Here is a 144,179-nt window from a genome sequence, read left to right as displayed (position 1 = left end):
TGTTTTTTTGGTTTTTCGTTATGAACTACTTGAAAACTGAAGTGATCCTTCAATGAGATGACAATGTCAGGAGTGAGTGGCCCTGCTCACTCAGTTTGAGACCCCTGCTCTAGACGACCCCATGAAATCTTTTTTTTTTTTTTTTTCAAAATTCCATTCTTTTCTATGTCATTTCATTTACTTCGTCATTAAGTTTTCTGAAGAATTCCAACGCGATTGCTGTTTTCATGTTTTAATTGTGTGATTCTCACTGCATTCTACAAACTGGGTAAACCACAGGACGCTACCACACTTCTGAATGCGTCTTGTGGTATCACACATCGACACTCCTGTGAAAAGATTTTTAGGGCCTCAAGGAATCACTTTTCGGGTTTTCTCCAACAATCACTCAGCCAGACTGAGATTTGGGGGATTTCAGCGGCCAAGTCAAAAGCTTGAACTGTTTTAATGTTCTCTAACCTTTGTTGGAAAACATTACGTAACAACAGTGAAAACATTTTCCGGAGCCTGACACTTCCTCCACTGGCTTGTCTGCTTTCCAGAGTACCTCCTCTTTGCTTTCTCTACTGAGGTGAACGGAAAACCTGCCGTCTTTAAGGTTTAAGAAAAGAAAAAATATATAGGATTCTTCCGTGCAGGACACCCTGTCAAATTATATAAGTGCTTTCAGGGGTGGACAGGGATCAGCAAGGGCACTCTGACCAATCTGGACTTGCCCCGGTTTGATCAACTGTGTGTGTCCTCACTATTTTCTGGGGAAACTGCTCTGGTAGCTCTTCTGTGACAGCAGACCACTTGAAGCTTCCTCAGCTCAGCACAGCAACAACAAAAATAAAAAACACTTCAGATCCTATGATTTCGGTGCTGGTCCAACAATCTCCTTCTACTGCACAAACACCATGTGTTGTAAAAAATAAATAGATAAAAAAGCTCTAAATACACCATCGATAAAGAATGATATTTTTCAGTTCATATAGTTTGGCTAAAATAGTAACTGTGGTTACTCAGCTCAGTCTATCTTAGATTTCAGCCCATTAAAATTGCATTGTGAGTTATCTTGAAGTTTTTTAGATCTTGGATATTTAATATTTACTTACATGATGCTATCGGCGTGTGGGAAGAACACCCACACACGCACACTTAATCATACTAACTTTGAACTTGCCTTCCCTCTGACATTTTCTTTTTTGTGGTCAAAATTCAGAAACAAGAAATGGTGGAGAATTGTACAGTTGCTTTAATGAGCTGATTGGGTGAAAATAACTTCAGTAAAAAAAATCTTACTTTAGTAATAGAGAAAAAGAAATGTGAGGGCAGGTTTTCAAGGAGAAGGTCTCGTATATTCTGTCACAGCAAATTGCCAGGTTTCACCTCATTATCCTGACAAGTATAATCAAATAGTTGTGTGAATAAATTTGAATAGACTATAATGCTGCACTTTACATGAGAACAATCTTTTTGACCATTAGTTGCTTCTTCATAATTTATATATCCATTTGTTTACAAAGAAGCATTTTCAAGGACGTGAGGGCGCAGTTTACTGTAACCCTCTCTGCGGGTACAGTCCTTTAGGAAACATAATGCATGGCAATTTAAAACAGGACACAAGTCAATCAAACAAAAAAATGGCGACATGGAAATGCAGTCTATCATTAGTGCAACTCAACTATCAATCACATTGACTAAATGCGGCTCCTTCTGGGAACAAGGCTCAAAGTGCAGTATTGATATTTATTTTTTTCCTTGTTTCCACTGGAAACTGAATGATGGCACATTTATCTCACCGTTCTGAAACTTTCATTAGTGCGCCACAGCTAATCAATGCAAATGTATGGATTCAATTACCATTTTATTTATCACTGGGCAAGCCCATTTCACCACCAACGCAACAAACGACAACCCGATTAACCAGTTGTAGCTGAGGAAGGGTGTAGCGAAGGCTCTCATGAAGTGAACGGCAGAGGAGAGGAGAGGAGAAAGGTTCGGAGCGGAGTGGAGAGGAAAGAGGAGAGATTAGTGTGACGCAAAACGCAGATTCAGCACTGGAAGAACAGATGTGTGGCATGCTTCTACCGCATTAGGTAGCACTACTATCGTATTATATAGTGGACCACGAAGCCTCACAGACTCAGCAGGAAATAAAATGCACGGATGGATTATTTAGTGGAGGGGACAACAAAAAATGGAATTTGTGAGTAATCGCATGATTTTATAATTGCAATTAATTACACTGCTCTATGCAGAAATATTTTTTATTCGATGAATTTTGCAATGTAAAGATAAATGCAATTTCATACAAAAGCAGCAGTGTTCCCATGACATAATGGCAGAAATCTCAATTTAACAATTAAAAGAATCAATAAAATAAAACCAAAGTTATTTGCCACTGCCAATGCATTATTGTTTTATCAAGATTGTTATAGCAAACCAATCCCAGTGTTCAGAACTAGGATTATCATCGTGCGTTCACATGAGAAGAAGAGGGGATTCTTTTCTAGAAATAGGTCTGAAGAAGTGGGGGCATCTTGTATCGGGGGTCTAATGTCGCTTTCACACTGAAACTGTGTTAAAAAAGGCATCGACATTTGGCTTATTTCACACTGACAGCTGACCCAGTTACAAACCCCCCCCCACCCCCACCCTCTTCCCCATAGGTGTCAATGTGAGTTTGTATAATTTTCTGTCTTTTTGATGGACTGTTGATACTTTCAAGGTGCATCCTGCCTTCGCCTCGAGTCAGCTGATTGGCTCACCTGCGATCCTGAGCTGGATAAAGCACCAGCAAAGATGATGGAGGTTTTCAAAAATGTTATTTGTATTATCCTATGTTGCGATCACCATTTGTCAAATGTACTAAATCATTAAAAATTTTGAGGAAAGAAAAATAAATATTCTATATAATGTATCTACCTGGAAGGACGAGGGAAACACTTTCCTCCCACTTCCACTGATCATTTTCAATTATTACAGTAACTTCAGACTCCGTTAATGTTAGTCCCGATCATTGCCAGTGATCCCCTCCTTTCCTTATGTATCTTGTAGAAGTCACACTCTGCGACACCCTTCTCCTTCCCATCGCAGTCACTTTCCCACAGATTCACATCTGACAGTATAATTTCCCTCGAGGGCCGCTGCCTTCTATTAAGGTCATAACTGTTTTTGTTTGGACTGGCAGTACGGCACTGATGCATGAACTCTTCGAACTGCAGTTCAGGCTGTGAGTCCAGTAAATCATTTTGTTTGCCCAATGCTGTCTGATCAGCAGAAGAGACATGTTTTACGAAATACACAAAAAGATTTGATTAAGTACTTTTCGCTTATGATTTTTGTTTTAAACGGGAAGACATCCATCCATCTTCTGTCCCTACTTCATCCAACTGAGAGTTGCAGATGACCCGATGATGATCACAGCTGACAAGCTTGACAGATGACCGGTCCATTACAGGGCAAACAAAAACCCAATCACGACAAATTCACACCAAGGGGCATTTTTAGAATCATCAATAACAAACATGTAGAATTGAAGAGGAAGCCAGGGAACTCAGAAAAAAACCAAATCATTCACAGTTTTCAAGACAAACCAAATATAGACCTCTTTAATGTTAAATTTGATATTTACACGATCTGGTAAACAGAAGTATTGAACAAAGATAATTTAAACAAAACACCTTCAAAAAAGTTGCTATGCTTCCAGTCGTGAGAGACGAGATGAGACATGAGAGATGAGCTGCAGTGTATCACATGCTGACTCGAGATTGTCTCCAACTCTCAGTGTCTGGATTTGCAAGGCGATTAACCGGGAAAGACTGCTCACAAGATTACTGATGAAGGACAACTTCCTCTTGAGTTAAGACTGTTTACAGGATCACAAAACTTCCACTTGAGTTGTCACTCATTTGTGGAGTATTTGTCTTTTAGTTTCATTCCTGTATTCAGCTTGTTAACTACACCCATGTTTTAGGTAAAAATCATATACTAATGAATGAGAGTATTTTTTATTGCGACGTCAGGTATAGTTTGTTGGTCATCCAAAACATTACGACGACTTGCAATTGAATGAAACTGACTCTCTCTGTGTGTAAGTAACGAATATGAGGAACATTACTGTATTATAGTTTATGTGTTAGAAGGAGGAGAAATGGACAACCGTCAGGATTCGAGAGAGTTTGACAATCTGTTCTGGTTGGTCAACTGGGTCAGAGCATCTCCACAGCCACTCTTGAGGAGTGTGTCCACTCTGGCGTGGTCAGTATTTACATCGACAAAAATGGTCCAAGGAAGGAAAAGCAGTGAACCAACAGCTGAGTTACTGGGAGACCAAGGCTCAATGATGCATGTGAAGAGAAAAAGATGGTCTGTATTGTCCATTAAAGCAGGTATGAGGAAGGGTTAGATAGGGCAAGCTCCACTACTTTGAATCTTTAACACCTTCCACAAAACTATTCATCCATCTTATATCCCGCTTTATCCAATTCAGAGTCCTGGGTGCTGGGGCTGATCCCAACTGACATTAGGAGGAAGCAGGGGACAGTCCACCACGTGACAAGCGCAAACATTCACTCGGTGGGTATTTATTCTTTCTGAATTGTGTGAAGCCTTTTCACAGCTATACTGGACGCCTAAGATGAAAGAAGCTATTAAAAGGTTTAACTTGACCTGTTGAAATTTGTTAACCTACAGCGACAGTGAGGGCCTGAACGAGAACAAGTTCAGATCTTTTTACTTTATCAGTATATTGTGCAACGCTCAGATTCTACCAGTGGTGCCACATCAAAAATAAATAATTGTCTGCCTTACTTGTAGGTCTATAGCTATTTTTATTTTTATGACACTTTCATTGTGTCTCATTGACGTGAATTCTTCTGGGAGGAAACAAACAAGAATTGGCTTCATCTAAAAAGCATTAACTTAAATCTTATGCTTGCCTCATTTATCACACCGCCTGTACAGTGAGATAACCACGTGCGTCCCAGCTTCCAGAATCCCATTAGCTTGGAGAGACACAGGGTGAAAAAGGTTTCAAACTTTGAATTAAAGAACATACAGAAAGATCACTGGTTCCCAGAGAGATGGACAGAGAGTGAGGAGAGAGAAGAAATGAAGACTAAAATGTTAGAAGAAGCTTTAAAAACAAAAAAAGAAGAAAAAGAGACAAACATCACTGTTCTGTTGTTTGGTTGGCTGAAGTGACATATTCGGGTATATTTACTTACTTGCGTAAATGTCGTAACCACAATTGCACAAACTCGAGTTTTGACCAAATCGAACACAAGCTTTAACCAAGCTTTTCAAATCTTCCTGTTTCGGTCCTAATCGCTTACCCAATTATCTTATACTTTCCCAGTATTCAATGCCGAAGCCACTGTCTGATGCGCGCCATCATAATGTCCGTTTTCCCTGTGCCGTGGAGCCCAGGACAACCTGAGCAGACCTGGTTAAACTTGAGTCCTCACTATCTGAGATTTCAGCTTCATCCACATTTTAGGAGTTACCTAATCTTACTTTCCTTCCCAGGAAAATACAGGAAAGCATAAGAGGCCCCATTTAACATGACCTCATCCATTTAGCGGAGAGAAAAGGGGCCGACTGAAGTGTCAAGAACCACAAAAGCTCAGAACAGAATTGAATCGCAGTGGTATTATACTATTCCCACCGAAGGATCAGAAAGTAAAGAGGGAAAAAAGGAGAATGAGTGAGGTCAAAGAATATTCTCGGGGTGTCGGGAATAACCAGCCATGATAGTTTTATCAATGCATGTCCAAATGAGTCCCGCTGGCCCGGTCTGAAATCACTAGTGTGCTCACTCGCAAGCTGCTCCTCCAGAAAGGGGCAAAGGCAGATCTCGATTTATTTTATTATCTTCCATTACGGAGACACGCAACCTTGACCCTTTATACTCCACATTCTATGAATATGAGCGCGCTCCCATCTCAGGAGTTCACAGACCAAATCCAATGCCTTTCTCCTTCTCATTAGTCATCACTCTTTCTCTTCCCTGCTTTCTCCACCCCAACAACTCTTTTTTTATTTCATGTCATGGCTGTTTTTCCAAACCATTTCCCCCCAATATCCCTGATGCTTTCTCCCAAAGTTTATGCCTCACCCCACCCTCTTCCCCCTTTTGTGGCCTCTCTCTCTCTCTCTCTCTCTCTCTCTCTCTCTCTCTCTCTCTCTCTCTCTCTCTCTCTCTCTCTCTCTCTCTCTCTCTCTCTCTCTCTCTCTCTCTCTCTCTCTCTCTCTCTCTCTCTCTCTCTCTCTCTCTCTCTCTCTCTCTCTCTCTCTCTCTCTCTCTCTCTCTCTCTCTCTCTCTCTCTCTCTCTTCTGCTGCCCTCATATTTCACCCTGACTGTGGCACTCATTAGGCTCTCCATCTTTCTTGTCCACTCATCTCTTTTTCTTTTCTTGAGCACATCTTATTTACTCTCCTTTCCCTTCTTTTTCCAGAACCTTAGCAGTTTTTACCGTTCGTTTCCACTGTCCAACCCACAGTCCAATCCTTTTTCGTTTTATCACTTTCTCTCTTCTTCTTTCACTCTGCTGTTTTCATCCCACATTAAGTCGCCGAGCAATGTACTGAGGCTGTTTCAACCTGGCAATAGTAGAAAGGATTTTCTCAGGCTCTCTGTGTGCGTTAACAGTTACCAGGGAAGCCGTCTATCTCCTGGGGTTTCTATCTCAAGCCCTCCCTCTCCAGGCAGATAATTCAAAATGTTGAAGACCTCAATGGAGCACTCTTCCTTTGTCAACACATTTCATTAAGAACCATTAGCAGGGCTATCAAAGAGGTGACAGGGAGGAAATGATGGATTCAGATTAAAAATATGAAAAGTGTTGGAGAAGCAAAATGGCTAATGTATGTGTGGGTGTGTGCGTGTGAACAATCTCACACTTGCCGCACTTGTCCCAAGCCACTTAACAGTCGCAATTTACATAACCCATTTGAATTTTCATTATTTCTCTTGGAAGGTTTTTGTAATTGGATTTTTCCCACAGAATTTCCTCACCGACATTTATCAGAGTGCAGAGGAATAGCCCAGGACTGAATTACTGTACATTTTGAGGTACAGTGGAAGATAGGTGGGTGTGGTTTGTACATTTCCTGTCCTGATAATGTTTATTAACTTTTTTTTGAAGGGAGAAAAAGAGATCATTATAGTGCTGATCTTTCATGTATTTGCTTTTGGTAGATGCAATCCTAAAACGGAGGTATTTTATTGCCACGTCGGCAAAACTATCACTGCATAAAAATATTACCGCTGATTTACAATCCATTACACTTCTGACAGAGTACAGGGACAGAGAGCTAAACTTTTAATTATGAATTCAAAGCAGTGGCTCTCAAGGTGTGGGGTGGGACTCCTCTCAGAGTTACCACAGAGTGTACCTGGGGGCAGGACAGGTCTGGATTTGGATGGTGCTCTAAACCAGCCTCTCCCCCACAAAGTTGATAATCACTCATCATTATCGGTGAACTCCGTCTCTGAAGTGTTCAAGGCAGATTCCATTTATGATGAGCTTTTTAAGTTCTCATAAAGTAGCACGTTCCTGAGAAAATAATTGAATATATATGGCATTGCTGGGTTTTTTGTACCTGGTAAAGGTTTTTCAAGCATTTTCGGATTGATAACACAAATCGTTCTTATGTCTCACTTTGGTTAGCGTTGTGATTGTTAAATGTTTGACCTTGATGGAGCCGAAAAAAAGTTGCATATTCTTACACATATTCTTGCATCTGGCCTGAAAGCAATTCTCGCTTTGGCTAAAAATATTTGCCCAAAAATTCTTGTTATGCCTAAAACAGCAGAGGTCATACGTTGGAAATGGTTTTGGAATTGAAAATTCTGCCCCAATCTTAAATCTTTTGAGCCAAACTACACAGTTTTACAGAATACTGATCACCTACTTTATACGACTGAAGAATAAAAAGAAGGTTGTCCACAACTGATCAGGTAATGAAAATCATGCAAAAGAAATAGTTAGATTATATTTATGTTTTATGTTATCTTTTGTTTATAAATAATCAGAAATCTATCATATCTCCTTTTTCAATTCTCAAACAGAACCACAGTATTAAAGAAAGAGTAAGCAGAGGGACAGATTGCGTTTTATGCACTGTTCCTTTGTCTTTGTGCGTGTGCAACCAGGCACTTGTGTGGCATCTGTGATATGTGCTGGCATGTGTCCTAATATAATTTGAATTCATGTGTGTGTTTGACGTTTGGCTTGTGTGGGAGGACCAAAAAAAAATGGGGAGAGCAGAAATTCATTCCTGTACCAACTACAAAGGATCTTTTCCTTTGTAATGCTGTGCAGTAAGACACAAAGAACCTGAATTGGATATCTCCAGCCAAAAAAGGAACACGCCCACCTGGGCTGATGGAGGGATTATCTTGCTTTGTGTATGCATAACCAGATGCATACCACCTCTATGTATGGAAATATAGCTGAAGAGATTCTCCGTGTTTCTGTGAGGGTTTCTGATTGCAGCGCTCAACCTTTGTTCTTTGGCGTCGTAATCTTCCAGTTATTTCTTTTAATTATTATTTCTTTGTATTTTAATTTTAATTTTCAGTGAAATGTCCACAAAACAACTCTTTACCTTTAATGTCCTGATATTGGCCGATATATTAGAATTTGTCAGTGTAGCCAATGCCCATGCCCTCTATATATCGGAGGGAAAGTCTTTTTCTGACAACAGCAATGATCAATAAACGGCAAAACACTTGTTGCATCGACATGCAGGATGGTATGCTTCAGCTTAGTATTTTTTCTGTGCTGTCCTCTTCCCATTTCCTTCATAATGCCGTTTCTTTTTTTTTAGTATTATTATTTTATCTGCCTATCAAGCCTTGAAAGAAACGCTGCCAGCTTCTTTTTGGATGTTTTTGTGACCTGCAACATGACCTTTCTGCTTTGCGGCGATGTGGTGGTTTAAATGTTCTGGTGAGGTTTCTGCAGTTTTGATCGTGAAACGTGTTTTCCGGCTTTCCAAGAGAGAAACTTAAATATTAGACGTAGAGCACAGTAGACCAAAATGTGGACGCAAGATGAATTTTTCAGTCATTAACAACTAGTTACTGCTCATTGCGTATCAAGTCAATCTCCATTTGATGTGTGAACGTTTGAGGTATTATTTATTACCAGCATATTAGTTATGCGTATCTATGAAACCAGACGATAATAACCAACTTTCTAAACTAGAAGCTTGTCTTGAAGACATAAAGGCTTGAATGAGCCATAATTTTCTGCTTCTGAACTCGGATAAAACTGAAATTATTATATTCGGCCCAAAACATTTGAGAGAGAAATTATCTTAAGATATAATAACACTAGATGGTATTACTTTGTCCTCCAGCACCACTGTGAGGAACCTGGGAGTTATTTTTGACCAGGATTTATCCTTCAACTCCCACATTAAACAAATCTGCAGGACTGCCTTTTATCACCGATGTAATATTTCCAAAATTAGAAACATACCGACTCAGAGTGATGCGGAAAAACTACTTCATGCATTTGTTACTTCGAGAGTAGATTATTGTAACTCCCCAATATCAGGGTGTCCAAATAACTGCTTAAAAGGTCTTCAACTGATTCAAAATGCTGCAGCGAGGGTCCTGACAAGAACCAGCATCAGAGATCACATCACTCCAATACTAACCTCTCTTCACTGGCTCCCTGTTAAATCTAGAATAGAATTTAAAATCCTTATTTTAACTTATAAAGCCCTTAACAACCAGGCTCCATCATATCTTAAAGAACTGTTAATTCCATATCTCTCCACAAGAGCACTTCGTTCTCGGAGTGCTGGCTTACTGGAGGTTCCTAGGTTTTCTAAAAGTAAAACGGGCAGAGCTTTCACCTTTCAGGCTCCTTTCATATGGAACCAGATCCCAGTTTCAGTTAGGGAGGCTGAAACAGTCTCTACTTTTAAGACGAGACTCAAGACTTTTCTATTTACTAAAGCTTACAGTTAGGGCTGCTAACTAACTAACTGACAGAATACGTACTTCAGCTTACTTTCCTCAATGGAGCGTCCATCTTCTCACTGGTCATGAATAACATAACCCACAAATTGTGTTGTGTGTCCGGCATTAAATTTAGATAATTTAATGATCCATCTAAATTTCAACTCACTTGAAGGTAAGGGAAGTAAAGAAATAAAGAACATGCGCAATGTTACTTTTAATAAAATTGTGTTAATTATATGGTTTAGTAATAAACCATCAAGAAATGTAACTCATATTCTACACAAAAAACTCATATTCAGCTCCTCTTGTATCTAAGTTTTTTGGTAAGAAATCATTTGTTCAGACATTTAATCCCAAAGAAAAAAAAGCCTGCTAGTTGAAAATGACTACTTTTTTTTTTTTTTTTAATCTAATTCGCTCGTTTATTAGCTCCGGGATGATTGAGGCAAAGTAAGAGAGTGATGCTGTAACAAAGCAGTATTTTACCAACTTGACTGCTGGCTAATTATTTCTTTCCCATCTTTGTGCCGTCAAAGTATAGTAATGTGTTTGGTTTGCTGAAAGCTTGACTCGGCAGGTTAGGAGAATGGAGCTAAGAGGGTGTACGAGATAAGAAACAGAGAATATCTATTTCTGGATGCTTTATATAATGAAGGCTCCCATGCTTTAGCCTACATTTCCTTTTTTGTCTCCGGAAAGAGGCGGTTACTCTGTATATACGTTCTCCTCCGCTGTGCTCGAAGTCAATCTGAAATATTCTGGTTCTTCTGTGTAATATGACATAAATCCAGCACTGTTACATTTTTGAAGCTCTTTTTTTTTTTTTAATGCCTCTTGTTTTCTTTGGGTTCATTGGTGATTGGAAAAACATTTCAAAACAATTGGTGGATATTATTTAAGAAATTCTCTTTAACTTTCACCCCTTTCACTTTGCTGTTGACTCAGTTTTCAGTAAACCTCTGTGTAAAACTTTATATACTGCACACTATTGCAGGATCTCTCAGTGCAGTTTATGCTGTCAAATATGCAGATTAGGTTACGTACATCATTTTCTACCAAGCTCAGCTACCTTTTGCCTTCTCTGACCTTTCCTTGCTTAGATTTTTAAGACCGATAAAGACTCTGCAGTCTCACAGTTGATTTTTCAAAGCCAATTTGTTGGCATTGGAACAAAGAAGTCTTTTGGGTGTTTGATAGATTTTAGTGTCCAAGAGATAATGTAAAGAAACTGTGTGTAAAGGTGCAAGAGTTCTAAAAGATTACTGCATAGCTCATATATATTATTATAGCATTCTATTATTAACAGTAAGAAAAGAAAATTATTGACCAAACACTGCTGAACTGCCCGGACAAAAGCAAGTGTGGGTTTATTGCTTGAGTTCAGTATGAGACCAGTCTGCTGTCTGTTTTAGCTGGCATGTTAGAAGAGAAGTTGCAGTAACTGGCCTTGCAAGAAAACCAATTAAAAGCCTTTCTTTACAAATATAAGGACTAATAACAAATACCCCTGTGTTTCCTAAGCTTTAAATCCTGTTGGCATTAATATCTGTGATAGACAACGGTGCATCATTTCGACATCCCAAGTGAAGGCCATGAACAATAATTTAGTGGTATAAAGTATTATTTTCAATAGCGATGCACTGATGCCACTTTTCTGAAAGATGAGTACAAGTATGAGTATCAACCTTAAGCTACTTGTCAGCTCCGAGTACCCATACGAGTGCTTATTAAATGCCATAAAGCCTAATTCATATTCCATACACAAACGATATGGGGAGGCGATGCGTCGACGCAACGTGCACCTCCAACAGCCTTGAAGGCTCCAGTATACGACTACGTCTACGCACTGCACTATGCGTGATGTAGAGTGTAGACCGAGGAACCAAGCTTGCTGTGTAACACACACACACACACACACACACACACACACACACACACACACACACACACACACACACACACACACACACACACACACACACACACACACACACACACACACACACACACACACACACACACACACACACGCCCCGACTCACTGTTAATGAGTGCATCAGTCACACTTTGATCATTTTTAGCATGTAGCACCACTGGGGGTGTGAGCCCCGAAACGTTTTAAGCACTTAGCATGTAGCACTAATGAGCGACGTCGGACTAACTCTGCAGATCCAAATGTCTCTGGTGATGAAGTTGCTGGTGTTGTACCAACTTGCTTTCGCCTCCTCTTGATATTTCAGCAGAACATAATTCACAGTCTGTTCTACGTTTGGCATTATCATCAATATTAAATAATCTCTGAACTGCAGACATTGCTCATGCTCTCTTGCGTACCTGCAGGCAACATTGCTGATGCATGATGTCACATAGCACTTGTTGGGTTCCACCGGGGAACTTTTTGTGAGTACGAGTAATCTGTGCAGTATCAGACCCGGTAACCAATATTGGTATCAGTATCGGTTCATTCATTTTGATGTGATTTATTGTTTTTGAGGGTATTTTGAATGAGTTTACTGGTGCATCTCCACAGCATGAGGCAGGGGCAACAAACTATGAGCACCTTTAAAAATGCTAGTCTTCTAAAGTGGATAAAGTTGTTCTAAAACCGCAACCCTGAATGAGAAAAAGAAATTCCTGACAGTGAAGTTTTCTGAGAGTGCTTGATGTGTTTTACAGTAAAGATTAAAAGATGATACTTTGTTTTATCACTAAAATCCAAGTCAATCAAGAGAAAATTCTAAATGGATTTCACTTATATCGTGCCTTTCGACTGCTTGAGCACCCTCAAAGTGCTTTACACCATTAATCACTTTCAGACACACATTCATACAAGGCACTCCAAGTACATCCACTGGGAGCAGTTTGGGGTTCAGTATCTTCCTCAAAGACGCTTCGACATGTGACCAGGCGGAGATGGGGAATCAAACCTGTAACTTTCCGATTGGGAGACTTGTGCACTTACAAAATTATTTCCAAACTCAAAGGTCTTAATATTTCACACCTTTGTGCCACTATCGTCAGATAAAGCAAGTCATTTTGCCTACAACGACTGGCAACAATGGAAAGTATGTCTAAGAATAGACAATGAACCAAAGCGAGAGATAAAGGTTCAGAAAGAATGATAAGGCTGATGTGAAGTTGCACAGTGAAGAAAGTGAACAGATAAACAGAGTAATGAAGGACACCGATACTCAGCTCAGACAGCATGTGGCTGGTTTGATAGCTACTAAGTGCTATGCCAAAATAACTCATTAATGTTGATTGATTATGATATCATTGTGTCACTCAGTGTAATATAGTCATACACAGCATAACACTTGGTGAAAAAGCAAAACAAAAGAGAATTTAGAATATACGGACAGACAGTAAAGGTTAAGGGAGATTATGAAAGTTTGGAGTATGCAATTATTTATAACCAGACTTTTTTTCCTTTTAAAGATGAATATGACTGTTTTCATCCTGAATGTGCTTCTTCCATCCACTGCCAACCAAGCTCAGTTCAGGCAAAAACACTCATTCACAAAGAATTAATATATATCGAATATCTATCAATTAAACCAGCAACTGTAACGCTGTCACAGGGTCAGACAGACAGATTGTTCTCATCATATCGTAACTCACAGACTTAAAACAGGAACCATATTACCCACAAACACACACATTCAACTCAAGACTTACGGTGCAACAACACCCCAACACTTGATTCTCACTATCATTTACTAATCTGTTCTTTGTCTTTACTGTCAGCTTGAGCTGCTTAACATTTTCTTTTTGTTCTTAAACGATGACAATACTTTGTTTTCTGACCTCGAACATGTCGCACGGCGGCCCATGTGACGCCAACAGCACACAAAGGAAGACCGGTTTGAACTTACCTGTGATGGAGGGTGGGCTGAAGAGGGCTGGAAGCTGGAAACTTGGTATTTCACTAAAAGAAAAGAAAAAAAATATGTAAAGTGATGATAGGTGGCGATAACACTGCTCCCATTGTTTTTAGTCTTTTTCTTTTTACCCCCACATCAGTGGGTTAAAATACCATATTATGTATAAACACTGCATTATATAATATATGAAGTGAATAGAAATGTTCCTTTCATTATGTCAGAATATGTTGCATTTTCTATTAAATTGTTACTTAATGCATTGGTTATCACAAAATATGGTAAATACCTTTTTTTAAACAAAAAAAATGTGTTTCATAATAACCAAGTAAAACAAATGTCTTCATTCGTAAAAAAAAAAAAAATAAATATTGAGAATAATATTGAATATAATCATATGGATTTTATGCATTCCATAGCATTTTTTCTTTGACCATTTCTTTCACTGATTGAGGCGTATTGGTTATTCTGGAGTTTGTTTGGCTTCCTTGTGCCCGATCCCTGTATCATGCATACATGTTTTTATAATGCCAAGGAAGCTGAATAAGCGACAAATAGACTAAAATTGGAGTTAGTGAGAAAAAGGTTCAAAGAATCTCAGACAGCTTCCAACATTATCAACTCTACAAGACTGGACTTGGAAAATAAGTTCCTTTCAAAACCTATTAGGGCTGAAGTACAGATTATCAGAGGATTTATTGACATTTTACATGTTGATACATACCCACTGTACTGGGATATTTAGTGGACTTTAGTGCATATACATGGCATGCCTCTCGCCACCATTCTTTCCAATAATCTACCTCAGAGTGCGCAAACTCTTGATTTGGACTTTAACAATGGCAGATCCTTCAGTATGATGAGGCTCTACTTGTGATAACTACTATAATATGGAAAAATGTATCATATAAGGTCCAAAACTGATTTTGATATTGCATTCAAGCCATTTCCCAAAACGCGGCAGATTTCTAAATTCCCAAGAGTCTTCAATAGAAAATGATATATAGTTCCAAGTGGGTAATATGTCAATGCTGCCAGTAAAGAGAAAAAGAAATGCAAAAAAATAAAATGCATTAGGCAACAAAATTGAAATAACCTCTGCTTCCTGGCAGCAGCATCTTGAGTTTGTTACAGGACTGATTTATCGCTCACATCTATGGGAAAAAAAAAAAATCAAAAACTTGCAACTATGATCACTTAAACAAGTTGTCATTTATGACATAATACGATGAAAATCATGTACCAAATATGTACTTAAAATCCACATCTGCATTCAACTCAAAGATAAACATTTCCCTAGTAGAGTGAAATTGTCCACAGAACACGTACAACTTCAACCACATTACAATACCCCTCATTTTACTGACAATGGTTTGGTCCATTTTGGGCCTAGTCCTGAACAGAAAGGTGGAAAGGTGCCAGACACTACCATTGGTGAAACAGGGGCTCATTTTTCATTGGCGCACAAAAAAAAAAAAAAAAAAAAAAGCCAAATAATAGGAACCAATGCTGAGACATTGAAAGCAACCCATAATTTTAAAAAGAAATTTATACCATGACTGCTGTTACGTATTTTTTTCAATAAAGAATTAAACCTCATTCAAAAGTGTTTATTGTATATTCATAGTTGATGTCATTAGCCATTTAATGTTTTAGAAAGTATCCCGACCCAAATCTTTTTATGGTAGCCATTACTCATGTTAGCCTTAGAACTATAGAAAGGCCTAAAATATGTCAAAAACTATTAACCTACAATATTACAGTAATCTACTAATCTGGAAAGATGCTGGAGAATACAAATTATAGTCAAACATGTGGTTTCTCGTCAACACTCAGCAAGTAGAACCCAAATGCAGACTCAGACACTAAAGTAGAGTTCCAATTTTTTATTTGAGATAAGCAGTTTCCACACAAATCAGGCAGAAGTATCCACATCAGACAAAACTGGTCAGAGCACAAGGAATCACTGTAGGGCCTGCTGCAGGATTCTATGCCAACGGTGGACCAGTTAACATGGAGGTTGTGGGTCTTTAATCATCGGAACCCCAAGTTTAAAGGGTATGAAGCAAAGATGTCGAAACTACTTCTATATGACTGCTCAAAAGTTATGATCACTGGTTTGGTGGGTTACCCACCAGAGGTGTTGACCATTAAGGGTGGTGGCTTGTAGCAGATTCATCAGTTTGTTGACCTCCAACCTTTGCTTTCTTCAGCCTCTGGAGTCATTAGCACCACCTGCTGGAGGTAAGCAAACATGGACGATTCACTGTGAGCAAGGCTCAAAGGGGAGGGGGGGGACAACAAAAAAACAAAAAAAAACAACCTCCCTATAACTCACCCCTGAGCCGGACCTCTGATGGGACATGACGCGAGCTGATGTCCATGTTGACCGCAGTATAGGCATCGCCTCTCACGGAACCTACGCTCCCATTCCTCAGGGGAGAGTCTGGCCCGGCCCACGTACACGGGTTCCTCTGAGGATGTACGAGATGGGACATCCATATCTGTGTCAAAGGATCTCTCAGGGACGTGCCAAGACCTGTTTGGAGCGGAGCAACGTCGTTGCTGCTCCATGGGTCTCCTGGAGGTCTGGTCAAGAACCCGTTCCCTTTCACGCTCCAACAGTCTCTTGTCAATCTTGATTGCCAGGGCAACAAGATTATCCAAATCCTCTGGGATGTCCAATGGGGCCAGGCGGTCCTTCACAGTCCCCGAGAGACCGTGCAGAAACTTGTCACGGAGTGCCTTGTCATTCCAACCACTCTGTATGGCCAGAATCCGGAACTCTATTGCATAATCCACTACTTGGCGCTCTCCTTGACTGAGAATTGCTAGAGCATGGCCGGCCTCTCTGCCTAGCAAGACACTTTGAAACAATTGGGTGAAGGCCTTGATGAATGTTGGGAGAGAGTCGCACATGGGGGACTTGCGACTCCACTCGGCTTTAGCCCACGCCGCCGCTCGGCCCGTCAAATGAGAGATGAGATAGGCAATCTTTGAGCGGTCAGAGGGGAACATGGCAGACTGCAGTTCAAAATGTAGTTCACACTGAGTCAGAAAGGCGTGGCAGTTACCCGAGTCCCCAGAGAACTTTGCCGGATGGGAGAGATAAAGTGGTGGGGCAACTTGTGACGGCAGAAGAGCTGGAGCCGTCACGGTGATGATGTCCGGCATCAGAGAGGCAGCCGTCGCTGGGGGGGTGAGAAGTTGTCCACACAGCTGTTGCATCTGCTCACCGACTGCATTAATTGTCGACTTGTGTCCTGCTGCAAAGCCATGCAAGTCTCGGCGAACCACAACTAAATGTTCCTCCTGCTCGGCGAGGCGGCGGCTCTGGTTAGATAGAGATAACCAAACTGGATCTGAATCTGCAAGGTTCATTGTGGCCTGATCGTTCTGTCACGCTCAATGGCAGAACCAGATGCAGACTCGAACTCAAAGAGGGTCGTTCCAAAGATTTTTTTGAAAAAGCAGACTTCAAACAAATCAGGAAAAGTATCCAAAAATGGATAATCCAAAAGCCAGGTCACTGAGACTAAAACTCAGTGTGTGCTCAGTCTGGCAACAGGAACATGTGGGAAGTGAGTTTATATGCAGTGGGGAAGGGGAGACACAGGTGAATCACATCAGGGAGGAGTCAGGTAATTACACACTGGAGGAAGGCAGACAGGAAGACAATTGAAATGAAACATAGACAAGGCATGTGAGTATCAAAATAAACAGGAAGCATTAATACAGAAAGCAACTAGACAGGTAAGAATCTCAAACTTAACCAGGGGTGAAGTGAAACCTGACTATATAAAACAATCTGTGTGGTAAATGTTGGTCAAGATATTGAGACCCGCATTATTATATTATATTTTGTTCATATTGCAAACACTGACTTTGTGGTGTGATTTACAGAAAGCTGCTATATAAGTGAAGTTCATTTCCTATTTGTTTTAAGATTAAAGTTGACAGGGCATTCACTCGTGTAAGAGCATGGCTTTGTCTTGTTTGGAGATCATAGTGTCTGTATAAAGTAATTCAATATTCAATAGCAAATCCAATTTACTCTGAGAATTTTGTTTGATTATCAGACTTCCTAGGTAAATCATCATGGTCCACAATATGCTTATCTGTATCTTCAGCATTTTCTGTCTTTCTATTGTGTCACTCAGGATCTGAGTTAAACATAGTCCAGAGTTTGACATTTGAGTTTAATATATTACCTGTGTCATGGATCATTTGCACCAGCTGACCTCAGTCACACACCCTTTGATTAAAGATTTAATGGTGCAGCTTTTCAGTTAACCGAGTTCACAAACTTTGCAGAAGTTGTATTTCATGCCAGGATTCAACCTCAAACCAAATAAAAGTGTTCAAGCACCAACAGAATGACTTGGTGGCCTCGACTTGTTCATGAACACCATCATCAAGCATCTAATAGTCTCAAAACAAACCCGACACTGTATTTTGTGTTTTTTTTCTTCCTGCATCCAAATTTCTTGACAAGGCCAAAAAACACAAACACTCAAGGACATCTCAAAAGTAATTTTGAAAGATTTAATTCGTTGCTCCAGCTTCAGTATTCCTGGCAGCTCATTGAAGCTGAATAAAAATAAAACTTGCTGCAGTAATGTACTGATCGATATATCTTGAGCCCATTCCTTGGACAACCTCCCAAGCAGTAACAGCCCCCTAATCCGAAGCTCTTTTTTCCTGTTCATTATGAAATGAGCTATCCATTATCTACTTTTATGGCATTCTCTTCATCATCTGAAATACAGAAACAACACTTCATGTTGGTTGGAGCAGCATCTCTTCGATGACTCAGAGTGTTTTTCTTTTAGTTTCAGGCTGTTGTCCTACAATGTGTATCTTCCTCCATATTATTTCATAGCATCAAAAAGAAATTCTAGAATTATTATTTATTTATTTATTTATTTATTTATTTATTTATTTATTTATTTATTTATTTATTTATTTATTTATTATTAATAAAGTATGAGAAATAAAGTATGAGAAAATAAATTAAAATAAGAAAAAAAAAATAAAACAAATGTTGGTATCAATATCACAGCTGGCCATGACTGATATTTTTCGTCGCTTAAGACATAAAAGGACACAAACGGTTGTGGCACAACTTATGGGTCCCAGCAGAAAAAAGTACAATACAAAGATTTTCTTTTTTGTGCAATTTTTTGAAATTGATGTTTGAAAAAGAAAAAAAAAAGATACAGCGAGAGAAAAAAAACTACTCAGGAAGCATATATCCAGAACTTGAATTCTGGATATTCACGGTTACAGAATGGCATATTTATCCACTTTTGCTGTCATCTTGTGTCGTTTTCAAACCTTACGTGTTGTTTTGATCTTATGAGCTGATAAGCTGCCAACCTGCGCTGTGTTCCATTTGTTTTTCCTCCTCATTTTCTTTCTCCTCCCTTCAGCTGGGATTCATTTGTTTTTCTTCAGAAAGCAATGAGGGCAAGAGAAAGGCGTCTTCACAGGTGACTGCCGCGGTAACAGAGGTTGGGGATTAGATTTCACACGCGGTTTGTGTTTCTACGTGTGTGGAAAGATATTTCCCAGTGTGTGATAAGAGAATGTAAAAGATTTGAGTAACTGCCCCCAGTAGAGTGTATCTCTGGATCTAAATCTGGGCGACACATAAGGCATGTTCAACTCTGCTTCTGGACTGATTTATTTTTTTCATATTTCTTAAGTTTTAACCAAGAGGTTAACTGAAAATTTGTTCAACTTCTCTCAGTAAGACTTTTTTTTTTCCTGACCAGCAGCATTTATTATCATCTGCTGTAACTGCCCCACCCATGAAATCTTCATGCTGTCCTTGCTAAGGATTTGATCATGTTTTATTGCCAACAGCTGATTTTCAAAGCTTGCCTCACCGTGCTATCCTGCTGAAAGAAGGCAACATGCTGTGTAGTCCCTCTGCATTGTATCCCTCTGTCCGTGTGCCTTTCAGTGTGTGAATGTTTCTGAATCATTGCACAACTAAAAGACCTCTGGCACAAGCAGCTGTGTCGTGCCTGTCCAAAACAATTGTGGTTACACCCGGAGAAAAGAAATATGAGGGCACACCAAGAGTTACCCTGAGTCGTGATGCAACGTCTACAGAGAGATGGAGGCGGGGGAGTAAAAGGCAGAGAACTAACAGCAATATAAAGTCAGAGGACGACAGAGTCAAATGAATAAACTGGAGACGTACCTCAACATTCTAAAGCGTAAGAAGTGAATGGAGAGAGATGAAAGAGGAGGCTTGCGGTCAGAACAAACATTGGGCCGTGGATGCTGCAGAAAAAAGAAGGACAAACCTTGACATGGACAGGAGAATACCCAAAGAGGGTAAATAAAAGAGCAAGGAGGAAGCTGACAGGCTTGTTGATCACACTGTTCACAGAATTTAGGAAACAATGAAGAAACAGTCCAAGTGGGAAGACTGAGAAATTCTCATGTGAAAGGACAAACAAGTGGAGGACTACAAGTGGGGATATAAAATTAAATACCCCTTTAAATATAAATAGTGTACAAACAATGGGCAAAATGAAATACGATTTTGAGATCGTTTATTACGACGAACTCTAATGTCATGAAAATTTACCTCCAAATCGTGTTAATTTTACATTTTTAGATAAGTGATTGTGATTGGGCGTCTTATATGTACAGGAAATTATTTTGGTAATTCAAGCTTTGTAACATCACAAACAATGTCCCATTTATTGTCTCACTTACACACATATCCTCACATTTACACTGACATTTTCCAAACACGTCTATGTCACAGGACAGCCACTGCATCAACAGTCGGCCCTGATACAGCTACAACTACATATAAAAGTAATTTAAGTCACCCTGAAGGGAATGAATTTCATTCACTATGATGTTTTCATAAATGAGACGAGAAAGGACACTCACATTTGCAAATACAAAATTAGGCCTTTTAAAATTGTATAACAAGAACAATTGCTATTCTTGGTAGACCACAAAAGTTCTTGTTTTGTTTCAATAACTTACTAATTTGTTGCAGCCGTGCAGTGGTGTACTGCTCAGTACTGTCACCCCATATAGAAGGTCCTCGATCAGATGCTGGGTTTGGGACCTTTCTGTGTGGAGTTTGCACAATCTCCTAGTGTGGGATTTCTCCAGGTATGAATATTTAGGTTGAACTGGTCTTTGTGAATACATTATTGCCATTGCTATTTCAAACATACATTTGTATTCATTATGTCTCCGTCATTTGTGGAGTTGTGTCGCCAGACAGCGCATTACAAGCTCGCAAGTGCCAGTTCCAATTCAGATCAGTAGGTTGCTAGGATACTTTACAAAGGTCATGTAAGGACCCTAACCACAGGAAGGAACGCTTGCTCTCACTACAGGGCAAGCCCCCGGTTACGAATACAACAGCAGAAGCCCAAGTAACATCCTGATCATGTGATCATGCACAGATACAGACACACACACACACACACACACACACACACACACACACACACACACACACACACACACACGGATACCAACCCCCTCCTGATGACAATGCTGTCGAGCCAATGAAGCAAAGAAACACATCTCCTGATGAAGACAAGCTACTGGGACCAGGACAACAATCTATGGAAACTATCTATTGTGAAGACATGCATATCTCGAGGCTGTTCACGGCTGCTCCTGTTTGAGTTCTTTGCCATGTAGACATTACCTGTGATCCTGAAGTAAAAACACTGAAATTCACCTGCGGATTTCAGGTCGTCTTTTCACTGTAAATTACATTTATCTGAATCCAGGCTCAACATTGTTCTAAATTGTTGTAAACGTGCGGATATGTATAATTGTCTTTCTCTATTTGCCATGTAATGGACTGGTGATAAGTTCAGGAGTGTAACCTGCATTCATATTGTCAGCTGGGATCTGCTCCAACACCCACGTGTACCCAAGATGGATAATGTGGTCTAAAAGATTAATGCATGAACTAACTTGTTGTCATGTTTTGAGTTTCGTAGTGGAATATTATGTGGACAATCCTACTTTCATGACTCTTTTATTTCCCTGCCTTGCATTAACGATCGGTGTGCCAGGCTGCATCTGAACTTTGCCAGCTGAATGCTAAACACCTTCTTCTGGAATATTGATGCATTTTCGATCAGATATGCAAAAAAAAAAAAAAAGAAAGAGTCTTTCAGTTTGGTGTAAAGCTCAGTGTGTTCAGCCGTGATTATTTTGACCTGCTCGAAAGAAAAAAAAGGGGTGGGGAGGGTGGGGGGTGGGGGGGTGGGGTGTGTGTGGGGGGGGGGGGGGGGGGGGACATGTGGAGATAGATTGATAGACAGACAGGAAGAAAAGTCTTCTTAATTGGCAGTCAGTCCTTGTCAGTGTCAAATATCTGACTGAGTGGTTGATTTGTTCAATGGTAGAAGAGATAGATTTGGACTCTTTTCACAAACATGAGGCAAGTGTGAAAAGAGAGCAGGGGTGAACTGATTCTGAACGGAATCGGATGGTTATTTAGCCAGCTCGCTACAAAATTATATCCGCATTCTGTCTTGCACATTGTGGTTCCTCCTCCTCTTCTCTGCCATGTTTCATTATTTTCCTTTGTTTTTTGATCATTGGTGCAGATGGCTGGATCCACATTAATGCCCCCACCTCATTTGCCTGTATGTTGTACATGGTATCGCACACCACAGAATATGATCACACATTAAATATCACAGCGAGTAACATTGTGCGCCCATAAACCTGTCAGCAAAGTTTAGAGATAATAAAATGTAAGGGATCAGTGGGTTTTATAGTTGTTCTCTGTGGAGCCTGAGTGTAATTAGCTTTCATGGCTGCAACTTTCCTTTGAGGAAAACCTTGATAAGGGTAATCTATTTCCTCCCACTCTGAAGCAGCCGTGAGCCCACCAATGTGGTCAGCTGCAGAATTTCTCTGTTGCTGTGAGGAGAGAAAACCCTGTATCTTATCAATCTGGGAGGGAGTAATGACTAAAGGTGTGGTCTTTAGCTTTGGATCATACCAGCACAATGACAGTTTTAATCCTGGCCTATTATATTTTGGGGAATGAGAAATATAAAGAGTTCAAACCTTCATAAAATCGCTGATCACATTGGTCCAATGACTCGTGATTTTACAGCATCAGTACGACATAATGTATGTATTTGGGTGGCATTATCATCCAAGGTAATGTATTAAAATAAAACACATATTCTAGAGAAATACTCTAGATTATGAAGGTTGCATCAAGAAGAACACATGTGATCTAAGATGCGGAATAAGATATGATCACTTGGATTCAGGGTCTACATTATAACCTTATCATCCTGTAGTTTTTCTGCATGACTGTGATGTGTAGTGGTTTACACTGTTGCCACACAGCAAAAAACAAACAAAAAAAAAACCTGTCGAGGTCCTTGTGCCTGAGGTTTGCATGTTCTTCTCGTATGTGTATGGGTTTTCTATGGGTATCCCATCTTTCTCCTCTAATTCAAACTCACGTATATCCAGTTCATGGGTAACCGTGAACTGTCTGAAGAGAGTACCCTGCATTTCTCCAACTGTGAGTTAAGATCAGTCACAACTCCCCACGACTTTCACTTCAATATAGTCGACTTTGCAGATTGATGCATGAATATTGATATGATCATGTCAGCCACTAAAAAAAACTATATAATAGTGAACTGATCTATGCGCTTCATTAATTCATATCAACAAAGAAGTTTAAATGCTTTTTTTACTTCACAAATGTATTGTTTCGTTGTCTGTAATGCCTGCAATTACCCAATTTGAATCATAAAACCGGTGATGATGTGAGGGCATCGTGGCTCAGCTAATAAAGTGAGAATCTACCGGCAAAATTAAAAGAAATAAAACTCCTGATGGGGAGACAATGGCTCTCAAAGGTGTTCAGATGTAAAAGAAGAGGAAAAAGGTGACGAGAAAGCTGCTCTGCTACGGTGCATGTAATGGTGTCAGACCTCCCTCCTTGGAATACTTCTGTTTCTCTGGTGAGAAACTCCTGCGAAAGGCTCTCCCAACTGCCCGAGTCAAGAAACCTTGGTGACCTTGCATGTTGCCTCTTCGCTGCTACCCTGGAGGGAGGCCCAGCATGCTGCATTGCAGTGCATCGCTCATTCTGTTGTGTCCCCTTGAACAGTGTGCTGCTGTAGGTAGATAACCTCTTTGTGTTATTGCTTCTCTGTAATATCAGTCAGAGCACTTGGGAATCTTTTAACACATCACTGAATTACCCGGATATCTATTACTGAGCCTCAGTAATGTGTTTTGCATTTCTGTTCTTTCTTGAATGATCTTTAGCTATTCACTTACATTCTCATCCTCGAGCATAGCCACAATGTCTGTAATTGCTGTGCTGTCTGTCTGGCTTGAGGACGAGATCATGTCAAACTATATAATAACTGAATGAACCTTCAGCTCCCGTGACCATGCTTTCATTTCTGCATTTCTCATCTGTTTTATTTCTTGTTTGGTCAGTCTGAGTTTTCAATTTGTGTGTCTGTGTCTCACACACAGCATCTTCAACATTATCCCTGAACTTTTAGCTGATTCATCTGATGTTTTCACAGAAACATAAAATTCTGTTTTATATTCTCAAAATTCTGCTCTCACTAGGTCAGTGACACGCTGGGTCCCTGTCAAGGTCTGCAATATCTTGGACATAATCTTCACACAGCTTGTCTGCATAGGGAGTACCCACAGTTGTCTACCATGATAGACGCTATAGAAATTTCGAAAGCGGTTCACTCCTTTAGAGTCATCAGTGTTCTTTCTCCAACTCCTACACAAGGAAAAGTCAGATAAAAAGCCAATCAATCATCCTCAGATTTGAAGGCCTGCAGCAGTGTGGAAAACGGCCTCTGCCTGCAGAGCGTCATTCAACCTTACAGCCCCGCCACACAGTCCTGGTTGGTATATATTCTAAGTAATGTTTTTACATTTTGAGAAAAAACAAATTTGTTTTCTTGCTGAGGAAGGCAAATGTAAAACCACTCCAAAAACGAGTTAGCTTAGCATAGAAACAATCAGTGGAGAGAAGCACGTAGCCTGTGTTTGTCCACTGGGCGAGCAAAAATCCACCAGTCAACACTTTTTGAGTTGACAGATTATTGTGTCATACTTGTTTGTTTAACTGGCTTTTCTTGGAGGAATTTAGACTGTGGCTCAGTTTATTTGGACAGTCTCTAAATTTTTGTTTGACAGCTTTTTGTTTTATTTTTTCCACACTGGTGAGCTGCAACTTTCAGATCCACAGACAGATCCTCGACCCACTCACTTCTACAGCACAGTCTTTTATAGTGGGAAAGGTTCCCTCGCATATAGAAACACTAAAAAGACATCCTTATCTATACGTGAAAACAACATCAGTTTATTTACACCAGCTTACACCAGCCATAACTTGGTTTTATAACCTTTGGCTTCCACAACAACTGCATTAACTGCAAAAAAGAAGGAAGTGAAGAATAAAGACATAAAGACATGAAATCAAAAAAGGATCTGTCTAAAGCTCAGTTATCTTGAATTGAAATGTCAGTCTCATCTTCTCATCTTGTAGCAACAACTGCAGTTCATTCAAGATCATTATCCCTTGTGTTTAAAGCTGACTTATTGTCAAACTGCCCAAACACGGTTCAATGAAGAGAGAATCAAGCCAAGTTGACTTTCTTAAAACTTTAACTAAGTCCATTTTCATTCATTCATTCATTCATTTTCTTCCACTTATCCATTTCCGGGTCGCGGGGGTGACAGTATGAGCACTGTCACCCAGATCACAATGCACCGATTAAGAACCTTCCTGCAGGTGGTGAGCCCACAGGAAGGTGACGCCCGGCGTGGGACACTAACCCACTACCCCTGAGATTGTGAGTCTCATGCTCTACCAACTGAGCTAGCCGGGGGACCATTTTCATTCATATTCTTTGAAATATGTTTGCAAAGGGTCCTCTTGTTTTCTTTCCATTTTGCATCTTTATATTTTGTTGTTTTTTTTGTTGTTTTTTGGAGCTAAAACTTGTTTTCCAGCCCAACAAAACAATTTTGTGATGATTTACAACTTTTTTCGAGCCTTAACAGATCTGCTTTTCACACAGATTATTAAAGGAAATAACAACAAGAGACACCCCGCTCTCTGCTTTGAAAGAGATGACATATAAACGCAGCGGTGCCCGAATGACAGAGGAAAACATCAAAGCCTATTGGGGGGTTGTTTCTAAAAGAGTCAGATATCTATGGTGATTTAATGTGTTTACATCCTGAACATTATCTTATTATTACTGTGGATGCTAAATTGGTTCTGTTTTTGGATCAGGCATGTCAAGAACATGCTCGGTTTAGTGCCACCGAAGTCCTTGATGAAGAGCTGATTAGGGTAAGTATGGGGCATATTAAAACATCCACCAATATGCTGAGACATTTATACTCTTTATCCTATTTGCTGGTGTGTTTCATGCTCTATGAGTTTTCTCTTTTCATCCTATGTGGAACGTCAGATGTGTAATTGGATTTATGAATGCCCTCAGGAGCACCGAGCAGAGACGTGAACTGTTGTGTGATGGAAATGCTACATTTTGCAACAGTTTGCACCTCGCACAGTGGGACAGCCCAGGCAGGAATCATCTCAAAGGCTGATATGCTTTATGGTCATGGTTCTTTCTCAGGCAGATTGAGTGAGGTTTTCTCTGGAGTCACTCATGTGAAACTGAAGTTTTCATGCACAAGTTAGAGACACAAAGCTCATTAAGAAACAGTCCATCACACCCCACTGCTCACTTTCAAACATCTCCTGCTCATTTCTCTTTCTTGTCTGTGACTCACCTTCGCGCACACGCGCACACATCTTTCAATCCTGTTTTATCATGCCTGTTTTGCTTTTTTTTTCTCCTCCACATCCACTTTATTTCCCTTTCACCATACACAGCTAGAGTGTGGGGGGATGGAGGACTGTAAACTTACTGCTGAGACACTCCCTGCTCCGCTTTGCTTTGTCACACATATTTTCATCTTTATTATTCAAAATTGGCTCCCCTGCAGCTGCTCTTGTACTTCATCCCCCAGAACCACCCCTGGAGAATGAAGTTTGAAAAAAAAAAATGGACAGGCTATTAGGAGAATATCTGACTGAAGTGGGCCTGGACTGAATCCTTTGAAACCAGTGCATGACAACATGCTGGCTATTCTCTTATATCTATATGCTTGGAAAAAAAAGATGAAAAAAAAACAACCTACTTCATATAAAGGTCTGAAATGATTGATGTGTTCTAGCGGTATCTACTTTTTCTAATACTACTACATCCAATAGGCATGCAGCCACTTGATGACATGTTCAAACACAAAGGTAAAACTCCTCCTAGCATTTTTGTACAAAGCAAGACAAACATGCATCAGGCTACGGTGTCCAATATAGTTTAAGCTACACTATGATCTATAAGGCTTGATATTTTACTGTCACTTTTACTGTGACTAATTCATGCCAGGGTGCGGAGCAGTGATTAGCGCTCTCATGGGTCCAAACACCAGGTGAACCTTCCTCTGTGGAGTTTGCATGTTCTCCCCGTACAGAACTCCAGTTTCATCCCACTGTCCAAAATGAAACGTTAATTAGTGACCCTAAATTACCCCATTGGTGTGGTTGTGTGTTTTCCCTATGGATTGGTGACCTGTATCCAGTGTATCCTGCCCCTGGCCCCCATAGTAAGCTGGGATTTGCTCCGGCGCCCCGTGACCCTGCACTGGAAAAAACAGGAAAGAAGATGGATGGACATTCTAATTTCAAAAAGTGTTTGGCTGCTGGTGGACAAATAGGATTACTTGATCCCTTTTCCAAAACTGACTCCAACTTCACCCAGACTTACTTCAAATTGTAGGGCATCATTTAACACAAGCTCCCTAACTATTAACATATACTGCATATAAATGTCTTGTAAGAGCTGCAAAATGTCAAACTGAAGTGTCTCATAATCATTCAGCTCATAAGCTGCTTATTGGACTTTACAATTCAGTTCGTCTCACAGTACTTGAGTGTAATTACAACATGGCACGACGAGAATTGTGTTTCTTCATGGCTGCCTGTGTGATTTTGATGTTCACCGTTAGTCCCCAAATTCTTGATGTTAATGCGGCAAGACTTCCAAGTAACAAGTTTTTAGGTGAAATGGTAAGAAAGGTTTGCAACCGTGTAATAATAGAATGAATAATAGTGCATTGCTAGAAGAGTCTCTAATCAAAAATAGTCTTCTTCTTTCTTTTTTGCCTGTGAATTCACGGGAGAGAAATTGTACCATATTTCTCCTGGCGTCCTCTGCGCCAAACTGTGTCAATAGAAGAGAACATAAGAAGAGTGTTTCCATTTATCTTGCTGCACCAAAGCAGACGCTTCTTGCTGAATACACCCAGGCGAACACTATACAAAGAGTGAAAAATTGGAGCAAGAGTTTTGCCAAAGTGAACAAAAACAGACAAAAAAAAAAAAATAGTCACTGTTTTAATATTTAAACATATATGGTTGTATTTTCCCGAAACGACGGCTCTCGTTCATCATTCAGGGTGTGCGCCCTGTGCCTCTGTCCGTGGTGCTAAAACCAGCAGCTACACAACAAAACTACTGGAGACCCAATGAAGCGCAGATTTTATGCTTCACGTCGCTTAATTGTGTTTATTATGGCGTACACGAGTTCAAATTCCACAACAGAGGCGCGTAACGAAAGGGAAATTTGTGTTTGCACATCCAGAACAGCGCGTCTGCGTGGTTTCCAAATCCTGCGTGCGCTCTGGTGCGAACATTGAAAAAAAGAAACAACAATCCCCTGCTGAAAATCAATGATACGGCCAGAGAGAGAGAGAGAGAGAGAGAGAGAGAGAGAGAGGGGAGGCGGTGTCTGGTGACCGTGCAGGGGGAGGAGGAGGGGGAAGAGGAGGAGGAGAAAGCTCCTGGTCCGCGCGTCCTCGCTGCTCCTCTTTGCCGTCAACCCTACAAAGCAGTCGGCTACTACCGGAGTGCCCGGGGCCGTGTGGACTTATCTTCCCCCGGGAGTCGCAATCGGACATCAACCAAGTATATCCCAGGTAGGCAGAGCAATGTTACTGAAGGTTTGTTGAAAAAAAAAATAATAATAATAATACAAACAAACAAACAAAAAAAGCCCATCTGATGTAAAAGTCAATTGTCTCCCGTTTGTCGACTTTCGCTGCTGCTGAACGCAGGAGAAAGCGCATGAAAGCAGCACAAAGCTCCGTGGGGGCGGCAGTTGTGTTGACGCCGCTAATTGCTTTTTAAATTGGTGGAGGGGGTGGAGGAAGGCGGGGGGTGGAGTGGGGTGGGGGGGGGGGGGGGGAAGCACCACTTAATCGTTTCGCTGTGCCCCATCTGCCGCGGTGACAACTTTCCAATGTTTATAATCCGATTAGAAGGAGGATCAGCGATTTGATGAAATGATCAGTGCGCACTGTACCGGCTCGGTTCCGTCTGTGACATTTCTGACCCATCCTGCGTCACGACGCGAGAGTTGTGCGCCTCCACAAAAGTACCGGAGACCACTTGACTCTGCTCTCCATAACACTTTGCAGTAGCAAGCCCGCTCTCCCTCGGGTGTCTTTCCTCACTCAATCCGTGCATCCAAGCCCTTTCTTCTGTCTGTCTCTGCTTTTCAGAAGATGTTCTTCGTTCTGCTGCCTGCCGTGGCTCTCTTGCTGAGCAGAGAAACGGCGGTCTCCGGGAACAGTAACGAGAAATGGCTGGGCACTGTGGCTCAGTACAACAAGGACAGACCCTGGAACAGATTCAGAGATGTGAGTTTGCACGGAGAAAAACAAAGGCTGCACAAAAAGTAGCCTCATTTGTGCGTGTGTGTCTCTATACACTTGTCTGTTTGGATGTTCGTGTCAGAGAGTGCACATCATGCCCTTGATACACCCTGTGTGGATCTGAGCACTTGCCAGCGGGCATAATCCACCTTGTGGAACCCCAGCAGGTTCAAACCAAGTATAAAAAACAATCAGACTCCTTGATAAACAAAATGATACACAGACACACTGTGCAGAAAACCTAAACTGCTTGAGATTCTTTTTCTGTTTCCTACTGATTGATTTCATTGCTGGATTGCCTGTGTTCTTTTCGCTGGTGCTGACAGTATTCTATATGTCGTTTCATTTCAAGTCGCCAGACCACAACAACATAATCAAATGATGTGCAGCTTTTGGTGTTGTTTTTAAATTCATATAGCATTTCATTGCATGCCTTTGGCTATAAGGAACTATTTCTGCCTTTTTTAGTTTATTGTTCCTCAATCATTGCAACACAGAAAATAATGCAAGGCAAATATGTTTGTACGAGTGTGTAAGACTTCGTTTCTTCAGTAAAAGTAACCAGGTTATTATAAAATTTACTCTCGTCAAGGTGACGACACAGGATGTTTAGTGGAACATTTGTTTGTTCTTATGTAAACCACCACGATTGTTCTAGGGGCATCTTTTGGAAACTGGTGTTTTAAAAGTTTTGACCTCATGATACAATGATACAGCCACAATGATATGCAGTCGTGGGTTTAAATCTCCTTTAATGCAGAATTGGGTCAGAATGTATGTTTCACAACCTGGTAAGATAAGTTTACTAACCGTGTCGTTATGTCAAAACTGAAGCCAGTTGAAGATCTGCAAACACAAAATTGTAGATATCAATTTCAATTGAAATGTAAAGTGAAGTCACAACATGGTGAACTTTGCATTTTTGTTATTTTAGTTGCATTTTTATTGGAGATAAACCAGTTTTTCCATTTATAGATCTAATATGAGTATGGACATTTGGGTTTTTGGTAATACAAAGTACTGACATGAGAACACAATTATGCAGATTTAATGACTTTGAGAAGTTCCATTTCTATTAGATTCTGTTCATTTCCTGACTGTAACCACTTTTTTAATGGAACACTTGAACTTTTACTATCAAACACAACATTGCCACACAGATCACTAAAAAATAACCTGTGTGGAATTGTGCTTTTGTGCCTCTGACATTTGGCATGTTGCCATCAGACCAGGTAGGATGTATTGCGTAATGAATGTGGTGAAATACAATTGTTTTGACATGATTTCTGTTGTTGAACTTACTGTCTGGCTTGATCTCTGTTCTGCAAATTAACACAGCCTCCATCAAACCAGCATGTTGAGGTGTCCAATACAAATGTGTAGGTTGGCCACACAGCATATACTTTATAATTATGTCCATTCACTTCAACATCACAAACGAAGTGGCTTGGAAACCCAGCAAGAGTTATACACGTGCGCTCTTTTCAAGCCTTGGCGAGGTGAAACGTGACAGTGACTTTAACACACAGGCAATTATATTACAGTTTGGTGTGATTCTGGGTTGGTTTGTGTGTGTAACACAGCCATCTGCTTTAGGGACTCCTAAATGGGTTAGGATACATTTCAAGCTGTCTTTAATAATTTACAAACTGAGACCAAATCTTAATACCCAGGGAAGTTGTATGCATGCCATGCGTTCTTCGAAGAATTAGGCCACGTTTGTGTTCTGTTGAGTGTTTGAACTACACATTTCCGTCAGGGCTTTGGGTTCAGTTTCAGCTCGAGACTGATATCAATGCTGAACAAGCACTCTCTCCTGTCATCATCATGATGATAGTAACAGTAGTGACACCACACTCTTAACTGTATGATGTGCATTGCTGACTGCTAACGTGTTCTCAGGAGATTTCAGTAGACAGAGGAGTAACTCTGGCCTTATTAGAGCTGGCCTTCTCCATACAGAGCTGAGCTGCGATGTGAGGGATGATCATGACAGTATACATTCAGCCAGAACCCTCTTACCTGCTGTGTGCGCATGTGTTTGGCCTCCCATCCTGTGTGTGTGTGTGTGTGTGTGTGTGTGTGTGTGTGTGTGTGTGTGTGTGTGTACTAGAGGCACATGACATTTATGCTTAATATTTCAAACAATTCGGCAAACCATACTCAGCTGCTGTGTGTGTGTGTGTGTGTGTGTGTGTGTGTGTGTGTGTGTGTGTGTGTGTGTGTGTGTGTGTGTGTGTGTGTGTGTGTGTGTGTGTGTGTGTGTGTGTGTGTGTGTGTGTGTGTGTGTGTGTGTGTGTTTCTGTGTTGTCTGACCTATTGCTTGAGGAAACCTGCTGGGTGCAGTTTTTCTCCTCCGTTGCTGTTGTTTGTCCGACTGTGTCTTCTTTCAAACTTCCATTCTGTTAAGTGATTTCTTGATGTATCTTATTCTTCTTTTTCTGCACCACAGATTCTAAAAAAACTGTTCTGTTTCAATCGATTAGACCTCATTTAGGACCCTCTAATGTGAAATTTTGTTCAGTAGGTCTAATCGGAAGGGACAGTAGTTACCACTATGATATCCACCATGGCCATAGTGCTCAATACAAGTATGTAACTAATTTAAATGTAGTTGCTGTCTTTATTGAGGGATGGTTAAAATAGATAAAGGAAAAAATATTCAGCCTAAACTTTGTAGAATTTAGACTTAGAGCCAAGTCTTCCAAGATGACTTGCCTCAAACCTGATTGGTCATATTCTGTCTATGGTCACAACATATAACATTGCATTTCAATACTTTCTTATACAGTCCTGATATGAATACTTAATAATTACTTTGAAAATATTTCATTTCGATAAGAAAATGACATTCACTGATGAGCTGCTGTGCTCAGAGGTTGATGTCAGCTGAGGTTGAGTGTCCGAATATCAGGTGTAATTCTATTTGAACACTTTTCCGAGTACCTGCACACAGGATTGGAACCACTACTGTATACAGGTATTGGTGTTGTTGGAATCCCAAATGATTGGAAATCCACACAGAAGTAGTCGACAGGACCAATACAGGAAAAATATTGTCCATCACAATTGTGATCATCATTTATATTTAAAAACTGTATTATCATTTCTCAGACTGTCAAGGAGTTGATTAAGATTTGAGTTGGAGTACTGCGGTACCACAGTGGAACAGATGGCATTGGAAATCGATCAAAAATAATTATTTTATTGTCAAAATGGAAAATATGTCTAATCTTGTTTTTAATACTCGAACTTCATGATAAAACATGTATGCTAAATTATCAGTATACAAGAAAGTCCATAACAAAAACTTTCTATGTGAATGACAGTCCATGGATGTAATTTATGTCTCTGGCAATCAATCCCCCATCCTGTCCTTTATTCTCACCGTGTTCTGAACTCCACTTTTTTTTTTTTTCCTCCCACACTTTCCCTCTTTTCTTCATTCTCTTCCTCTGTTAGAGGAGCTTCCAATGACCCTGTGCCTCCTCAACTGTAGCCCCCCCCCCCACTGACTCCTCCTCTCTGCTGTTCTCCTCTGCCTGCCATGTTTCACTCTGCATCCCTGTTGATGAGCCACTTGCTCCCTCCTGCATAATGCATGAGTGTCCATTGCTTGGCAGGGGAGCTGGTTCAACAGTTAAATAGTCAAAGTTCAGGTGGCTTATCTTGAAAACAGAAGGAAAAGGGATTGGATTTATTCTTTCGCCTGGCCACACCGCCAATAACTGAAGTGTAATGTGTAGGAGGCAAAGCATAATAATGCAGCAATAGAGATAGTTTTACTGGAGCCCGCTGCTGAGGAAGGACAAGCCGGGGACATTTAAAAATGTCCTTTATTACTAACATATTTTGTTGGTTTCAAAACATTTGTCTTTTGCAGCACAGCTCCAATGTCTTTGGTACTTGCTTGTGTACTTGTGTACTTGCATAAATGAATTTCATAGAGAAAGGGACACAACATATTAAACGTGAAGGATGAGAGCAGGCTTGCTGGCTGAGTTGTTCTTCATTCTCACAGTTGTGTAACTGCGTTTCTATCATGTTATGATGTCGTATGGGGAATTGCCTTAATTTGTTTTCCCTGCAGATCGTCTGTTTCCCGGTGTTTCATGTTTCAGCGTGCTTTGGAGGTTTGGTTCTGCTTGTTAGGGGATCCCTAAATGTTGTGGTCAAAGTAAAAAAAAAATTTTTTTAATCCTCAAATGTTCTTAACCATCTTTGTTGCTCTTGGAGCCACTTCTCTTGTTGTTGTTTTTTTCATGCCAGCCGAATTCGAGCCTTCCTTTAGGTTGCAATCACCATTTTCATTTTCAGGAAGTTTTATGCAAATAAAGTATAGCTGCAGAGAATATATACACGCATTTGTGTGTCGAACTGATTTCAGCTGTTTCTGTTTCAGACGGGGTCAACTTTGTTGTAAGCCTGCAGCCAGATGTTGCTGGTTTACATCAAGGTGTCCTCAAAAACAAAGGAGCGAATATCACAGGTCCAGTCGAACGACTGGCAAAACTAAAAGCTGCAACAGAAACTCGTTACCAAGTCCAAGTCTAGTGATCGAGTCAATGCAATGGAGCAGCTGAGTGTATATTAATTCATTTACACGTGAATAGATGCCATCAGTACGATTCACCTGCGACAGAATGCAGTGTGTGTATTTTGAATTGCAATTGGAGCAGATAATCAGGCTCCTTCAAGTTGTGCATTTAGTGCTTCATAACTTCACGGTTCTTCTCAGATTTGAAAACTGCTGGCACTAATCTTATATGGCCATTTTCACTGAGTTGGGAACACAGTTAATAATAATTTGTCACAAACCCTTCAAAACAAAAGCTTTTTTTCTGACAGTACAAACTATAAAAGATTTTGGAAAACCTCTTCTAATATTAAGTTATACAAAGAAAAATTTGTCAACTCAACATATGCTTAGGGTTGACTTTCTTTTGCTGGTTCGACCATACGAATCTAAGAAAATCCATGTTGGAGGACAATCTATTGATTTCTCTTTGTGGTAAATGTGTGCTTTGCCATCTCATTTTTTTTCAAGATTACAATCTTGAAAATATCTGATAATGCTAAACTAATTTACTGTTCCAACAAAAGCAGCTTTCATTATTGTGAATCCCATTAAAAGTTTCTACTCAATACCAGAGGGTCAAGTTGACTGGGTTTATTTACCACAAGAATATATGAGAATTATGCCAAATAATCTAATGAAAAGCACTTATTATATGTCTATACTATAGATAAATATGCTTGCATTAAGTCAGTAATGCTGTCATATGAAACCATTTCAAGTGACACCTGGTTCATATGTGCTAAATGGGATTTTTTATGAAAGTAAAGTATTTGTTATTCTGGAAGGCTGAGGCACCTCCGAAGGGTAATAAATACCACATCGGAGGTCATGTGAAAACAACTGGGCCAATGGCTGGTCTTTCCAGACAACTAACCCGGCCGTTATTATTCCCTTATTTCAAATCAGTAGGAACCTTTGCTCGAAAATCAGAAAGACGAGAGCAGATCTTGGCAGTAGAATGGAGGCAGATGGAGAGGAAGCAGCCACACTGTAGCGGTGAAGCAGCTGGAGGAAATGTGATGCTGTCAGTCTTCTTGTTCTTGTCATTAGCTTCCATGTGATGGCGGAGTGCATGTTGGTTTGCAGATTAGGCTGCAGATTACCCCCAGCATAGATTCAAACCTTGAATTAAACTTTGGGTTATGACGAATACACAAATTCAGATTTTTTTGTTCATCCATTCTTCAGAATTTATTTTGATTGTTAACAAACACAAATAAAATGTTAGTAAGCTCCAGTAGGAATTTCAGCAATAAGAGGAATAATTAGAATAAAGGATACTAAGATATGGGAAGATATCTGAGAGGGATTATGTGTGGAAGTAGGGAAGGGTAATTTGGTGGTTTGTTGATGTTTTGAAAGGTACAATATCTCCTTCCTTATTTGAGAACAGGTGATGTTCAGAGCAGATTGGATCCTTTGTTATAAGGCTGGCCTTCTTTTGTAATTGGTCAGTGTAAAAGTCTGCTGACCGTCCTTCAATCTCTCCCCTTCTCTCTCTCTCTCTCTCTCTCTCTCTCTCTCTCTCTCTCTCTCTCTCTCTCTCTCTCTCTCTCTCTCTCTCTCTCTCTCTCACACACACACACACTAACACACACACACACAGAGTACATATCTACAAAAAATTTATCTAACCAGCAGTCATAGGGGGAACACGTGAACCAGCTTTGAGCCTATAGACTTTATTACGAGGAGGCAATAAGAAAAACCACTACCCCACCCCACCATGTTTAAACCACATTTGACGTTTTGAACGTCTCCACTCATCTCCTCCCAGAAAATGCTTTCATTGCCATTCTGACAGCCTCAGTTTTATCCTCAAGAAGCGGAAATGTTGTTTTCATTCTTCTGAGCCTGCTTGCTTTTCTTAAGTTTTTTTTTTTTTTTTTTTTTTTTTTACAAAAGAGGCTTGTCTTGTCCCATTTCGCATACATTCACTGTTTACTCAGTGATTTACACAAAGCATATGTGCTGTCAGGTTTAAAAAGAAACGCTCATAGTCCTTATTTTGATGGACAGAGGTTGCCTGTTAATTCATCAGCGAACCTGTTTACTGTTTCAAGAGCAAACTACAAACTGCTGTGTGTTTGTCTGGTGGCACTCTGGCTATCTGTGCCGCGCATTAGAGCGGCCTGTCTCTGCTCATTCCCACCGACAGAATTAAATGTTGCCGACTTTTATCAGCTGTATTCTTTTCCAGGACGACAGCCTCTCTGGGGCTGCCAGTCGAAGACCACGGCTGCGTGTCTCAACCATAAAAAAAAGTGTGTGTGTGTGTGTGTGTGTGTGCGTGTGTGTCCATTTTTAGTCACTCTATGTTTTTTCCTCATGTGTTGAGATGGGTTGTTTTCCAATTTGAGTCTTGTAGCTTGTTTTGCAGGTTTTTCTGCTTTATCGAGGAGGTGTTTTTGCTGAGCGTGCTTGTTTTTTTTTGCCTCCCAGTGAAGACATTGATACCTTGCAGGACCCCCCATGCATCCAAATTAAATGACCGTCCTCTGAATGTGTCTGTTTGTGCCCCGGTGTGTACGCAGAGGTTTGGATTGGTTGCTTGTGCAGCTTGGGGGGAGGGGCAGCTTGCATTTTAGAGAAGCAGCTTAGACAAGACAAACCCCGGAGTCACCTTCACCTTCACACCCACAGACACACAAACACTGCGAGTGAATTCTTCCCAGCAGACGTACAGTATTCCCGTCAATTAAGTGAAGACTTGGCTGAACACCTGTCATTCTTTCTTATCGCTCCCCTGCTCTGCCCTCTATTTCTCTTTCTACTCTTAAGCTGCCTCTATACCTTCTCTTCATACATTTTATCTCCTCCCCGTCTCCCCTGGCTCTTCCCATTCTCATTTTATATTCCACTAATTCCCAGTCAAACAGTGCCCTTCAAAATAAACCTGCTCTCTTTCATCTTTTCCCATGCTCTCTCTCTCTCTGTGCATATTCCTCACATCAACCTATTCATATCAATTTGAATTTTTTGATTAAAAATCTCTAATTCCATGTGTAGAGGGATCACTAATGCCTCGTTTCTCTTGCAAGTACATTTTTATGTGCATCCATCATAACAGCTGAACATGCCGATTGAGGTAACCTCGCCAAGTATAACAATATTGTTTGTTATCAATACAAACTCTTAAGATGTTTGTATCTTCGAGATTAGTTTTTTTCCTAACGTCAGTGCTCTTTCTCTTGCCTCAAATGTTCATCAGTTGTGACTGAGCCTAGTTTTTTATTTGTTTTGAACGCTTCATGAACTCAGACACTCACATGTACCAATTTGAGTGTCTAATTAGAGCTGTGCAAAAATATTGATAGTTAGCACACGATATATATTTTTTAAAGCGATGCGATATCGATATTCCAGCCACCACTATCAATGCCCGCTCTGACAGTGAACTGAGAGTCCGCCTGGCCATTACGGTATCTGTGCCGCGTGGGTTTCCCTTTTCAAACAGGAAGTGAAACGAGTGGCCGGATTTAAAGTCGGGGAGAATATTATCAGCAGCATCATCTTTAAAAGCAGACCTCTGGATTGATATTGTATTGTTTTTTTTTAAATGTGTGTGTGTGGAAAATGTGTGATAATAGTTGCCAGTCCTCAGATATTGTGGTGAGATGTAAATTTAACACCACCAGATGATCTTTCTGATGAAGATGGAAGAACACTTTCAAACCATGTCCTCGGTATGTTTCGAAAACCTACTGTTCTGAAGCCACACACAAATCCGGTGGGCAATTCGCTTGCAGGCACCCAGAGGTCACCGTCCCGTTTGACCAGGATAAATAGCTCCTGGGGTCTTTGTGTTTGTTTGTGCACACATGTTGGAGGGTACAACAAAGAGTTAGACAAAGCAGGGGAGCTCTGGGATTGCCAGTAATTTTGGACACCGATAAGAAAAACTAAATGATGGTGGGAAAAAAAAACACAATCGTAGGAGAAAAGGGGATGAGGTGGAGCTTTAATGTGAAGCCCATTAACACCATGGGCCCAACAGATGGACAGACACAGGCTAGCTGGATGTGGGTTTGTTTGTTTGTCAGCTTTGTCATCTAGGCCGTTCTAAACTCAACTTTTCACCCAGAAGGGACTCTCATTCTGGTAGTTTACTTAGCAAAGATGAAACTCATCTGCTAAATATCTCATTGTTTTGTAAAGATACAGTCTGATTATGTTTAACAAAGAGAAACCACTGTCTGGGCATGACAACATGCCTGAAATATCAGTCGAGTTGTGTGATGAGCTCATGTTTACAGCAATATTCTATCAGGTCATGGCCATTTTTTAAATGCAGATTCTTGGTTTTATTGTGGAGAAAGTTTATTCATTCAGTACGTCGAGCTGTAAAGCTAAATTAAAAATTAAAAACACACACAAGAAGAATAAACCAACTCAGGCGTCAATTGGCCATCAGATTTGAATCAGGATTTGTATTTCTGTAAGATGACAACTGCACTACTGTGCCTTTCCTTAACAGTCCCACACCCCAAGAAATGTGATTCACATTAACCACAAAAATAAGTTCTCTGTGATTCCTGCTTTCACTGAGGAAAGTGAACTAGGCAGCAATTTCTCCTCATTGGTAGATACCAGTAGAGACTGGATGATCCTGAAAGTGGTCCACTGTGATCCTTCACATGGTGAATGTGAATATTCTGAATGTGTCGGAATGTGTTTGCTTTGTGTAACACAACAGGATATTTCGAGTCCAAGTAAGACGGATTGGTAATTGTTTAGATAAAAGACCATTTTGATTTCCATGTCACATACAAAGCATCTTGATTGGCTGTTTGTTTCCATATAAAACAAATCCAGCATTGCTGTAGGCCGAGCATTGAGCGGGAATGCAGTCATTGACAAGCCACCACATTGACCTCAGAGATCGTAATCAGTGAGTCCTAAATGTTAAACTGAAGCATCTTTCCCTCCCAAGATTTCCAACGGTGCTGAAACACGTTCCTCTGTTGCTGCTTTCAGTGATTTTTACAAAATCAAGCAAAGACCACCTGGTGTGTAATTTGAAACAGCTAGAGGCTTCTTGCGGCACAGAGTTGACAGAGGTGCGTGCGTGCGTGCGTGCGTGCGTGCGTGTGTGCGTGCGTGCGTGCGTGCGTGCGTGCGATCCCCTGTTCACATGAATACCATTTAATCAATGGTGACCGTGGTCACTGTCCCCAATGTGAAAATGTGGCACTTTAACCACCATTCACTCATGCTGTGGAAAACATTTGCACAAGTTTAACATTTTGTGTGAAAGAAGCTTGAGAGGAGCTGGAAATGGTCACATTTGTAAATGGCAAAGCATTTTGTATAAATGTTGGCTGAAGAAAAAAAAAAATAAACAGCAAAATTGTCATTGATCAATTTTCTGTCAGCCAGTCAATGTATTGTTCAACAGCCTTTTTAAATATCCAGTAATATGTGATTTCTTTGGATGCAGTTGTTACCATGCCATCAGGCTCTCTTTGTATTAAATCCACAATTCAACTTCATGGATGTCCAACATATTTGTTGAACAATCTATGTTATATCTAAGGAATGTCTAATCTTCTGTCAACACACTGTGCATGTATAATACCATAAAATGTTCTTTTTCTGTTGCCAATGTAGTTTGTAAGATGCGCGTGGATGCATATTTAATACTGATGTGGCGACTAAAATGTGTTTTGTCAGTAAAATTATGGGAACTTTATGAAAAGGATGCCTGATTATGCATATGAAAGGCTGGATACACTTAGAGAGTCTATTACAATGAACACATTCTCTTGTTCACTCGCTCAAAGAGAGCATTCAAAAGGACAGCTACCTCATCCTGAAACTAAATGGGGATAGTTTCGCTGGGACAGGAGAGTGCCATGACTCCACTGTGGAGCCGTCACGCAGCTGTAAGGCACGATATATGTCCATTTACCATCCTTAAAATCAAACTTTATTATCATTACACAGTCATACCAACATAATTGAAAGTTGCTTTTATTTACATATTATTGCATCTTATTGGTATTACTAAGATTTATTATCTTAATTTTTTGAATTTACATTTGTGTGGTAAAAGTCTTTCACCAGCTTTAACACCAATTTTAATTGTGTGTGTGTGTGTGTGTGTGTGTGTGTGTGTGTGTGTGTGTGTGTGTGTGTGTGTGTGTGTGTGTGTGTGTGTGTGTGTGTGTGTGTGTGTGTGTGTGTGTGTGTGTGTACACACCCGAATTGCTGAGTTGCACCACCCCATATCTTCCACATGCATAAACCGTGAATAAAATGTTTTGATCATGTCTCCCTGTCAGAGTGAAACAGAGATGTACGTGCCACAGTAGTTTTGTATGTATTTGTATGTGTGAGTGTTTCTCTCTTCACTGCCACTGAAGAAGCTGTCACCCTCACTGTGCACCATTTCAACTGTGCGATCAGATGTTTTCTCCTCGGGGTTTGGCTCCCTCTGCTTTTCTCCATATGTCTTTGTTTGATTTGTCTTCCTGTAATCTGTGTTATAAGTTGAATCTGTGAGTGGAGATGAGCTGTCGTTGCCTTACTTGACTGCCTGCTGCTCTGCCAACTAGAAAGTCACTGTTTGCACAGTGGGAGCACTGTTGTGTTAGAAGTGTGAGGTCCTGGGTTCATGCCTGCTTCTGATTCTTTGATTTGGTTTCCCTCAACCCTTTTTCTTTTGGCACGAGTCCCTGAAATATAACCCAGCAGACACAAATTAAATTAAATGCATTTTTCAAACCGGGAAACTCTGCTCTTGGCTTTTTTTTAATGAAAGACTTGGGCTAAGACACAGGGAAGGGCTACAGTTTCAGGAAATTTCCCTTCACATATTTTTTTATCCATGTAGATAATTTGACATAGTTGGACAAATGTCAATTCCCCTTTGATTGGCACTGCGTGTTTCCTCATTCTTCTTGTGTTGAGCGCAGAGAAGCCTTACAATGTACAACCAGCTGAGATTTTGTGTGTTAATGTTAAGCTTTACCCCAATTGTAAACATTGTTTTGTTGGACCTCCTTCAAACGTGGGGCAATGGCTGTCCAAATCACACTGAGGGAGGCATTGGGAAGGCCATAAGGCATCGAACTTGTGCCAAATCAGAAATGCATTTGTGGGATGAGCGGCCCGTGAAAAACGTATATTGTTTCTGCAATCGCAGCTTCCATGCTGCTGCTTGTCATCGCAGTGCTGAGTGTTCTCATTGGCTTTAAGTGAGCTGTAATTTGTCTGCGTTACGCAAGCATGGTGCATTAAAAAACATTCACACGTTGTATGAGTTGTAGAATTTCCTCCAATAAATAATCTCTTATTTTATCCTGTATATCTAGCACACATTTTTCAGCTGACATATGAGCATAAGTTGATAATATGAAGATGTCAGTGTTGTTGATTTCATTCATCAGACATAATTACCACGCTTTCTTTTTTGTAATAATTTGCTGCCACACTGTGGACCAACATTTTCCTTTTCCAGTATCTTTTAATGAGGCTTATCTTGCGATTTATAAGCCAGCTTCATATTGTGATTGATGTTGTGTGTCGGCCTCTGCTTGTTTCTCGTAATCACAATGGTTGTTTCAGAGATGATGAACGCGGTCATTGTTTGGGCTATCGCGATAACTGATGCGGATAATCACACAAACAGCGCTCAATCTACACATCAGTCTTTGGAACAAATTTGTTTGGCTGCTTATTCTGTTTTTGACAGAAGTCAAATCAATTATGGAACGGACATAAATTCATTTGCAAGTAGACCATCTTGGTCAGATCACATTCAAAAAGGCGCCTTCCAAGTCCTGAGTGTGAAGATATTTAATGGATCTTGGGAAGTCTGTTTCTTTTCCTCACACCTCCCCAGTCGTTTTGTCTTTCAAGCAGAGTCAGCATCTCCCCCCCCCCCCCCCCCCCCCCCCCCCCCCCCCCCCCCCCCCCCTCCTCTCACTCTGTTTATGGCCACTAAAACCATGTCAGCTTGAATTGGTCATTATCTCACTTTTCCCCAGAGGACAGTGATACAGTTACTGTTTGTGTGTGTGTGTGTGCGCCTGTGTGTGTGTGCGTGCGTGCATGCGTGTGTGTGTGTGTGTGTGTGTGTGTGTGTGTGTGTGTGTGTGTGTGTGTGTGTGTGTGTGTGTGTGTGTGTGTGTGTGTGTGTGTGTGTGTGTGTGCGTGTGCGTGTGCATGTGCGTGTCTGTGTGTGTGTGAGATGTCTTGTCTGCTTCAATAATTCAGGAGGTTTCTGCTACTGTGGCCCATGTGATGCTCCAGAGAGCCAGAGAGGAGTAGAGAAGAAGGGGGAAGTGAGACATTGACACTGACATGTGGCAGATTTGCACCTTGTAGTTTCCAGTGCCTTTGTTTACGCTTATGTAATAATTTTTTAAGCATATTTTGAAAATGCTTGTTGTGCATTCAATAATAATAATACAATGGGGTGTTAGATTTGTTGCAATACAATTCGCTGGTTTTACAGTTGAAATAAAGTAGACCAAACAATACAAGACAGACTTGAGTCCTTTACTTTGGTGGGGTGTGTAGTTTAATGGATGCTGAATGATTTTCACATGTACAGTACATTATAGTATTACTCTTTAAAAATATTTAGTGGTACAAACTGTTTGAGTCGTTTATGTTTTGGATAGGACGCTAATATGGTTAGCTCATGCATAAATGTTGCTTAGGTACATGGTGTCATGGTATGTACTCTCAGGGTCAGCTGTGTAGTGAATAATGTAAAGTAATGCGTTCATGTAACACCAGTAATTCTGGCAGGAAATAGCTGGGAACTGATTATTATCATGAAATATATATATATTATTTTTTATTTTATTTCATTTTTTTTTATTAATTTTGAAATCCCAAATTTTCCCTGCGTTTGTTACTTTTGTCCTACAAACAGTTGAAGAGCTGCTGTCTCTCTATCTTGCTTCCGGAAGAAGCCGTTAGAATTTCGGCAAAGTTAGTTAAAATGGCTTGAAATGTATTTGCAGCCCCTAAACAAACATAAGCCTAAGAAACTTCATCTTTGTAAGAACATTATGCTAGATGTTAATAGTTTAACTCAGGTGTTCTGTTTCTGTTCCTTCTTGTCGTCACTCATTCATTAATCCCTTTATTTGAAGAACAGACGTTGAAACTGTTATTTTGAAACCATTTGTTCCGACAAATTCTTCCTTATTGAGCCCTGAAGTTTTTTTGTATGTGTTGGAACAGTCACTTGGTGATTACACAATGATTCCAGACTCTAACCCTATTAAGATAGACCCTCTGTGTTACTTCTAGGACCAAATATGGTTCTTCATGACATGGACTATATGTTTAGAGTTTGTGTCCTCTCTGTGGCACTTTTAGTCACACCTATGTCAACGTTTTACACAGTGCCGCATGTGTGAATGAACCTGTGTGTGCCTCTAAAGCTTATTGCGTGTTGTATGGAAATGGTTTTAACTCCATGCAACATGAACAACAATTAAGCAGATATAGATGACGGAGTGATGAATGAAACACTTGACCACGATACTCAAGAGGTGACTATTGTCAGCTACAGAGCCACACTTATCAAAGAACTAAAAATGTGTGTTCTTTTATGATCACTGGAAAAAAAAGAGTTTTCCACCTATATGCGAGTCATCCACCTGTAATCCAAGCCATATCTTTCAGCACCATGGTCAGCGCCTTGTTGTCGTCGTCCACTCTTAATAAAGAAGAATCTGTTACTGACCCTCTGTGTTGGTGTAAATCTGTCAGAGTGCTTTGGTGAGTGAGTAATTTCTGCTTCGTGTTGAGGGTCAAAAATTTAAGTTCAAGTGGATGAAAACTGTGCTCGACTCGGTGTTCTACTTTCACAGTTCAGCTATAAATGTTTCTGCTGATGTAGGAGAATATAATGCTGCTATTGGAGTGACTTGTAGCTTGTCACTGCCAACTTTGCTCCGGTTTTTTCTGGCTCCACCCGAGCACTCGCCAGTCAGATGCCATGATGTTGTCAGAGTAACAGCTGGCTGGATGTCCTGTTTCAGCCTGACTTTCATATCCAGAGAGACACGAGCAACCAGATTTAGGCCAGATGGTGGTTTCATCCCTCGTATGCTATTTAAACTTTTTGATTATGAAGATATAGGTTTCAAAGAGAAGCAGTTTTTTGAATGTAATTTTAATAATTGTCAGTATTATATATACAGTAATAGAGAGCAGTAGTTATAAAGGGCTTTAGGCTGGACAATACAGTCCAAGTTTTGAGTGTGTATCAGACTTCTTTTTTTTTTTTGCAAGTGTAGAGGCAAAATACATGTACTGATATAAGCCACAAGATTAAGATTGGTTTTGGATTGTGGTTTTATTTTTGGGCTCGAAATTTAATCCCCAGTATTTACAGACATGAACAGTAAGCCTACCTTATCAGTAACTTGAGTATCAGCCACCGATACTAAGACTTTATCATATTGTGCAGTGCAGAATAACTGCTTCACTGGAGAATTATATATAAATATGATGCACAGTGTACTCAAACGTTTGTCTGAGATATGGAAACTTATACAGTTCATTGACACACATGTTGGGATTTGTACCCTATTGGACATAATATATTCCACCAAAAGTTAATATCACTTTTTGTTTACATCAAGCTAAGTGAGCTATCTAAGCCTGTTTACTCTGTTATCGGATTAATCTGTCTTTTTATTTTTCCGTACAGTAGGAGCCCTCCAGATGTCTATAGAGGTTTTGCGATGTAAAACAATTTATGTTACAACAGCAAAGCTGGTAGGAATTGGCCATTAAATCGGATTGACATAAGGAAAAGCACATAAATGCTGCAGTACTATTGATTGATCAGTGGTTAACTTAATTCGAATCATATGTGAATGAAACTGACACCTCACTGAAGCTGGCCCCATAAACAACATTTGTGGTACGTGCAGTGATAATGAGCATTTCTTTACAATCATTATAAAGCACACAGAGGACAGAGTGCGTCAGAGCTCTGATGTGTCATAAAAATGATCATCGTGACTGTATATGGTTATTCTACACTGATGTAGGGGCCATCTGTTTCAAGGTTCACTTGAATTAAAAAAAAAAAAAAAAAAAAAGCCCAGAATTCAACCAGTGGAATTCTCGCTGTGATGTAAAAGTACTAACCACTATACCGGTATTGTTACGTGAATTGTAATCATCCATAAGATGAAAGAACAGGGATGCAAAGGCACATCTGCCTTGGTCGATATATAGTATGCAAATATTACATACAGTAAGCGAAAGCCAGAGCACTTCATTCTAGTTGCTCAGCATAACAGCAGATTTTTTTTTTTTCTTCCCGGGGAAAATGACTGGGGTTCAGTGCTTAGTGTCTTGAGTGATTGCTACAGTCCCACGGACTAAGCTTCCTGATGAGAGGAAATCCTCCCACTTACTATCAGCCAGAGTGATGGACTCACCTTTCTCATCTTCTTCATGCAGGCGGCCCTTGCTTCATCTCCCGGCCCTGTATCACAGCAATGATACAGTCACGTTTCATGTGTTAACATCGGCAGTGCCGTTGCCGGAGCGTTGGGCGGGGATAGGACATGGGAGGAATAATGAAGCCAAATGGCTCGTCATGTGTTCGGGGTGAATAAAGGAAGATTGATTATGTGAATGTCACACTTCAGTTGATGAGAGAGGGAGAGAAAGAGTGAGATGAATGTGGGTGGAACGTGAATACATTGATGCATATGCATGTTGGAGGGTGACAGAAGAATTGTTTGACAGCTTTAATTAAACTCAGCTGAGTCAGCCTCTGAGCTGCAGCTTCAATCACATTTTAATGAGCCACACACTCTGCAGCCCACATGGAATAAGGTCCATCTTTTTTAAACCTCCTCTCCTCTGTCTGTGTGCCTTTGGTGTGTCTGTGTGTGCAGATGGTTTGGTCTAAGAGTGTGTGTGTGTGTGTGTGTGTGTGTGTGTGTGTGTGTGTGTGTGTGTGTGTGTGTGTGTGTGTGTGTGTGTGTGTGTGTGTGTGTGTGTGTGTGCGTGTGCGTGTGCGTGTGCGTGTGCGCGTGCGCGTGCGCGTGCGTGTGCGCGCGTGCGCGCGTGCGTGCGTGTGTGTGCGCGCGCTCGCACTAACCTTGACGGCAAAAGCCTTTGGCACACTCCCAGTTACTTTCTCATGGATTTTGAGTTGGATAATAAGGTGTGCTGGGATGCTGCTGATCAATACTGGAGTCTTCTTTTATCGAGAACTGACAGATAAAACTGGTCTATGCCTGCCAATACCGGCAGACACGGCTCCACTTTGGATGGCGCCTTTTTAACTGCTGCAATTATGGGAACTCTTTAGCCAGAATTTTTCATTTGCCCTGCATTAGAGCCTGACTGATATACTGGTTTGCCAATGTCATCAGCTTTTGTTGGCTTATCACTAACATATTGTATTGGGCACATTTGCCAAATGAAACAAATAGGTTCAAGTCTGTTGTTAAATACCACCAAATACGCAATTTAAAAAAAAAAAACAGATGTGCCTGTGTTGGCCGTTGTCATCCTAATGGCCTGTTTTGAATTATTCATCTTTACATCTAAAACACCTTCACAGATTACAAGATGTGGCATTTGTGTCTTATGTTCACGGCATGTATTTACTTACATTACCTGCAAGCCTATCTTGGCTTTATTTGCTGAAAATGAAAATACAGCTTGTTCTTTTGACGATCCCTTGAACTCAAGCTGTGCGTCGTGACCGATGTTGACGTAAACATTGTTGTAACAATAGCTTCGGCTTGTGCGTTTCTTCAGTCGGGCTACAGTAGTGCGAATACACCGAGCTCGATGAGCATTCACAGCTCAGAAGATAGGATCTGAAACTGCACTGGTTGTCAATGGACGTTATCGTTACATTGCCATTTTGGAGGTGACACTACCTCAGTGTAAGGTTATTAACATTTCTTTCGGCTGCCAACAGAGAAAGACACGCTGGCAGAAACAGATGAGCCCACTTGTGTCACCTGTTGTCCCCTGGGTGATATATGTTGCAGGTTCCAGGGTTGTTTCTCCGAGAGCAAAGTTTGACTGCATGGAGAAGGCCTGAAGGGCACAACAAAAAGTTTCTAAGGATGGAGTACTTTTAATAGATAGATAGATAGATAGATAGATAGATAGATAGATAGATAGATAGATAGATAGATAGATAGATAGATAGATAGATAGATAGATAGATAGATAGATAGATAGATAGATAGATAGATAGATAGATAGATAGATAGATAGATAGATTTGTAAGGTCCTTAGTAAGTGTTGGCTTCTATTGATTGAGCTTTAATTGGAACACAAGTTATTAGTGTTGCATAGACACACAAATAGATTTGCATTTGCAGACCTAACGCACAATATAATCAGGCTGACATTTGATATAGTATAAGTGGTCTGTTTAACGGTCTTAGGTTGATTGGATTTGGAGTAATCAACTGTTACTTGTGTATGCAGTAACAGGTACGCACGCTCCATGCAGGCACATACAAACATAAGGTTTATGACCCCCTCCTTGGATGTATTCTTACTTTTATTGCTTCAACTTTTCATGGTGAGAGCTCTGACATTTAGAGAGAAACAGCCAATACAAACCCAGGCTGGCGAGGAGTGGGGGGGGGGGGGGGGGGGGGGGGTGAAGATGCAGCTTTCTATTATGCTCTGTTAGTTAAGTCATAGAAGTTCAATTTCCTATACGTGATGTCTGGCACATCTCTGAGGACGCTGCTGTGATGGACAATCCTGATATGATCAAATTTGCATTTATTGACTGCTTCAGTCAAGCAGAATAAACGACTGGGACTTAGATGTATCACAAGATTGTAATGTTACACCGTGTCTGATATTTAGTGAGTTATGGTTAAGAGATTAATAACCTGCCATGGATACCTAGGGTAGACGTTATGCTTTTCCCTGTCTAGGTTTGTGTTTATTTCCACATATAGTAGATGTAGTTTAGTGAATCACGATTATCTTGGTTTAATAATATGTAAAAAAGTGGTTGGATTATTGGTTTTAGACACTTTTCCATCTGAGATTTGTCACCTACTTCTATTTTATTGCTCTGTAACAATACGATCTAACATCTTTATTTGTCCTTGTCATAGCTACTAAGGCAAATATCTTCTACCTATACATTTGCTTTGTTTATGTGGGTACGGTGGGCTTAATTCACAAGGTTTCTGGTTTATATACCATCTCTACCCGTCCTTATAACAAAGTGTTTGTGTGCAAGATGCTGCCCCCGATTATGATGAGCACCTTACATTTTAGCTCTTTAGCCATTGGTATTTGTGTGAATGGAGGAATGTGACTGCTTGTATAAATCCAATCAAAACAAATAGTTGTGGGCCTATTTTTGTATTTTTAATACTTGTTGTCATAACTGTCAAAACTCCCCATGGTTAAAGTCAAGAAGCAGTACAGTGAAATGTGATAGACTTGAAACGGATGGTTTGAAGAAGGTTCAAGACAGATTTTCAAACGCCTCTAAAGCTCCTGGGTCTCCCCTCGCTGGCGGACAGCTCTGACTCTGCACTTGTGCGTGCTCACTTCTACACTTTATCTTTTTTTTCCCTGGGTTAACAGGGCATGAAGGATGGTGCGAAACTGTCTAAATATACAGATGGAAGAAATGCTGTCTTTGAAAGTTGACCCTCTTTCATACTAGGCCAGACGAGGTCAACTGAAAGAAACTCTGTGTGACATAAGTTTGTGTTAAAGGGCCAGTTTGTTTTTTGGTTTTTTTTGACAGGGGTGAAAATAAACTGCCCTTTTTTAAATACAGCAGGATGTGGCCTCATTACTGAGAGGCTGGCCTAACTTTGATCACAGCTATTAATAAACATTGCTCTGTGATTTGTGTCTCTCTGTATGTGGAGACTGTGCACCTAATGACTTGGTGTTTGAATGATCAAAGTGACAGAATACTTCATGTGTACCATATACAGTATATATCACGACGACCTGAGCTGTGGGAGGTGTGTTTCCAACCTTGTACATCAGCATGTATCTTTGTGTATTCATTAGTTGTCAAAGACAGACTGCGGTTTTTCATCTAACATATTATTTTGTTGTTTCCATTTCATGCCCTGCCTGATCTTTTCTCACTGATCGCTCCACAGGTAAGTCTGCATTTTGTAGTTGTTTATTGTCTTGTTGACTTCAGCGTGTTTGAGGAAGCGACAAAGAAATACGTTTTCCGTGGAAGCTGCAGAAATGATGCCTGATAGCTGTCACACTGTAAACTGCAGGACTGGTGGGGCTAAACAAAACGTAGTGTTTAACGACTGTGCTTATCGGTCTATGCTGATACGTATGTTTTCTGCTCGCAGCGTAAATTTGCCCGTAGAGGTTTGAGCCACTTCTTTGAGCTTGACAAGCGCGTAGACAATTCCAGGCAAGCGCACACTGAGATCTGTGCTGTTGGCGAGGCGGTTTGTTGACTTTGAGCGTGTAGTTGTGATCGTATGTGTCTTAGCAGGTACGGTCTTGCTTGCTACAGTATAGGCCTGCAGGATGGAGTGTGACAGCTGGGATTTCTAGCTCTGCTGCTGCGTCCTCAGAGTTTCCACAGACATATACTATAATCTGGTTTTGCGACGCGTTAAAAAGCAAAACAAAACAAAACAAAAAAACAATCCTCCTTTGCTCTGTTGTTAACTGGCAAAATGGGCTGATAGCACTGCTCGCCTAAGTGATGATGCACCTCACTAGCACTATACCTTACTACTGCACAGGGTGTGATTAAACCTGATATGGATGTCATAAATATCCCACTGACAGTGTTTAACGGTGACTGGTGAGTAACCGCCTGCCAACTGGCAAACACATCTCTCCACCACCATTTGAATAGCACATATACAACAGTTTGTGGAAAAAACAAACAAAAAAAACCCCAATCCTGATTAGACAGGATACACCTTGGGTGTCAAATATACAACCTGCCAACCGGTACCACCTGGCCTGGAGACGACCTACCAGGTTAAAAATGACAAACATAACATTGACTGCAACTTTTCAAAAAAGACATATGGACAAATTTAAAAAAACAAACCAAAAAAACACACACACACACACACACACACAAATGAAAAGCCTCAACTAAAAATAGTTTTCATGGACAAATTTGAGGAAGAGATTTGGCAATTAAAAATCACAAATAAAACATAGTTTTAAGTTACATAGTTTTTAGAGGTTTTTACAACAATTTGTCCTGATTTTTATTCACCCCCCCCCCCCCCCCCCAAAAAAAAAAAATGGAACTCTTTCTTCAAATGTCATTGAAATCATCAAAAAAAAACAAATAAGTGGAAGCTAATGAGCGCTGCAAAAAAACATTTTGGGGAAAGTTGACTATCTTTCAATTTCATTTTCCAAACTTTTCTTGCAATACAGCTAAAGATTTCTCCACCTTGACCAGATTGACTCAATAAAATGCGACTTACACAATCTTTAGGCAGCATTTACACCAGATGAAAACACAGAGACCCAGAACTGAACTGCAGATGGAAGCAATACCCATAATGCAGCAGTGAAAGATTGCTGACACAAGAGCATTTGCATGGAAGCAATGCAAGATGAGTTTTTGAAAAGCTGCAGAAAATAAGGGACCAAGGACACTTAAGGATTTGTCTGGAGAGAAACAATGTGGTATATAACATTTTAGGTTTTACATATCTTTGTTAAGATGTTCTTAAAGCAAGAGTTGAGTAAAGTTTCACATTTTCTGTATTTTTGGGTACTAATTTCCTAAAACTTTTAAATTTTAATTATTGTATTTACTGGTTATTTGCCCGCCTTGGCATGGTAAACAAAAATGGATGAAAACAAATTTAAGTATAATCTTCACACTTCACACAATAACAAGTCCGACAAAATACTTTTAAGTTACTCAATGTTGCTACTTTATCGGTTTGAACAATGAAAGCATATAACGATGAAGTAATTATAGAACTTGAAAATACTTATCCAGCTGCATTTTCTATGTCTATTTCTATTTCTCCTGATCACAATTTCCAACCGGCACAAAACCATCCTGTAGAATGCAATGTGACCAGCAGGCTGGAAAGTTTATTTATCAGCTGCAGCCTCTTTATTTTCCCTTAGTGAAAAAAAAAAAAAAGCCCTTGTCTTTATTCCCTTGATGGATGCTATCCAAGTAATAGAAAGTCACTATCAAAGGCTTTGCTTACCGATGGTGCATAAAATTACACTTTTCATGCAGTCCTTCTGAATAATGGTAGCATCTGCTGCTGCATTCATGACACAGAATCTAACAATTCATCACAAATGTATTATTTCTTATGCCAGAATTAGTGACAGTGGTTGCATAAGAGCTTTTAGAAACACATTGGAGGAAGCTGGGGCTTTTAAATATCACACCAGAAATTGTATGATTGCTGACATGTTGCCAATTTTCTTTGGCAAGTGTCCTTGAGTAGGACAGAAATTACAAGGTCAACGAATCACGCAGGGATCTGAAACCACATGCAGCAGAGCCTTGTTGTAACATCAGACGTAAAGATGTGAATTATCCCTCAGCGCCCCATTTCTTCTTGATGCTTCATTGGTATTCAGAGGGTTTTGCTCCCGAGAAGAGGTTGTAATTTATACAGCCTTCTGCTTCGATAGGGATCAAACCAGATACTGTTTAAAAACCTCAACAACTTATGGTCTCAACGCCGAATTTGATTTTAAATGCTCGATGGATTTATCCATTTTGTTCACGCGGCATTATTGTTAAATTGTCTTCATGACTGTGGCTAACAAGTGTTGTGACTGTAGCCTATTACGACCTGGAGTGATGTCTGCGTGTTTCTGCATTTTAGGACCCGACAACGTGACCTGAGTGTGCCTTAAGTAATGCTACCATGTTTAAGTCCCCAGTCCGGTGAAATACCTGGGATTCATGAAAGAATCTGGCATAATCACCTCTCGCTGTCAAGGGTCAAGCACCAAAATGCCGCCCCAGGTCTTAATAGACTCAATATGCTATTTTTAATGTATGATAAAACTAGGACATACCTTATTGAATAATGGCATTGAATGTCATTTAACTCACCTTTTATGCTTTGGTATATTTACCACTTTCCCTTTGGATATGACTGACATTCTCAACCTGTACTGTCAACAAAACATCAGCAGTGACGTGTTTAAAGACTGAGCCTACAGCTCACTCGGTGTTGAAATTTTCCTTGTCGTCGGTAAAGCACCTGTGGCAATCATGGAACAGCAGGAATGACATGTTTCATTCACAGCCTCTGATTTGAGAGGGTGACTGTGAGAATTTGCAAGGACATCGCAGCAGCCGTTCTCTTCATTCTCCCCAGCATTAGCATCAGGATCAGTCAGGATTAATGGGAAATAATGCTCTTTGATTTTTGAAAAGGATCACTGGACATCTGCCTCATGCCGATTTCAAGGTTAACAATATAACCGTCTGCTGTAATGAAGCTGTTTAACATGAGGGTTTCGCTCCGTCACGTCTCCATCGCCCAAGTTTAAACAATATTTTATGTCATGTCAGGAACATTATCGTGCTGTCCCATTGTAAACAGTAGAAAATAGTGGAGAGTGTAGACTTTATTGAAAACAGTATGTAACAAGAAAAAAATTAATAATCTGACAAGTTCGACAGTTATAATCTGCGAGACATCTGTGAGCATCCATATCCTGATACTGGTGTATGTGAGTGTGTCTCGTATGTTTTAAAAAAATAAAAATTAATGTCCGCATAAATACACTTAAAAACATAAAACATCGTTTTCCCCAAATATGAGCCTTGTAAAAGTGATGTTTTGTTTTGTTTACATTCCTGTTGGGATACAGCCAACCTCTGCCTCCCCATCCGCAACGGAAAGCGGACATTAACAAGCTGCTCTTACCTCCATTTATTTGTAAATCAATATATCACACCTGACCTGACCGGTCATTAAATAAAGGCTGAGAGCTGCTGCAAAGCTGTGGAAGCAAAAGCTTTGAATGGCTCATTGTGGATATAGAGACCCCCCCCCCCCCCTCCCCATGTTTACTCTGGATTATGTTCACTTGTGTTCTGCTGTTTCTTCATACGGCTTTATTTGTTCGTTGTCTCACACACACTGGCTGGCAGACGAAAACCCTCCTGGTTCACAGTAAATCGTGTTTGCATCATGCACATCTATAGGACAATAGATACAATTTTAACCAACTCATTACTGAAATAGAGTTTTTTTGATAAACTATTTACATTGTTGACCTACATTGCTTTTCTGTTGTACAAGGAATATAAGGAATGCGTGTTTGTAGCAAATCAGGAATGGCATCTAACATAAAGGCTCACTTTATATGGCTATAGGATTTGAGGGATGAACTCTCTAAATATTCATTTCATTTCATTCCTTTGTCTCCTGACAGTTTGTTAATTTCTCGTATTATGGACTGAATCTCTATTACGTTGGTCTATCTCTGTTTTCAGTGACTATAGTCCTTAATCAACCGGATTCTGCATATTGCCTTTAAAAAAAAAAAAAAAAGGATGAATAGTTGTGATTTGTTATGAGTGAAGCTCACTCAGAATTCACCTGTTGATTCAGCATTATTTTTACTTAAAGGTGCAGTATGCAATAATTTTTTTAATGTTAATCTAAAAGTAGACCATGTTTTAGATATGTTTGCACCACAAAGTGGTGTTTTGAGCATTCAGTAAGAAGGAATGCTTGTACGAAAGCTAACACAAAAATGGCTTCCATCTCACATACTGCTTTCTATAGTGCATATTGTGTTTCTAACTCTAAATGCATCTGCACTTCCTGCCAAACTCTGCCACTGAAATACGCATTCAAGCCCAGGTAAGTGTTGCTGCGAACACCATCACGTATTCATGCACCATTTTGCTGGCGTCTTGTAAAGCTGAAACCAACACTGAGATTGCTGGTTATGAAGGCAGTGAAGGTGGCCCAGTGGAGCTGGTGATTGGTTCATACAGTTCAGTTTCCATTAACCTAATAAAAGCTGTCTTGATGTACAATGAAGAAATAATGTCCCTGATGTAAAGGAAGACCTGAAATATATTTATAGCATCATATACTATATATCATAGCTCACGGTTCTGTGTGTGAGATGGACGTAGAGGACAGAGTACAGCATAGGAGAGAAAGAGAGGAAGGCAACCAAACAGAAGTGTCTGAGTTTCAAAAGTGACAGCTCCATTACCGCTATCATCCATTAATAACCAGCAGGGTCATTAGTGTGAGAAATGAATCCGGGCGCTCGCAGAGACAAACAAACACATTGCTAATCTCTGTTCTCAAACAGAGTGTCAACAGCCACACATAAATGAAGGGAATGGAAAGTGAGCAGAGAGGTCAGGGTGGAAGGAAAGAGGGAACTCCACAGAGAAGACAATGAGCTAAGGAAGATTGTGACGGACAATCGAAATGCTGACAGGCGTGTCAATATTCAGCGGGAAAACGGCGACTAGAAATTGATCGAGGAGTTATCAGAACAGGGTTGGGAAAATGACAGAAAAGAGGGATGAAGAAAAGGAAGAAGTGAAGTGGCTGACGGACAATGTTCGGACGGTGACAGCGCCGCTATTTCCATCATCTTTTACGAACCGGCAAAGTCATTAGTGGAAGAAATGAGACAAACAAACAGTGCGGTGATCTCAAACCTCAAACAGAATGCCAATCAACGGCAATGTGTGTTTGTGATGAATGGTAATTAAACTGTGAGAAGGACAGGAATCGAGGGATGTGGTCTGTGGTCTCTCCTGCGTGGTGTCCTGCTACATCATTTCCACACTGGAATCAACAAATCACATTTCAGGAAGGAAAATCTGTTTAAGCGCTCTCCGCCTTTGTCTTTTATGCCTGTTTCTGTGTTCTCATCTTTTATTTCGTCTTCTTTTTTTCCCCCCTGCATTACACTTTTCTCTATCATTGGGTTCACTTCTGCTTTCTGCACTTTCTGAAGAATCATTGTTGCCTTTTCTGTGTTTTTGTGAAGAATAATCATGCAGTGGCTCCTGATGTCTTCTGAGTACACTAACAGATTTCCTGGTGACGGACAAGGACAGAAGCTTCAGATACGTCTGACTATGCCTGCAGGCACTGCCAGATGTGTGTGTGTGTCTGTGTGTGTGTATTGATAGAAGTAAACATGACAACAAAGCCAAAAGCAGGGCTGCAGATGTCGCCTTCTTTATAAGATGATGTATTAAAGATTATAAAACTTTATTGATCCTCTTGTGGACTCTGGTTCTCCACGGTATCAAAAGTAATACACTCAGATCGCATCTAAGCACGAGGGAGGAGTGTAATACGATTGATACAATAATATCACCAAAAGGGAACATTGAATGCATAGTTTCAAAAGGGGTTATCAACATGGAAGCAAATGCAATCAACTGTTTCAGAACATCAGTCGGCTGCACGACCAGTGGGAATTCTTTTATAGATCACACATTTAGTTTAGGCTCTTTTTTCGCAAGTGTGTTTTGTTTTTTTTTTCCTTTTGTCCTAGGAGGAAAAAAACTCATTTTAATTTTGTGCCATGATGCAAATGTAGCAGCATCTGTTATTGCACTGATTTGTCTAAAATGCCAGTGCTGAATGTGTACACGAATAGACAAATGTATGAACAAAGACTGTATTTTTCAATCGCCCCAGAGGACGGTACCCTGAATTTGCACCAGGTTGTGTCCAAGATGAAAAACATTTATTTATATTTGCTGCATTACTTAAAACAGAATCAATTTCTAAAAAAAAAAACAAGAAAAGAAAAAAACAGGTGATGGACTATTTTTATAAGCTTGGATATTAATGGACAAGGCAGTGGGTGTTCTTACGAAGGACAGCAACTCATATCGTAGAAAAAGCATGTCAATTAACTGAGATACCGTTAGGAAGAATGATGCACCACAATTCTAATGTGGTTTAGTTTGTTGTATGAAAGAGTTGGTCGTGTAAAAGTAGATATGAATGTCCCAATAAGACCCCCGTTTGTGTTTTTATTGATTGGCAAGAGTTTTACTGCAGAGTTTATTGCTTGAAGCAGATTTACACTGACCTTATACAGGATAAGTTCGACAATATCAGCCTTTTATTTCCTCTCAGAGTGGCACTATCATACTCCACCCACACCATAGTTTCTGCTTGATTAGAAGACAATTTTCGAGATTGAATATGCATGGGTCATAAATTTTAGAAATGCACGTTTGATTTGAGGCGGATGCCTGGATACAAAGACCGCGCAAACACACCACACAGCCAATCAGGCAACAACCAAGCATGCAAGGAAGGAATCATCCGATCAGCTACCGCCTAAACACTGGTGGTGTTTTGTGAAAACTAAGTGAGAAACAGCAGTTCTACGCCACATAGGCGTAGACCTGCGGTTGTGATCCGTCGATTATGCTGCAGTCTGTATTGGAGTATTGGATTCAACTTGGGAGCCAGGCTGCTGCTGCTGTTGCTGCTTTATTGCAGCGTTGGAGTTGCAGTATTGTCACACAATCGCACACAGGCACACATACAGTGAGGTGTGACCAATTAACTTGATAACAATGTGGTAACCAGTTACAGAGGGGTAGCTGTGGCACACATGATGAGCTCTTTATATGCTGGAGGAATGTGGGATCAAGAGGTGGAGTCGGGGGCAGCGTCTGTATAATAACCAATCACACCGGCTCCTCTCAGGTCCTTTAATTGCAGCCGACAGTTTTCTAATGAACCAGGAGGAAAGGCCAGGTCAGACAGTCTCCGGAAAAATAGAATCCCTGAGGGATGGCAAGATTACAGTCACAGTAACTTTTGCTTTATTAATACTGTCTCTATTTTCTTAATTGAGTGGTTAACACTGACATTAGCCATTGCTTTCAGCAGGGTAGTTTTACATGTGCTCAGTAATTATACCCTGGCAGTCTCTTGTTAAATACACAACAGTTCAACGTGAGTAAAAATATCCCTATGATTCATGTCACACTCCAGGACGCACGTATGTACATTAATGTGAACAGTCCACATGAGCAATAACTGTGTTAGCAATGCATCTCCATGCTGCAAATGTTTATACTTCTCTTAAATTTGCCCAGAAGAGCAAACCAGTCCATGATGTATGAAGTATACAAAAAAATAACAAAAATGGAAAGTGTCTTTCCTCTGTAACTCTACATTGTTCTTTCAGGTCAAAGAAATAACCTGAGATTATGATGGAAAAGCTGGTGAAGACATTCAGTTTAAATGTTTTTTTGTTTTTTTTAACAAATCAGCTATTAATTGCAAGTAGAGTAGAGCTTCACCCCGGTAAACATAGTACTGTACAAGTTGATTTTATGTGTGCTGTATGTTTACATTCTTTAGCCTCGGGGAAAATGTAAATCTCAGTGAAATCGACAAAGCTCTTAAAACACAAGCACGCACGCACACAGACACCCGTACACACACTATGCCGTGCGTGGCCGGGTGTGCGCCCACGCCAGATAAAGCTGCAAAAATTGCTCTTTGTTCGTGCATCTGCAATAAGCTGCGGTCAATGCGAGTGAAACACAACAGCAATTGTATGCCAGAGAGAGAACTGAAATTACACTTTGCCTTCCAATTTGCATAAAATTGTCATCTATCCACCTCTGTGCAAAGCAGTTCATTTCAACTTATAGTGTTACCAAGCATGTTCATGCACTAAGCAGCAAACTTTTTATGCAGTAAAAATAACACTGCATCCGAATGTCTTTGTAATCCTCGCACTGGAGTATAATTCGGTTTAAGTGTGTTGTTTTTTACAGCTACAAATGCTGAAGCTCTTTCTCTTTTAATGTTAGACGGCCATTCGTTGTTCTGTAGCCTTTTATTGTCAACAGTTAGACTGGGTGTCCAAAGTGTTCTTCATCTGGGGCCTCATTGTCGTGTGCATGTGTTTAAGCTTGCCGTGATCATCTCACATATGACTGTGCGTCACTGGGGATCCTGATGAAAAAAAAATTTTAATCCGCGTGTGTGCTTATGCTGTATTTTTGTCTTGTCTTTCATTAATCAAAAATATTGGCACTGTCAAAGTTAAAGGTAGCAAAACAGAAAAAAGGTTTCTCCTTTGAATTAACGAATATTGGAAGTACAGTAATGCAGAGCACATTCCCCGTGTACCTCCTGTAGCCGCAGCTCCTGAGTCGTTTTGATTACATTGGGGTTTGACTATTGTCTTAATGTCATGTGAGACTTGCTGTGATTTGTTCATCCTTCATTCTGCTCCAACGAGACAAACGAGTGGAATGAAATGTATCCATCATATAAGATCTGAGTGTTGAAAACCATTCGGTTAGTGCAAATGTACGGCTTATATTTTGAAATGACTGTGCAGCAGTGTTAACAGCCAAGTGACCCATCTATCCATCCATCCATCAACCGCTTCATTCAATTCGGGGTCACGAGGCAATTAAGAAGGAGTGAAAGCAGGGTACACCCTGGACAGGTTGTTATTCCATCACAGGGCAGAGAGAGCGAGAGAGAGAGAGAGAGAGAGAGAGAGAGAGAGAGAGAGAGACATTCACACCCATTGTAAAACTTCGGGAAATTAAGCGTCATATTTATTTGGTTGTGGTTTCACGACTTTGCTTGTGCACTCACTGCAGTAAGTAGTATCTACAAAACATTATGTTCCTTGAACGTACTAAAAGGAATCAGCCTACATAGAATACTCAGGAACTTTGAGAATGAAATCATGATTAGTACAATCAGCTTTCCATAGTTCTGGTAGATCTGATTAGCCAGTTTCTTTCTTCTCTCACTTTTTAATGAGTTCATAGTTGGTTTCACCAGATCACAGCTTGCAGGCAGACTCAAACTCTCATTGTCATTACAGTGTACAGTAGCACATGCTGGCAACTGGCAATTCCAAATAAGAATTGCTAAAACATTGCTGTAAAACATTGTGTGTTATAAGCATAAAATGCAAATGTATTTCTGAATAAAAAAGCAAGCATAATGTCACGTGTTACAACAGATTGTACAAGTTTCGTGACTGCATTAAGGGTTATTTGCAAATGTAACAATGTCACAATTACCTGTTGCCACGGCAACCATTTCCGATCACAGTCATTTAAAAGGAACCATTGTTACAAAGATGCTGTGGTCCTGCTGTCCTACAGCCGTCATCTCCTTCCAATTACACTGTTATAAGCACAAAGTCGTTTCATTTTTAGATATTTTAAATTTTCAAACTGCTGGCAGTACAGTTACGCTCCTGTATTTTTCCTTTTTGCAGCAAAGTACTTGATGCAAGTGTTCACAGCTGTTCCACAGATAGCACAAACTGAGTTTGTTTCTGACTTCTGTGACGTTGACATTAGCTTATGTGACGAAATGAGAGAGCAAGTGAATACTTGTAATAGTATCCTGGTATACACACCAAATTATGCTTGTAGAGAGATAAGTGGGATTAATTATATAATATTTGCTCTGGTAAATAAAGGCTAAACCTATGCCTGTTTCAATCTCCGTTGACTTTAATGCTTTACACTTACGCAGAAAAGATAGCCCCCCCCAAACTTATTTCAGTTTTTTTAAATGTCCAGTACTACATGTGGGTTGAGGATGAAGTCACAAGTCTTCACAAGGTTATATTTATCCACGAGCCGTTCCCCCTTGTTAACTTTTCCTGCCTCAGACTCCAGACTGTTTGGAATACATGGGGGAGACTTTATCTTCCTCTGCAGGACCTTAGGCAACGTTGGCTTCAGGGCTGAAGTCCTGTACCTGACTCAGCAGTCTGGAAGTAAAACACAAAACTCTGCTCCAATGAATACATTTAATACTTTCAATGTCAATACTCGTCCATGAACATACATGTTACTTTGTTCTCTATAGCTTTATAGGTGTATGAGTTTGTAAATCCATTAAGAAAAAATGTAAATATATTCATTGTGTGTGGCTATATTGCTATAGAGTAATTTCACTTAAGTGTTCTCTGGAAGATTTCTTCACTAATTTTAAAATGATTTATTTTCGACACATCATATTGACAACTGCTCAAAAAAATATTCATATATTTCTGTTCTTTAAAATTGACATTTTTATCCCGATTTTTCAAGTTACATGTTTTTGTTATCCATTATCATGCCCTTACACAGAAGTACAACATAGTATCTTTGTAAAACTATGTGCTAAATTGGCTGAAAATGGGGATTGTCCTTAACAATCTATCCTGCTTTTAGCTTCACAAAGATGATTAAAAAGAGCCGTAGGTGAGCTTGAATGTACTTCGAGCAAGAGCCCGTATAAAAGTGGTTCTGATCATCGAAATGTGCTTTCTTTTGGCATTTTCTGCTGGAATTTGAAACAGGCCTTCATCATGCAACACGTGGATACATGAATCCATCAGTCAGTTGCCACATGGAGCTTAATGTAACGTCTTCCAGAAATGGTAAAAGAATCCAATGGCTAATCTGCACTTTTAACAAAAACGCTCAACAAGTACTAATGTAAATATCTTTAATGCAGTAGACAGTTAAGAGTTTCACCTCTTCAGTCCTGTCATCAAAAAGCACAGCTGCTTCAAAAGCATCAATATAAACACGTCGCTGACAGCTTGGTGGGAATTTCTTAAAATAAATGGATCTACACTCATTCCCTGCAAACTCACACCCATCTGGAACAATCCCGACATCCTGCAAAGAAAAAAACCAATAAACTTCCCAAGATGGCAAAATAAAGGAATAAGACACTTAGAACAACTTATCTCCAATAACTCTTTTATTCCATTTAATGAGCTAATAGAAACATATGGTATCAGTCAAAACAACTATCTGGAATATCTTCAGCTTAAGTCAATAATACAAACTAAGTTCAAACTAGAACAGATTAACTTGAACTTACCTCAGACAGTGACAAACCTCCTGAAGATCTCAGCACCTAAACCTCTTTCTAAAATTATCTCAATCCTGTCAGGTTCAAATATCTCAATATCCCTTCCCACGTTCAAATGGGAAGAAGATCTCAACATCAACAGAGACCCAACGTTTTGGTCAGAAATCTGTACAAATACATTCAAAATGAGCAAAAACCCCAATATACAGCTCATACAATACAAGATCCTTCACAGAGTTCATTACACGGGACAAAGGATGTTCAAGATGGGGCTCACTCCCACTAACATATGTTCAAACTGCACAGGTGATCTCCCAGATACTTATCTACACGCACTTTGGCTGTGTACGCCAGTCCAAACCTTCTGGCAAAAGATTTGTGAAGATTTATCGTTATGCCTGGGCCACCCTATTCCAGTCTCACCTTCACTTTGCTTGTTAGGAGATCTCACAGAAATTAAAAGAGAAAAAAATGAGTCCTGCATGCTCCTGGTTTCCCTAAGCGTCGCAAAAAAGGCGATCCTCATGAACTGGAAATCCAAAAGTAATTTGAATATAAAGTTATTTAAAAACTTACTTCTAGACCACATCACATTGGAGAGAATGTCTGCTTGTAGGAAAAATCATTTGACAGAATTTGAGTCCACATGGTCCCCAATAATTAAATACACCATGTAGCCCTGTGGGGGGGGGGGTAGTGGCTCCACCCCGGGGCTCTGGGGACCGTCCGTGGCTGGGGCGTCGTGGCTTTGGTGGTTGGTGGCTCTGTGGGCTCGGGGGTGTCCTGGCATCTATGCTGGGGAGTTACGGCCTGGCCTGGGGAGTCCTGGGCGGGGATGTGGGGGGGGCTCTGCTCTGGGCCGGGGTCGGGCCCGCTGGGGTGGGATGGGGGGGCTGGGCGTCGGGCCCCGGCTGGGCTGTCGACTGGGGGGGGGTTGGGGGCGGGTTGTCCGGGCCCTGGGGGTGCGGGGCCTCCCCCTTCCCGGTGGGGGTGCCCGCTGCGGCGCTGGGGGTGGGTCCTCCCTCTGGCCCCCTCCCCCGGTGGGGCGGGTTGGCCCCTGCTGCCGCGCTCCGGGTCTGCCTCATTCCCGGATTGGGGGGAGCGGGGTACGGGGGGGGCTCCGGGTTCTGGATGGACGGTTAACTGAGAGTGACCTCCAGGGCCTGATAGGGGTGTGCGTGTGCGTGTGCGTGTGTGTGTGGGTTGGGGTGTGTGGGTTGGGGTGTGTGGGTTGGGGTGTGGGGCTGTGTGGAGTGGGCGAATGAGGGGGGGTGCCCTGGCCACTGGCCTCCGGCTGGGCTCGCACTGGGCCCTGCGGGTCTCGGACTCTGCTGTCTGGCCGTTGGGTGGGGTGGGGGCTCCCTGCCCGGGTCCCCTTGCGGCGCCTTATTTGGGGGGGTGTGGCCCCCCGGGTCCTAGGCCGGCCGCTCGGGGGGTGGGGTGGGGCAGCGCGGGGGGTCCAGCTGGGCCAAGGTCCTAGCGACGGGGGGACCCCCTCCCTCAGAACCCTCCCTGCCTTACCTCACCTTATATTACCCCACAATAGGGAACAGTGGGGCGGTGCCTAGGTGGGGGGTCCAGGCTACTTAATTGCGGTCTGGGTCCTCCCCCGACTTTGCACCACCCACAATTTTAACCACACTTAGTCATGTAGGGTCTTGAGGGGGTAAGCCGCTTTCGGGGTTCTGCCGCTTGTCAGCGGTAGAACGCCCGGGCCCCGCTACCCCCCAATTTTAAACCGCACCATAGACACACACATCGCATCCACCTTTTCAAAACACAAAAACACACCCTTACATACATCCAACACACATATAGGGCAGGGGAAGGGCGGGAGACGTGGCTCCCCCCAGCACCTCCCGCTGGGGTCCCGCCCCGGCCCGGGGTGAGTGCGGCTGGAGTGCGGGGGGCGCGCTCCCTCGGGCGCGGCGCTTGTGGGGGGGCTGGGGTGCGGTGCTCCTTCTCCACTTGCTGTTGGATTGGTGGAGGTTGGGATACCGCGGTGGCCGGGAGGGGGCCCGGCCGGCGGCCTGAGGGTGCGAGAGTCATCACTCCCCCCCCCGTTCCGTGTGTGTGTGTGTGTGTGTGTGTGGGTGTGTGGGTGGGTGTGTGTGTGGGTGTGTGTGTGTGCGGGGTGGGTCATGGGTTGGGTTTCCCAATCAAGACCCGGGGGGAGGGGTTATGGGGCGGGTGGATTATGAGGCTCCTGGGGGTGTAGAGTTGACTGTTCTCCGACTGGGGCCTGCGCCGGGCTTCGCTTTCCTGGGTCTGGGGGCGGGGCTGGTCCGGGGCGCGGCGGCTGGGGCCGTCTCTGCCTTACCGGGTTGGGGGGGGCGGTGGGTGGGCCTGTTCCCGGGGGTGCGGTGGGACTCGCCGCCGGGGTTGGGGGGGCTCTCGGCCCGCTCGGCCCGGGGGCCCTGCTCCGGCCTTTTCTCGGCTTGGCGGCTTGGGTCGGGGCCTGGGGCCCTGTGCCCTTTGTCCTTCTCTTGTGGGCCCCTCTTGCCTGGGGGGGATTCCTCTCTGCATTCTCCGTCGGGTGCTTTTTGGGCGGGGGCGGGGCTCTCTGGGGTGGTTCGCTGGGGTCTCCCCGGGCCTGGGGGGCTTCTGTCTGCCGGGGTGGCGGTGTCCGGGCGCGGTGGCCTCGGACCCCGGGGTGTCACCACGGGTCCCCCCACAACAGTTCCGGCCACACCCAGTGGACAAGCCACACACACTCACATACACGCACACACACACACACACACTTTCACTCCTCACGAAAGGTGCTTCTGAAGTTGCTTGTTGTCTGTCATCATTTGCTCAAACTTTAAAAATCATGTTCCTCTTTTGTTGTTGCCTCTTTGTTATTTCATGTTCCTGCTTCACGTTACTGTCTAGATAGAGCTGCTCAGGCTGGTTAAATCTAGGAAATCATCTTACTGTTTAGATAGAGCTGCTCAGGCTGGTTAAATCTAGGAAATCATCTTACTGTCTAGATAGAGCTGCTCAGGCTGGTTCAATCTAATAACAGTTGGAAAGTATTTGGATGAGTGTGATTATTGCAAATAATATATGTAGCACAACAAGGACATTGTATGTTATCCCCTTCCCCCCACCCCCCTCCCCCCTCCCCCCTCGACTTTCTTCTCTCTCTTCTCTTCTCTCTCTCTTTGTGCGTTCCCCCCCGGTCGTGTACGGCAGCCATGCCAGCTTCTGACGGAGAAGGCAACAGGAGGAGACTCCAGGTCTCTCCCTGTTGCAAGACCAAAAACTGTTCTGACTCCGAAGGCTCTCAATCACATCATATTGTTGGCCCAAGCTGCCGAACAGGACAAGGGCACGGTAAAAACAAAAAAAAAAAAAAAAAAAAAAAAAAAAAAAAAAAAAAAAAAAAAAAAAAAGAGTTTCACCTGTTTTTGACCCATGTTTGGTTGCTAAGGTACAGCGCAATCCAGACTTTTTCTTTTGTAACAAAAACCTAAAGCTATGTCTGAACTTGAACCTCTGTCTACTCTTTTTCTCTCGGTTTGTTTTGTAGGATATGCTCTAACTCGCTGCTGTATTTGTCGGGATTCACAGTGGCATCCTGAGCTGTACTGATGTGACTTAAAAAAAGAAACAAGTCACATGGCATTTTTTGACTCGCGAATGCTTGGTTGAAGTGATGTTTTTGGCAGCCGAGCTGGAGGGGAGGTACAGTAGTCAAGATTCAAGACGATAAGAGTTTGGATATGTCAGCTGTAGGTTGCATAACATCACACTTGGCAGTCTGGTCAGCACTCGCTGTCATGTTGTCGGCAGTGATGGAAAGGTCTTAAAGAAGATAAGACTCACATGGGGAAATAAGGCAAGCTCAGTTATGGCAGTCCAAGCCAAGCTTCAGGTGGTGGGCATCCGTCCAACCGAGCTCCAAATGACACCCAGGTGAGCAGGGATTCAAGCTCCGGGGCCACAGAGTCATCACTCAAAATAGTTACATGGCCCACATTCAGTCATTCATATTCACATGAATAATATTGTCACTGGTGCTTTTTCTCTCACAAGTGATAAAATGAGGGAAAAAGTCGTGGGAGGCTGTATCACAGCGTGAGTCTGTGTCAGGTACAGCATGCTGTTTTCTGAGTGCTTGCTAAACAGAATCTGTAGAGCAGAGGTGCTGAATGCCCGGACAATAAACTCACAATGGCAATGGAATTTATGGATGTACCAAAAAAATGAGTAAAAATTGATTTTAGAAACTGGACATTGTCGGAAATGTAAATGAAAAATTGACTGCTTGGGTTTTAGTGGATTTTTCGGCTCAAAACTGTTGCGCTTTACAATCTTTTTAAATAACTTGCTTTGTCAAAACTAAAGCACACAAACAGTTGGAGCACAGACCTTTACCACACTCCGTAAATCCCATGGCCCAGCATATCCCATTCACTTTAAGCAAACACAGTTCTGGCTGACTGAGGCTAATCAGTGACGGGATCAATAAATAAGATCCAACAACATATGTTTCAGCCAATAATGCTCCTAGACAAAGATCTCAATAAAACGGGACCAGCTGGAAACTTCCTGGAATAGATGCCTTCAGGCTTCACCGAAATATTCATTCAACTTGTTTTGAGCATATGTATCATATAGAGCACCAATTTATCCCAGAAGTAGGATCGTTATTGTACTTGCGACATTGCTGCATGGTGCAGCCTCTTCACTGTAAAGGACGAGTAAAGTAACAAGAATAACACAACAAGCTGTTAACAACATTAGTAACACAGAGATGGAACCTTCAGAACTTTATAATAATGCAGCAGGCAGAAAGGCAGAATTAATCACAGCCACGCCTTTCAGCTGCTCCCCTCAGCCAACGCCACCATAAACAAGAACTCATTTATTTCAATTCCAGCTAGTAATTTGAACACATTTGTATCAACACTACTTTTTCACGGAAATATATATTACAGACATTTTATCGAATAATTTACGTGTTAATCATCTATTTGAAGTTGTTGTGTTTATGTGGGACTATGTTTATATATTGGTTTATTTACAGTCTCAGCTTTTTACCAAAGACAAGTTTTCTATCATAGTGTGAATGAGGTTATTCCTGAATGAGTGGGATCCTTTCATAATTGAGAAAATCTGTATTTGTTTACAGCTTATTACTTACAAGTGTTTAGTAATAGTTTCCAAACAAAGGAGAAAAAGAAATTTCAGCTTGTACGATATTTTTAAACATCACTTGTACTCCTACAGTATGTACCAGTTTGTATTAAAGAGCCAAACCTACAGAAGCAAATGAAGTGTCTTGTTCAGATTCAAGGCGTATAAGAGCTTCCCTCTTTTCCTAATGGGAAATCTGCTTGACAAAACTACTGCTTTGTCCTTTAACCTTTATATGAATCTCCCAACACTTCACCTCCCTTTTTCCTCAGCAATAATTCATCCTCCCACGCTTTTAGCATTCATATTATTTCCCCTCCAAAAAACCTCTAGATCCACCATCGGCGCTGCTGCGACACACACATCCCCTGTGAAGATGGTTCACACACCCGTGCTGGGTTTCACAGTGATGAACAGCATGGGAAGGAGAGAAGTCTCACGCAGACACCAATATGAAATGAGCCCCTTTGCTCCCATCAAATTTATAAATCTTGATTTTGAAAAGTCAGGCAGCTTTAAAGTGGAGATGAATGCCTTCACATCCATTTCAATTACTTTTCCACTCTACTATCAGCATTTTGATTAGCGTCCCTGTCAGCCTTATGATTATGATGGCGCTTATGGTGATCATAACTGTTGTGATGATGGTGATGATGATTGTGTTTGTGATTACTCTGCTCATTGGCTGTGGCCGTGTCGCCGACACAATCTTTCATTCACTTGCTGCGTGTGGAATTTCCAATCTGAAGGCGAGAGGGAGCTTTAAGTAGTCCAGTCCTGTTCCGAAGAGAGAGCGTACGATCTCTGTGGGATATGTAAATCCAACGTTGAGGTTTTTTTGAAAAAAGCGTACAATTTAGTCAATGGCTGAGTGCGGATGGTTTGAAACTTGGCACAGAAAAATCTCAGTATCTGGAGTTGTGGTTGCAAGGAAATCGTTTTTAAGAAGTTACATTACAGGATTACAATAAAAAGTAAAATATAAGTATTGTAGAATTCAGTTGATATGTATTTGACATAATCTCACATTGCCTCCACAAATACATATTGAAATTAAAACATTCCATAAATCAATCATCAACGGCATTCTTTCAAGCATTTATATTTATTAGAAGTGAAGTGACATGTGAACCGAGCAGGGCTCTGTTTTATGTGATATAAATCTGCCACTTCCTCCATCAATACAAGAGTGTGCCTTTACTATTTCTTGGAGGAAAAAAAATTGTATAGTCCTCCTCCAATCAATTGTTCTTCTTACATATAGCCTCTTCACCACCATACTTATTGCTCTGTGCCGGGCGAGTGTTTCAGAAATAGAGAAAGTCAAAAACAGGGCACTTGGTGAGAAGTGGTGGGAGAAAATAGCGAGTAATAATCAGAAAACACCAGTTCTCTGTAGAAAATAGCCCTCGTTTCACACATGATGTTCTGTGAATTAGGTGTGAACAGCCATCACTCGCCCTCCTGCAAGAGAGGACTTATACCTTTATATACCACAGACACATAGGTGCAGGTTAAAACCTATAACCACAGCAATCATTTGTGGAGGTAAAGAAGTGCATGGAAGTGGAAGACAAAGAGAGTAACGGAATACTCTATATGTGTGCAGGTACTCAAATCTCATTTAATTGCATTTATGAAGAGGTGGAAGGAGTCGCAGTTTGCAAGGAAAAGAAATGCGAAGCAATAGATGTCTGTTGGCTTTTTTTATTGCTTTCTTGTTGTTTGCTGGGACAGAATGGCAAAGCACATCTGAATGGAGAGAAACGACAGCAGTGGCAAGTAGCTGTGAGAATGTGTGTGTGTGTGTGTGTGTGTAATTGGGGTTTTTTTCTGCACTGATGAATGGCGTAATACTTTCCAAATGAATATGATGAAAGCAGACTGTATCTCATCACGCGTCCTTTGTAGACCCTCTCCAACGAAGAATGTGCGGCTTGACCACCTGGAAAGTGCGCAAGGCACGTTCCACTCCTTGTACTGAATGGCAAACCGGCTGTCGGTCTCGGTGAATGATGTAGATCTTGTTCATTATTCACAGCAGCCCTCTAAACACAGAGGAGCCTGCAGAACAGCTCCTGTCTCAGAAAGCTTCAACCAAAACAAATCTGCATTTACAGCAGGGCTTCTGGAAACGCCATTAGGCTTCGCCATCACCCTGACTTGAATCACTGATTCAAGCAGCATGACGGGAAGAGCGTGTGAAGCGTGTTCCTTGCTCACTTCTCCACATCTCAATCCGCAGAGATTTTGTGAAGAGCTTTAAGCATCGATGACTGCAAAGATTCACTGAATGCTCCTCAGAGGAGTCACTTTTTTAAGTGAGTGGATTGCTTCAAGCCTCACTATCTGCTTAGCATCTTTAGCATGACTGTAATGTTTTCAGTGTAATTATACTCATATTATAATTATACGGAGACAAAGACAGAGTTTTTTTTTTATAAAAGCATTACAGCTGTCTGGGCTCATCTAAGTGGGTATAAAGCGGTGAATAAGCCACTGAACTGTTTTGTCATTGTGTGTTAGAATATAAGGTTTTTTTCAAGGGAGCAGCTGCGGAAGCTCAAGGTGATGGTGCGTGTAAAAACACCTCCTTCAGAGCACAGCTGAAAGATGACTCTTATTTTGGTTCAGAAGAAGTAGCAGCTTCTATTTACTTACCCAGGCAAGTTTATTTTCACTGTTTTATAAAGCAAGTAACGTCTGTGTCTTTAATGGTTGTAGTAACTTTTGAAATAAAACGTGATTTGTCATATTAAAGCACTTACTATGAGGATGCAAAGTTGCAACAAAGATTAATCAGCAAGAGCAGATAAGACAGACTTGAGGACGTGATTTATATTGCAAAGGGTGCCAATTTTGCATTTCACAAAAGATTGCCATTCATAGTGTAAATTCAAAATACAGAAATTGTGCAGTCCTTGTCTGTGCACACACATCTCGAGTGTGATCTTCGGGTTATTTAATATTGCCTAAATGTACACCAGTGAAAATTATCTCATGTTGCAGCGGACCTGCAGCCGCCCCAAAAACATAAGTCTTCTAAACTCTGACAGCAAGATCATTATAGCTTGTTACAATAGGGAAAGAAACAGCAGTCGAGACGTGTTAATAAGCAACAGTTTCAATTCGCCATGTGCATCTGAGATGGTGTGATGTAAACAGTCTGTGCTTTAATTGTTTGTTTAAGATTTCTTGTGAACAGAAGAACTTTAGGAAGTGCTGCTGAGGATGTAGGAATTGAGCAGTACCATGTGAAGACAATGAGCCAAAAGCTCATGTACTGTAGCTTCTGTTTTAATTTTGAGAAAATTATTGGTTTGTGTGGTTCAATGCTCCCAATGACGTTCAGCTGCTGAAGAGATTCAACAGTTAACATCCAAGTCACTTTAAAGTTGTGAGGTTTGTTGTACATATCATTTATTGTTGCTCAATTTTTGGTATCAGACCAGATATCTGCAGCATATTTTTCAGATAAGCGATTAGGCCTTTAACATTTTGTAAATACATTTTGGAATATTTTTCTTGTTGTGAAGCACTACGTCCAACTTTGCCTCATTACAGATATGAACAACTTCAAATTAAAGTTGTTACTCAGTGCTGCTACTGCACAGTTGGTGCTATACTATCAAATGCAATGCTCTGTATTTAAGAAAAAAAAATAAAGTTTTATATCAATTATTCTTACTGCACTGTGCACCGTTGTAAATAGATGGAAAAAAACACTGGGGTGTTGTTCTGATCAGCAGGTGTTGTAAATGCCGTCTCACCCGTAAAAGGTAAAATAAGGCTTCCGTCAGGCAACGAAGGCAGTGGGAGAGCACGTCTCCCAGGAGAGCTCATTAAATCTGATTTTGCTTTTGTTCCATCAGGATAATGAAGAGAGACTTTTCTATATGTCATATCAGACATGACTCAGATTGGATAAACCGTAAAAGGATTCCCCCCTTCCTCTACAATTATGCAGCACTGAGGGTCTGATTGAGTGTAATAATTTCTCTCGATCGTTTTATCAACCCCTGCAGAGTGAAAGCGTTTTCCAGCCAATCAGGACAGTGATCGCCCCGTAGGAAGGGCTCATCCCCATGTGGCCTTGTTAGGGACCCGTTGTTGTTTGTTTGGCAGGAGGGACAGAGAGAGAGAGAGAGACAGAGAGAGAGAGAGAGCTGTGATAATGGCAGGTTAGAATGATAGCAAGCTCTGTCAGTGGGTTTCTTCCTTATTCCAAAAAAGACAGTATTTACCACCGCAATTCCAAAAAGGTTGAGATTGTGGAAGAAATTCTGGAGAGGAGCTGGAAGGAATTGACTAGACCCCAGGATGGGGCAGAAAGTTTATCACAGATGAAGTTAAGATATATCTCAGAGAGACCAATAATACACAGAAGACCTGCTATTGCAATTCCGAGGAGCCAACCGTAGCGAAACGTAGTCATGAAGAGACTCAAAGCATACAAAATTGGTAGTATTTTGATAAAGATGTGTATGTTACTGTGTACGGATGCTTTGTGTGAGTTGGAACATGATGACAAGTTTCTAGAGTTGACGGCCTTCAGGCTGTATGATTCCTCTCAATGTCGCAAAGTGGAGCAAGCTGTCGTTCAGACGATAAACTTGGTGAAAGAGCTGAAAGTGTAGATGAAAGTTGCACGGGCTCTATAAGGAAGAGGGGCAGTGGTCAGTTTTTAATCGTCATATTGTTTGTGAAATGTGAATTAAATCAGCTTGTGATTGTTTGCAATTCTTTATTTTATTCACATAGTCACACACTGTGAAATTTGACAAAAAGCATTTGCATATTTGATGGCTGCAATAAAAAGAAACGTGTGGACAGGAATTATAGAAAACTTGAAAAATAAGTGGCAGGAGCCTATTATGTGTGTTTGTTGTGTTTGTCACTGTTAACTTGAAATATCGGTAATTTTTAAAAATAGTTCAGTGTTTAAGTAATTTAATGTCATCAATTAATTCACAGAATATGGAGACATTCTGAATAAACTCATCATTCTGTATTAGAAGCCACCGCATTGAAAGGATCATTTAAAAGAAACTCTCCTCTCTCTGCCAAAGCTGGATTAAATTGGATTGATGAGAACAAACTATTTTGTGGTCAGAGAAATCAGAACTGGGTTTTTTAAACATCAGCTTAAAAAAAAATAAAACTGCCCCAAAGGATTTTTTTTTTTTTTTAATTGTTACTTAATTATATATTTTATGATTGTAACTGTTTTCAAAAACATTAAAAATGGATTCAACCTCTGATATGTAGTAGTTTTATGGATATAGGAAAATAATAGATCAATTCATTGTATTCTCATACCACATTTACACAATGGGCCATAGAATTTTGGAATTCTGTTTTTAGTTCTATATTCTCATTTTTGGGAACTGGCTTTGGGAGTGGATTAGGAAAAGGAAATCTGATCTCTTTTTGAGACTCAACTTTTTACGCCTTACATAGTGTGTGTTTGTATCACAAAGCAAAAAGCTGCTTTTTAGAACCTCACTCTGAGGGAAAAATCTGACAAAAGACCAAAAACTTTCGAACGATTGTTACTTTCAACACAATAGGCTCCAGAACAAACTCAACTGAATTCCCCCCAAAAAATGAAGAAGAAGAAGAAAGTCAACATTACCTACACAGATCAGTGAGTCATCCGATTAAAAACCAAGATAAACAGATATGCTGAGAGATTTCAATGCAATTCAAATTCATGACAGTGCGGCGCATGCACGTGGAACGGAAACATTTTGCCAACGTTCCGAAATATTTAGTTCACATATTCAACCTCATCCATCTGGTTGCTGTTGTGAATAGGATAGGAGAGTGTGTGCAATAGCAATATCCTGAGCGCCTACACGACCAGATGCTTTAATTTCTCTAGCTGCAGTCAGACCATATTAAGAAAATAGTCAGGATCATGCAGGTTTTATCAACATTATTATCCAAGTCAAGTGAGCCGTCCTGGGGTCACTCTGCTTAAATGTACATCAATGAAGAAATATCACCAAATGTAACAATGGTTCAAAGTATATTTAATTTTACTTGTATTCTATTTTCATTCAGAGGTATAACGTACTTTTTTCTCTCTTATATGGCTGGTGATATCCTAGACAATAATAAACATAGTAATTATAGTATATATAGTAATTGTTTCTTTCATGTGCACAGTGCATATGATAAAATTTGCTGTTACTATTTACAGTTTAGAACCATTCATGAGATGCGTTAACTAGAAGTAAGAGACAGCTTTACAAAATGCAGAAGTCCTTCTGTTATTATGAAATATAATTCAGAACAATTATGTCATCATTTTTTAAAAATTACACAAATTCAGAAATTGCGCTTATCTCAGTGTGTGTAATAGTTATTTTTTTCACATTTTCTCTGACTATTTTGGAAGAAAGAGAAGGAAATGTGTGAGTTAACCAAAAGAAACACTTGCACATTAAAGGATTAATTAAAGTCATTTTCATTCATCATATGAATGTAATTTTTAACTGATTTCATGAGCTGAGCTGAACAGACATTGGCTACTTTTGAGAAAAAAACATTTGTGTCCCCAGTTTCTCTAATAAACCTCTAATACCACAGTAGAATATATTAAAATAAAACAAGATTCAAACAAGCATGTTCCAGCCCAACAAAAGAAAATATAGGAAATGTTCTGTAATTATGGATTACTGTATCAACACATGATGGAAATCAGCCTTGGAAACTGTTGGCGGAACAATAACTGTATTCATCCTGACGTATGAAAGGGATTGAGTGCATTGTTTGTGCAGGCTTTAGTTCTGATGGTGGGTGCTTATTGAGATAAAGATGTCTGTCAGCTGTGAGCTCACCTCAAAGCTGCAGTCCTCAGCCATAACATCCTAAATCTGCTCCTGTGTTCACTTCATCTCTCTCCCCACTGCTCCTCTCCTCCTTTTCTCTGGCTTTTTTTTTTTTCACCCTGCATTCGCCTTTCCGAATCGTTCTCCTCCTTATTTTCCCACATCAGCACCTTTCCTTCTTTTTTTTTTCTCTTTGTTTCCCTCACTGACTCTGTTCCTGAGTAAGCCTTTTAAACTCCCATAAGGCTGTGTGAAATTAGCTCCTGGCTGCTGCGTGTGTGTGTGTGTGTGTGTGTGTGTGTGTGTGTGTGTGTGTGTGTGTGTGTGTGTGTGTGTGTGTGTGTGTGTGTGTGTGTGTGTGTGTGTGTGTGTGTGTGTGTGTGTGTGTGTGTGTGTGTGTGTGTGTGTGTGTGTGTGTGTGTGTGTGTGTGTGTGTGTGTTCGTGTTCTCACTCCTTCTGAACCTCTTCTCATATTAACTGCACCCTGGTTGGACCCAGCCGCCCCCGTGGGAGCGAAGCTCCGTCCCAAGAGGCGAAAGGTCTTTTCTGAGGTGCTTTTTTAGGGTTAAAGTTAAACAGGAATTGGCTATTGGCTGCAAATGAAAGTTAAAGCAATCCCGGGACAATAGTAGCTGTACGTGTTCTGGTATTTCTTTCATAAATCACGGTGTTTTACTTTTGAACAAAGGAAAAGATAAAAAGATAAAGATAATCTGATTCTACTGCTTCATGCCGTATGATATATTTTGGACTTCATGCTGTGTCGTGGTATCTGACCAGTATTTTTAGATCCAGTGTGAAAGCCCAGGTTTTCTGTCCCTGCTACAAAGGTATCTGACTTTCTGTTCATAAAAAACACATAAGCTCTAACAATTTATTTCCCGCTTTTGAACACGAACCAGTAAAGAAGTGGATACATCGCCTGAATTGAATTACGAAAAGCAGCTCAGATTTTACTGTTTAAAAAAATTCTTTGGATGACCTCCAGTTCACTTTCTTTTTTTCTTCTTTTTTTTTTTTTTAAGACAAGCGTTATTTTATCCTAACAAAACGAACCAATGAATGTTTCTTTTCTATTCAAATTTGGCAGGCATAACATTTTTTAGCATGAGTGCTTGTCTGGGGCACAAAGTGGATGTTTTGTCTGCGTTTATTTGACTTGCATTCAGTCTGACAAAGCCTCAGAGAGAGGTGTGCATGAGCGCAAAGACACGCATATAGACACTCATCCAGAGAGATGTGAGAGCCTCTTCCCAGCGGCTCCTTTTTGAACTTTCTACTTGCATTTTCTCTGCAAACAGCCAGGCAAACTGTAGGAAAGTGTCGGTGCAGAATGAAGGAGAATGATGAAGCGCCGGGACCGACGGAGGTGAGAGGAGGCTCAGTGCAGGACTGAACCCGGTTGTTTCGGGACCGACCGAACATTCAGGGGGAGGAGCCAACTCCGCAAGCACAGCGAGGGGAACTGAGGTGTAGGACAGGGAGGAGAAGGAGGAAAAGGATTAAACAGAGCAGAGTAATGCACTTCTGGTGGAGAAAGGACGTTTATCGTTCCGTCCTCCCGAGCTCTTCCCTTGTTTCCCCAATGGAGCGGACAGATAAGAGAGCCTGTGTATGATTGGTTTAACACTTGGCCCATCGCCACAGCTCCACTATCACTGTGGGATACCAGGAGCTGAGGGGATTCTGACAGATAAGATGGTATTTAAAAAAAAGATTGGATAGTTTCGTACAGGAAGTAAGGCTGGCTGAATTTAAATCAGTGCATTTGAATTCTGTGTGTCAACTTAAGCTGGAGCAAGAACGGCCCAAAGTACACAGCTGCAAGCCTGCTAACATGGTGCCTATCACACGCCTTTTGCATAATTCTCACCAGTTTTCATGTATTTGCCCAGTGAGACTTGATGGATCACTGTTTATGGTACCAACTCGTGCTGTGTGAGAAAAACAGAGCTTCCATTTGAATACGTAATGACTGTCATGAACTTTTTCATCCCCTACTTGGCTGCTTTCCGCGCGTCGTTCAGGATCCTTCTTCCATCTCATCAATGCAAATATATGGACTGAGTTACACACAATGTGCCTTTTTTATTACAGCAGCTTTAATGCAACAAATTGAAGATCTAGTCGCCAGTCTGAAAGCTCAAACAGAAAGTGGGCTGCACGATTGCTTTCCCGTTCTCGCTATTTCTTACGGCCGTTCCAAATATGACTGTCTGCACCGCTTCCACATAAATTATTCAAATTTGAGCATTCACATGCAGTGTAAACAACACCTTCTTCACACAACGGGGGCAGGTGGGCTATTAACAGTTTATGATTTTCATTCTAAAGGTGTATTTTCCGTGCGGTGGTGATGCTAAGACAGCAGCTGTCAGTTAGAATAGAAACAGTGAAAATGGTGCTGGAATATTTGCAAGCGAGGTGTTGGGAGAAGATATATCTCGGAGCAGAGAGACAGATGCAATTTAGCTTTTCACACTAGGAAGATATTTTGGAAGAGCAACAGACATCAGCAGCAACAGATCATGTTTATTTTCATCTCGCTTATTGCTGTGCACTTGTTTTTCATTTAAAAATGTATAGAATAACACTGGAGACGCACCACTACCTGACCTCTTGATGAAGTACGATAGACAACTCTGCAGGGAACCGCTTATGTTTCCTTTCTCCTGGTTCCCTCAACCAATCAAGCAGCCAGTGGCATCAGACCTGTGGCCGTGTCAGCTAATCTTGTGACATGCTGTTCCATCCTATCTATTATTTATTACACAGAGTCCACTGGTCTGTATCTCCTCCAGACTTACATCTGTTTTGACCTGAATTTGCCACCGAGCTGCTGTAAAGCTAACATGGTGGAGAACCGCTGCTCTGGCTACCAAAAGGGACTTTGGTACAGATACAGATATGAGTTTGTATTGCTTTTTCTGGAGAGAATGATAAGTGTTTTACACTTTGTGTGTTTTTCTTTAATATTTTGTTTCTTGCAACCTTGATCTTCTTCTCAGTCTTTCTTTTCACTGTGCTCTTGTCACCACTTAATCTTTTCATGTGCCTGTTGACCTTAAATTCATTGCACTGTGACATTTCATCCAGACCACACTTTGTCAAAACTACCACTTTCACAATGGTTAGTACAGACCAGAGTGCGATATTTAGCGACTGAAATGGAGATTATTTAATATAAAAACGTTGGCAGGTCATCCATCCATTGTTTACACTGTTTTATCCATCTCGTTTGTGTTGCAGCGTGCTGGAACTGAACCTGTCACTGTCACACAAACAGTTCGATTATTGATTTGATGTAAAAAGTATATTGTACCTTGTGTCTTTAATGTAGTGTAACATGCATCATCCACACATCTTCTACCTAGTTGATTTAATACTGCTGGGTTGAGGGTTGAGGTGTAATGGTGAAAACTGACAAACCACAGTTTGTCAGTTTTCATCCCTTTCCCACGTCTCGCCCACGTTACGTTTTTTTTAGTGAGAAGGTAAGAAAGTTGACTTGATTTGAACTCTGTAGTTCACTCTTTGTGGCGCATTAGTAAAACCTTCAAGGAGAGACTGTCTGAAAAGCATGCTGATCCCCATTTGTAAAGAATGATTGTGTTTTGTCTGTCTCTGATGGCGCACTTCTCCCTCAGCCCTCCAGTGGTGCCCTCGGGTGTATCTAAAAACACCTCTGCTTTCTGATGAGCTCCAACCGCATTTCAAAGCAAGTCGCAGTTTCAGCCTTTAGTACATCCTTAAATCAAACTTGTTGCTTTCCTTTGATTTTATTTGCAATTTTCATACTCTCATCAAAAGTGTATTAATACCATTTTGTATCTTTTCCCTTGAATTTCTCTCTTGAGCTATATTTCGAGTTTGTTGATCTGCTTCCTTCATAAGCGATCTCACTCAGGCATCCAAGTTTGATTAGTTTTTTTCGTTGTCCGTCGTGTCTTCCATGTTTACGCATACCCAGGTTTTTACAAATACGGATATTTCCCCCTCGACATTTACAAAACAATCTTCATTGACACGGACCCACATATACACCTGGTTCAGAGCTACTATGAGCATGCCAAACCTGTAGGGGAGAAGCATGAAGCCATGATAGCCAATCAGAATCAACCAAGTGCTGGAGAGCTGAGACGGTCCTAGGGAACGGTGTATGCGGCTCATCGATATCGACTTTGTTTCTCTCTGCTTTAATTGTTTGTCATTCCTACACTTAATTTCTGTCTGCAGGTTTGTGCAAAGATTGATGTTTGTAAAAGCTTCATAATCACTCTTCTCCTTTGTCCCTTTTTTTAAGTCCCTTCAAACAGTCTTCCTCCTACTTTCTCCTCCCACACTCACTAAAGCTAACTGCTCTTTGTTTTTCTTTCACAATTCATCTTTGTAAGTGATTGATTTTCTCATTCAAAATCCCAAAACTGAGAAAATGGGTGAAGTCCTGGAAGGAAGCCAGTTTGGCGAGGATATTGAAAAGAGGCAGTAATTCTGAGGAGTGAAGATGGCAAGATATTTTGAATAACAGACTGCTCAGTGGAGGTTTTCCCTCATTAACGAGAAAAGAAAGGACAGAATGGAGAGGAAGCAGATTTCTGAAGTCGGCTTTGAGCCACATTGTTGAGTTTCTGGATCTGTGGGGGGGTGCGCTCAGTAGTGGGGTGAAGAAGAAAAAAAGAGAGGAAGAGAGTTGATGAATGAGGGAGACTATAAATACAGAAAGCCGAAGGGAGAAGGGGGGAAGTAAGCAGAAAGGAGAGAAGTTGTTTGTCTCAGTTTAGAGATGTGGGATAGGCTATGAATGCACGTGTTGTCACTGCTCACCCAGATCCTTATGTAACTCTACAGGCTGGACAGAAATCATTGTTCTAATGACGCACCCATGTTTATTTTTAGCTTTAATTGTGTGTGTGAGAGAGAGAGAGAGAGAGAGAGAGAGAGAGAGAGAGAGAGAGAGAGAGAGAGAGAATTAGCACTCCTCCAAAGCAGGTATGCATGTGTTAGTGTGTATGCAGTGGCCTGCTGTTCTTTTCAGCACCACATGTAAAGTCCACTGTTTGTTACTGGTCTGTTGATGTGAATGAGAGGCGTCCTGTCAATCCTGCAGACGGCTGCAGACACAAATAGTGAAGACACTCCAGCCGAGTTTCACTACAAAAAAAGACAACTCTCTTTGTTCTCTGTGTGTTTTCTCTTTCTGTGTCTTACTGCCCACTTGGACTCCTCGTTTGTTTCCGTCTGTTATCTGTGTCCATGTTTTCTCTTCATCATCTCTTTCTGTTGCCATGTCCCATATTTTCTTTGTTCTTTTTTTTCTTTACTGCTATGCCCCTGCAGTTAATTCATTACCCTCAGGAGTTTTGTTTTTAATCTCTTATCTCATGTACGTAAAACCCTTTATCACTCAGTACATGTGTCCTCCCCTCCCTCCTTTCTGCAGTACTGCACTACAGTCAAATCCAGGCTGAATGCATATGGGAGCAGTTAACTTATAAAGGGTTAGGGTAAGTAGCTCAGTTATATTAACAGAACACTGAGCAAAAGCCAAACAAAAAAAAAAAAAAAAAAAAATAGACATTTGAAAAAAAGAGGTGACTTATGGGTTGATATGCGTAAACCCTGACTACTCCTGTGAACGTGGCCAGTACTGAAGATGGATTTGTTAGCGAAACCAACCAAGGTTGTTATTGTTGGGTGGGGGGGGGGGGGGGGGGGGGTGTTCTGCTTTTCTTTTGATACTGCAACACCAAAGAAACATTTTCCTTGTTCACAGTCTGATCACAAAGAGACGAGCATAAAACGTATTTTTTGTTCTGTTTCACCAAACATGAAAAAGTGCTTGGTGAAGTGTGATGTGACGACTTTATGTAACAGACATGTGCGCAGAGGTCTGACAGTGGGACACAATCTGATGTGTCATTTACGTGGACTGCGATAAGAACGTAAACAGGGTTGCACCTCCCCTTCATATCCAGTCATAATCTAAATCAAACAGGGCTGATTTAATCAGAAAGAAATGTTCCCATGATGCAATATTAATCAAATTGGTGTTGAGGCACATTACCTATGGTACATTTAACTGCAGCTACTGTTTCTATGAGGGGCCTTTGTCTGAATGGACCCTTTGTTCGTCGTACTGGATGCTGCTGGAGCCACAAATCACCAGGGAAGCACTGTTTCATGTAATGTCCCTTTTATTTTGTGAATGAAATCGTTTTTGATTGGTGGTTGATTTTCTGGTGCCGTGGTTCTAAACAAGGGAAACAAACATGCCACAACATTTTGCTGAAGGCAGTTAAAAGGCGTCTTCCATCTTTCACATAATGTGTAGTGTAACCAAATTAAATATCTACAAACACGTTTTCAACGCTACTTGTATGCAAAGCTTTAATGGACGTGCACTTGCAATGACACTAAATTAAAAGACACATGGCAAATGTCTACTCAGCCGCACAGGCTGGCGTATCTGGTAAACATAAGGGAGGAAGAGTCTTCAAGCCTTTATTTGTAGACGATGGGTGAGTGGAGCTACACAATTAGATTACACTTATTAGAGTATTTACTATCCAACTCTTCATTGCCTGAGGCGAAGATCCTGTAGTTTTTAACACCCCTGTGTCCAACAAAAATCTAGCTCACAAAGATAAATGTTTGCTGTCAAATTATTTGTTAATGTAAGAATCCTTGTCGCTTTCAAATTATGAGGCACATTGCAATAAAAGAAGTACAGTTTCACATTAATCCTGCGAAGGCAGTTTTTTCTAATGTGTTATTGATAGTGTCAGTCAATGTCTGCATGGAAAGAAAGTCGTGAGCTGACTGGCTCCACGGTTAATCTGAACATGACACTGTTTGTTGGAGGAGCAGCTATGTGCAGCATGACTCACGCCATGACAGCAATGGAGGCGTCAGCATATTAACCTATACTCATCTCTCATAGTCAGTTCAGTGAAAAACCGCATGACCTCACACTACTGTGGGTTTAAGCACTGGTCATAACATTGATGGCACCTAATTCCCTCAAAGTCACTTAGAAAACTACTAATCCAAGCGATTTGTCAAGTGTGTGACAGATAATGAGTTTCCTTATTAAATAGTTCCTGTTATGGCAGCAGCCAGAAAGAGTTCACAAGCCCTATTAATCCTTCTATCTTCATCAGTATAATGGCTTCAGCTGCTCTTGTAAAGGCTATATAAATTACTAATAGAGGTTCATGTGATGTCCTTGGAATGACACATTTTCATGATGTATGTCAGAGGTGACCCGCCTGAGTTCTGAGACTGTATTATGGGGTTAGGTCAAATTATTTCTATTCAAGTTTTTCACGTGTTTTGATACCGTTTTTACATTGAGAATTGGTGGTGTGTTTGTTGAACTCGGCGTGCTTCATTAGGATGTTATTGAAAATGGTACCCGTTCCAGATAACGGACACAATGTCTTCAAACAGTCTCATTTCTTTGATTCCATGAATGTGTGTTGCTTTCCTAAGTTGGTATCTGTAGTCGGTGAGATATTGAAGCATAGCTGATTCTACTGATCGTAGTCGGCGTTCCTCACTTCTGCAGAGGCCCAACAGTACAGTAATCTGATGTGGTATATCTCTGCAATCCACTCTGCTCTGTTGGGCTATCTGCTCACCAAGCTCATATATCAGCTTCACTGGGTGGTGATCAGATCCCGGACCTCTGCTTTTCTATGAGTGGGATGTAGTCAGAGGAGAAGAGCAGAGGCTTAGTGGAGGAGGGGGGAGAAGGGGAATGAGTAACAGACTGTTGGGAAAACGATGAGGGAGGAAAGGAATTCGGCAAAGTTCCAGTGCCATGAATAAATTGCATAAAGCACATAGTAAATTTTTAATGCTGTTTAGTTTTCACTGAGAGGCCAGATTTGCATCCTCATCCCCTGATTATGACATCTTCAGTCAGCACTGCAGGCATGTTTTTGCCTATTTTAATGTTAATTTGAGTATTTGCACAAGCTCACAATTACCCACTTGTGAGTAAAACCACATGCACGCACGGACACACAGGCACATGTTCAGTGAAGGTTATTTCTGCTGAGACGCACTAATCAGACTGAATCCATTTGTGCTTGGCTACCCTGTGAATTGATTCTGTTCCTTCTCTGCCTTTTCATGTCACGCGCTTCCTTCAGAGATCTGCTATCAGAGGGAATCTTAGACCCATCACAGGAGAGGGTGAAGAAAAATACACATGAGCTGACCCTGTGGGGACCCGGGAGATTGAGTGATTGTGAGGTTATCACAGAAATGATAGACTTTTTAAATTGCTCCTCTGTGCAGTAACAACCTGGTTTAAGAGTCCGTAAACCTGAATCGGTGCAACGTTATATGAAAACAATAGATAATTGTGGCTTTAAAATCGGTCCCGCAACAAGTTATGACTGAATGAGTTTAGGTTAAATATCAATGATGATGTAGTATATTTATGCAATATAAATTGTTCACAGATAATATCACATAATTAGTTATGTACCATATAGCCATATAACCTTAACACTACAACAAAACAACAGAGATGAAAGACAAAAAACTGAAAAAAACAGTAAAAAAAAGACAGTAATGACAATGAATAAAGAGCATAAGTCCTCAAGCAAAATGCATTTAATTGCTGAAGGAAAAACCGTAACAACGAAACAATTTGCAAGGTATAGCCATTTATTTCTACCAACTTTTAAAACGGTGTGTTATTGTCATCGTTGTGTGTTCTAAATATTCATTCTTCCACTGTGCAGAACATGTACTTAAAGCTTCTCACAGCATATTATACTGTGTATAAGTGTGTGCGATAAATGAAGGACTTGACTTAACTTGACTTGTCCTCAGTTCAACTTCCTCTTCTGTAAAGGCTCGTGTGAGGATCAGAAGCCTTTATTTTTGATATGGCTCCCAGTAGGCACAGCAGTATCTTACTCTACCTGTGCAGTGGCAGGCTGGGTCTATTAAATGGTGTTGCTGTTCTCTCAGGGGATGCTATTTACCAGTAAGTTTCCCTTCTAGATTCAAACATGGAGGCTGAAATCATAAAACACATTGATACTATGGTCTTATATTGTTTTCATCTGCCTGCAGGAGTCTATGCTTATTTACGCTGAGTGAGAGGGACACAAATCATCATTAAAACAACAAAGACGGGAGCTGGGTGCTGTCCTAAAACTGAAGTATTGCTAAATGACCAAAAACGTCTTAAAACCCGTGATTCATTGAGCATTTCCAATACCTGCGTAGTTACACCGGTGGTTTTTAAAGCCATCGCCATAAAACGTCTGAGAGAATGTGTGAGATTTTTAAATGTACCGTTCACCTCAGAGCCGAGCTCCTACAATGTGTACCACCTGAGAAAATGTCGAGCTCTCCAGAAGCACTTTCTCCACAGCAGCCGATTAACTATGGACATTTTACAAAACGGACACGTTTCCTCCCATTAATTATTGATGATTTTTGCCAGCCACACTTTATAATCGGCACTTAAACTCATTGTTACAAGGTACAGAACCTCTTTGTTTCTCAATAATACAGTAAGGCAGACATGAAGAAATTACAGCAATGTTTCATTAAATAGAAAGATGATACTTTGAATATGAATCTCATGTTTTAGATATACTCACTTTAAGTTTTGTCCTAGGACATTATAAATGAATCAACTGAAATGTAATTAATAATGATACAAATTGTAGATCACATACAATTTACTGGTAAGGAAGTAAAAAAAAAAAACATACAACTACCCCAAGCTGTCCTTCTTGTTTAAACCATTTATCAAGAATACTGCAGTTAGCGGGAGACGTTCATAAGGTGGGATTTTAACAACTGCCCACCTCACTTCAGTCTCCACCGGACTCTCTCCAGCCACCGCTGACTCTTTCTGGCCACCGATCAATATAGGCTAAATGGCTAACTGTGTTTTGTGTGTAAGTTGCTGCCGGCCGGAGTATTCTTTAAACTTGAAAGACACAACTCAGACGTTAATACAACATGAACTCCTGCCCTGTTCATGCAGCTGCGTTCAGGTTGATGTCGGTAAAAGTGGGTGAACGTGTTGATGGCAGATACACACTGGTGTGTGTGTGGGTGTCCACTTCACACAACCTGAAAAGCTTCCTTACAAGCCGGTTCACGTTGAGGGTTACAGTGTCTCGCTGTCATTGTTGGTCTACTCAAACATATTTGCATGAGTAACCCGGGAACCACACCAACGTGCTGGCTGGCTACTTCTCTGTTAAAGCATCAAGTTGCTGCCATTACGATCACAAACTCACAGGGCGCACGTGGGTGAGGAAGGTGTTCATGTGCATTGCTACTTGACCTTTAGTTGCTGATGGGATTCTGAAATTTGGAATGTTGAATGATCTGGTAATGCATAGTGCTGTCTAATATCCTGAAAGTCCAGCTTGATATCAGATCTTCCCAAAAGCAAGCAAATCTTGTATTTCATTGTCAGTCATTTTTCTAAATACCTCACGAGTGTGTCTTTTTTCTAGCAACCACCCAAAGGCTTCTATTTCTCCATCATCATCTGTTTTAACAGTTCAACTGACTCCTCCATCACTCAGGATAATAAAGCACTCTTTAATAAGTTTACGTGTCACTATCGTCTGTATTTTATTAACTGATCTGGACCCGAGGCAAAACTGGAATTGATATGATTGTTCGCAATATTTCTATGCTTTACCAGTTAGAGCTGGATGGAGCACAATGTCACTTTTCCCGTTTGTATTCCTGCAAATCATGATGCATTATCGTAGTCTGGCTTCATATAACCTTCTTTCTCAACTGGCAATAATAATAGGGTCAGAGGTCTCTAATTAGCATATCCAAGATGTGAATTTACAAAGAGAATCTACAAGAAGGTTTTAGGAACTGTATTATAAGGTTTTAATGAGCGAACACGAAAACAAAAGTTTGGGGTAATTGGCTCATGATAGAAACTGTATGGTAGTTTGGCGGTGAGACACAAAATAACAAACATTATTGCAACAGAACTTTGACACTGGAAGTGGCCTTCAAAATGACGCCAAACAATGTAATCATGACAACAAACACGCCATGAAGTATGCATATCTCTGCAGGTTGTTTCCTTGCTTCCCACTGCATAACCTCATTGACATGCTTGCCCCCTTTCTTCCCCCGGGAGCGATGTCTGAACACTGCAGCCTATTCTCACTTGATTGCATAGCTGCAAAACAACAGCTTCTAATGGAACTGCTCACTGCGTCGTGAAGCTGTTTAAACACAGACATGCAGTCAATTAACCATAATTAAAACAGAAGCACTGCTAAATAAATGGCATCATGTACAGTTTCATAATAAAGGAATCCCATTTTCACTGACAGCTGTTGTGTTCCATTTTAAATAGATTTTTAATTGAATCCCAGAAAAAAGAAAAAGACTTAATTAGACTGTAGATTTTTTTATTTATTTTTTTTTTCATTCTTTGCTTGGCAACAAGGTTTTTGCAGAGGGTTACCAGCTTTAAACAGACACAGCAGCCAGACTTCGCTTTGACACCCGCAACGGGAAAGTTTCAGCACCACCTCCATCAAAGCCAATATGATAATAACGACACAGTTTTATCTCCTTGTAATCACTTTAAAGAGTTTGAATGTCACTGGGGCAGTGTTGCAGTGAACTAAACAGCCAGTTAATGCCTCTGAGATGAGCATACTAAAATATTAATGGGGGGTCTTGGGCAGAGAAAGGTCATCCTTGTGACTTAGGTTGAATAATAAGAGGGCTACTAGCAACACGGTGAACCCTAAGTAACACAAGCTGGTAAAAAGCTGTTTCTCTCCAACAGAAACACCTCAGCTGCAGTCCGGTGCTGCATACAGGAAGTGCTGTTATCTGATGAGAACAGATGACACTCTTTTGCTTGTACACACAACATGTTTGTGGCTGCAGGTCAAAATTAACTCAGCAGAAAATACCAACAAGATACAAATCGTCCAGATGGTTCGGAAATCAACAAGGCAGCAAAATGATTAACCCTCTCGGGTCCGCCTCAGATCCAGGAAGTTCTGCCTCGAGAACGCTGCAGTCTGACATTATCAGGTGATATCCAAAGGAAGAAAACATTGCAGCTCGAGTCGGAGTCGGAAGAGGAATATCTTCGACTCAAATGCAGTTTAGATGGAGCTTGATATTATAAATCACAATATAAGCCCTTGGAGAGTTGGTAAGAGACCTCCGCAGAGGCAGACAACAGTAAAAAGCAGGACAAAAAAGAAGATGTTTGAAGTTTTCCGTGAACTTATACAACCTACAGATACTGATCCGTCGACTCTTTTAGTCCTCGGGGGAAACAGGGCATCAACAAACAAACGCCTCTCAAAAATATCAGAAATTATCACTTTCTTCAGTTCTACAAGAAATATCTATCCATCTCTCCATCTCTCCATCTCTCCATCTATCTATCTATCTATCTATCTATCTATCTATCTATCTATCTATCTATCTATCTATCTATCTATCTATAAATTTTCTCATCTTTTCAAGATTATTACTCAAAGCACAGCAGATTGATAGAAAATGACAAAACAAGGAGGTAAAAGAAACACAGGCTCTCGAAGCAGTGTTGACTGTAGTGGTTGAGTGAAGATCAGTGTACGTGAAATGTAATAGCCCAATAATAAAAGAGCTGACACTGCAGAAAATGTGGGCTTCAGCACTGTGTATGGTGAGAACAAAGACAACACCCCCTCCGGTAAACCAGTTGCTTATTATCACCAGAGATCAGGGGTTTATTCCAGAAAGAAGGTTATGTGAAAACTCAGAGTATGTTAACCCTGAAATGAAAGAAACTCTGAGTTTTCCGTTCCAGAAGGAGAGCTAAGCTAAACCCAGTGTCATGACTGTTTCAGCTGTGACATGACCATGATTTCAGATGGATATTGTGCATCTCTGATTGAGAAAAAATAAAACAATAGATAACTTAATCTGCATTTATCATCGAAAAGACGTAGGAAGACGACAAAATCTAAGGTTATTCTTATCATGATTCTCATTTCAAACATAGGAAAAAAGATACTTCAGTACTATACAAAGGTTAAAGTATCATATACAGTATTAATAATTTTTTTTTTTAAAATAACCATTCAGAAAATTATCGAACAAGGTACAGTAAACAACAGTTCTTCCCGTCTCTCTTTACATCCACATTAGTGACATAATTTCTTTATTTTCCTGTTTTTCTTTTTTTCCGTCAAGCCGCAAAACAATGTATTGCAAAATGCAGAAAAGTTTATTAAAAATTGCGTCCAAGAATTGTATGACAGAATGTGGCAGATAATTACAAACTCTGGCGCTATTACATAATGAGGTGAACATTTATTGCATTATTAGATATTGCACCATTATTACATCATGCGGCGCCACACACCTACTTGAGCACAACTTTTTCCCCTTTTTGTCTTTCTTTTCTTTTATTCCTTTACGCTGCTGCTTTCCCTCAATGTGTTCCAAATTACATGCCACATCAAATGAAGCTATCACACAAGGTGGCGTGCGTGCGTGCGTGCGTGCGTGCGTGCAGACTAGTTTTAAACTACCTTCAAATTCCTATTTAATGAATCGGTAGAATCGGGCTCAGTATTCAGAATGATGAACACATGGCTGTAATAGATCTCAGAGACGGCAGCATACTGTGCCATTATCACTGACCTTTCTTTCTTTCTCTCCTCTTTTTCTTCTCTTTGTCCCCCTGCAATCATTTTAAGGAAGTAGAGGTAAGTACAGACATTGCTTTTTGTGACTTGATAATACCATTTTGGTACAAGCCCCAGATATTGTAACGTTTGTGTAGCATCTGATTAGAGCTGGTGAGGTGTTGTTGATTTAAATGCTCAGCAGGTTTGGAGGCTGGTCCGGAGAAACATGCCTTCAGGCGTAATGTGGTTTCATAAGGTTCATATTCAAAAGCTAATTTGTTTTTTTGGTTGTTTTTTTCTCCCACATAACAAGTTTCAGAAGTATTACCAATCTGCTCATGCAAAACCTTTAGTAAGACTAACCTCGTGTGTGTGTGTGTGTGTGTGTGTGTGTGTGTGTGTGTGTGTGTGTGTGTGTGTGTGTGTGTGTGTGTGTGTGTGTGTGTGTGTGTGTGTGTGTGTGTGTGTGTGTGTGTGTGTGTGTGTGTGTGTGTGTGTGTGTGTGTGTGTGTGTGTCTGTGTGTCTGTGTGTGTGTGTGTTCTGAGGAGTTTGCCAGATTGACGGCGTTGATGTCAGTCACACTGATGGAAAAGGAAATCTTTTAACCCCCTCCGAATTCTTATATAACCTGGTCAAAAAGTGTACAGACACCCAAGCTCCAATTCTCCCACAGTTTTGGAGCCTCTCTGTCAGAGCTGTTCCCACTCGGTCGCAGGAGAGTTAGTGAGCTTGCTGGTTGCAGATGGCGCTTGATGAGACCTGCCTGGGTTGAGGTTAAGTTTGAGAAACTCTATCATATCAAATTTGGAAGAAAAAAACTTTTTCATTGACCATTTATTGGAAATGCTGACATTCTTATTATGTTATGTGGTTTCTCTTTTACCCAGTAGCACAATAAAAAAAAAATATACTGCATCACCTTGAAAGTGAAAGAATATAGTGTCTATTTATATTGTACATTTTCTTATTCTACTAAACCTTTCAAGTGAAGTCAAAGTCTTTATTTGTCTTCTTTGAGTTTATTATAATTTGGATTTGCTGAGCTTCAATTTATTCAGTGTAATGCAGGAGACGTCGGTCTCTCTGTACGGACAGAGCTGTCAGTATACTACATGTGTGCTTTAACTAAAAATTGGCAGGACTTTGTGGCTATAAAGCAGGGTTTTAAAATGGAGTCAGAGCAGGAGAGATGGACATAAAATACACGAGAGAAAAAAAGAAGTGAGGACATGAGTTAAGTAGGGGCCTAGGGGAAAAGCTAATTAGGTTTTATCTCGTCATTTGAAACTTTTCTGTTGGCTCAACTTTTGGCAGATGTCATTTATAGACCGTGGCTTGGATGAGTGGGTCAGCTGTCCATTTTCTCCAGACTGTTCCAGGACTACCTAATTTAGCCTTCCCCTCTCTTTCACTCTCTCTTGCTCGTCCCTTTCTCTCCTCTGTCTTTTATTCAATCATGAAGGATATTAAGGTCCTTCCCTCGGACACAGCAGGTTTGCTCTGCTTGGTTCACGCAGTGTCACTGACACAGACTCGCTCCCTGCTGACACACATATGCTTCACTCTGGATTATACAATAGCTATAGACAACACAACTCTGGGTGTGTGTGTGTGAGTGTGTGCTTCTGTCTGTCTGCATCTCTTTTCCATTCTGATGTGACAGGTAGAGTTGGGGTCAGACATAATCTTACTGAGGGTCACTTACAACACTGGTCAGCCATAACATTATGACAACCGACAGGCGACGGGAATAATACTGATTATCTCTTTATTTTGACACCTGCTCGTGGGTTGGATATACAGCATTACGCAGGAGGTCATAACGTCTAATTGATGTACGTTATCACAGGCACTATTTGCATTTGTGCCGTAATTGTAGCCCCGTTTATTCCTCCTTGGCGTTGGTCACCTCAAAATTTGTGTTTGTTAGCACACAGTGAGGATTTCACGATGGTTATTAACAGGAAAATACAGTTATAGGGAGATATAATGTTTTAATGTCTTGTTCAGTAACTCTTAAGTCCTCCTTTGGGCGCCTTTTAGTGGAGGCAAGGTTGTAAAAACACCTGCAAATATTGTAAATTATTAAAACAGAACATTCTTATAGGTATTTACACTTTAATACAATATGATGGAAAATGTTTTATGAAATCTTAAATTGTATTACCGAGAACTCTAAATTTGGTACAGGATTATAGCAGCTATATCTTGCACATATAACAAATTGTAATGAAACACATGAATATAGTGTTAATCTATTCTGCTGATTTTCAACGTGCTTTTTAAAAAAGAAAAAAGAAAGAAAGAAAGAAAATAGCAGTTAAAGCTCCTCTGCTTTCGCCTACGTTTGACCGTCTCCTCTACTTAAACGTGCAGCAGCATTTAAGCCGCGACCCCTCTCACAACGAGGGTTTTTTAATTGCTCTACACAGAAGAAGATTTCTCTAAGTGGCAGAGGATCAGCTCCAAATGAAGCCACTGAATCAAAGAGTATTAAGCTTAACAAATCCAAATCTCTTCTCAGCTGAGCCCGGCTGTGAGATTCCAGTTACTTTAGTTGATGAGGCTTTTTCTGCGAAAGTAAACTGTTTAAAAAAAAAATAAAAAAAATGGGTTGGAAAAAAAATGAAGCGATATGGATTTTATTATTTGGTAGCTCATTTGGTTGGTGGTCAAGTCGTTTGCGGCGTGTCAAAATGGTTTATCTACTCTTTTAAACAAGCTTCTCCTGTTTAATTAAATGAGCAGTATAATTTTATCTTTGCATGATTAGTTAGTTTTATACTCTACGTGGTCGAAGGCTTTTCTGGGCGGGAGGTAAAGTGCTCTGTTTTCAGGGGGCATACAGTACAACAGCATTGGAAATGAAGTCTCCTAAAGCAGTGCAGGAATTTCAATATATATAAACGACTCACCTGACATCGACTGTGACACATGCCACTGCACTCAGTGTCTCCTCACTTCTCATTGCAGTCACAGGATTTCTCAGTGGTTCGGTTTAGTGTCTGGGCTGTTCGCTGCCTCGTCTACAAAATAATTCAGTGGTATTCCCCACTTGGTTATTTTTTTTCATCACCAAGATTCTTGTGTTTCCACGCAGGATGACTACTTCAAAAGCTGGGCTCCGGCCAAGTCTCTCGACCAAGGTGAGTTCTGCTGTTTGTGTGTATAATATTGATAACGTTTTAAACTGCGTGCGAGGCTGACTGTGAGTAGTTGGACGTATACCGAGTCTTGTTCCTGTGTGCAGATGAACTGTCTGTCGATGTAGCTAAAGATATCAGGCCGGCTTGACAACGCTAAACAGAGTTTTATCGAATGTTGCCGATTTATATATATAAAAAAAAAAAAAAACTTCTACTCCCTGAAAGAAGAATGTCTTATCATACCGTGGGCTCCTTCATACTGACAGTTTGGATTATTCAAACACAGAATCCCCTCGTCAAGTCAAAAGGGCAATTATCTCACAACAAAAACCTGCTCTGGCCTTCATTAGCACAGTTTTACACAGTTTCTTTACATCTATTGTTCCTTTCAAGTTGTTTTTGGATACCAAAACAACATCTGCTTACAACTCGAAACATCTTCATTAGATTTGCCGAGAGCATTTGCCTCGTTGACTTCGACTGGAAGGAGCCTTTAACCCCCATTACCTTTTAATACAGTCGGTGAAAGACATCAGTCTGTTGTTAATTTTTTAATGAAATACAATGGGGTTGTGTGTGATTTCTTCAAAAAAAAATCTTCTTTTGGTTTCATATGAATCTTCACTGAAACATCAATTATCACAAACATGAAACCCTTAAAATCAACACTCTCTGATTTCTCCACAGTAATCAACGTTTTCCAGTGAACCGCAACTCATTGCATGAACCCCAGACAATAAACTAACATACAGAAAGTCTTTTTTTTTTTTTTTTTTTATAAATAAGTACTGCCTTGATAAACAGAATTTCATCAGATGAACGGTACAGTTTTGTAGGAAGTAAACTAAAGAGAAGCGTTAGGTTCTCATCGTTCTATTGCCTTTGTGTTAACATGAGCTTTAGTGTCTGGAACTGCTTGCTTACTTTATATTACATTTTTCACTGTGTGTTTAATTGTTTTATAGGGAATACATTAGAAGCGATCCAAATGAACTTTAGTTGTGCTGTTCAGTGAGCTGCTGCCAAAATCCAATCGTGACTGTGGATGTGCTTTGTGTGTGTATATGAGTGTTTGCCCTTACACATACACATGTTGTACTTTTTTGGGGACTTATCTTTCTTCTGTGTACAACAAATAAGTCCCCATGAAGTCAAGTCAAGCTGAATTTGAATAATCGATCAGGGTCGGGTGAGGTGAAGATTTCCTCATCGGTGAAATCTTGTGAAATGTGCATTTGTGTGCGAGTCGGGGCCAAATGCTGCTACTTGCTGTCTGAATGTGCTGCTTATGGATTTACGATGGCAATAATGCCAAGTCCACTTAATCAATCACACTCAAGTGTGTAATGCTCTTAGACCCTCAGTAACTCTTGACTAAACTCAATTATTGCAAACACCAGCTCACTCTCACGCACACACTCTGTCTGATTCTCTCTCTCTCTCCTTCTCTCTCTCTCTCCCTCTCTTACACACACACACACACACACACACACACACACACACACACACACACACACACACACACACACACACACACTTGTATTGGGGGGGGTTAATTGGACTTGAGTTTTCTGAACTGCACCCTGGATGTTAGTTCTTCCTGCCTCTCAGTTTGTGCTGTTTCGTGCGGGTGGGATTTTGCATATCTAGCACAGTAACTGTAACTCTTCGGGGAGAGACTTGCGGAGCAGGTTTATCTGGGCCAGCTCCTCGTGGATACTGAGCCTAATGAGAACAGCCTCGCTTCAATGCATCAGATTTTGGAGTTAGGCTCTGGTTTCTGTGAGATGGCTGAAAACAAAAGGTATGCAAAGATTCATAAAGTTAACCAGGTTGTAAATATGTGAGACGGTTTGGATGAATTCCACTGTGTCAGAACCTTGGAGGGGGATGACGGTTTAATTTAGATGCTAAATTAATTTTTCATATCAGTCAGTTGACACAATCTTTATATCCTGGACAGCCAGTTCAAATGTTTCCAAAGACAATGCACCATAGGATCCAACTGCACCTACCAAGAAGGTATTGTTAATGATGCCCTCTACTGGCAGTGGTAATTCAAAACGATTCAATGTATGGAAAGGGGAGAAGCAGTATGAAAATGGTTTGTCTAAGGTGGTAGGGGTAGGGAGGGAGGGCAGTAGGGAGGTATCTGGTGTGGTAAAAGTTACTCTTAAGAGCAGGTTTTTAACCTCACAGTGTGGTGTGTGAGAGTTGATTGAAAGTTTTCACCTATATAGAAAGGTGTACAATAACGGAACAAAGCCAATTACGGTCTGTATTAAAAAACCTGTTTAGCAGGGTTATTCTTTAATGTAAAGTACCTGTATTCACAATGGTCAGCAATCCAATTTATATCTAAGCAAAGATGTTCATTCCTCATCATGTCAGTATGTGTTCTATTGATCAAGTACTAACTTTATTGGTACAACATTTACAGGTGCTTTTCAAATAAATATATAACAATAGAAAGGTTTTTTTAAGCAATACAACTTCAATAAAATATGTATTGTAACACAAAATTAAATATTCCCAACCTTTTTAGGTTTATTCTTTATCAGTCTGAATGCCGAGTCATGAAAACCAGCAGTCTCTTTCTATGTCTTTAGTCCAGGCTTGCGAGACTTCGTGTCTAGAGTTTGCATGTTATCCCTTTACATTCATAAGCTTTGAGCAGGTATCACAGTTTCAGGTTATCCAGTGTCTCTGAATTGCTTGTAGTTGTGAATTTCAGTGTTTGACTGTCTCTCTGTGTTTCTCCTGTGACGCACCACCTTACCTTTGCACATAAGCAGTTGGGATTGCCCTGAGCCAGCCTCCACCGTATGGACGGATACATGGAAGTCATGAAAATCCAAAATACAGTCTCTTGGAGCATATTTCATAACACCGTATGGGTTGATTTTTTTAATTTTTCAACTGAAGACCAACAATGTCGCAGTGACGATACGTACTCGTTCATATGTGTCTGAGAGGCTCCAACAGAACATTACAGCTCAGGCGGGTTGACCTGTTTGAACAGGTGCATTTGGCCACGCATCGAGGGAGTAAGCAGCACCACTTTTTTATTCCAGGCAATCTTTCATTGAACTAGGCCAAAGACCGAGATCACTGACAACAAGCAACATTCACAAACTTACAAGATACATACTCGTTCAATTCGCTACTGTCACTTTTTATTTGCAATATTTTCAGTGCTGCTGATGGCACCTCGAGCCTTGTTTTCATCTTCCCAGGCAGTTTATTGAGTCACATCTCCACTAACAAGTTCAACAGGGGAATAAGCATCATAAATAAGTTGCGTGACTGCTTTTGTTTTAGGCCTATTCTCAGATATATTACCTCATTTTGAGGTCTTAATAATTACTTTGCTGTGTGCACTTGTATCATAACAGATGACGCCACTCAACTGAGTGACAGAAATAAAACTCAAAGTAGAAATAAACTATTGTTCCATTTTAATGGTGATAAGGGACAGTACAGTATTTAAAGCTTCACTGGAGAGCCCATTTAATATATTGTTCATGGCTTTCAGCATTTTATTGCAATTTATTTTAAACTGGTACTAAAAACGCTACTTACGCAGACATTTGTTCTGCCTCAGAAGACCCTAAAGTCACTCTGTACTCTCCATGTGTCATTCCAAGTTTTGACAGGACGTTGGCGAGAATGTGACATCTGTGCATTTATGCGAGTGGTAAATTTGACTAGTCAAAGCATGGATCAACTCTGAGCCAATTAAATACAGATCACGTAAACCTTTTCCCTCTCAACCGTCTGTTTGCTTTGTCAGCTCTGCTGCAGCGCTGCATCTCAGCTGCACCATGACAGCTCCCCTGCTGCAGAGCTCAAAGTGCTCCACTCCTGCCATTATCACAATGCACTCTGCAGTTCCTCCCACACAAAAAGCACAGCTGGGAGCAATGGGCAGCAAGACAATCAGGCAGCTAATAAGTAATAGAAATCAATCCGACAATCCAGTTTTCTAATGGGAACATTTGTTATTATGGTGTGTCTGCATTGCTTCTTTGTTTAATCCCGTTGGCCTCCAGCAGGCACTCCTGATAGCTTCAACTTTTTAGCCCAATGATGGGATTTTAAATGAAAGTTATCCAATTCAAAGTGAAACGTGATTTAGAATTATTTCATGTCCATGAATCCATCCATCCATCTTCTGTACTGCTTAATTAAGACAATCCTAGTTGCCTATGGGCAGAAACCCTGTTACACTATAAACGCCACCAGTTCATCGGAGAGACCAATTATTATACGCTAGAGTCATCAGTTTGGACCAAGTGAATGTTTTTGGACATTGAGAGGAAAGTATCTGGTGAAAACCCACACGTGCAGGTAGAGTATGCCAGCTCCACACAGAAATGCCCCCACAGGCACGCTATTCATCTCTGACTCGGAAGGTTGTAGGTTTGATTCCCAAATCTCCCCCTGTCCAGTTGTCCATACATTCAACCCCAGTGGACGGATTGAGCACCTTGCATGGCAGCGGTCACTGTGGATGTAAATTTGTCTATAATTGAGTGAACGTGAAGAACGATGCAAAGCACTGTGGGGGTTGCTGAAGCAGTGTAAAAGTGCTGAATAAGTGATCCACATTGTTTCACAATAGCAATTCAATCCTCGTTCACGCTGCAGGGAAATGCGACCCAATTCAGATTTTTTTACTCACAAGTGGCCCATATCGTTTTACGTTGTTTTGGGCTGGAAACAGTGAGCCACATCTGGCAACCCAGGCGCTGACCAGCGTGCCATGCGTGTTCGACGTGACTTCATGTCGTCTTCTGCACTCTGGGGCCTGAAAATATCCTTTCCGATCACGTTCACACAGCAGGTCGTGTTTGAAATGATCACACATACAAAATATCAGATCCCAGCAAAAAAATTGGAATTGAATATCGCCTAATGATTTTAGATGAGGTGTAGGCAGAATGAGAGGAACTAATACGCTGAATTGTGCATCGTGTTTAATCTTACATAATCTGACACCTGTGATCAAATTCAAAATGAGAGTGAAATGACCAATTTGACCACAATGCGGTATTTGGAGTCCATACGGCCAAAAAAAAAGAGTGTCATCAATCACCACCTGCTGATTTGAGTTTGACTAATGAATTGCAGGTCGCCCTTGCAGACTAATCAGCTGCAGGAAGGTTGATGCAGGAAAACCCAGTCCCCTGATGAATCACTCTGCGATTAATCCTCACCTTGGTAGCATCTAATGAATGAAATCTGTGGCATCACAAAATGGCTTGTTGGTGATGCTGACGGATCCAATCCCCCACCTGTAAATTTGTTTTCCAGTCTCCTTTTGGCTTCATGAAGTCCACCTCTTGATTGGTAGGCTTTAGTGGAGATGCATGTGTATATGACTCCAAAAACATACTACCACTTTCAGAATACTTCAACATTGGGTTAGAGTTCTGAAGTCTGATAAAGTTGTTGATGTCGTGCAGTTGTGAAGTTTGTGAGTCTGGGACAATTGCAGAGAAACAAATCCCTACTTTTGATTAATTATATGGTGTCTCTTGTTTCTCAATAGCGACGATATAAATTCCCCAGCTGGAGTTGTGCTAATATTCATGAATGACGGTCACTGAATATTCAATAGTGCTGGAGTTTCAGTTTTCTATATGAGCAATGTAAAACATACAAATTGTTTTGACTCATTTTAACTTTTACATTTAAATATTAGGAAAAACATTGCTACTCACAGTTAATCTAGCAGGTTAAAAGCCTGATACATTTTCATCCCGCTTGATGCTCCCTGAGTTTCCACTGAGCCTCTGCACTCGGTGAACTCCAGGATGTTATCCAGCCGCTGACACTCCTCACTGGAACACCTGCAGAGAAAAACAGGCTTTAAATCTTACATGTTTTCATCAAGAGCGGTGCTACCGAACATGCACACTGCCATAAAAGCCCATTCTTGACAATAACTCATCCAACACTGTAATTTGTCCTCCGTTTCTGTCTTCCAGCATGTTTTGCATTTCAACTGGCAACCATCAGAAGTCTGCAGAGCAAAAGGCATTTTTGCCCGTATATTTTCCGTTTTCTGCTGCTGGGTTACAGTTAGGGATAGGACAACAATTTTTGAGGTCAGGGTTGAGGTCACATGACCACCAGAGAGAGGGTCAGACCATGGCTTTCTGAATAAAAGCCCACAATATGACGGGGCCATAACTTCTGCTTTTGTCGGATACAGGGAGGATTTAGCCCCATGGCATTTGAGACAAAGGAAAAAGGCAATTACAGCATAGCCATACTATGGGAATACATTGAAAATCCCAACAATTCCACATGAGTAGACACAGGCAACATTTTAGAGGATGCACTACTTGACATGCAAGGGTGGCATATGAATGCATGGGGACTAGTGAATGAGAAGTTCAGTTCATTGGAGGAGCTCTCCTGGCTGACGTACCGCAGCTTAATGGTCCCTGTTGACTTAAACCAAATGACTGAACCAAACTTTGATAAACAGAGCTGAATGAACAAACCCAACTGTAAGAGGACACACAAATACAGGAAGAACGCGAACAAGCAAGACGATTGATGCTGGGATAGCAGTGGAGGGATGCAGTGGAGGGATGGACCACCACAAAACAGAAAACCTCTGACAATCAAGGAAACAGAGCAGGAAGCAGACATTGTTTTGTGCTTGTCTGTCATGGTTGGTTTGTGTACCGAATTTGTCTTGGTTGTTTAGTCTCTGATGCCAAATGATGTCTGTTCTGTGTGGTGAAGTCATTTCACCACCATAGCAAGACCAAATCTACCATTTTGTTGTTTTGGTTTGTTCTTTTCAGTTAGTATAGTGTTGTTAACTTGTCAATTTGTGACATTAACTTCATATCCGGCCATTGTTTGTGGTTAATAGAAAACCTTAAAAAAAGATTCTAGATTGTGCTTTGTCAGTAAACATCCTCTTGAATAATATTCCTGTTGTTTTTTTGACGGATGGTAATTTATTAAACCAAAGTAATATTTTGCACTTCTCCCCCCAAACATATGACTATATTTATACCCTGAGATCTGATTCACCCTGATTGTTTGTTTTCTGAACCAAACAATATTTTATTTATTTATTTTTATTTTAAGATTGTCACTTCAGTTTCACTCCATCATATTTTCAGACCATGTTTCTTTCAACTTACAACTGGCTTGTCTCCTTATATTTTGTGGACAGTCTTCTATTATATCTGACATATTGAGTTCATCAGATCACATAATGATGCACGATGGGTGACTGTGAATCAACACACCACAGTCACATTATCACACACATGTTCACTCTGAAAGCTTGTGAAACTCCATTGCTGCCTCTTTCATATTTGATTGATATTTTCAGATGTTTGGTTATTACTATTACACTTCCCATGTGGAACAGTAGTTATGCCGTCACTCGCTCTACTTTCACCCTGTGGGTAACGTTGAAAGCACCAACCTGCTGTGTCTGCCTGTTACACTTACATGTATTCTTATGATCTTTCTGGTCATATTCTAGTGTAAAATGTCATGCCGCAACTCGGTTATTATTTTTTCTATATGTTGGGCACTGCACATTGCAACTTCTTAACAACCACCAATGGTGTCTCTGGTGAGCTTTAGTCAGAATTTTAGCTTGTCAGGTTCCTCTATGAAATAATTTCTATTATGCATTCAATTTAGGAACAACTTAATAAATCATATGTTCGATATTGGAAGATCCCTGATGTCGGAAACTTCTTTGAAGCTTACTTTCAGACGAAATGAAAAATGAAAACCCTAATTTGCATTACAAACACTGTTCATTTGGACACAATGCACTGAGCGTGATATTAAAAGCTGAGAAATCGGTGATTAAACAAGTCTGCTGGAAAAAAAAAAATCCAGCTGGGTTATTTGTAGAAATCCCATGTAGCGCTTTTATGTCTCCACCCTTCGTGTCTACCACCATGCGTATGCACAGATTGGAAAATCCTTAGCAGGGTGACATGAACTTGTTTCCATGGCGACAGTTCATTGACCTGTCTGTTTACCAGTCACGCATGGTTAACCTGCTAGGCCTCTGTACATGTTGTGCTCTATGTTGAATTCTGCAGCTCTCAAAGGAGGTGAGGGTTGTGTGGGTGACACTGGCCTGGGTCCCAGGCAGCCCAGCTCGCCCCGTGGGTGGATTGCACTGACATCTGCTGCACTCGCGTCAGGGCTTTATGCTTTCAAAGTGTGCCAAAACTGCCCAAAACTGCCTCGGTACCATTTAAGGGAGAGGTTGTGAAATCTGAAGCTAATGTTCTCAACCCCACAGAAAGCAACCTGACTAAAACCGTTTTCAACTCAGAATTCTCCTAAGAGCGTCTTGTGCCACTCAACACTAAGGAAATTGGAAATGTATGTCTTCTAAACATGTCTTCTCAAATAAACTAAGTAAATTATTAATTTTACAATATGTTTACATTTGTTCTCGTTTCTGACCAGCAGTCCAAAACGTACGGGAGATTGTTATGATAATATGATAATATGATAATAATGCAACCCACGAAAAAAGAAGTAAGGCAAATCTGGATGAGCATTGCTGGTTAAAAATGACAGTTATAGAGAAATGAAGAGTATTTATGAAACTCAATTTGAAATGCAAGGCAATTCAAATTGCCCTGCCATGAAATTAAATGCATTGTAAAAAAAACAAAACATATAACCTGATGTTGTGTCTATCACAACAAAGCAGAGTGAAACAAACACATAAGAATCGTGTCTTTTCTTTTCACACATGCACTCTTTACACACTGCATTCAATGGTCACCCACCCAAAAGTGACTTCAGCAATCTGCAGCTGGAGTAGCAGCCATGCACTCATTACAATGTCAACCACATACTGACAACTGCTTTTACAATCACAAGATGGAAGAAATAACTACGGAAATAACTACGGACGAGACAATCTCATCCACTTACTGTAGATAGAGCAGCTCAGGTTTGTTTGTGACTGTAACCACGATCACCTGAACAGCTTTTCTTTAATCGTGCAACCATCATCTACACTGAAAGTGCACCCAATGATGCAACTTGGAACGCCATAAGAATACACACAATTGTTATAAATATCCAGTACCTATATTACACATTGCATTGCAGAAACTTAGTTTGTGTTCCTAGTGACATGAGTGTGCAAACATATTTATGTCCTCATGACAGTGATGGACATAATCTCAGATTATGTCTGACCTGAACCTGACCTGAACCTGACCCAGCCTGTCACCATCATCCATCTGATGCTTTATCTGACAGTCCATTCTGACAGTGGCGTCACCTCGGACAGGTTGCCAGTCAAATGGTTATATTCACATCCAGAGTTTAACCTCAAACACGTGTTTTTGAACTGTGGGAGGAAAGGGTAAACAAGAGCATAAAAAGAAAACCCACACTTGCACGGGGAGAACAGGCAAACTAAACACAAAGGCCTTCAACCAGATTCAAACCATGGAACTTCTTACTTCGGAGCGAGGTCACAAACCACTATACCACTCTGCAACCCCCAACTGGATGGAAAAGAAATATAGAAAGACACAATGAAACAGCGTTTCTGTACCTAAATTGAATATTACATTGATTTACAGTAATTCCTGCAGATTTACAGATAATCAGCATAACACTACTTTCATAATCCCAACCTAAAAAAAAAGTCTTTACTTAAAGAGATGGCTTGCATCATCTTTTGTGACTTGACTCCTTATGGGTCAATGTGAGATTAGGTGTGTGTCCCCACCAGTATATAATAGTGTCGAAAATATGAAGGCACATGCACACTCTGCAATCACCCAGTGATCTAGCCAAATATAAAGTCCATCATTTCCTCATGGTCAGCACGGTCTAAGTCAAACTCATGACTTTTTACTCATTACTTGCTCAGTATTTTCTTCTTCCCCATCTCTTCTATGCGCATGAATTTCTGCTCAGTTGTAGTATTGGTTGGGGAGTTGCCCCGAACAGGCTCTAAAATCCGAGTCAACACAGAGAGACAACAGAGGAGGAAGCGTTCTTGGCAGCGGACTGCAGTTCTGCTGTCAGAAAGACCAATGTTAGAATCAGTGCTGTGGCCATTTGAATCTGGCTTCTTGTATATAGGCATGTCCCACAGATTTGTGAGCTTGTGATTGCAATGCATTATCCAGAGAGGGGAGTCAAAGGGAGGATTACAAATGCCAGGCAATGCCCCATTATCACACCCAGTGCAGAGAAGCACAGGAGAGTCGAACTGGCGCAGAGGAACCACCGGAGGACACAATACATACGGAGATAGACAAAAAAAAAAAAACAATGCAACTTAAGTTCACAATTTTCAGGTGTTTGCTACTCCTATTTACCCTAATTAGATTACATGATGAATAAGTGGTTGCCATGGGAACCACTTGGCAGCACAACCCTGTGTCATTTGTGTTGCACTCTAGTTTGGCAGAACAGGCAGCAAACAAAAGGCTGGAAAATCTGGAGCTTCCAAATTGCCAATCAGCCTGATTAGACGTGACATTGTGTTTTCCCAGCAGAGTGTACGTCGTTGTTATATATTTCATCACCTCTTTCTCCAATTCACTATGCCACTGTCTCTCTGAAGATATGCTGTCTGTCTGCTCCCATTTCTCATCGGTCCATCTTTAATCTCCCCTAACTCTGTCACTGCCTCTTAATATATTCCCATAAAACCGTCTTTGATCTGCGCCTGGAGGAGCTAAAAGAATTAGAAAGAAGGAAACCGATAAGAAAGCAGACAGATAGGACAACAAACAACAGTGAGCACCTAGGGTCTGTATATGAAAACGAGTGTGAGCTGGAGCAGGAACAAATATCTCATTTCAGCGTAATGTGCTAAGGGTTTGTGGCTGACACTCCAGGCGTTCTTTTAACATTGTTTACCACTCTGATTTTAATGGCTTGTTGGCCACATCATAAAAACTGACTCAATATCCACGACCCTTAGCTCAGCCCTTATCTCGCCCTTTCAGAGGGGTGAGCTCTCGCTGTGTTGAGTCGAAGCACATAAATGGGATTATCAGCTGAAACGCACACATACAGGCTGCAGTGATTTCATCCGCACACACACACACACGCAGTAAATTACCAAAGTACACACATACACAGAGGTGGCAATCAATGATACCTGGAGCCTGCTGAGAGACAGAGGAAGGAAACGCACATAGTCGCACCAAGGGTATTGTTAATTTAATGAACAGATGAAGCCAATCATAACAGTGAAGGCGGTTAATATCTGTGCAGACTTCATGAAAGGGATGAAGAGGTGTGGAAGAGAGTGAACTGACAATGAACTAAAATTACCAACAATGACTCCTGTGGAAACGTAAAAGTTGCAAAACATTGAAAAGAGTGAAGTATCACTGCCCAGCACATCCAGTTTACAAAGGCTGAGCCAAGACCAACAAACTTAGAGCAGAATAAAGCTGTGAATCAATGGACTGCAGTATGTGGACAGTGCTGAACAAGCTGTTTTCAAAAGGAAGATGCACACAACAGTAGATCACGTCGAGGGACTACTGAACGTGTGTGTTTGTGTTGTGATACTGCCGCTTGTGCGTCACAGCCAGCCGTGCCCCCAATGACCATTTCAAATTAGGACAAATAAACTTCAGATTCGTGAGCAGATAGTCATTGGTAGAGATTATAGAAGGCGCCCTCAGGCTAAATGCCCGCATACAAAAAGTGACAGTGGCATTGGAGAGTCTCAGGGGAGGAAGGCAGAGATACAAAGAAATATAGACATGAGGCCCACGGAGAGCACTTGAGAGGGATTGCCTGTAGAGAGGATGGCTCAGAGATAAGGAAGTCCCCCCCATAATGAGGAGAAGAGAGGTCTGGCAAAAAGAAAGTGTAGAAGAATAATGAGTACGGGGTACACTGGCAAAGTTGATCCAACTTTTGCCTTGCACACACTTTTTTTCCTGGCCATTAGATACAGGCCATGGTCAGTCCTCGCTCAAAATCTTTGCTCACTAATAAATACAGGAGATGGATGAGCCGAGGGAGTTAATAATCTCAGGTTGTTAATGTCACAGCCTACAGACAGACGTGACAAACTCCATGTGCCTCAATGTTCTGCTGCTCTGCTTCCTCCATGAAGCTCTGCCGCGCCGGCTCTCAACCACACGGGATATTACTGCAACGTACTGAGTGTGTGAGAGAAGAAACGGCATGACGGTTATTTCTTTCAAAACAAGCAAAAATAAGATTTGTCACTCTGCAGCACCACTGGGACTGGTGTCGTTTTTAAAGTGTCTTGATTGTTATTAGCCATTTAAGGCACGAGGCAGAAGTTTTCTTGTATGTCTTCATGACTGTTTGCAGTGTTTGTGTGTGACTATATTCTTCTCCCACGTGGACATGGTGCTGTATTCATGATGCATTACATTTTTAAGAGGATTCTGACTCGAGGCATCGTCTTAATTTGAATAATGAATTCCAAGGTGGAAAATTGTGTATGTTGCTGAAGGATTTCTTAAATATAAAACCATTAAATCACAATCATCCATGCGGTGGTACATCTTGATCTCGAGTGTGGGGGTGACCCAGGTTTGAATCAGGTGTAGAATTGATCCCTGTATTAAATTATTAAAAAGCATTGGGTGTAATAATATTAGGAAACTATTCTCTTGAGCAGGATTCCATTGTGTCCGGTGGATATCTATCTAATGTTTCATATTGTCGGTCCAAATGCTCCCATCTTACTAAGAATTGTCAGTCATCATTGGAGTATGTTTTTTTTATTCAATTCAACAAATGCTGTACACGTAGTGCCACGTCTACTGTTCTGAATTTAGAAGAAATGTGAAGAAATGTAAAAATTTTATTTCATCTCTTAATATATATATTAAAAAAAAGAAGTGATATATCATAGTTTGGAAACATTAGTTTTAGTTTTTCCCTGTGAATTACAGCGGGGGATTGATACTCTCCTCAATCACGACACAAAATGACAAAATCATAACTCTAAATGCAGATTTTTGTTTTCTCTTCAATCCAGAGCGAGTGGCTGAACCTGGCAGGTTTGGCGACCCAGGAGCTAAAGCTCACTCCGGCTCAGCCAGGAAGACAGCACAGGATGGTGAGTTTTTTCCACTGACCGTTTTTTTTCCTCCGAGAGGCGGTTCCTACCGTAACATTCCCGCTGCTTGACTGCTCTGATTCTACTAATTTGCGATAAATATTGTTGGGCAATAATGACTTTACGTGCATTTGAACACTGAGACCACTTCAGACTGTGTGATTACATAAAATATAAACAATTAAGTAGTGGGACGTCGATTTCCTTGACAGGCCACTGCATTGCTTTCCATTGAGCTCAAACTGTTGTGCTCTGTTGTCTCGGTTATAAAGCAGTGGGTATATATTACTGTTGTGTTCAGTACAATTAGCTCGCCAAACATGTTTGAGGTTTGAGTGCAGAGATGTCAGTATGGCGAAGAGAGATAACCAAGCTCAGAGGCTTGTTGTTTGAACCAGACAAATCTTGTCTTATTCACTCACAATGATCAAAGCCAGCACCTTCGTGACAAGGAGTGATTTCAGGGGTTTGCTTAAATACTAACAATGTGGTCTTTAAGTGTAAGCTGCTATTGTAAAAATGAGATTTAACACGGGGGCTGTAATACACTGGAGTGCAGATTTACCTCCTCTGTGGCGTACCTGTCTCTTCTGGCATCTGTGTGTGTTGCTTAAGAGGTTTTAACAAGCTGACGTGATTGTATTGAGCTGAAATCCTCCGCAGTGGCTTTTTTTTTTTTTTTTTGTGACCAATTACACCAAACACATTTAATTCCATTATTTTCTGTAAGCTAAGAGAGGCAGAACATTTAATTAAATATTGCAGCCTAAAAATGCTTCCAGTTAATGCACCTTCATCCTCTTTTCATACCTCCAACAGTGAAAGGCTGCAGGCACTGTGTTATTAGGTTGTATGTTTCATTTACCACAAATTTATTTTTGATCGCCTCGAGGAAATTTCTTTAAATTTGATGCAGTCGCACTTGAAAAATTGGTTTACTAGATTTTGGTGGTCAAACATCACTGTGACCTTATGCTTTAAAACTTATTCTCAATGCATTGTTTGTCTGAACATTGAAGCTGCTGGTTCACAAAAGCGAACTGCCTAATGGCTGCAATTCTGCGGAAATGAATAAATAAGCACTGATTACATCATGTAATAAACATCTGCTTGGTAAGTGTTTGCTACACCTCAAGGTGAAGCCTTTTTGGTGAGTAAATTAACTATTTTTAACAAAAAGAAAAATGCTTACAAATTGGCTTACAGTAACTCATCATTACACAAATAAAGGTATTTATGGACAGCTTTTCACACAACAAATTACGTTTTAGCCACGTGCGCTGTTGGAGAGTGACGTGGTGGAAAAATATAAGGCTCGTGCGTTTCTAGATACAGCGAGTGCTCTCATACCTACTCACCAGATGTTTACAGGACGCGCCGATAGAACTTGAAAAATAATTGCATTAATCATTTCAAGAGCACACACAATGAGCAAGTTGAAGTACCAGCTTCTGGGAGTGCTTGTTGCTGTACAGGAAATATTAGTTTTGCCAGAGCGATGGTACAGAGAGTGACTTGAAAGACAGACTTTCCAAATTGAAAATGAAATGGGAAACAAATTTGAATGCATATTGAAATGCAACTGCGGATGTATGTGGCGGTTTTCTGATGACCAATCTTGAGATGGGTGTTTTGTTTAAACTCAGGGTGGTAATGGAAAGCAAAGCTATGAAAAACATGGAGCAAAAGAACTGCACCAATATGGAGTTTTTGGTTGGAGTAAGGCGAGATCAGGTCGAAACCAGTCTGCCAGTGGGTCAAATCCAGACTGACGGAGGAAAGTGTAGAGAAAAAGGCTCCAATTTGTTCAAAAGCCTGTTCCTAATTCATCAAATAGGGGTTTGCATGTTCCCAGTAAAATTACCAGACATTACACATTACAGAGACACAGAAAGATGCTGCAGTGAAAGCTGGCTACCTTATTCACTGGTGAAATTGCATTTTCAGAATGTCGTCATATGCCTTTGTAGTGAAACAGATCAAACCTGACTGTATGTGGCCCCTGAACTAAAAAGCATTTGACACCCGTGGCCTAGATAAACAGTTTTCTCAGTTTATCTTCATGCACTTCAATCAGCTGAATAATATATTTGAATAAAACAATGCTTGGTGTTATTATTAGGTATCCGTAGCTTTTCTCCTTGTTTTGATGTCATCCCGATGAAGACACTTACGTCAGTTACGACTCTTGTCGTGCTACAAATATTGGAGCTCGCGGGTAATGTTGTTCTCGCATGGAGGTCTGCAATTCAAACGTCCGACTGAGAACGGGCTTTCGATTGAGGCTGCATTTGTTCTGAAGCGGAGGAAATGTGGCGTTGACTCGTGAAAGCCAGAAGCACCAGTCTCGGATGTCGAAATGTGCGGGTTAATGTTCCCCTGGCACTGACCACTCGTGTGCTATTGGGCAAACAAACTTCACTCATTTCCTCTTTAAATTGTGCAAAAATGTGAGGTTTAAAAGTGCTTATCAAATAATCACATTCTTTCCTTGTCTGCTGTGTGGTTCCAATCTCTGTGTGGTGTTCCAGTCTTGCTGGGGGCATAATGCGTTTGATTCAGCACGCAGGCTTTTGCTTTATGAGCGGGGAGGATAGAAAAGGTTTTAACACTCTGGTGAAGTGATCGGGGCTTTTACTCGCCCCACTCTGTTACTTTGTTATATGTTCCATGTGAAAGAATGATAAAGCAAAGGTTTTGGACTGCTTAGTTTATCGAGTAAACGTTAATAAAAAGATGACAATAAATTAATGATAGCAGGGGAAGATGGTGGAGGTAAAGGAAGAACAGGACTCTAAATCATTCATGCTTGCGCATACAGACACAGACGCAGACACCCAGATTTACAACGGTATCCGAGTGGGACCTTCCCATTGGCATAGTGAATTCCCCAATGTCTCATCCAAATCTTTTTGTATTTATTCATCATTGGCCTGCTGCCTTGGTTCTACAAGCTCTTTCTAAACACAAAAGAAGAAGAAAAAAACTCTTAGTATTATGGATCGTATAAGGCAGATCTGACCCCACAAGTGTGTTTGGCCATCAGTTTTTGGACAGTGCAGCAGGACTGAGGTTCACCTATAGACTAATGTTTTCCCCTTAAGATAATCTTAACCATAAAAAAACGTCCAACTTGAGGTATTTGTCACGTCTTGTCAATACTAATGCCACATCTAAACCCACAGAAAGATGTTAAACATTGTGGGATCCTCAATTTTGGTCGCACAAGGTCGACACGTTTATTAGGTTTTCATTTTACACCCAATAGAGTGTAAAAAAGGAACACACACACACACACACACACACACACACACACACACACACGCATGCATGCACTCACTCAACTTTAGATTAATGAGTACAGCTGTGTAGGACAGAGCAAAAACATTCAATTATCTTCGACACTGAGGGGTGAAGTGAGAGGTCAAGTGTGTGCATGTGTGTGTGTGTGTGCGCGCGCGTGCGTGTGTGTGTGTGTGTGTGTGTATGCATGTGCACATGCAGTGAGGGACAAAAAGGAATAGATCACATTGTGTCATTGAGCCAAAGAGTCATGTTATGAGTCACACTTGTGGTCTTTTATCGCGATCTCTTCAGAAAGTACAAAAAGGTCAAACTGACACAAATTTCCCATCTGGGAGCGAAAAACTGTCAGGTAAAGATCTACTAAAGACGAAACGTGTCACCACTCAACACTGTGAGTGTGAAGAGAAGGAAATTACATTGGAGAGTGAATGAAAGGGAAAGCGACTCACTTTTCACCCTTCATCAGTCCACTATGACGCAGAAATATGAATTTCTGCACTTTTCTTTTGCAGTATGTTAAATATAATACAAGAGAAAGAACTAAATCTGCTTCAAAGTGTCAATAAATTCACCCATAAAACCATTGACAAGACTATCAACGTGATATTGGTGGATCGCTGATGAGGCAACTCCGTCCTGATTTTTCCGTCTAATTTTACAAGAAATACATTATTCATATGCAGAATATAAACGAACTGCGACAACTTTGATGCGTGAACTATCTACTGTTCCTCTGACACGTTCATAAAATTCAAATTGGTGTTTATGAGTGAAATAATCCCAACAGCGAAAAAAAAATTTCATGTTGAATTTGGAATTCCCAGACTTCATTTACCACCACCAGGTCAAACTCTCAGTGTATCTTCGCTTCGGTTAACATAAAGTGTCTCTTGTGCCGGTTCCTTTTAGTTTTGAAATTCTGGTTTCAAAGTTTTCCAGAGTTGTGCGATACAGCTTCTTCAATTAGAGAAATTCGGCATACTAAAATAAGATGACAAAGAGCATGTTAAATATCATTCTTGTCTAAAATCAGCTTCTTAGTATCAGTAAAGTAAACACACTGCAGCTGGAATTGTGAAAAATCTTGCCACTGGAAATACATATTTTATTTATTTGTACTGTTTTCAGCACCATAAAGACACTTGAGGCAAGACAATACAGGTGACGTAGACCTGCGTGACGTAGCAATTAGCACCTGCCACCTGGAACTTGTGTCCTGTTATGGACATGTTCTCCTTCACTTCATCTTCACTGCATTTCTTTCAAGCTGTCTTCAAAGACTCTTTGATTGTTTGCTTTCATAATGTCCCTTTTAAAAAAAAAAAAAAAAAAGGCTGTGCTGCCAGAACCCGCTTCACAAAGCATCCTCTTTTAGGGATTTTCACAATGTGTGTGAGTGTGCTCATGCTGTTGTGTGTATAATGGTTGTGGCAGTGATGAATATTCAACTTGTAAGCGATAGTCAATAGCCTCTCCCTCCAGATATTTTTGTCCCTTAAGCCACTGTGGGTTTTTCTCTGGCATTCAAATGGGAACAGCCTGTTTATCTTCTCCATTCCTTAGTTACAGCCACAATAATATGATTTGCCCATGTTTTCAATAATTAATTTTCTGGATGGTGGATCTGTACTATCGCCGCCTCCTCCCAGCGGCACCTCTCTGTGCTTTCATCCCTCCATCAGTCCCCTCTGACACCCCTCGCCCCGACGCCTCTCTCAGGCCACGCAGTCAGACCCTGAGGAGCGTTCACAAAGCGGAGCGAGACTAAGATTTTAATCTCCTCCTGATCTGTTTGTCTTTCAGCTCTCTCTCGTCTCTTCATCTCTTGTTTGCCTCTGTAGCGCCCACAGGTAAAAGAGGAAGAAAACAAAAAAAAAAAACACCTTTTTAATTAGTTTATCAAAGCCTGAAAGTGATGCTCATTTTTCTAATAACAGTTACGAATATGTCCTTTGGGAATGGTTGTTGGAGCGTTTTTTTTTTTTTTTATTCAATTTCACCCTTGTTTATTTGCTGTCTTGAAAAAAAAAAGCGGTGGGGAGAGCAAACACTGGAGAGTAATCGACACAAACACCCATACACACCGGTTACTAAAACACCCCATTGACCCGTGTCCAGCACAGCAGCAATTAATTTGAGGTCACTGTCTACTCCCTGACAGGGCTTGTTGGCAATCTGGCCTTTTCTATTGGACTCTGACTATCTTTATTATCCAATCACCGTGCTTCGCCCTGGCGTTCGTCCAGCATTAGAGGACATAGAGAGAGAGAGTTTTATCTTCTAGTCTCCATCCACCTGCCATCCTCGTTTCTAGCCACTTTTTTTCTGCCTCTGAAGGAACATTAAGGTTGAAAAAAGACAGACGAAACTCCTGAGAAGACAAAAAGTGAAGAAGTAGGGCAATTTACTGTCAGCTTTAATTGTAATAAAATTTTACAGCCGTGGGCATAATGCTCTTTTCTGCCAAGAACCCACCTGGAACTGTTGTCGCAATTAAATAGTGGAAAAATATGTTCGGGGGTGAGATCATCCAGGAAGCCTCTTCATTTTTGTTCCGTGCACTGAGGGAAATGTCGCAGTTTGTGGGTTGTTTAAATGAAAAATGAATGGAACAACCCCATCACTTTAGTGCAGTTAACAATGATTCAGCTTTTGAAGACTATAGGCATCACATTGCACATAATAAAGTTATTTTATTGAAACTCCCCCACAGCATCCCGTCCTATACATCACCAGTTCCTAAACCCAGCTCTGCTTCAGGTTCTAGAAAGTGTCTTATTATGGACATTTGCTGCGTGGATGTAGAACAGTGAAACGCATCCTGCTCTGTTGTGCAAGGACCTGGGCCTCCTGTGAGTGCTTTAGGGTGGAGGCGGGGTTCATACTGTCATGTCACAGTCTCCAGAAATCTCCAATAACAGCATATAACATCGATTTTCGCACTTTATGGTAAAAACAACTTTGAGGCTGGCGGGTTCTGAAATGTCGCTAAATATAAGGACAGAGTTGTTAAGTGGACAACACTGCTGGAGCGTGCATGCAAGTTATACTGCTAGAAGATTTCTACGATGTGCTAATGAAGGTAGCCGCTAAATGGCCAATAGTGTGTCAAGAAATGATATGATCAGCCTGACAGCTGGATGGACGCGTGCTGTCATGTTAGTTCTGACTCATCTCGTCTTCCAGGCAACTTTTTTCTTACTTTTTGTTGTTGTATCTTTGGGGAACCTGTGGGACTTTTTCAGTTCAGTGTCCACTTCTGGGCATACCTACTGTTGTGGTGAACAACGCTAGGCGGTTTACTTATTATCTATATTGTCTATCATCGTTTTAAATAATTACTGACTGTATAAATGATGACTTTCTCATACCTTCGCAAGTCTTTACTGCATTTATATCATTTGGGAGTCAGTTTGAAAATGTGGTTGGTTGTAATTTATGTAGAATGAATATTTTCCATTTAATATCCAATGTTTGAAAAAAAAATAATCCATTCCCAAATACAATAACAGCTCATGAAATAGCAAAAATTTATTTTTTTCATACAAATGTGACTATTTGCAGACTGCCGTTGCAGACAGAAAGATGGTTTTAAAGATACACTCACTCACAATTTTTTGGGGGCACAGCAAACTAACTTCATTCTATCATTCTTCCATAACTTCTTTTTTTTTTTTTAAACTTCGGGAGCAGATACCAGCAAAACAAGTCAAAAGTAGAAAGACAGATAATCTCCCACACTCACAATCAGGCATACGAGCAATTTTAGAGTCACCGATTAACCTCAAACACACAGTGGAGTTCGTGTGGGGAAATAAACAAGCACAGGGAGAACATGCAATCTCCACATGGAACAGCCCCCAAGCCTGTACCGGAAAAGTTCTTCTTTGTTATTGTATTTCCAGTTTAAAGTGAGTTTATATTGTACTGCATCGTGTTGAAACTACTTCCTATATATGTTAACGTGATGGCCATTATTTTATATATTATAAACACCTCTCATTATAACACATCCCTTCAACACCACTGCAAGCTACAACCTCACTAATAAACATGTTCAATCAATACTGCTGTGGCAGTCTCACTAAAATTGAATTATCTTTCCAAAGGCAGAATTTATGACAGAGCTGTTGAACTGAATCCCATCAGATGATACAAGTGTACCTAATAAATTAGCTTATGAGTGTATATTATACCTGCCCAGAGGTGCAGCCCTGTGAAAGATTTGAGTTTGACTCGTAGATCTTGAAAAATGCTATTTGAGGCATTTCTAAACCCCCCACTGTGCGAAAAAAATTATTTATTTATTAGATAAACAAATGTTGTTCATCCAAGAGGTTTTGGATCCAATGCAGATTTACACACTAAATATTTTTTCCACATACGATCTAAGCAGTGTTTTGACTTGTGATTAAAGACGATTACTTCCATGGTCATGTTCATTCAAATGAAACTGATTTTTCCCACTTAAATGCAGCACATTCGATCTCACTCTAGGAAAAAGCTTTCCTTTATGTGCTTACTCTGTTCTCTGAGCATGAGCTACCAACCATGGGACATATTGATCCACCCCCAACACACAGTATAGAAGCAGGTCTGACCAGATGGTAATGGGGGTGACTCTGGGCCTGCAGCAAGTGAGTGAATTATAACACAGCAGTGCGGCGACCATTTCAAGAGACCCCGGAAGCAAGACTACAATCAAACAGTTCCATAGATTATTCATTAGCGTGGCAATACTTAACTTAAAAGATTGCTTAAAGATTTAAATCCAAAACAATACAAATGAGTTTGAATTGTATTTAATACTTCTTAACAAACTAGTGAGATCTACCACAAAGTCTGTCCCGCTAGAATTGGAATAAAGTGCAATTGTTTAATGTGTTAATGTATTTCCAGTGTTTTGTGCCCTCGCTCACCCTCAGCCTCCGCTCTGCCAGCTCCTCCATCTGTCTCCCCCAAACAAACTGTTAACCCGGCACCTGGAGGTCATCAGTCATCCTTACATATGTCCAAGGACAAAGGCTAGACAAATTAGTTGTTGTGTCAGTGATTTAAACTGTTGCTGTTCTTCAAAAACACTATCTATAACGTTATAAAGAACCATTTTGAGTCTCTTCTCAGCAGCGTTATATAAAGTATCATCATGTTTACCTCATGCCAAGACATGTTGGAACAATCCTTTACACAAGTTCACTCGGGAAAATCTTTTCTTTTACATAAATCAATAACATTTTCCAGCTAAAATGTGATTCTTTCTGTGAAATAGGCATTGCACTCGGTACTTTGGATTGAATTGATATGCAATAAGGCATGTCATATCAAATTGCTCATGCATATTTTCTCCCTGGCACACACACAGATGAGAATAAAGTCATACTTAAGATCAGAAAGATGAGAGGGGAATAAAAGAAGATATTGAGGAAAGTGAAAGAGAGGTAGTGAGCGTGTGCTGCAGTGCTCCTGCATTACAATTGATTGGCTGGTTTAACCAGTAGTGCTGCTCACTCAAGCTTTAAATCGATGGATAAAACTCTTTTAGCCAGCACTCTTTTATTCGTTTCTCTTCCCTGCCTCGTCCTCATCCTCTTCGTCCTGTCATTTTACCTCTCATCTGTTTTACGTTTTTTTTTCTTTCAGTCACCTTTGTTTTCCTCCACCTTTCCCCTCTATATCTATATTCTATCTATATTTATTACTCCCCAAAAAATATTGAAATATATCATCGTTTGTAAGCGAATGCAGCCACTCACTCCTTTCTATGTGTGTGTCACTTTTCCAATTTGCTCCTGCGTGGAGGTCACACAATAATCCCAAATTGTCCTTCAATCCTCTCCTAACCAGATGCGATCCCTGTATTTTTTTCTTTTCCTCGATCTTTCCTCTCTTGCTTTCCTCCGTCTTCCCTTTCATCTGTCATTTCCTGGTAGTGGTAATGCCATTTTTCAGCTAAGTGAAATGCGATGAGTTTTCTCCAGCACTGATAGATGGAGGCGAAAATAAACCCCAATCACCAAGGCTATAGAAACACACGGAACAACAGTGTGTTATCAAGAGGAGGGGGGTTGAAATGTCATATTTCTGCATTGTGGAGAATAAGAGGGGGCACGCAGGCTTGCAAATGTGTTTTTGCGTCTGTGTGTATGTTTTCACAGATTGTAAGAAAAAGGAGAGAGTCGCTCGGGTATGTCAGATACGTGCAGTGTACAACAAATCTTTTTTCTCAAAAATATCGAAGCTTCACCATCTTAAGTGTTTGGTTTGCTCCCTATTTCCTCTAAGATAAAGAAAGTCGTATTCTTTGACAGCTTGTGATATAGTCTGGGAGACATGTTAACAATTTATACGTGTAGTTATTTTATTTATTCTCAAAGAGGATTTGCTGAGATTACACTGTTATCACAACCATAGAGGGGAAAAAAAAAATGTCCTCGTCGTCTGAGCGTTTGGCCGATACAACGCAGATAAACTCGTATGGAAGCCCCAGCTCAGGTCAGACGCTAGTCGATGTTCACATCAGACACCAGCTGTGGCTCAAACAAAACCCATTAGACCACTAATGGAGACAAGGCCACTCTTGTTTTATGATGTAAGCAGCCACATGCTAATGACTTGAACATCGCACAGGGCCTTTGATCTACACACTCTGTGCTCAGTCTTCATTAACTTGGGATTTGAAATAATTTTTAGGTTGAGCACCACGTTGGCAGGATGAAGTCTTTGTATGTGGTTAAAAACTGACTTTATCTTTGATCTTGTTCTATTAGCTTTGTCTTTTTTGGTTATTTTTCCTTTCTTTTTTTACCATTACAGGGTCTTTCATCTTTATTTTAATGCTTATCCGATACAGACTGTGTAATTGACAGGATCGCACTGTTTTCACCACTCCAGAGTCAACTGCCTGATGTGGGACTTTCTCTCACTCCATTTGTGCTAAAAGCTCTTGTCCCTCTCTTTTACTGCCACTGTCTTTTTCACCTTCTCCACCTCCGGTTTTTTTTCTTTTCCTCCCTTTTCCCCAGTCTGTCAAAGGAAAGTGGGTCTGTGCTGTTAGCCTAGTGTGAAATGACACAGTGCTCAGAGTCAATGAGCTGCTTTGATCTTTTGTCATCTTGGACTCCAGCCAGCTGTGGCTGCCTGGCACGGCGATAATGTCACACTGGAGATTGATTTGGAAGAAGATAGGGTCGACGCTCAGAGAGAATAGTCCTCATTAAGCAGCTCACAACACAGAAAACTCCACGTTTACTTCACACCTTTTCCCGTTCTTCTTCCCCGGCTCTTTCTCCAACTCATTATTTTTCTGCCTGCTCCAGTTAGTAGAACATAAGAGTCCGTCAGCCGTGAAACCAAGAGAACAGCCTGATGTTTTGCTCTGAACTTGAGCGCCGCGTTACGCTGATTCCCGGCATCTTTCTTTCCAACCACCTCGCTTTTGCAATTAAGAGATATGCTTTTGTTTCTGCCTTCTTGTTTTTAGGACCAGATGCCACCAAGGATCCGTGTCTGAAGGTTCGCTGTCCTCCCCACAAGGTGTGTGTCAGCCACGACTACCAGACTGCCATCTGCACCAATCACAAGCAACCGGCCCACAGGTACAACTCATCTCAGTAACAATGACTTTACTTCTGTATCACTGCAGGCCAAAAAGAATGTATTATTAAAATCAAAAAAATGTTGCTACCTTCACTTTTTTCTTTCTTTAATAAATTCTGAATGTTTCTTTTCTATATATTGTGTTGTGATTATCATTAGAATGCCCATTTCTTTTAAATCCATTTTCTATTTATTCAGTACTTCGTTTGGAATCCGAAGGTAGCGAAGGTTGAAAAGGTGCTTTAAAGAAGAAGGAAAAAAAACAGCAGAGAAGCCATGTATTTTATTGACAGCAGGTCAAAAACATGACGGGGTCAGAAAAAGAGCATTGTAGAGAAATAGAAATCAATTCTTCATTATTCATAAAGGAGCTTTCACATCGCAAAAGGCAAATCAAAGTGTTTCCCAAACAATTCACAAGGAAAGAAACAAAGGAAAAACATTTGCATGCAAACACATCTGCACATATAGAACTTGTTGTCATTGCACAGCTAAAAGTCGAGTATTTCTGATGATATGAGTCTGCATTACTCCTCAAGTGTGAGACTTGTAATAGCAATGCGGAAAAGCATACATGGGTTTCATAACATCTGCTCCCATCCAGGACTTGCAATTCAAGGCAAGTATAATCGAGAGACAGTATACAGCAATAATCACAACACCAAGGCTTCACAGTCGAAGAGCCGAGAAATCATCCATGACAATTCAATGCCCCATGTAAACCAACTTATATGAGTCAACAATGTTAAATATTGTGGTAGTCAAGTGTATTTTCAAATTTGTTGAAAGGGCTCAAACAATGCATTCATTATAACTTAGCATTTATGTCATACACATGAGAAGTACACAGTTCCAGAGCAGGAGTTGCTTTGATGCAAGATTTCTCTCTCCATAAACATGTAATTATTGCTATTAGATAGAAGTCAAGAGGACAATACATATTCAGCATCTTTGTCCAGTTTACTTTAGGGTGAATTGGATAAATAACATGAGGAAACACTTTAAATAAACTCAGTTTTCCAATTATTTTTGTTAGAAGCCAGCACGCTTTAGTGTCAGCCTGACGCATACATATTCTCACCACCAGTTAATTTTAATCAGTGTTTGCTCTGTCACCACCCAATTTGTTTGTGTTTTCAACCATTGCCAATTTTAAGGTTTTTCAATTTTTCAGTTGAAGAAGCACTTCTCCCAAAAAGACATGTGAGGGTTTTGGGTTTGTTTATTTATTTTTTATTTTTTTGCATCTGTCTTGGGTTTAATTGATTTCCTCAAGTCATTAGTTGCTAAGAATCATGGTTTTAATCTATTTTCCTCTGTTGCTATAATTACAAGTTCTATTTGCTGCTTAATATGTCAAGTTATTCACCTGGAATCTGTGTTTTCCCAATATTCTCGTTCACTTAGGCTTTGGATTATATTATACATTATATCTATGTGAATTTAATTGGTTGTAGCAATTACAATAACACAGATCCAGTGGTATTACAGAGAACACAACCAAACTCTGAGTTTCAGAATATCAAGGGTGTAACAGCATTGAGCCAAACTGGAAAACCTAGATTTTTACATACTTGTCACTTTAATGGCAGTCGTGTGGAAATATTTTGAGTTGCCGGTAAATATCAAGGAGGCTGTAAGTCATCTGTGTTTTTTGTTGGGGTTTTTTAAACTTGCTGTCAGAGTGACTTGCAACCCTTCAAATACGTACGCTTGTATTCAGAGACGTCACTCCAGCGAAGCACATAGTCAGCCCAGCAGTGCAGTAAGCAGACAGCGATTTGTCAGGAGGATGTATCCTCACTGGGCAAAACGCACACTGGAAAAATATGCCCTTCTCAAAACAAGAGAAAAGAAATATTTATGAAGGTACTTTTAAATTGAAATAAAGGAAGAAATCGGCCAATACAACAGATGAGAATTGTTTTGGTAAGATTTATTGTATTAAAATGTGATTTATCATTTTAAGATTTTAGAATTGGCACAGAAAACTTGTTTTAAGGTATAATTCACCAACATTGTCAAGCTGAAAATAAGCCACAAATGCTAAAATCAAGATTATTTATCTTCTACAAATAACACCTCAGCTTGAAAAAGGTATGAAATATAAAACAAATCTTGTTTCTTCTAAAATACAACTCAAAACAAAATGTGTAAGATGTCTGGTTTTAAGACAATGCATCTTGCTGAAATACTCATTCTCAGGAGATTACATCTTAAATCAAGTGGGATGAGACACTTTGACTAAAATTGGGACAAATAGTTATTGCAGTGCATCAATTATTTTAAACTTAAAACAGAGCTACCAACGCTCACATATTGAAATTAAAACTCATGATATGAACTCCAAGATCTCAGGCTAGGGAGCAAATTTTGTAAAATATTGGCCAGGATTTTTTGTTTAAATTATTTTTCTTGACATATTTTTACATCAATGGGCAAGACATCTTAATTCTGTCTTTGAACAATTTGCATTTGGACATCCCTCTGCCTTCCCCTTTCTTTCTTTTAGTTTTGGAAAACGAAATTGAACTGAAAGGCTCAACACTATATAATAAATATACAAACAAATAATGATGTTTTCCACAAGATTGTATTCACCGCTTTGCAGCGTCATGTACAATCGTCTGATTTTCTTTCTTTTAAACCAAAATCCATAAGCAAATTCATTTTGTTCAATACTAATTAGTGATAAGACAACAGAAATTTGTTTCTGTCCTCTCAAAGTTGATGGAGTTTTGTAAAAACCAAGAAAATCACTTTCCTTATTCGGGTACAATGTTTAGCTGCAGGCTTAGGGAATCTACATTAGCAGCAATTCAAAAAGCATCACGGAGGCTTACAGTGTTAATTTGTGAGCATCTTGGTCCTGCTGTGAAGATGTTGGAGTAGATTCGGATCAGTAACTTTCCAGATTAGAGAAGCATAGAGAATCTCAGCAGGAGGGTGAAGTACCGTGATATGTGAGGGTTGGACGGCGTCTCTTTAAGAAAAAGGGAAGCAAACTCTATGGAGCTTCTGTCAGCTCTGATTTGTGGAGCTGTCCCTCTCAATGAATATTTGTGATGCGGATACAGATTTCTCTGGCATGTCCCAACCTTCATATTGTGCAGATGAGGCGATGCAGCAACCTGTTTCATCACGCTTCTGTTATAACGTAGTTGATGACATGGTTTCATTTATCAGTGGAATGTGTGCATCTGCTTTGCCGTGGCAGTGGAGCTCAGCGGGTAAGTCACTCATCGGAGAAAACAAAAATCATGGCTGACATACTGTCTGAGAGTTTCAGATTGTCGTTACGGAGCATAGATTTTGCCTCGAGAGTATGGTTGCCGTCCCATATCATTGTTAAAAGTGTGAGCAAGGGCTGCACCGTGCTGTAGTGTTTACACTAACCTTCAACTTTTGGCTTGAAAGCCCTTCTGTTTGGAGTTTGAATGTTCTCCCTGTGCATGCATGAGTTTTGATAGGTGTCTGTCTGTGTCTGTCGATTGCTCCATACTTTATTGCACGGTTCAAAGTGCTCCATACCCATACTTAGCTGTTGGCGGCTCCAGCAATCCCAATGTTCAAGATGTAAACAGCAGAGAATTGTATGGAATTGTGAGACAGTTGTGGATGAGTGACATGCTCGACCTTATGTGTCACACACCTTCCTCTCATATCATTTGAAGGTTTGTTAAGATACGTTCACACTTCCTTTCTGCACTCACCTGGCTGGATGAATTAATGCGCATTCAAGCATTCTCTGAAGATTCACCATACTGTTCCTCATTTGATGTTGATGGAAAGCTTACATTGACCAAGGATTACTTTTAAATACATGTTCCACTCAAACAGAGAGCAAGATGCAGACATTTTTTTGATTCATGTTGTGTTTTCCTTTGACAACCTGTGAAAGCGGCAAGATGAGTCGAGCTGCCATCATCGCGACACCGCTGTTTGGACCAGTTTTCTCTCATGCGTAGACAATTTACAGATTGGAAAAGCCATAGTAGATTTTATGTTTCCACTGTAGGTTGTCATCAGTGTCATTTCTCATCATAGCGTTATCTGCTTTATCTGAAGCCAACAACACAGTAAAAAAACTGCTTATTCTCAAAGTTTTCATTCACTGGGTTGTTTTTTTTAAACAAAGTCATGTTTCTTTCCTCCTCAGTGTGAAACCCAGGAAAGGCAGCGTAAGCCACAAGCACAGGCTCGAAGCTGGTCCTCATGGCAAATGTAGGCTTTGCTCAGCACTCCAGTCAACTCCTGTGTGCGGCTCCGACGGCCACGCCTACTCCTCCAAGGTGAAATATCTCTTTTTCTCTTTAACTTTCCCTGTGTCGTCCAAACCTTGTGCCTTCTGAATGACAATGATTTATCAATAGTTTAGTTAGTCAACCACAGAAGCAAGGACAGGACAAGCCGGGTTCACGGACTTAAAGAGCGGCTGAATTGTATAAATTATGGTTTGAATACAGGACGTGATAGATGTTAGTTTAATTGTCCTTTCATGTACTCTCCGAAGGTGGAAAGTTATATTCATCAACTCATACTCGATTAATATTCAAGGTCGTCTTCTCAAATTACTAAAAGAACTATTTACTTTTTACCTATGTTTGACTGCATAGTAGATAGCAGGCAATCAAATATATATATATATATATATATATATATATATATATATTTTTTTTTTTTTTTTTTTTTTTTTTTTTTTACAATGTAGGTATTTGTTTGGCAACACGTGGAAATGTAAAGCAGGAAATTGAAATAAATTAAACAAAAAATCAATCCACATCAATAGGTTTAAATATGAATTCATATTTTGCATGTACTCATGGTGGCTTGTGATTTTAAAATTATCAATTTTTTTGCTTGTACACAAACAAACCAAACTGTTCTAAGGATCGCCTTGTGAACTCAGTAACATTGCACACAGTCCAAATGAACTTGCAGCATCATGAGAGTGAAGAAAAAGACTGTGAATGTTTAACCTTTTTTGATTTGTCGAGAAGGAAGTGAAGAGGAGGAAGATGCGACTGAGGAGTGTGAAGATTGATAACACATGGCAGAAAAAGGCATAAAGACGCTCGACTCTGTCCTTGGTTTAACAGCCTGTAGATTCTTATTGACATCCTCTTTCATATTATCTTGGTGTCCTTGTATTCAGTCATTTGGTTGTCAAGAGTGAAACAGAAGAATACAGAAACCTCGTACAAATGGCCATAGAGGACCTCTCCTGAGTGTCTCACCCAGTTGAATCAAAGTCCTTGTGACAGGAATATTGACAGAAATAAAGTATGACATTTCTATGAGCTTTTGGGTCACCAGCATTTTTTTTTGTTTTTTTGTCACCGCCTTACTCAAACTAATAATTTCAACAACAGGGACATTCCTTAAATGCATGATAGTGCTTGAGAATATGCATCAGATGGAAAGAAAACCTTTTAGTGAACTGTTACCATGTTTTGGGCTCAACATCTGGATCTTTATTCATGTAACACAACTCATTTCAGTATGTACTTCTATATAGTAGACCTTCTTCATATACACCCTATACAGACGGGTGCAACAGTTCTATATGTATCTGTATGTACTCTCCTCAAACTGTGTTGGATAGGAATGTATTTCTTTATTCCAGTGCTTTCTCATGATTCTCTATGTTGTGACAGTCAGAATAATAATTGTGTTTACAAGGTTAAGGAGCCATCCTTTGCCATGCTGACAAAAACAACCCTGCATTTAAAAGGTTCTCAGCTGCTGACCATTCATTTATTGTTGTGTTGACCCATCCAGCCGCCCACAACTCCTCTAAATACTAATGTCAGCATTTTATTCTCACAGCACCTGCTAGTTCTATTTGTCATGATCTCTATGGGACTTAGATGGTTTGTCATTCATGAGTCACCTGTGCAAAGAATACTGATATATTTTTGTATCTCAATGAGAAACACAATACATTTTTATATCAACACCTCTGAAGATAAATGTTTGCCATATAACGTGCTTAAGTCAGGATTAGGCATCGACAATACTTGATCAGGTTTGGAAAATGCCTCTTCAAATCTACATATCTTAAAATGATAATTGAAAAGTTCTAGTCGGTTGTCCCTGATTTCCTCCTTTGCTATGTTTTTAATTGTTTTATTTGCCACAGTCTTTAGGGGTCATCGTCAGCCCAACTGATGTAGTGACTCATTTTATTCAGCTTATCCTTGGTTGCAAATGAGATGAAGAAATATAAAGATGTAAAATACCAAACTTTCCTGGTTGAAGAGACTGGATGATGAGATCAGCCCAATCGAGGACACAACACATAGCAGCCCTTTATAAAGCAGCAGTCATGTGTTCCATGAGTTGCAACAACTTAAGAAAAGAAAAAGATGAAGCAAAGGGCCAGAGAGAATCAGAAAAGTCCAGCCTTTAAGCTCGTCTTTTTAGCTGAAGTTGATCCCCCCCAGTCAAGGTTAGGTAGAGCCTCACAGCAACAGTAAGCCAGACGGACCAAGGCTAATTCTCGGTCGCTGTGCCGAAAAAAGACAGAGTCAAGAAGGTGGGTAAAGACAGACTACTGAGTCGTCAAATAAGACGGATCTGAATACAAACACACCAGCCAAAACATTGTGTAAACCTCCGTAGCAGGTTGCTTCTCAATAACCATCGTAAGTGTTTAAATCCTTGGTGCCATAGATTTTTAAAAAGTCCTTAAAAACTTTCTTCAAAGATCTGGTTCAATTTCAACCAGCACGACATATATGCTGCAGAATTGTCTGCTGAACATCTATAATGTGAAACTTCTCTTATCCCAAATTAACCCCATTTTCAAACCCATTGTCATGGTTTGATGAAGGTGTTTGGGATAGTTGGAATTTTCTGTCATGGTTTGTTATCTGGCTGGAAGTATGCATAAAAAGATGGCACACTGTGTCCATAAAGGAATGTAACTGGTCAGCAAGAATACTCAGGTTGGCTGTGGTATTGAAGCGATGGTCAGTTGTTACTTGAGGGGCCCAAAGTAAATGAATATCCACCTGAATCAATGATGCAAGGCAGGATGGATCAACGCTTTCTTGTTGTTTATTCCAAATTCTGACTCAACCATCTGAATGTGGCAGCAGAAATGAAAATTCGTCACACCAAACAATGGTTGTCGTTTGTTTTGGGGATTTTTAAAATTTTTGGGAGCCTGTGTGACTTGTAGCCTCGGTTTCCTGTTATTTGAGTTGCTGTTGCCTTTCTATCATCTTCAACCAGCCTGGTCATTCTCCTCTGACGGTGACCTCTACCAGCAACAAGGCATTTTGTTACTCATAAGATCTCTTTCTGAAACATTCACTATTAAAACGAGGAACAGGTGAACGTGAAATAGCCAGACCAGCGCGTCTGATCTGAATTCATTTCACCATGTCTACATGAATGAACGCACTTTGTTGGTTGATTGGGGGGGGGGGGGGGGGGGGGGGTGTTAGAAAACCCCGTGTCTCTCTCTTGTGATGCTGGGGAGGGCTTCAGTTAGCTGGTGGAGTGATGAGTCCCACTGGCCCACCCTAAACTCTGCTCACCGGTGAGCTGCTGGTCTCCGGCTTATTCATGTTTTATTATTGCATTACATGCCTCCCTCATCATAACCACACACGCACACACACTCTCACACACACTCAATATCCTATTAGGAGGACAGTGCTCTCAGCTCCGGAGAGGCTTCAGCCCACTAAGTTAAATCCATTACTTCCCTCCTCTTGAATCATCCTTTCTCCTCTCGGCTCCCTTTCTCTTTCTCTCCTCTGCTCTCCTATTTTAACTTGACCAAGTCAGGTGTTAAAATACTGTTTCATCAAAACCACATTAACCCCTGTGGAGAGGCAAACATAAAGATTCATGGGGCCTCTCAGTGTGCTGACAGTGACTGGAGAAGGTCATCCATTTCCTAAGCTTTCTCTCTCGCTCCCACTCGCTGTCTCCGACAGCTAATTCAATATGGTGAGAACAGGACAGAGCACGGTTCCTTTGTCAACAAATTTCATTAGGCAACATTAGCAGGGCTATCGGAGAGGTGACAGGGAGGATATGATGGATTTGAATTCGAACGTGGGAAATGAATGTGCTGGCAGGATAAGGCTAAGCTCGTGTGAAGCACGATACGATGTTTATGCACAGTCATGGTCTCACAGTGACAAATCCTGTCGTCATCGTCTTGCAAACAGAATTAACATAACTCATTTCAGCTTTCATTATTCCTTTTGGAAGGGTCTTGTAATTGGATTTCTTTCCTCCAACTAGCCCAAACAATTTCTTAGTCCTCACTTACCTGAAATGAGATTTATACTGTTAAATTGCATTTCGCAGTAGTCCTTCTTGTTTTGGTATTGCATTGGGTTTGCACTGGTCGGAATAATAGAATGTTACCGGGCGTCTCTTAGTCTAATGTCTAACATGTGTCTTTCTATGTGACCGTCTAATGGACATATCTGTTCTCCAGGACAAGCGACCAATGCTGTCTCAGCAAATATTTCTCTCAAGAAGCTCAACATGAATGTCAAATGTGGCCATTTCAAATTTTAAAATACATGTTTATATTTATTTCTGATGAACAGTTTTTACACATCAATTGTAAAGTATACTTTTTGCAAATATTAATGCTAACGTCATCTTTTCTATCTGGATTTGTTTAAAATGTTTCTTTTTAAATGATTTACTCTTCAATGGAAATAATTTGATTTACAAAGCAACTCCAATACCCAAAAGCTGTGTAGCATGGGGTCATAATATCCTGGTCATGTACAAGAACTCTAAAACTTACTTATACCCCACAATTCCACTTTCTTTAGACCTCCTGATCACCACTATCCACCTTGGACTTGGCACAATACATCAAATAATTATGAGTATATAAGTATACCGTCATCCAAAAACCTTGTGAATAATTAAATCAAAGATCTGCACATTGTTTTTCCCTGCTGAGTTGACAATTTCTGTTGATGTTTAACTTCCTTTGTAGTTTCACACGAGAGGATTTTGTTCTCACTGGCTGATGAGACCCATAGATAAGAAAGAACGTCACAATGGTAATTAGAGGCTTGTAGGTTGAGAGTGGAAGGCAGGTAGGTAGGTCTCTGTATAACATATTGCAACTGTCATACCTGTTACACTTGGTTTTGCAGTGGATTTATTCTCAATACATTGACATTATGTAAAATTTCAAAAAAAAAAATGGAAGAATACATGTCTTAATGTGTTATTATTTTTTGGGTGATGATTTTATGTCAGAACTCAGAAGACATGCTATGCACCCTCTTATTTGGAATCTGCCTCAAAATGAATACTCCACTCCACACCAAAGCTGTGTGTTTTATGAGAACAAACTATTGACGTCCCATAACAATCCTATTTCTTAAGAGGGTGCAGGTGCTGCAGTGAAGCCGCTATATAGGAAGAAAACATGTAAGATATCTTGGAGTGAGTCTAACACACTTTTAGTTTCACCTTTTATCTATATAATATGTCACTTTGAGGCTTAAATTACATTAAACATCAAAATCAACAGTATAGTTGTGCTATTTGGCCAAATGACTGCCTGATTGTCATACTGATACTCCTAGTATTTGAAGGAGTACACTGATACTGAGTCAAACGGGTGCCAGTTAGTTAGCTGTTAAACTCTGCATCAGGTATCACAAAATATACTTGAACGAATAATTTAAATATCAAACTTTTAATTAAGCACAGTGATTAAATGCTCGTTGTGCTGTGTGTTTCTTATCTCATACAGTGGAGACAGTGGGATGCAATGGCACAGTCTGAACAATGGAGGCAGGAAAAGAATGGTCTCCACTGTCAGTCTGAGACCTTGATTAATGTACTGCATGAACAACAAAAGAAAATTTAACAATCTGTTTCTTTGTACTTTGGACATTATGTGCACTACATCCTACTCTTAACTGATGAGAGTACACTGTCTATTTTCTGTCTTTACAGTAATACCACTGCTTTTACCTGTAACACAGTCGATGATTATTCTTGTAAAAATAGCACTGTAACAATTACAGACATTTTCAGCTATTTCCTTTATGGTTACTAGTTTCAAAGTAGAAGCTTCCTATTACTCCTAAACTCAGTCCTCCTGACAGCAGCGTGAAAGATGTCTGACTGTCAGTGACATAGCCATCAGCCTGCACTTACCGCACCTGTAATTTATTCACGGCCCTACATAAATGTTAACTTACCTTTGTTAGAGCCGTCTGCCGCTGTGCCCTTGTAGGAAGTTCATGTTCCTTCATATTTGTTTCCTTCAAGAACAGGTGTTATGGTGAGTTCTGCCTGACAGCCAAACGTTGTGACATCCGCACGTGAGCCCCTGCTGTTCAAAATATAGGACTTTGATGATGACTGATTATCTCAGACTATTTTAATATGTGCGCGCCCCAATTTGATTTGCAGACAAGTGCCTCGCTAATAGACCAACCCACACAGCGTTAATAGTTTAGCTAATGTGTCACAGCAACACTGCAATTATACAAGTATGCGCCCATGAGAGCCGATCTGAGAGAGACAATTAAAGATAATGTATCAGTTCCAATTCCAGGTAACTAGTTTTTTTTGTTTATTATTATTATTATCTAGTAACTCCACTACAATTTATAAAGGTATTCAGTAGAAAGTGAAAACGCTGCTCTGCTGGCTGTGGCTCAGTTGAGAGAACAGTTGGTTTCTAATTGCCAGGTAATGGTTCAACCTCATCTTGTACATATGGTGAAGTGTCCTTAAGCAAAGCACATAACACTACCCAGTAAATGTGTGAATTTAACAGATAATGTAAAACGCCTGGTAAAATGCAGTATAAAAGTACAACAGACCATGTACTAATAAAGTCTCATGACTGTAATCAAGTGTAGAGCTGCTTTGCATATCCCATTGATGATAACAGGTGAGCCTGTCAGCAAGGCTCTAGGTATTTTGGTTTGGTTTTTCAGACTCTATTATTGTTTCCCTTCTCATGTGCTTAATAAAAATTCACAGTTTATTTCGTTTGTTTTGCTTTCACAGTGCAAATTGGAGTTTCAGAGTTGCCTGTCTGGGAAAATGATCTCAGTTAAATGTGACGGACTGTGTCCTTGCCTGCCTGGTCAGGAGGAATTCAGCAAACCATCACCCACTTCTGAGAGAGCTGGTGAGTACTTTGCATTCCTGTTTAGACGGCTGCTTTTCACTTTAATAATCCATCCTTGAGATCAGATTTCCTCTCATTTCCACGCTGTTACATCATTAGCCTTCTTGCCACCTCTCACTGTTTCACTTGATTTGAGCTCTTACTGTATGAATCCGTACGTGTGGATTCTTGGAGGAACAAAGGTAAGATTAAGTGGCAAGACAAACGGATGACTAAAGAACATTATCTGTGCTTTGGCCATTTTTAGGATCCGAATAGCTCCAACGTCTTTCACGGCAACACACACAAAAATGCTTTCACTGGTAATCCCTCAAACTCTCTGGTGATTCACGGTGTTTCCATTTCTTTCCTGTCAGTTCTCTACCCTTACTCATGTTATTTTCTCTCCCTCCCATCCTATTGCTCCCACCCATTCGCTGACAGCTGCAGCGATCAGTGATGGAGTGACTCTGTGTGTCTTATTGTTTGTCATGAAAATAGGATTTCTGCAGATGGATGGGGAGATTGTGGCGTAGAAATGCAACCTAAAGGAAAGGAACACAGAAAAGGATGGATAGTTATTGTAACAGACCTCTCTCTCCGAAACCGGGGGAGTGTGAGGTTTTTACTTTGTTCGTTTGTTGTGAGTCTATCCAACTATCCATGTGGCGTTCTGTCTTTCTGCCTCACCGCCTTCCATGCTGATGCATGTCTTTCCTTATCGCTCTCTGATTAAGAAGCATTTATGAGGATCGTGAGGTTCATCCAGACACGTTCAATACAAAAACTAAAGTGTCTGCTAATTAATGACAGCTCCCTCTATTTTTTGTGCTCTTCTTCCATTAGTTTAAGCCTGAATGACGGCGTGTACAGAGAGTGATGCGCTTAAAGAGAAGTGTTTTACCAACTTGACTGCTGTCTAATTAATTCCCCTCTGTCTTTGCTCAATATATAATTATGTGTTTGGTTTGCGGAGAGCTTGGCTCACTGGACAGAACAAAGTAAAAAAGCTGAAAGCAAAGAAATGTATTTCTCGATCTTGCAAAGTGTCAACATCCAGTTTAACACTCATTTTTACTGCACGGCTCTCTGCTTCGACTCTTTTTTTTTTTTCTTCGCGGAAGGGCTTTCCCCATTTCCTATTTCTAACTTACCCTCTTTCTCTCTGACTTCGTCATCCACCATTCATGTACTTTCCAAAACAGCCCGTCCTGAGACCGTACGTCAGATAACACATCCAAATGTTTGTGCATTCAGAGGTGGCACAGAGGAGTGGAGTCTGTTTGTCATCTCTCAACCTGATAGAATCTCTCATTAGGTCGGCAACCCAAAATGGTAAACAGATAGGGGTAGCAGTCGGTGAGGAAAACACTGCGCGTGTGCGTGCAAGTGTGTCAGACTGTGTCGCTATGGAAACAGTCAAAAGATTGCGGCAGTTTGATATGTGCAATCACTCCTGTGTTTACCGATAGCCACAGGTTCACGCTGGGTTTAAACATTCATACCAGACTAGTAAATATTTCAGTTCGCACAACACCTGCGCCTGCGACTGCAGCTCCACAAGCATCACTTTATCAGTAAACGGGAACATTTGCTGGCTTGTTTTTGTGTGCGCAGTGACTGGAGGAATGGCAGATGCCATGGACGTCACCATGTGAAAATAACCTTTCGGTCATCACTTCAGTATGGTAGTGAAGTTAATCTTGTATATTAAAAAGAAGTAATGCAAATGTTTCATTGTATCATTCTAAGTAATAATGCTAAAAAGCAGTCAATTCAATGTAGATTTCCATATATGCAACTGAATTTTCTGTATGCGTTATATGAAATCAGAAATTAGACCCAGAGATGGAGTTTTTTTTTTTTTTACTTTCTGAAAGCAGAGGAGCTCAGTCAGAAAAGCAAAGTCAAGAGGCAAAATATTTAGTGAAATATTAGTTTGTGAGCCTCCTCTCTGCAGAAGGCCTGATGACGAAAGCTTCACACTGAGCTGACATAGTAAGAAATAAGCCAGACAGGAAGAGCTAAGCCAATTACAGTGGCAGTGAGCGAGACGGTTGATAATAAGCAAACCTAATCTTACAGAAGAGTTGGCATGTTGTTACACCAGAGTAGCTCTGCTGGGGCCAGAGAGCTCACTCTGCCCTGATATTCTCATCTACATGATTATCTCTAGTGCTCTTCTAGTCATTTCCTGCAGCTTATCAATGATGGGCAAATTCAGTCAAACTGTTTAAGAGAGTTTAATCATTTTAATGGCGTCACTGTACACAAGAAGTGAACAAACCCCAGAAGTATTTATTCCAGTTCATTAGAGTTAATTCAACAAAGTTGCACTTTAGCCACACCTTAATCTTCGAGGTCTAATTATAAGCACCTGCTTTGATTTCACTGATTAAACCTGAGTTAAAAACCCCGACCTCATTCGATCTCGCTCGGTTAATGCTCCCTCGCTCATTTTCTCCATAGCAAGAGGTAAATTTAGACTTCAGATGCTCATTAATCATTGTCTGTTTTACGACAGGTGGTTGAGCAGCAAAACATTTTTTCCCATCATTAAAATAAGAAGCGCTTTTTTTGCACGTCGGCGAGCAGAAAGACTATTTTTATTATACTGATTACATTTTCAGGTTGACATTAAGGCTTTTTTATTGAAATGTAGAGTGAACACTTGACGCCAAACAACATCTGAACACAGGCAATATTTGTATATAACATTATGTGTCTATCCAGTTGTTCCTTTTTTTTTTTCCTGCACTATCATAAAGAAGAAGGCATGCTGGGAAAGGAGCTAATCTACTTTCTTGCAGTGGTATACCGTCAGTGTAATGTCTGTGATTAAGTGAAAGCATCCAGCAGCACTTATAGATCGGCCTTTATCTTTTCATCCCCTTTGTATCATTCATTACCGTGATTTTAAACGATTGTCAAACATCAAATATGTGCTGCAGCATGCTATTTATTTAGAGTGAATTGTGATATTCTTTTCCAACACTAGGCTTCACATATATTTCTGAGTGTCTCTGCGTCAGTCACAGTAATAACCTTTATTTTTCAAAGTGGCTGCAGCAAAGTGGGGCACAGGTGTGTTTGTCAGTGACATCTCTCCCAGACTTCCCTCCCCCTCCATACTCTCCTGTCTCTATCTATTGCTCATTTATTGTCTGTCTCCAGCCTCTAATCCATCATTTTGTGAGAGTGTTAGGTTCAAGCTCTAACTCTGCATTCGAGTGCTCTCTGCCAGTTTTCTTTTTCTTTTTTTCTTTTTTAATACTTTGTTCGGAGGATTGTGACTACGTCTTAGCATTTACATAGTGGCATCTGTTTGTGACTTTGCTGAATTGTAGTCCTCAATAGGAAAGGGAAACACACTGGTTGGCGGGAAAAGTTTAAAAAACAAATGTCAATGATGATGATTATAATTCGGTAAATTGTATGTGTTAATTGTTCATTTCTCTATATTTTTTTTCTTTTAATGACTAATTAAAATTCTTCTTAATGGATATTCAATCGTGATGTGGCTGCAGATCCATCGCTGCTGTCTCTTTTTTGTCAGCAAAGGTTACGGCTGCAGCACAGATGCTGTGGATTCCATTTGATCCGTCATCGCCTCCCAAGGCATAACGCCTGTGACTTTTTATATCATCACTTCCTCGCGTAAAACAATGACTCGAGCCGACACAAAATGATACAGCAGCTCATGTGTGGAAAGGCCCAAGTCACTGCCAGTTATGGTCAATGACATTTTTAAAGTAATAATATTTCTTTTACTGTCAGCTACTGTTGAACAAAGACATTGACGAAACAAAGAAACTGAGGATAAGCGGGCGAAATCCCCTCGCTAAATTAAATTCTTCCTGGCATCCCTGTCTGAACGCTCCACAGAGAGCGCACAGGAGGACAGATTGTGCTCTCCTCTCTTCTGCCACCACACTTCCTATCTTCTTCTAACGCCTGCCAATTGCACAGGGATTTTTTTTATTATTTTTTTCTTTCAGAGCGCTGACCAGGCTGAGGAGTGCCTGTGGAGCATTTTTACCAAGTCATATTGACACTATCTTGACTATTCTCTTTGAAGCTGTAATGGTCATTTTCTCATGCACTAACATTTCCTGACAAGGTATACGCTGTCACGTTAATGCAAACCCGCCCAAAGAGGCGCATTCACTCATTGTAGATCAGGCATGAATTATAACCAGCTGAGATAAACCACGATTAGCAATAACAGATCAGTGAGGGTGGAAATGATGATAGTTGTAATGTCTCTCATTTACTGATGATAATTACAGTTACAATTTGCAATATTTAGCAGAATAAACTGACTGCTGTTAAAAGCGCTGCACTATTGCAACTGTCCAAACTACCAATCACATTAATTTAAGAGAAGTTGCATTGTTTGTTTGTTTGTTTGTTTGTTTGTTTGTTTGTTTGTACGTACCCTCTTTCTAGACGTGCTCTGTGTACCGAGCACAAGAAAGTATTTAGGCTATTTATCACTACAAGGATAGCAGTGGAACTAACCTCCTTGGAGGAATGCATAAACAACCCAGAGTTGGAATAACAGGGATCCTCCTATTCTCCCCATTCTGCTCACATTGCATGAATTCTAATTTAACCCTTAGAGTGATACTATTTTTGCCAAGTGGGAGTTTGTTTTCCTATTTATTGCTTCTCAAAGCTGATTGTACACCATTAAAACAAGTGTGTGCGTGTGTTGTAGGTGTTGGGGAAATTGTGATTTTGATCCTGGTTATTCATTTATTATAGTGATCTTCTACATACTTTTTTTTTTCAAGTCAACATTTACAATATATATATGTCATATATATATCAGGATTTTTGGCGATAAAGACGTTAATGTATCCCGGCCATAATGTAATTTATCATTTATCACTGCATACATTACATAAATTTCTGGATAAATTTAGGCATCTAAAACTGCTATGTTAACTGGTTTGCCCTCTCTCAGGCTCAAACTATATCTGTCCCAGTTCCATCTCCACTTGACTCGCTCCCTGTTTGTGCAGACAGTGTATTACTGATCATTATCTAGGCTAACTTCAACTCACTGCCAGTGAGATTGTCCTGGAAAGCTGATAGCTTGGAGCAAAAAAAAAAAAAAATCAGACATACCCTTGTATCTTTTTAATGAATCTGACCTTATATCTTCCACATTTCTTGCGCCTGACTGTCACAGTTCCTTTCTCTCTCCTTCTGTTGCCTTGTTAAGAAATGTCATCTCTCTCCCCCACTTCCATCACTCTCTGTTTCCTTTCCATCTCCCTTTAATCTTGATCTGATCAGACCGTGCTCCTGATGTCTCAAGGTGATCACGACGCACCTTTTCCACAGCCTGGATTGAAAACCACTCCCTTTATTTTATAAGACAAACTTAGTTAATCCTTTATGGATGATAAAAGAGACCTATTGAAGAATTCAGAGCCTGACATCTTCTGATGTTTAAAGTTATGCATTACTGAGTCTGGAGGACACATTTATCTTATGACCAGCCGGAGGAAATGACAGCATATTTAATTTGGGAGAGTTGTTCACAACCACCTTGTGATGGCAGTCACGATCGAAACCTCTGCTTATGACTGTGTTGTTTGTGCTCAACTATAAAAGAACAAAAGAAATGTGTGTCATGAAATATGCTATTTAAACAAAAAGAAAATATGTGACAAACACTATAAATGTGGGTTCAAAGATTGCACTAAATGTTTTAATTACATAAAAGATTACTAAAGCACATTTTTACCTCCACGTGTTTATTTCAAAGAATCAACTATAATTTGTATGTATAGGTCTATGTACACATGCATGTCTCACATTTTAAATTAGCTACAAGTTTCCTGTGATTTGCCCACACACATACCCTCAGTGCTGCTCTATCTTATGCACTTTAGTTTTACTTACCCTCATTCAGCAAGTCGTTTTTTTCTACAGCCACGTGTATAAAAAAAAAAAACTGATGGATAGTTGTATCTTTTTTTCTGCTACCAGGTTCTGCTGATCTAGGTTGGAAGACATGAAAGATAGCAGAAGCAAGGAAATACAGGGTGAGAGGTAAAGGGATAGAAAGGGAAGAAGGTCATTTCAAGCTATGATTCAGTGTTTGATATTTGACCCACAGGCGTGATCGATAGCTTCTTATGTAGGGAAAGTCTCATTGGCAAAGGTTCCCTGTCAAGTGGTCTTTGAGTGGAAGTTGATCTTTGGCAATCTGGCAGAAGAGTGTATCTTTCTTTCCTTTTGGAAGCGCAAGTCGCCACTGGTTTCAGCAGGGTTAATACAGAGATGTGGAGACATAACAACTTCTTGGCCCAAGGCTAACAACTCTCCATTCAGACTGCTGCCAATTTTCTGTCCTTTTCAGTTAAAACTTCTTTTAGTAAGTAACAGATTTACTGATAAGAAATATATATATATATATATATATATATATATGAAAGTCAGTTATTCAAAAGTAAGAGATCTACCAGTTTCTTAAACCTGACAAGGCACTGAACTGTCAACTTTTTCAAGCATAAGACTTACTAATGTTTGCTATGACGCACTAGTAAATATTTCACACACCAGACGCACCATGTATGATCTCACAGAAACTATTCCATACTGTTAGATAAGTAAATGAAAAGAAAATGAAGTCTTCCTGTGTGCAGAGGGGTTTTTTCTAGGGTGCCCCAGCTTTTCCTCACTACAAAAAAAATGTCACCAATTTGGTTAGTCAGTCACTTTTATCAAATCTTTTGTCAATTCAATTCATTTTATTTGGTGCCTGTTACAGCAATCCCATATGAGCACAAGTGACAGGAGAAATGTCTGCATAACCAGACTCTGAGGTTCTACTGCATCGGTTGGCGGTTAGTGGGTAGTAAATTAGAAAAGGAGAGGGCAGTGTCACATTGTAACAAACTGTTACTGTTGCTTTTAGGTGTCTGTCAATTCTATTGTCAACCTTGCCATCTATTTGTGCAATTACAAGAAAAGAAACAAAGACTCGAAAGTTTGCGACAACATCGTTAATTTACTTACTGCATCGATGACTATACGATACATATATATATATATATATATATATATATATATATATATATATTTTGTGAATATTCAAGCATATTTAAGTTTCAATTCAAGAGAAGCCATTTTTTCAGGTGTTTGCGCTGTTTTCCCTCCTTCAGGTTGATAAAGTCAAACAGCGGGTCCACTAGCTACGACAGGGCACTTTCCTCTCTGTGTGTTCTGTCCGAGTGTGTGAGTGTTGTCAGCTTCACCTCTCTGACTCAATGCCCTACAAAAAGACTCGCAACAGAGGCAACAGCTTCGGACCTGACTGAAACAATTTCGGTCACGCAGAGAAAAAAGATAAGAGGGCTCCGCTGAGACTCATTCTTGGCCACAGTGCAATGGCCAGGAGACTGGAGGGGAAAAGATGGAGAGAGCAGTGAAGTCAGAGGGAGAAAATGTGCAATAAGAAGAGGGACAAAGGGAGTATATATATCAAAGGTAGGGGGTGAAAAACGGATATCTGGAGTCTGTGGAGGGATGTGTAAGGAGGGAAACGGGAAATGAAGCCCTCAAAGCAATTTAGGTGAGAAAAAGAAAAAGGAGAGTGGGACAGATCAAAGTGGTCTTCTAAGTAACATACGGAAACTGGGGTGGGTAAGTATGATAAGTGACTCGCGCTGAATCTCGGTAAACTGACAAAGTTGCGGAAGACGTGAGAAATTGGAAATGAACAAGCAATTCAAGGAGTCTTCGGAGGCAACAAAAGAATCACAAAAGCAAATGGCAATAAGTGGTTTTTGAAAGCACGATGGCGAGGTGGAAAAACTGATGGGCGGATGAAGTGTGTTCATACAAATGAACAGAGGATTAAATCGTTGCAATTTTTGTGTGCAGAAACATGCGACTGGATACACTTGCACCTCTAGGAGCGTTGTATATAGGAGGTGGGGACTAATCATGTTGCGCTGTTGGTATTTTGCTCTCTCTTACTCTGCTGCAAATCGTGGAAATGAAGGGCACTCTGAAGTGTTATCTGTCTAGCCCTGAAGGATTATAACACAACACAGACACATGCAGACCACCTTTGAATTCCAGAGGTAATGTCACTGGGTTAGCCAGCCAGATAAACCTTATTTGTCTTTTTCTAGGCTGCTGTCTGTTACCTGAGGCGTCTGCTGGTTTTTTTGAGGCGGCTACCCACAGACCCAAAAAATAACTGCAAAGCGCGTGGGGGTTTCTGTGGTCATGTGCTCAGGCATATCTTGGTGTACATAAATGGGTGCAGAACATGATTCAGCAATGGGGGATAATGGGGGAAGGGGGATAATGACTCAAACAAAAACAGAAACTCTTCTAATGAGCAAGAGGCCATTATCTCTCGGCCCAGCATGGGAAGACCTGCTTAAAAACTCCCACTGGGTCTGTGGCAGGTTTGTGTGTTTGCGTCGGCAGTGCTTTTATATGTGTGTCACATGGTTGTGTGTGTTGCAAGTACACATTTCCTTTGATGTTGTATTGCAGACGCCCTGATCCACTAACAGCAAAGGGGAATCCAGGTTGTCACAAGGCATCCAATCTCCTCTGTTATCGGTATTTCAATAAATACTGCTGTATGTGTTTGTGGATCTCAATATATTTTGTTGTCGGGACCAGAATCTTTTTACTCACGTGCATTATGGGGATTTGGCAGCCTTATGGGGGCAAAAATCAAATCTTAATCAAGAAAACCATTACATTTTTAGATGAAAATCTGGTGTGTGTGTGTGTGTGTGTGTGTGTGTGTGTGTGTGTGTGTGTGTGTGTGTGTGTGTGTGTGTGTGTGTGTGTGTGTGTGTGTGTGTGTGTGTGTGTGTGTGTGTGTGTGTGAGTGTGTGAGTGTGTGTGTGTGTGGGTGTGTGGGTGTGTGGGTGGGTGTGTGTGTGTGTGTGTGGGTGTGTGGGTGGGTGTGTGTGCATGCATACAGTATACAGTCAGCAGCAAGCCACAAAACTGAACAAAGTGCATGCATGAACACACTCAGGCCCACCTTTATGTATCTTCACAGATTCAAATGTATATTATTATTGATGAGGTTTGTTGTATCCTCATATATCAATCAACTATACAATAATTTATATATGTATATTCCTGTTTACAGTCTTTAAGACCTCCTTCCGTGGTCCTCTTCATGATCATACCCCTAAAAATTTTCTGAGACAGGTTCATGCTTTCACTTTGGTTTAGATAAATGCTCAGTTTGTTCAAAACTCTCACACCTTTCACTGTTACGCACTTGAGGTTTTTAGGTTTGTGACACACACCCCTCTCTTTTTCAGGTGATGGTTAGAGTTATGTAAAGGTTACATTTAGGATTAGGCAAGTGGCAGATTTGAGTTCAGTGCAAGTTTGCTGGATATGAATGGAAGTCAATGGAAGTTACCTGCAAGGGAAAATGACTTAAGCTTGACTGTGTGTGATATTCAGTTCATTTGAATACTATGGTGTGCTTTACCTTATATTGATTGCTGCAATTCTCATTCTATTGATTGCTACAAAAGAATTCCTTTTTTTTTTTTTTGGGATAAAATCCTTATGACACTTTGAAAACCTTTGAAACCAAGGAAACTGCTTCAATTCTAAAATCACAGTGCTACAGGAATGCTAACAACCTCGTTCTGCATTTTCCGTCCTCCACGACCGAGTCGGGGCGTTTGGATTGGCAGGCTGGGTACGAGGTGGAGAATGGCTCTTGTCCTCCAGGCACATTTATCAAGCTCTCAAAAGAAAAAGAATGAGGAAAAAAAATATGTCAATCACATGCAGGAGAGAAAAAGAAGGCAGGATGGAGATTGACAGACATAGTCTGGGAGTTAGACAGGCAGAGGCAGAGGTCTGCTTGAATTGCAGGCAGACCCTGTCAGTCCCGAGGGATTTCTTTCTTCTGGTTTATACTTTAAATTAAGGGGTATCATTAGATATATTGTTCAGCTGGTGCTCTCTTTGGGAGGCATGTCGGTGAGAAGCATCAGCTTGCGTGACAGCGTAGGGTCAGGTTTTGTTTTATTTGCGCAGAGTAGTCCGATGCATATAAACACCAGCCCTCACAGATTTATCTGAATAAAATACAGCAAGTGGCCCCTCACCTGAAGGCATCCATTTATTTTCCCTGTGAGGGCAAGTCACATGAATTTAAACAGACCTTGGTCCACGGGTGATGTGTATCATTGTGAGCGTGTAGTTTCCCCACACAAATACCCCATTCATTTGAATAGGAAATAACCAATAAATACTAAGTGGAATGAAATGACAGCAGACACGAAAACTCCGGTATATCTGCTGTATATGTGTGTACGTGCATGTCAGATTGGGTTCCCATGGCAACCGTCAAGAGATAGCAGCGGTTGAGTATGTGTTACCACTCCACTGTGTTTGCTCAAGAAGAAAAGTAGGATGAGGGAAGAGAATCGAAGGTATACAAAGCGAAAGTACACAGCAGAAATGAAAGTTTGATAAGAAGCGAAAAGGAATTGTTGGGGGTGGGGTGGGGTGGGGGCTTCCCGAAGATGACACCACGTAGATTGACAGCTTCACCTCCTCTCATTATTTTGTGTGTGTGTGTGTGTGTGTGTGTGTGTGTGTGTGTGTGTGTGTGTGTGTGTGTGTGTGTGTGTGTGTGTGTGTGTGTGTGTGTGTGTGTGTGTGTGTGTGTGTGTGTGTGTGTGTGTGTGTGTGGTGTGTGTGTGTGTGTGTGTGTGTGTGTGTGTGTGTGTGTGCAGCTTGCACTGACACAGAGCTACACAGTCTGGCTGCCAGGCTGAAGGACTGGTTTGGAGTTCTTCACCTCGACGCCAACAGAGACCTCAAATCCTCTGACAGCTTTGACTCCGCCACTGGACGTGAGTACATCTCCTCGCGATATGTATATGTCTGCGCTTTCTCTGCTGGACAGACGGAGCTTCTTTGTTCCCCGTGGGGGCGGCCATTGACAGTGACCCTGCTGTGTTTTCTGTAGTGTCAACATGTCTCAACATATTTCAGCTCTGCCACTGAAAACACTCACACACACACACACACACACACACTCAAATCTCACTGTGATTCTTGAAAGGATAATAATTTGTACCACCTGGACATGTTCCTGAAATTTTTGCCTCACTGTGTCGTTTTTCTCCTTTATTTTTATTTTTTTATTCACTAGACTTTGACACCAGCATCTTGCCCATCTGTAAGGACTCACTGGGCTGGATGTTCAACAAGTTAGACATGAACTTTGACCTCCTGCTCGACCAATCAGAGCTGAGTGCCATCTACTTGGACAAGTATGAGCTGTGCATGAAGCCTCTCTTCAATTCCTGTGACTCCTTCAAGGATGGCAAGCTGTCTAACAATGAGTGGTGCTACTGCTTCCAGAAACCTGAAGGTGAGCGAGTGCTAAAAAAAACTGATTTGGCCAAAAATAGAAGCCTTTGGAGGTGTGAAAGCAGGGGAAAGAACAATGAGTTAGAGGACATTGACGTGGGTTATCTACAATAATGGGGCTTGTTTCACACTTGACGTTTTGCACTTGACATTAAGTTACAAAAAGTATGACAGAATGTTCACACATGCAGGTTTTCTTTAAGGAGGGTTAAGGAATATCTCTTCTTTTTTTTTTTTATTATTGTAAATGTCGTGAGGCTTTCTTTTAACACTGGCCCGCTGTGTCTGTCACGTTTTTTTTCACGGAAATTGGATTTTAAATGTATTCATGACACATATGTGGTTTAGAGGAATGGTTCCCATCGTGTTTCCTGAAGAGACTCTGAAGAGACTGGGGATTCCCTTTGTGATCTTTATTAATGAAAATGTTAAAGCAAGGCCAAACACTGTTGGACTCATTCACTCTCACAACATAAAAAAAAAAAAAAGCAGAAGCAATTGAAAGGTCTGAACTCACTTTTAGATCTAATTAGAGCAGACGAAGCTTTGGGACGTCCCTGCCATCTCTGTGATTTCTGGCTCATCCAACATGGTCTTTGTACCCATCAAAACCTTTTGTACAAGTAATTGTAAAGTTATTCTTACCTGTTGGGTATAAGCAGTCTGCCACATCATGTCTTTTTTTTTTTTTTTTTAATCAACTATGTTTCTGTTCAATGGCATAAAGAATACCACTTTAATTACAATATACCAACCTCATTGATGTTATGATGCCACCCTTTTACATGTTTTAAATGTATGACCTTGTGTGCATACATCAGGTCTGACCAACCACTTCCCCTCAGCAAAGCCAGATTTTCAAAAACGCTTTCCTTTATCGTGAGAGCTTGCTTTTTTCCCCCAAATAACATGTTAATCGAACAAACTGTCTTCTAACAATCGTTATTGTGTTCTTTAGCCTAAGAGGCTTTTAAGGACAAACAAACAAGCTAGACTGTCAAAATGTAAAGTGCAGTTGATAGGAGAAGTTGAAGGAATGGATTGATAAGGGTTTGTCTGATTCAAGATGGAAACGCAACAAGATTAAGGATTAAGTGTGTGTGGAGAGAGCTCCATTAGTCGTAAATATACATGTATAACCTCACATAAATGAGAAGGTGAATAAAGATGAGATTCAGCGATTGAAAAAAATAGTTGTGAATGTAAACAGAGAGTGTGAACATTAACAACATCTTGCAACTTGACTAAATAATGCAGCAAAGAAGGGCTTGTTTCAGTTTTTGGCTGCTTTGAAGACAGGACTGGCCCCTTTAATTAATCTATTCTGTGTTTTTCTCTCACTGCAGGGCTGCCTTGTCAGAATGAGAAGAGCAGGATCCAGAATCAGAGTCGAAGAAAGAGCCTTATAGGTCAGTCTGAGAGACTTGCTGTCACATGCTCTTGAACCGACATGCTCACACCCTGAACGAACTCATTTAGCTCTTTTCGAGTCCGATATTGGACAAGACAAAGGACATATAGGCATTTTCTACTCATGTCCTCAGTCCTTGCCAAGCAGATTGCTCAGTGTTTGGCCTCACGACAAAACAGCTTGAAAAATGAGACGTGGGTGGGTCGAATGAAGGTAAAGGAAAAGCTGTGTGTGTGTGTGTGTGTGTGTGTGTGTGTGTGTGTGTGTGTGTGTGTGTGTGTGTGTGTGTGTGTGTGTGTGTGTGTGTGTGTGTGTGTGTGTGTGTGTGTGTGTGTGTGTGTGTGTGTGTGTGTGTGTGTGTGTGTGTGTGCGTGTGTGCGTGTGTGCGTGTATGTATGTATTTATGTGTGTGTTCTATTAAAAGTGGCTGCTTCCTCTTAAGCAGGATGCATTGTTGTTGTCCTGCAACCTTCACAGCAGTAATTGATAGTTCTTCCCCCGTTGTGAATACACAAGAACTTTAGTTGAAACTTCAGGACACGTTCAAGTAACCTCTGCTGAACAGTGATCAGATTATAGCCTCTGGTTTTTTTTTTTATCAACCTAATGCTGCTAAACCTTCTTAACCATCTCCTCTTTCCTTGTTTCTTTTCTCTCTGTCTTGTCACGTTCACCTTTATCCTGTTATCTTCCTTTCTCTCTCTCTCTCTCTCTCTCTCTCTCTCTCTCTCTCTCTCTCGCTCTCTCGCTCTCTCTCTCTCTCGTTTGTCTCATCCCATCCCCATCTTTTCTTTGTGCTCAGGCTCTTATATCCCACGTTGTACTGAGGAGGGCTACTTCAAACCAACCCAGTGTCACGGCAGCACCGGACAATGTTGGTGTGTTGACAAATATGGAAATGAGATCGCTGGCTCAAGAAAACAAGGAAACCCCAACTGTGGTAAGATCCCAGTGAACACACACACACACACACACACACACACACACACACACACACACACACAAAATCAGATGTTCACACATTTCCTTGATCTCAACACGCTTGATTGAAATTGCCCTTATTGGCTTCACTTTATCTAACCGTCTTCCAGAATTTTCAGTGTGCCTTATTTCCAGATGGACACATGTAAGACTGTCTAATCTTCTGAAGACCAAAGAGACTGTAAACCCTTTATTCATTACATGCTGTCCAGTGAAACACAGAAGAAGAAAAAAAAACATGATTGCCGCTTTGTTGTATTTCTTCGCTCAGTAACTCTTCCTGTGTGTCTTTATCTTTAGCTGTGGCTGTGTTATTATTTAGAGAACAGATAACATTAGGCGAGCCTCTGGAGCCAGCCAGGCTGTTTCTAATATGTCTGATTCTATCTGCTTCTGATATCCGACTCCTGTTGCCTTGATAAAACACCAGCACCTCGTGAGTTAAGTAAGTAAACCTGCCACACTTGTCGGCAGAGAGCGATGCCAAAAAAAACAATGTGAATAAATACAAATTCAAAGAAATGACTGAGTCGTGCCTTGAGAAGGAGCACAAACAAACGCAGCTGGTTGATGCATTGATATAAGATACACTTAAGAGCGCAGGATGGATGCACAGCTCATGCTTGTCTGATGTATAAATATTTAGGTGCACTGACATGTCAGAATCTGTCAATAACACAGCAGCAGAATTTCAAAGAGAAGGGTCAAGAAGCCAATAGTAGCACTTTGCTGCAAATCAATGGCAGAGGGATTCTATTGATGAACAAAGTGAACAATAATTAGCCAAAAAGTATTCAGGCAGACATACTGATTACAAATCAAACAGCCAACTCACTGGCACCGATTACAGCTCACTTGAATACCATTCCAGTCCAAAGCCAGTAATTTCTGCTTTCAGCGTTGATGAGGTGTCTGTCCAGCAGACACACACGAAACACGAGAAACAATCTTTCATTCATTCTGGGGACATCGCATCGTCAACCGCGACTCCAGCTGACCTAACTTAGTGTTTTCCTTGACCTGATCAAATCAAACCATATAGCTATGTCCTTGGGTGCGTGTGAACAATTACCTACTGACTCTACTACGAACTACTACTTGTCCAACCCTAACCCTCCCTAACCTTAGCCTGATCGGGAAATATGTGCGTTTTTACCAAAAAGCTAAACTTTGTTTATAAGGAAGACGTGATGTGAAGAACAGTAAATGTTCATCCCATGAGTGTAGAAATAGATTTATTTTTTAGTCTCGTCAAATATGTTAGACTCAGAAATGCAATGTTTTCCTCATGAGGATATATAATATGTTCCTCATATAATGCGACTCTGAGAACAGATTTAAATCCCAACAACACACACACACACACACACACACACACACACACACACACACACACACACACACACACACACAGAAAGAGGGACAGCAGCAGTCCTTTGTCTCTGGTCTAACAACCTCGTCTGACTCTGGCTGAGTGGCCTCCGGCTCCAGTTGCCCGGCGTTCTCCCCTCTTGCCCTGCACAGAACAAACAGGTGGCAACACAGCAGCTCTCCACTCGGCAGCCGAAGCACAAGGACACCAAACTGATTTCATCACTGTGAATGTCACTCAGCCAGAGTAATGCTGTACCCAGGTGTAAACAGTCTGTTTTGAACTGAACTCAGAAGGATGTCTTGGCACCAATTTCTGAAAAGGCTTCAGGCGGAAACTGAGATAATGACTTCTGTTCACAATGTGGCCACTCTAGATTCAGCAACAGTCCCCTATTAGCTGGACATCACTGGTGAGGTTTTCCCCTTGACTCTGCATTGTGTTGGATGGTGGTACGATTTTTATGTGTGCTGGTCACAAATTTAGTTGGTTCAGTGTAATTTAGTTCTTCTATCAAAAGTCTGCAACTATAGCTTGTTTAGGCTTTCACCGAGGAACTGAAAACATGTTCAGGAAGTGCTTGTCTCACTAAGGCTAATTAGGACAAATCGCCAAGTACAGCTGAATCTAATAAAAAAAAAGAAAACTTGGGGTTGGTTTAAGCTGAAGGACTCTGAAGGACAATTTTATAATAACTATAATACTTTATGAAGACCTTTAATTGAATGTCTTCTCAAAAAGCCTGAGTAAGTTTATGCCACTTTTTAATGATGCCTCCCAGTGCAATATACCATAAAATGTCCAAAAAACCATGTCCTCTATTTGTTCCTCGTAAGTCCTTCTAAATGGCAACCCATCTCAAAATACAACAAAGGACCTAATTTTGACTTGTATTTGGAAAGTTTGCAGAAAGATCTGAAATGCGGTTTGCTTTAGCGTTTCCCTGCAGACCAAGTCCTCGTGGAACACAATGTCTGTAGCCTTCAGCTCGTGTGTTTTCACTCTGGTGTTCATACTGTGTTGCCACGTCGCCCCACCAGCCAGATGGAATTCGGTTGCCGACCAGTTTTAACCTACGTGCTTGACCCACCCAGTTTAGATATTTCAAAAACCATGAAGGTCACTTCATGTTGACGGTGGAATAAAGGTCAGTGAATCTTCAAAGTCTCCTTGAACACATTAAAACATTTTTAACCAAACCATTCGTCTGTTTCACGGCAGTGTTTTTTTACAGACGCAGACTGCAGTCTTGTCGTAATTCTCCGCTATGACAGCGCTGTACTTGATTTTAAAATGTTTGGGACACCTTCAAGGTCTGCAGAAGCTTGATAACGACTCACTCATTTGAATTAGGTGTGTTTGAGCTGGAAAGCAGCTTAAACACGCTGGGCAGGGACCAAACCTGAGTTGAGGAAAAATAAAACTACAGGAACTCTAATTAGCCAAGGGCAATAGTAAAAAAGAACATGTGTAAAGAGTTGGAAGGAAATCTTCTTGATTTTTAATCTTTATCTTCCCTTTACTCATTTGTGACTTTTTCTGTGTTCAAGCTTTCTTTGTTTTGGCTTGTCTGTCTGCAGATGAAGACCAGGAGACATCAGGGGATTTTGGCAGTGGTGGAGCAGTCATTCTCCTCGATGACCAGGAGGAGGACTCATTACAGAGTGGACGGAGCCGGCAGAAGAAGAGACGGGGCCGGATCCACCCACGGGGAACCATTGAGGATGACGAGGACGAGGAAGAGGACAAGGATGATGAAATCGGCTACGTTTGGTAGCTCTGCTCCATTTTACTTTGCCATCAGCTGACCATGAAACTCCGTTAACTCAGCACAGATCTGAAGCCATTCCAGTGTCTCTTCCTCCAGATATCTTTGGCAGCAGTCCATCTTTTGGCCCCAGAACCCACTCTTGTAATCCCGGCCCGTCATCCAAATCTGTCTCTTCAGCGACCTTCAAACCAGCCTCTTCATTTTCAAGTGTTTCACTGTTTCCACAGACAAAAAAACTGAAAGCTTATTACATTTCAACAACTGTCGAGCCCCGGTTCTGCTGGAGCTGTCAGCTCTCTGCTTGTACTTCTCCACAAACCTGCAACTCCTGCTAAAACAGACACTTCTCAATGATATCGCTCCCTCCATTCTCTTGTCACTCTTACCACTGTATGTCGGAATCTCTGGTCAGTCTGTGAGCCCAGATACATTAGCTGATGTGTTGGATGTAAATATGTTTTTGCTCCAGGGAATCCAGTTCGTGGATTGCCTTCCCTGTTGATCTATCAGCAGACCATCTTCATGTTCCGTGTTCCACCGTCGGGCTCCTGCCAGTGTTCAACAATGTCTCCCCAACTCGCTGCCACAGTTCCAGGCTCTGAGATGATCCCTCTCTTCCCGTTATTTCATGGAGGATTGTAAATTATTTAATTGTTGATCTTGAATGTTCCAAGAAAGCCCAGGAAGCAATGAGATTAAAGATGTATTGTCGTTGTTGTTGCATGTTTCTCATCGTGTTTCTGTAAAAGAGAGATTTCCTTGGCCAGGTCTAGCTCTATGCATCTCAAACAGAACGTGATGCCTATTTGGCTGCTACAATACTTTGTTGCTATGTTGATGCTGTCTAGTGTCTTTTCGGTTCTTCTCCCAATCTCAGGAGGTAGGAAGTTACTTTTCAGAGTGATAGCAGTGTAGACAAGTGAACTGCAAGGCCTACAGTGCGAATCTGTGGGGTCTCGCAGCTCGCTATTATTTTACTAACCGGTGAGTAGGGCTGCTGAGGCTTTTTGACTGTGCATGGACACTAGAGGGAGAAGCTGCTCCTGAGCTGGGAGGACACATATGAAGTCAAAGCAGAGAGGAGGCCCTGCTTTGCCTCCCAACATTGGATATCTTCAGTGATTGAAATTGAAATCTTCACCATGTCAACTACGTGAACTTTTATTTGTAACTTTGAAAATTTAAGTAAAGTGGCACTTTGGGTGTCTTTTGAAACGTACAGGTCTGTGTCCACGTGTCTCTTGTTTTTTCCGCTGATTCATTTCCCTTATCCATTCATCATTATCGACACTGTCCCACGCAAGAGTCACGGGTTACTGGGGCAGATCTCAGCTGATAGGCAGTACACCCTGGACAGAGAGACAGAGAGAAACACACCCACTCCAATCCATGGAGGGTTTTAGGGGTTTACCTTATGTGCATTTTTGAGGTTGTCAAAGGAAACCAGAGAACAGAGAGAAAATACACACAGGTAGAAGATGAAAATGTATCCCTCACTCTAGGGACACAGTGCTCACCACTCTGCCGCCGAGCTGATAACAATAATAATTTTCTCTTATTTTGTTTCATTTCCCTATTTCAAGATTAAATAACAGTGCCCTTCAGCACGTCGCTCATCTTACTTTGAAACCACACATGCATCGGTATGGATTTCGCCTGCTTTGGGCGTTTACTCTTTTCTAAAGCCCAGATTTCTCTGCAGTGGAACAATCAAAGCTCTCCATCAATTCTGACCTTTTCCGGGCCTGAGAAAGCAGTATCCCCGTTAGAAGCAGACATAAATGGCTGCAGTAGAAAATACTCTTATCACTTGCTTTTCAGACAGCCGAATCGCAAAGTCACCAGCTCCCAAAAGAGCATAAAAGCTTAATGAGTGTTTTTGTAATATCACTGGCTAATGGGACAGCTGACCTCGCTGGCTTGAAACCGCATGCTCAGCACTTTAAAAACACATTGAACCAACAATCACAGGCTAAAGGGACAACCAAATCTTCTGGCTTGAAAAAAAACACACAATCAGCACTCCATAACACAGTCTGTCAGATAGAATAGACAATGGGTTTAACAACGTGCGTCAAATTATGCCTGGAGCTGGGGTATAATCACCCAGTTCTGGGGCTACTGCATCATCTTCTTCTGTCATTGCACCTCTTGGCACGAGTTGTAAAGAAAATTTCTTGTTTTCATCACATGCTGCATCAGTCTACTGCTTTTTTACTGCGTTGTGTATCCATCCAATTTGAA

The 144,179-nt window shown here is 40.7% G+C and overlaps 1 protein-coding gene across 1 annotated transcript; it reads left to right on the top strand.

Moving 5' to 3' along the window:
- Positions 1 to 28,825: 28,825 nt before the first annotated feature.
- Positions 28,826 to 143,155, top strand: spock1 (SPARC (osteonectin), cwcv and kazal like domains proteoglycan 1). The gene is made up of 13 exons (XM_080466057.1): positions 28,826 to 28,924; positions 29,510 to 29,647; positions 89,808 to 89,853; positions 102,881 to 102,961; positions 113,748 to 113,862; positions 118,023 to 118,155; positions 124,892 to 125,015; positions 135,758 to 135,877; positions 136,180 to 136,401; positions 137,747 to 137,809; positions 138,614 to 138,751; positions 141,745 to 141,937; positions 142,405 to 143,155. Exons 2-13 carry the CDS (start codon positions 29,513 to 29,515, stop codon positions 142,535 to 142,537), a joined length of 1,503 nt encoding a protein of 500 aa, XP_080322183.1. The 5' UTR covers positions 28,826 to 28,924; positions 29,510 to 29,512; the 3' UTR covers positions 142,538 to 143,155.
- The last annotated feature ends 1,024 nt before the right edge of the window (positions 143,156 to 144,179 follow it).

The sequence above is a fragment of the Lipophrys pholis genome, assembly GCF_963383615.2.
Source record: "Lipophrys pholis genome assembly, chromosome: 6".
NCBI classification, from domain to species: Eukaryota; Metazoa; Chordata; class Actinopteri; order Blenniiformes; family Blenniidae; genus Lipophrys; species Lipophrys pholis.
This window is presented reverse-complemented; position numbering and strand designations above follow the sequence as displayed.

Excerpts from the sequence above, each read along its gene's own strand:
- spock1 (XM_080466057.1), top strand. The coding sequence starts at position 29,513 with ATGTTCTTCGTTCTGCTGCCTGCCGTGGCTCTCTTGCTGAGCAGAGAA. Across the intron at positions 29,648-89,807 it reads CCTGGAACAGATTCAGAGAT|GATGACTACTTCAAAAGCTG; the intron begins GTGAGTTTGCAC and ends GTTTCCACGCAG. Across the intron at positions 113,863-118,022 it reads CACAAGCAACCGGCCCACAG|TGTGAAACCCAGGAAAGGCA; the intron begins GTACAACTCATC and ends TTTCCTCCTCAG.